The 124706-nt window shown below is 37.9% G+C and overlaps 4 protein-coding genes and 1 long non-coding RNA gene across 5 annotated transcripts; 4 read left to right on the top strand and 1 right to left on the bottom strand.

Annotated features, from left to right (window-relative positions):
* The first annotated feature begins 3104 nt into the window (after nucleotides 1-3104).
* Nucleotides 3105-27027, top strand: LOC121417206 (beta-1,3-N-acetylglucosaminyltransferase radical fringe-like). Its single transcript, XM_041610823.1, has 10 exons — nucleotides 3105-3996; nucleotides 10391-10442; nucleotides 16670-16712; nucleotides 18385-18444; nucleotides 19204-19351; nucleotides 20893-20975; nucleotides 21582-21652; nucleotides 23284-23378; nucleotides 25210-25298; nucleotides 26728-27027. Exons 1-10 carry the CDS (start codon nucleotides 3580-3582, stop codon nucleotides 26783-26785), a joined length of 1116 nt encoding a protein of 371 aa, XP_041466757.1. The 5' UTR covers nucleotides 3105-3579; the 3' UTR covers nucleotides 26786-27027.
* Nucleotides 27028-33898: 6871 nt separating this feature from the next.
* LOC121417205 (zinc finger protein 721-like) lies at nucleotides 33899-51778 on the bottom strand. Its single transcript, XM_041610822.1, has 6 exons — nucleotides 51664-51778; nucleotides 47695-47885; nucleotides 42542-42640; nucleotides 40122-40207; nucleotides 38409-38790; nucleotides 33899-37289 (listed from the first exon to the last, which is right to left on the bottom strand). The coding sequence occupies exons 2-6, from the start codon at nucleotides 47828-47830 to the stop codon at nucleotides 34357-34359; spliced, it is 3636 nt and encodes a 1211-aa protein (XP_041466756.1). The 5' UTR covers nucleotides 47831-47885; nucleotides 51664-51778; the 3' UTR covers nucleotides 33899-34356.
* A 6679-nt stretch (nucleotides 51779-58457) lies between these two features.
* On the top strand, nucleotides 58458-64459 carry LOC121416571. Its single transcript, XR_005970203.1, has 3 exons — nucleotides 58458-58579; nucleotides 60083-60342; nucleotides 64372-64459. It is a non-coding gene; the product is annotated as an uncharacterized LOC121416571 (long non-coding RNA).
* Nucleotides 64460-66770: 2311 nt separating this feature from the next.
* LOC121417633 (MAM and LDL-receptor class A domain-containing protein 1-like) lies at nucleotides 66771-102079 on the top strand. The gene is made up of 23 exons (XM_041611371.1): nucleotides 66771-66801; nucleotides 67543-67713; nucleotides 68870-69052; nucleotides 69662-69799; nucleotides 71925-72050; nucleotides 74151-74233; nucleotides 74868-75027; nucleotides 83262-83551; nucleotides 84526-84636; nucleotides 85213-85414; nucleotides 86137-86412; nucleotides 87529-87656; nucleotides 88588-88792; nucleotides 89806-90062; nucleotides 90567-90731; nucleotides 92052-92298; nucleotides 92930-93043; nucleotides 96291-96532; nucleotides 97491-97599; nucleotides 99402-99590; nucleotides 100139-100232; nucleotides 100918-100975; nucleotides 101847-102079. Exons 1-23 carry the CDS (start codon nucleotides 66771-66773, stop codon nucleotides 101883-101885), a joined length of 3618 nt encoding a protein of 1205 aa, XP_041467305.1. The 3' UTR covers nucleotides 101886-102079.
* Nucleotides 102080-114231: 12152 nt separating this feature from the next.
* Nucleotides 114232-122407, top strand: LOC121417204. Its single transcript, XM_041610821.1, has 2 exons — nucleotides 114232-120678; nucleotides 121184-122407. The coding sequence occupies exons 1-2, from the start codon at nucleotides 114291-114293 to the stop codon at nucleotides 122014-122016; spliced, it is 7221 nt and encodes a 2406-aa protein (XP_041466755.1). The 5' UTR covers nucleotides 114232-114290; the 3' UTR covers nucleotides 122017-122407.
* The last annotated feature ends 2299 nt before the right edge of the window (nucleotides 122408-124706 follow it).

Raw genomic sequence — 124706 nt, 5'->3', positions numbered from 1 at the left:
ACATAAGAAAAGGGGAAGTGGGGATGTGACATTCATCATCAGCCTACCTAATGAATATTCATGACGATGTGCAATCCTTTCACAAAATACTGATAAACTTTAATAACCTTGTTATTTGCTTTCTCTTTCTATTTTTATAGACCTACACGGGTTTTACTTTACATTTCTATTTTTTTTTCTTTTTATAGGATCCAATTGGATAAGCTGGCCATGAATTTATCCTGTTAAGCTGAATCGTTTTACATCGTAAAATTATATTTGTACTTTCTAAATTTCTCAGCAAGTCAAATAAATGGTGATCAGGGATCAATCGGAAATTGATGGAAAGTTTAACCGAAAAGATCAAATTCTAAATGTATTAGATTTAAACCTAAATCCAACATTCGATTGATTTAGTTCAACCAAGGGAATTTAGATATTATATAATCTCGGTATACAGGCTGGGGCGGATCCAGCCTTCACAATGAGGAGGGGGGGGGGCGATTTTTTTTTTCCGCCAAATTTTCCCCGAGCGGCCGTTCGAAGTTAAATTTTGTTTGTTTCTTTGAAGGGATGATAGTCCTAATACTCACTTCTAGGCTTTTTTCTTAGAAATCAACATAACTGTATAATAATTTCATGAGTGTTATTGAAATTGTGCAAAGCGCGAGCTATTTTTTTTCATGCATTTTGTCCTAAAATTTAAACATTCTGGGCAATGTTTGTGATCCTAAACGAGATGTGTATCCAACTACATAATTAGGCCAACTGCGAGCGAGAAGCCCGAGCAGAAATTTTAATATACGTTTTGATATGATCGAAAAAGGATCTGTTCTCTCCTGCATGCAGTTAGCCGTGAAAAAGTTCCATATTTCAACAGTCAAATAATACTAGCGCGAAGCGCGAGATGAAAATTTTCACCTGTCTACCTGAAGAATGGAAATTCTAAGCTCTTTTTATAATTGTTAAAAGGATAACTATATAAATAAGCAATTATTGATGCGAGCGTGAGCGGACAAATTCGAGATCACCTAAAAATGGGACTTTCTATTCATATTTTGTAAATCATGAAAACGATGAGTAATTGGAAATCTTCCTACATCTCGATTTTTTTTTACATTGTGATCTGAAACTGGGTAATGAAAGAGAACAACCTTCGTATCTGAATAAACATGTGCGCACATGTCTCAGATTTCAACCTAGAATCTGGGCATTTCAGAAACCTTTTTTATCATGAAAATCAATAAAGCGAGCGCGAGCTTAAATTATTTGATATTCCGATCTCAAAAAGGGTCAATTTAGGCTCTGTATTTCAAGCATTTTGTAGGAGAATTATGAGTTGGACATGGATCACAGTTAAGAAAGGATCTGATATGTTTCATTATTACTTTGAGTTTTGGCATATAGGACCGGGACATTCTAAGTACATTGTCATCATATGAAAATGATGACTATTTTTCTATGTCTTCCTAAGCGCGAGATGAAACTTGTCGATATTCTATTCTGAAAAAGGAACAATTTGATTATTGAATTTATTAATCTAATAAGCCTGATGAGAGCGCGAAATCTGTTAAATGGCGTGTAAACTGGACATTTAAAGCGCTTTTGTAATTATGAATAAGATGCATGAGTTAATGTTTTCAACAATCAATGCGAGGCGCAAATCGCAAGCCGAAATCTTTGATTAACTTTCATGAAATGCGGATATTGATATAAATCACCAATCAAAATGCGAGCGTGCAGCCCTAGCTGATACGTTTTAACATTCTTACCTGAATATGGATATTTTGAGAACTTATTTGTGGAATACAGGAAATGATAGGTACCTGACAAATTAAATTTTGCGAGTGCGCAGGGCGAGTAGAAATTGTTAATATTCAGACCATAAAATGTTTTTATAGAGCACTTTTAAAATCAATCTGTAAATCAAAGAAAATAAAGAAAGTTCGATTTCCCCGCCGAAATATGTTTGGTGTATTAACTTCAAAATTCGATATTTTGTGAGCTTCATATTGAGCAAGATTATGTAAATCACCTATAAAAGGCAATGCGAGCGAATATTTCAAACAGTAACATAAAAGATTTTTTTCCCAAATCTATCCCTTATCTTATTTTATTCACTCATCTTCCTCCTCTTATGTATCCCCTTCTTTTTTCTCTTCTCTTTTCCCTTCTCCCCCCCCCCCCCCTTTGCTCCGCCAATTGGGGGGCGGGGGGGGGGGGGCTCAGAACCGCGCGTTTTTGTTTACAACCTATTGCGACGGCAAAAATAGTAATAGTAGTTAGCCACAAAGTGACTAGTAAATAGTGAACACACATCGTTGGAAGGTCAGATACATGAAACTGTACTGTATGTGTGTTTGTGAGGGTGGGTGTGGGTGTGGGTGTGAGAAATAGACAGACAGCATGCATACGTTCGTCTTCAGTAGATCTGGATCTAGCTCTATAGTCGTTTATAGTAACCATATAATCATAGATCTACCTATTCATAAAAGAATAATATTGTCATGCCAACAAAGGTGACAGAATTCAATGTGATCTGTCATTACAGTGAGTGAGCAAATAACAAGCAATTAATTCGGAATTTGTCATAGCAAATGAAGCAAGCAGAGCCACTTCCGTGTTACTGTAGTGTTAGAGTTGCTGCGCTCAGCTGGATTGATTTGCACATGTGTGCGGATTGCGGTGTTGGTGCGGACTTTTGCATCGCGCGCTACAGACTTTGCATCGAGGAGCCTCGTTGAAATTAAATCGAGAAAATCCTTCACCAAGGTGTAAAACAGAAAATCGCGACCCGGGCCCCTCACTCCCCCCCCCCCCCGCCCGATCCGCCTATATAACAACAACTACATGCATACGCCCCAACACCTATTTGCCATCTCAACAGCGATTTCTCCACGTGTGGTTGAACATCGCACATAATTCAGTACTCCTGTTAATGGACCATTCAAAAAAATCTACTGCAGCAGAACGGCTTCATTACGTAAGCATTCTTTGACAGCTTTTTTTTTGTTCGGCAACCTCAGACCGATCTTCTTATCAGGCAATGAAAGGAAATGACCCGGCCCTTCGCGCCCCTACATCGATCACGTCGGCTATATGACAATAGGAAAAGTGAGCCGGAGAAGCTTCGCTGAACCACCATCAGAGCGAGAAGGAACTTATAGCTGGATACAGGGTCATAACAACTTTGTTCAGTGTCGTCCATAGGTATAGATATTAGGAAACTGTATGCAACCACTCTCCTTATTATACTCCCTCCGTCTGCTGATCGACTTCATCATACTTGGGAGTCAAACAAGGCCCACTGAGAGTGTATCGGAGTCACACATATTTTACTGATCAACTTCTGTAACAATACAGTCAACGGGATCCAGGATCGAATAAAGATGGAGTGCTAAGGAATGGTGTTCATTTAATGGCCTCCGAACAGATGGGCGATATATAAATTATAGACCTGCTTGGAATATCAGCATCCAGTTCACGTCACGATCTGGATCTTGATGTATATACTGATGGACCAATTGAAATAAATTGTACGATCACCTCAACTTAAGAGCTCAAGGGTCTAGTTGATCACGTCGGAGTTCTGCAGATAGGATGGCGATACACCAAGAGAAATTATACATTTTCATAGGTATTGGATTAGCGAGCTTCTGCGTTATATTCCTATTTTTTCGACCAATAGAGACGGGGGTTCATCAACCGCTAGTGCGATGCGCGCCGCAACAGGTGGTGAAATATGTGACGGTAAAGCCCCGCGCATATTTGAACACGCCTACAAAAGATGCCACGCCTGCGATGACTCGTCAGCCGACGACATCACAATACCCAAGAAAGAAAACACAACAACAACAGGATGATGATGATAGAGATGTTGACATTGTATTACAGAGAGAGAAATACCGACAGACAGAACTCAATGATGTGTTTATTGGTGTGAAAACAACTGAAAAATATCATAGCACCCGACTACAGCTCATCTTAGATACTTGGTTTTCATTAGCTCCTGAACAGGTGAGTAGCCTAAACTAATGTTGGGTTGATTTTGTACTTTTATATCTTTCCACTCTTATTCAGGAATCACTCCCTTTTTCTAATAGAGCATCCCTAATTTATATTCACCCTTTTCATCTTTTAACTTTCTAATTCTTTTGTACAGCTCTCTCTTTTACACTAACTGCTGTACACTCCTCACACAAGGTTCTTTTGTATTTAAATCACTCCACCATCCTTCATACAACTTTCTTCACCCCTCTCTCTCTCTCACTCTCCCTCTCCTTCCACCTCTCTCCTTCTGATTAGTTATAATGTAAGTTGATGCACTCAAGCTTAGATGATGATTTGCATATAGTTTGAATAGTCAATTTCCTTTGTAATTTGAATATTCAGTTATACTTTGTTATATTAATTTGCTTATATATGGATATTGATTTGCCTTAACTAATAATTTGCATGGAATATAAGCAAGAATGCAGCAATGCTTTGAGTCATTAAAAACTGAGAGTTGGCCAGTAAATCATCAACCTGACAACATGTCTGCTGGGCTGCCTCTGTGTTTAGAGTACTAGGAATTAGAATTTGTCAGAACTCCGTACTACACTGGTGGCAGCTGTGGGATTCGAACCCACGTGCGCCATCGAAATGACCTGTGCCTCAAACCAGGAAAATCAAGCATCCTTAACGATTTATTTTTTTTCTTCCAAATATTATTTTTCAACGGTATTGAAGATGGCCCTGCTGGAAATATCACAGATCATACAGTGTCGCACCGCGTGATCCCAGAATGTTCACAAAGTGGACTATGGTCGACCATGTAATTATGTGATTCACTCTGTTGACATGCTCGAATTTAACTTTTTTGTTTGTGTTTGAGTTTTGTCAGACGTGTATCAATCAGAAATGATTATTTACGTCTGGGACCGACCTTTAACGTCACCATCCGAAAGACGTGACCAGGGCTCGAACCTCTGCATCAATTTGTAACTTCCCCACAGCTTGGATTACAGGCGCACGCCACAACGCCCAGTGAAGACAACACAGTGAAGATATATTTTCACATTGTAGACGCCTCGACAATGTGACTGTTCACAGTGTGTTCACATGGTCGACTATGTGTGAATATGTGATTCAAACTGTGGAAATGCAAAAAATTAGCAGTGTGAAGGTGGTTTCACAATACACTCTGTTCTTTCCAGTTGGGCCAAGCATATCACGTGACGCAACATCTGAAGCAGACAAGATACTAATAGTTTCTGTATTTCGCATAACACAAAACAAAATATGCGCTTCAAAAGATAAAGGAGGGGAAGAAATAATTAAGGGTGCGTTTGTGCGCCACTTTAACGCTAGAATCATGATTCTGCAGAATCACGATGGCGTTTAAGATGATAATCAAAACAATGAAAGTGATGATAAAGATAACAACAGTGATAGAAACAATAATAATAACGATCATGATAACATTAATCTATGCCCAATACTATTTCACTGCAATATGATTTAACCGAATAGACCTCAAACCTGAATAGATATGAATTAGATACGAAAAATGAATGATGTGCCGCTGATGATTATTATTATGATAACGAAAAATTAATGAGTAATGAGGGTGAATATACAAGTAATAATATAGGGCCTACATATTGATAAAAAATACAGAATAATACAATCATTTAAACAGAATAGACCTCACATATTTAAAGGACTAAAACTAAATCACAGCTCGCCGTTTAGCTTCCTTTTTTTCTCTTTTGGTTCTATTAGGGGCCTATATATAGTGTGAGTAAAAAAAAATTGACACCTCACAAATCCCAAATTCAAGAAAAAGATATGTCATGAACGAATTATCATCAAAAAGCTGGAAAGAGTATTTTCTCCCAAATACCTAGTACCATATTTGTGTGCTATTTCTATACGGTTGGGCAATCAGGAGTTATTCTTTGCAGTGATGTAAATTTTGATTTCCCCCAAAGTATAAAGGAATGAATGTGAAGAATGAACCGAAGATGTCAATTATGTCATATTCCTACATGAGTTGGTAAAGTTATTTGGAAATCCATTTTCAATGAAATTAACGTGAGAATTGATACTAAAAAGTGTTTATTAAACAATTATAATGTAATTTACTGAAAATGGTGTTTTGGAATGGAAATTGAATGCAAACATTTGCAGGATTATCATTGACATGTGGATAATTCACCGCAGTCATGCCTTTGGCGCATATCAAAATTTACATCACTGTAAAGAATGCATCCTGATCATCAAAGCGTTAAGGCAAAAATATGGTATCAAATTATTTGGCAGAACATAAATATAATAATTATGAGTTCATCATTATTTTTCCTTAAGTTGGGTATTTGTTAGCTGTAATTCTTTTTTATTCACACGTTATATTCTTTCGCTCTTGCGTTCTAGTCATGCGATATTACTCCGATTAGTGCATGTCGAAAAGTTTCCGTTTCAAGGCTTATTTCGATAAAACTGAATAGATATTGGAAACACAAAGTAAATGATATGCTGATGATGATAATTATAGTAATGATGATGATGCTAATGATATTATATAACAATGATATAATGGTAATGATATTACATTAGTAATAATAGTTTAGCTGGTTCATTTCCATTTTTATTCATTTTCTCAGCATAAAGTGATCTAGATACAACATTCACAGGAGTGACACTAATATAAGACAAAATAGAAACTACAGAAAGGTTCATTAAAACTTGTGATTATTAGTTCCCAGTAAATCAAATAAAGTTGAAATATAATGCATACCAGCATTAAATGAAAAAGTATACACACATGAAGCATCAACAAACACCATCAAACATAGAGGGAGTGAACAGGGTGGGGGTAAAGTACCAGATTCGGCAAGAAGAAAAATAGTACCCCCGCTAGATATATTTTATAATAATAATAAATATGTGTATATGTGTCTGTGCGTGTATCTAGCCTTCATAAAGAACATTTAGGATTGAAATAGGGGATACCGAAATACATGACTTTATTCTAATTGCGTGAGACACAATACCTTATACTGAATTTAATACAGATAATAAATGATAGACAACATTAATATTCACTTAATAAAATTAAAATAGTAAGTAATCTCTATTGAAATAATGTTTCTAAAATAATTAATCATAGCTGCCTTTTCTTTTTATGATAAATTACAGTCCACCGACTGGTGTATTATCATACTTTATTTGGCAGGTCTGGCGTGGAGTATGTACAGTGCCATTTTGAACTTAGATGCAAAGTTATTTTAAGTGGAGCTATAATAATAATAATATAGGATATTTATATTGCGCACATATCCACCTTGGTAGGTGCTCAAGGCGCTCCTATATTACCCGGCTAAGCTAGGCGTTCATAGCGCACACAGCTTTTTAAGGAATTACTTCCTACCGGTACCCATTTACCTCACCTGGGTTGAGTGCAGCACACTGTGGATCAGTTTCTTGCTGAAGGAAATTACGCCATGGCTGGGATTCGAACCCACGACCCTCTGTTTCAAAGTCTGAAGACTAATCCACTGGACCACAACGCTCCACACAACGCTATAAGGCACACAAAAATAACATGGTCTCTCTGGGCGAGGCGGGATGCCCTCCACCTCTTATACACCTCCTGTATAACTCATCTGGTCGGATAATATAAGCGGATGCATATATATTATTTACAGGGGCATTAAAAAAACAAATCTTGCAATATACTTCTTGAAATGTGATTAGAAATTCACGACTGATCCCGTGTGGCCACCACTGAGAAACATAACGTCACAACTCACAAATTTATATGTCAAAACCGAAACTCATCTTTGCGGAAGATTGGTTTCAATTGTTGAGTTAAAAATTGACAGTAGCCCCGGTTTTTAGTATTGATTTATTATCCATTATCAAACATAAAATAATTTCAGGACGCAATGCTTGCTCAAAATCCTCGTCTGTGTTTAAATAAAACAAGAGATATTCCCAATTCTATATGTTCAACAGATATTGTGTCTTCCTGGGATGAGATGATCAGTGATAATTAATTCATATTTCATGAAACATTTTACACTTTCATTTACGTTGACAGTGAACACTTTGTACAAAAGATAAGAACTGATGAGATATCTGAATTCAAAATGAATTGTGTTTTTTTTAAGACTTAAACAACAATGTTCAATTTCTAATACCTATTGCTTAAAAATAAAAGCTCAAGAATGACGCAGAATTTTTAAAGGCTGTGATTGAATTTTGTTTATCTTTTGGATTCGCTTATTGTCAATAGTTGATTTCAATTTATTGGTGAAGACAGCATTATACACTCTTAAAACAAATCAGTCAAATTGACTAGACCAGTAGTCAGCTGGGAGCAACTGATATGGCAATCACTGATATTCACATTTCTGACATATATTCTAGTCAGAAACAACTCTTTTCTAGTAAAATATGACTAGAAAATAGTCAAATATGACTAGAATAACAGTTGCTCCCAGCTGACCCTATTACCCAGTCATTTTTGACTGATTTGCTTTTAGAGTGTAGTGAATACCCCCCCCCAAAAAAAAAAATCAATGAATGATTATAATGATGCACACCGTGGGCGGTACGTGTTGTAACAACACATTTTTGGCGTCAGGCTTACACCAATTTGGCATTTAAGCAACAGCAATTAGTGTTAAACCAATATCGGTTTGATTCTTAACCGGTGTTGTTTTAACACCTCTCTGGTATGGACCTATGTAGATACCAGGCTGGTGTTAAATAAACACCGGCGTTTTTTGCAGTGTATAGCCTTTCAAGCCATCGATCGTGGAGAATCTTAGTGAAAAAATAACAAAATACCCCCCCCCCACCTCCCTCCCTCCCCCCCCCCCCCCCCACCTCCCTCTCCCCATTGGACTGCTGAGAATTCTCTTCACTCTCCCACATATTTCACAATTCTAAAAAAACACCAATGTATAAATAATGTAAAAAGGACTTGAACGGCAAAGTGAAATCGTGGCAAATGATTATCGGTGGCAAATGCAGGTGGAAAGGAGGGAAGCGTCCCTGCAAGAAGATTCTATATGACTGGAGTTCCAACAGGCAACAAGCAGCTGTTCATTTCTAAAGAAGCACAAAAGAAAGAACGACAATAAGGACCTTTTGATGTCCGCCTTCGAAGCCGCCAGTTTCAGTGAAGAAACAGAGGGGTGAAATTTTACGAATATCCAATTGTATCAATTTTCCATATTTCATGTTAATATAGGCAAACTGAAATTTGAATGCATGACAAAACATCAATAACCAAGCACTATTACGACGAGATATTTGCCCAGATTATATCGATTAACCTGTAATTAGTGAAAAAAGGAAAGAATTTGACCTTTACTGAAACCAGATTTTAACACTTTCCGACCGTTTGCGGCGAATGAAAATTTCAAATGTGGTCTGTAGAATATTGTTGTTCATTACTGTATATGAGTGCCCGCACATGCCCAGTCGAGTAGTCATATTTCAGGACATATTGCATAGTATATTTTCGCATGCCTCCGAATTATGTACTACACATCTAACCAGACGAAAATGCGGCGAAAAAGTAATTATCATCTCAAAAGCATATTTCCCTTATGACCTATAGCTGCGGAGTCATGCGGGAATCATTTTGTCTACTCAAATGCAAGAGATGTTGAGCAAAGTGCATGCCTGCATACTTTCTGCTGGCGGCTTTTAACCTTGTTCAAAGAGATTTTGTTGGCTGTTGCTCCATCTCATTTAAAACCCCCTTGGTCCCTGTAAAGAAATGACATGGTCATATCGAGGATAGGATCGAACCTTCTGGAACCCCCCAAAGTGCACAATTCTAAATACACATTGTTCTTTAATTAATTTTATCAATACCTTTTTTCAAAAAAAATTCAATGAAATTGATTGATCATATCTGCATTTAAGTAATGTTCATAAGAGGAGAGCTAGAGTTGACGATATTACGTCTGCCACAAGAGAGTTTCCTTTTCATTTTACTTAATCTTACCCCACATTTAGAACTCAATTCACTTTAAAATGATTGGAGCTATACTTAAAATAAAGATGAATTGTACACCCATCCTTAAATGTCATTCCCTTGTAAGAAATGGGTACCCGATAATGGATGCGAAAGCCTAATATGTAGTATGCCTAGCAATTGAGTCTTGGAATTCTTGTCGGAATGCTCCCCAGGGAGTGGAGAAGGTGTATATATTGTATGCGGGCATGCGAGGGTCGGTCCGATGATCGACCGAGGTAATGATATGCTGTAAAGCGATTTGGGCCATTGTGGGAAAAGCGCTATATAGAAAAAATAGCTATTATTTCTTTGTAAATAAAATGCTGAATATTCCTGGAGAGACATACATACATGAATATGTTTCCGAATCTCTTTTCTCGTTATTTTCAGACATATTTTTTCACAGACGGAGAAGACATGGAGCCATATCAGAACAAAACAAGTAAGTTTAATTTTCTTTCTTTAACTCATCTCCGTTTTCGATGCTTTTACAGGCGTATTGTAGTCCGGGGGGGGGGGGGGGGGCAGTTAAGTATATTGCTGTCCACATGCATGACCAAAAAAAAAAACGCGCGTTTAAAGGGATGTGTTATGTTTTGGACGCGGGCCACATGTGCACTCGTTAAGAGTATCAAAAACACAGATTTTCAAGAAAAAAGGTGGTTTTGAAATCGCGGGGTCAAACGTAATATTTAGGGTTTTTTCAAAAGCTTTTCTTTTAAGATTAGCCAAACGTGTTTAGGGTATTATTATTATTTGTTTGGCATCATCTGTGTATGCCTGGGAGGCGAAAAGCGAACTGAATCACTATGACTCGCATGCAGGGGGCGTTTCATGAAAGGACTTGTCGGACGTTTTATCCGACAAGTCCCATTTTATCCGACAGTTACCATAGGAATAGTGCCTTTCAGCTAATCAATATCATGGAAAGATGTCAGATCTGACAACTTGTCAGATGAAAATGTTGATGAAACGCTCCCCAGATCTCTCCTGATATACTGACCCGTATACTGATTGGGGGACAAGTACATCAGGCGGACCACTTCACCGGGGTTTCCCCCTACTCTTATTCGAATAGTGCAGTGGGTTCTTAACGTGCAAAGGTGGTCGTGACCCTCCTCTAGACGGGGCCTCCATTTAACGTCCTATCCAAAGGACATGGTGTTTTCCATTGTAACATAGCCTGCATCTATGAAACATGGAAGAGACGTTTACTCACAACGCACTGGCTAAGTTCAGTCATCCACCGGGAGTACGTGGACTCGAACCCACGATCTTTTTTTCGACGGGAAGACCCGTTACCGACTGAGCCAACAACGCTCCCTTATACTGGTATGTTTTCCCCGATAAGCATTTTCCCCGAGGTCATATTCTGGCGACAACTTGTTTAGGGGCCAAATTGTGTAAATAAAGCCCGCAGAAAAACTTGTTTTGGGGGTTATTTTGTGCACAGAGAAAAACTCGTTTATATTAAGGGGGTGTTTGGAAATAATTTGGTCACGCATGTGTACTGAGTAAAAGTGGAATCGGAATGAGTTGCCCGTTTCATAAAATATTCATTTGTTACCATGGCAACTACCCCTATAATGACCAATAGGGCTCGGTATCCAATCACGATCAGTTTGCTATATGGTGGATGGAAATAACAGTGTCAGTGTGATCAGTGTGTTCACACTGTGGACTATGTGGAAATATCTTCCACACCGTTAAAGTGCGAAAATTCAACGGTGTACGTATATTTCCACCGCATACATTCGTAATTCCGAAGCTTCGTAATTCCGAAGGTTCGTCAATCCGAAAACGAAATAAAGTTCGTAATTATGAAGGTTCGTTAATCCGAAAATGAAATAAGGTTCGTTAATCCGAAAACGAAATGAGGTTCGTTAATCCGAAAATTAAATAAGGTTTCGTATTTCCGAAAATGAAAATAATTCATTTTGGTAACAAAAACGATGTTGTCATTACAAGATTACACGATATTATGCAATGATAGTAATAACGATCGATGATACATGCGTGTGTTAGGGCCAAAGCATGTATTTCATTAAGAATATAGGCGCCCTGATCAAGCATAGGCTAAAATCGATTTTATCTGAGCAATTGCTGCCTATAAGCAAATGGTTTAATTAAAGATGCAGGGGATCAAGTGTGTTGGAAGCGTGCGAGCAACCTCTATAGATAATAGGATTTGTATTGGAGGGGATGTCATTTTTAATAACTGCTTCTGCTGGTAATAAAAATAAAAATAATACTAATAATGATCCTTGTGAGATGTTGAAAGCGAATCACAAGCTCAAACTAGTAGACATTTCATGTAACAAGACGTGAAGTGAGCATTCGGAGCATTTTTTGTAATCGTGAGAAAGATGTGTATCTTTCTAAAGAATTAATGCGAGGGCGAGCTGTAATTTGTTTATATACTGACCTGGGGCCCGTTGCATGAAACTTTTTACCTGAGAAAACTCAGGTTGTTTTTACAGGAGTTTTTGCCCTGTGCTAAAGTCAGTGGCGGAAATCAGACTAACCTTAGTTTTCATTTTTTACCAGAGTTTTCTCAGGTAAAAAGTTTTATGCAACAGGCTTCAGAAAGTAATCTTTTAAGGACTGCATTTAGTGACTCATGAATAGAATATATATCTCACGAACTAAATAATGAGAGCGCGAACCGCAAGCTTAAAATTTGTGATATTCCAACCTGAAAACTGGACATTTCATACTTCTTTTTTGTAACCAGGAATAGAATGAGTTCCTCAATAATACTTGATGCGAGCGAGAAACGTGAGCCAAATTTTTCCGATTTTCCAACCTGAAAACTGGACATTCTAAGCATTCTTGTAAAAAAAATAATAATAGCTGGGAGAATAGTTTTCAGAACTGAAGTGGCTTCCCTGGGTAAATAATATCTATATCAATATTATCATTCTAGGCCCACATGAAATTTCCAAAAGTTTGAGCACGTGATTCGCTCGCAACATCTCACAAGGATGCCCTTTTAACAGTAATTGACCAAAAAGGTGAATTTTACATCTTCAGATTTGACTTTTCCCCCAAACCGCTTGCTCTCTACGCTCGCAGAAATGAAACGTAAATATATAACTTGAGTGATCACTTAAAAATTGTGCTCAATTTAGTTACTACAAAACACACAACCTCTTTACACAGATGATAATCTAATGGTGAAAATATCCGTTTGCACCAAATTGCCCCTATTGGCCCCTTTTTTTTTCATTTGCCCCCCCCAAAAAAAAAGTACGTTCCGCCGCCATTGGTTAAAACACGCATCGTCTTCATGGCTAACTGCAAAAAGTTCTTAAAATGTCCCCTTTAGATCAGGTCAGAGCTTATATATTTAAAAATTCTGTTCGCTCTTCTTGCTAGCAGTTATTATCTAAATTTAGTTACATAGGCATCTCGCTTTGAAGATCACAAACATATTGCCCATCAAATTAACAAAAATATATAGCTCGCGCTCGCATTATTTAAAAAGGGTTTATCATGTTATTACATATTTACTTTATTTACTCAAGGATATTTATTTATTTACTTAAGGATAAAGCTAATTATTGACTGTTAGGACTACCCTTTCAAAAAAAATCAACTTTAAACTGCCGATCAAGGAAAATATGGCTAAAAAAATTTGCCCCCCCCCCTCTATTTGACGAAAGTTGGATCCGCCGGGAGGGAGGAAGGGGGCATCAAAAATGAAATAAAAAACAGGGGAATTAATATTTTCCAAAATGGGAAAGTTCCTTTTTCAAAAATAAATATGCCGTTTTTCATTTTTTTTAAATAAAATACTCTTTTTAAAGTATACAAGTTAAGTTTTCAGACTGGAATATTGAAAATTTTCAGTTTGCGCTTCGCACTCTCATTCGATTGGTGAAATATGAATCCTAAAAAGGTCACTAAATGCTTTCTTTAACAGGTTCCTTTTCTGGTCAGTATGTTTAAGTTTGCGCTCGTGTTAATTCTTTATAGATGCACATTTTTTTAATGACAGCAGAAATCTGCTCAGATTTTTAAAAACTAATTTTCATTTTTTATTGAAATAACCTAAAGTTTTAGCTTGTGATTCACGCTCGCAACACCTCGCAATAATGCCATTTTAAGAATAATTGACCACAAAAAAACGTTATACAACTTCACCTTTGAATTTGTTTTACCAAGCCGCTCGCTCATTATACTCTCTCCCGAAAAATAAAGCCTAAATATACATTTTGCCATAATAAGAAGTCACTTCAAAAAAAAATTTCTCTACTTAATCACTATCAAACACACAATGACTTCAAGCAGATGATAATCTTAAGGTGAAAATATCACCAAAGTGCCCATTTTGACGTATGAGTTTATTTTTTGGCTTTACCACCAACGAAAATTCGTTCGGCCGCCCTTGCCTTCCCATCCTCATAATAATTGAACGGCAAAAGTGTCCCCCGCCCCCTCGATCCCCTTGCCTCTGCCTCTGCTTTCCCGGTTTTCATTTTTCGGATTAACGAACCTGATTTCGTTTTCGGATTAACGAACCTTCGGAAAAACGAACCTTATTTCGTTTTCGGATCAACCTTCGAAACAACGAACCTTTTTTCATTTTCGGATTAACGAACCTTCGGAAGAACGAACCTTATTTCGTTTTCGGATTAACGAACCTTCGGAACAACGAACCTTATCTCGTTTTCGGATTATCGCGCGAACCTATTCGGAATAACGAATCGTCGGAATTACGCCACAAATGTTCGGATTAACGAACCCTTTTTCGTTTTCGGATTAACGAACATCGAGGTATAGGCAATTTACGTGTTTCGGAATTACGAACCTTCGGAATTACGAAGTGTAACCATTTCCAAAGTAGTCTTCACACCTCGACAGTGTGACTGTTCAGTGTGTTTACATGGTCGACTGTGTGTATATTTGAATCACACTGTTGAAATGCTCAAATGTAACAGTGTGAAGGTGATTTCTCATTGTGTTCCACACTGTGAACACACTGTGGCATACACCCGGGGGGGGGGCACTCAGTATATAATGCATAGTGGGTATGTGCCGCGGAGGGGACCCCCATTTTTACACTCAAATTTCCGTTCCAAGGCATAGCATTTTTGCCTTGTTGAGAAAAAGAACAAAGAAAGCCGCTCCAAGGCATAGCATTTTCTTCTTATCGAGAAAAAAGAAGAGAGAAATCCGCTCCAAAGCTTCGCATATTTTTCGTTACGCCGCTCCGATCGCGTTGAATGAGCTGCAATTTTGGTGAAAAGCGGCCGCAGAGCTCCCCGGCGGAGGCCGCGCTAGCTGCATCATGCACGCATGACCGTTCCGTAGGGATGCATACCACTGATCTCTATAAAAAAATCACGCGCTCACACGCTGGCGATCCGTTCCAAGGACCCCCGTTTTCACAAACATTTGTCGTCCCGAAGCCCGTTCCGAGGACCCTCCTTTTTACAATAAGCCCGCTCCAAGGCCCCCGTTTTTTGTCTCGCCCGCGGCACACCCCCACCACTTTTTTGGTCGAGTGCCCCCCCCCCCCCGGGGGCATACATAACACTGGTACACCACACTGTTCTTAGTCCAGCAGAGAATTGTATAGCCATGACTCTTAAGTGGTCCCCAAAATTTCTAGCTTCATAGCCATGCAGTGACGGACCGTGACCCGGAGGAGACGATTGGAAGGGCACTTGTGAACAATGCTGTGCCCCTCCAATGATTTGTCTCCTCCGGGTCACTGTATTGTTTGTGAACAATGCTGTGCCCCTCCAATGATTTGTCTCCTCCGGGTCACTGTATTGTTTGTGAACAATGCTGTGCCCCTCCAATCAATTGTCTCCTCCGGGTCACTGTATTGTTTGTGAACAATACAGTGCCCTCCAATGATTTGTCTCCTCCGGGTCACGGGTCACTGTATTGTTTGCGAACAATGCTAGCTGTGCCCCTCCAATGATTTGTCTCCTCCGGGTCACTGTATTGTTTGTGAACAATGCTGTGCCCCTCCAATGATTTGTCTCCTCCGGGTCACTGTATTGTTTGTGAACAATGCTTTGCCCCTCCAATGATTTGTCTCCTCCGGGTCACTGTATTGTTTGTGAACAATGCTGTGCCCCTCCAATGATTTGTCTCCTCCGGGTCACTGTATTGTTTGTGAACAATGCTGTGCCCCTCCAATCAATTGTCTCCTCCTGGTCACTGTATTGTTTGTGAACAATACAGTGCCCTCCAATGATTTGTCTCCTCCGGGTCACTGTATTGTTTGTGAACAATGCTTTGCCCCTCCAATGATTTGTCTCCTCCGGGTCACTGTATTGTTTGTGAACAATGCTGTACCCCTCCAATGATTTGTCTCCTCCGGGTCACTGTATTGTTTGTGAACAATGCTTTGCCCCTCCAATGATTTGTCTCCTCCGGGTCACTGTATTGTTTGTGAACAATGCTGTGCCCCTCCAATGATTTGTCTCCTCCGGGTCACTGTATTGTTTGTGAACAATGCTGTGCCCCTCCAATCAATTGTCTCCTCCTGGTCACTGTATTGTTTGTGAACAATACAGTGCCCTCCAATGATTTGTCTCCTCCGAGTCACGGTCTTCCACTGTTCACAGCAGTCTTTAATTGAGACATGATCGCAAATGCATCTTGTCAAATATTAATAATGAAAACATTTCTATTTCATTTTCTTGGCAGACGGACATATGGTCAATACCGGGTGCAAACAGATCCATTCACCGTAAGTTCATGCTATATATATATATATATATATATATATATATATATACATATATATTATCATTAACGGTCCAAACAGAACAGATATCTTTTGTACAACCAACTCTAAGATTCACACGTAACAGATATGAATAATTCAATTTCAATTTATTTCATTCAAAATTGAAAACAATTACTATCTGTATGGCAGTGAGTCCAAACTTCGCACGTGTCCATACTTCGCGGACGGTCATTATCTCAAAAACTAGCCAATATCCTTAGAATCTGACATCATCAAAGTGAAAAGCGACCTAAAATTACCCGTTAGTGAAAGTTTCTTTAGGATGAGTTCAGTATTCATGAAAATATTGGCAAAAGATCGGCAAATTTGTCACCGCTGGCGCCCGTTTTGAAGAAATCAACAAGCATCACGATATCACCATTTTGCAAGCAGAAATCATCAAAAATGTGAGTTAATTTAATGTGTTACTAACCGGTTCCATAGCATTTTGTCAACAATCTGATATTTCACTTTTTGAGCTTGAGTTTTTGTTTAAATCTCCACAAAAGCTTTGGTGCGCGAAGTTAGGTCACACTTTTTCTGAACAGTTTTCCAGCACAGCCCCTGGAGCACAGCCCGCATTCGCCGATCGGAATAGAATTTTGAGATCGCGATACCGGCGAAACCCCTTTACCTACTTTACATTTTCGTCCATGATTTTATAGTTTACGATCTCGCCGTCAATGTGGTAACTATTTCTTGAATTGGTTTTGTATAAATTATTAATATTTTGTGAACAAAATTAAGCCTGATGAATATTTTAGAAAAGTGCGCGAAGTTTGGACACCCCATAATATATATATATATATATATATATATATATAATAAAATGGAATGTGGAGACAGCTTGGAAGAACATTGAAGTCGTATGTAATGCTGCCACCAATTAAAACCAAATATTAACAAAAAAAATTAAAATAGAGCTTCAAATGAATAACTGGATGATACATATACAATAAATTAAGCGATCAACAAAACCCTACAAACCCTACACAGACATAACAAAAGGCAGTACATAAAGATAAAAATGAGCCTGATAATTTACATGTAACTTTGTAACAGTAGTTTCTTATAATACCTTTTAAAAACATTTCATGCAGGGCTTGGTTCTGACAGAGCATTCCAAATTTTTGGTCCTTTATAAAAAAACTGAATTTATGCCAACATTAAATTTTGTTTTGCTAACCTCGGGGGCCAAGCAATTCCATTGAAGAGTGGATAACATATACAGGCGCGACCAAAGAAACGCGTAAAAAGGATATCTTTTTCAAGATTGGGCACGTAAATTACGTAACGTGTGTGTCAAAGCACTAAAATACTGAAAAGGGGTATATTATATATCGGTAGGAAAGCTACAGTTTCACGTCCCCCCCAAAAAAAATAAAATTAATAGTAATAATAGGAAAACAAGGGTTAAAAGGAAATAAAATGAAAGCTATAGTGGAATGTACAATATGTCAAAATCAATCAAGAATTGATCATTTTCTAACTTAAAACGAATTCATGAAATATCGTGACCAAAATTTCGCTCGCTTGCATTTCTTAAGAACTTTTGCCCCAGCCCCATGCTGCAGCATATCATATAATGTTAACCGTTAGTAATATTCTTTTTGTTATGTATTTCTTTCAACAGTCAAGGACTCTGTTGTAAATTATCCGCCATTTTCAGTTCTTTCAAAGCATTTGATAAAAGGTAAGTAATTAAGATATTACACATGCATATAATTATGTAGGCCTACATACAAATAATTTCCAATGGACAACCATTTCAATATGACCGATGCACGAAAAATGAATTAGTTTAATATTCAGCGATTGAAGTAATAAGAGCAGTGTTAATGTTCAATGACTTTACAAATCTGCAATGGTTTAATATCCGGTGACCTAACCAATGGTCCAAAGTTTCAATACTCAATCCTTTTAATATTCAGCGGCTTTACAACCTAACTTATACAATAATTTGATATCGAATGACTCTAACAAATTTGAAATGGTTGTTAATTTTCATTGATTTTACTAATGTACAAATTGTACAAAAAAGTATAGTAAGTGTTATGTCTATGTTACGGTTATTATTAGCATAACTCTCCGTCGTTTAAACATTTCTAAAGGTACCTAGCGTGTGTATTTTCTTTTTTTTTGGTACTAATTTTGTTTGCCCTTGATAATTGGCCTATATACACTGCAAAAACTCCGGTGTTGATTTAACACCAGCCCGGAATCTATATCTGTCCACGCCAGAGAAGTATTGAGAAAAAACACACCAGTTTGGAATCAAACCGATGCTGTTTTAAAATTGGTGTCATATAAACACATATCTGATGTTAGACCAAAACCAAACTGGTGTTGTTTAACACTTCTCTGGTGTGGACAGATATAGATTCCGGGCTGGTGTTAAATCAACACCGGAGTTTTTGCAGTGTACTATCCTTACATTATTCTTTCATCTTAGATGGTATTGCCACGTGGATGACGACAACTATCTGAATATACCTCAGCTGCTAGCCTTGCTCAGAGGGTATGATCATAATCAAGATTATTACCTTGGTAAACCAAGTGTGACACATTCTATAAAAGGCAAAGATCATCTCAAGAATACGGTAAGACATAGAAATAATGATTATGATGATGATGATTATAATATTAATAAATAATAACATCAGTAATAAAGAAATTAATGAAAATAATGATAAAATAAAAACGATAATAACGGGGGCATCATGGTCTAGTGGTTATGACTCTCGTCTTTCAATCTGAGGGAAGTGGGTTCGATTCTCAGCCATGGCATGTTCTGCTTCAGCAAGTAATTACCCACATTGTGCTGCACTCAACCCAGGTGTACTCAGAATACGTACCCGGAGGAAGAAATTCCTCGGAATGCCAAAGCGCCTGTACGCATCACAGCAATAGGCGGGGTATAAGTCATATAATAACGCTATTGTAATGCGCAGTTGATTATTATTACATTTAAAAATTGTACCATATATAAGTACTGTTATTATTATTGATAATATAATTTCTGTGGTTTAAAAAAATGAAACTCAAAGATTTAGACCTCAATATAGATCAACCCACAACTGAGTGGAAATATTTAGGCATAGGCCTTTTATGGTACGTGATTGAGAAACAAAGTAAAATCAAAGCAATAAACGCTGTTTAAAATTTCACACAACGCTTTTTTTAGATAACGGTAATAGTTTTTTAAAAGTTAAAACAACCATACTTGATTATGGCAAATGAAGCATTAAACATCGAATGTTGTTTGAATTGAAATGTTATACTCTTGTTTAAATTGTGTAAACAACTATTGTGCGGTTTATAGAGTTAACAGCAATTGTATTTAAAAATTAATATATAACACCGTTTTTATTGTGGATAATTAAAGTACTGGCACAGGTGCGATTTAGCTATACCAGGGGGATATTTCATATTTAAAATAATATGAAAATTTTTGAAAATTGTGAAGGGATATTTTGGACAAATTAATTCAAGGAATTATGTTACCTGCAGATCAATGTTTCATATTTAATGTCGTCGAATTTTAGATGCGCAGGGATCCATATTGCTCATGCAGCGTTCATGAATTTCAAGTTCGCTCTAGGCTGTCTGGCTTTGTATGCAATTTCGGGAGATACTGCCCAGTCGAGTAATGATGCCCTCGTCTTATAGACTCGGGCATAGAAGAGAACCAGAGCAATTACTGTTTCTCCCTCAGGGCTATATTGTATATTATCATTAATTGAACTTGCTTATTGAGAAACCATCCAATCAGGAGCGTTGTGGCCCAGTGGATTAATCTCCGGACTTTGAAACAGAGGGTCGTGGGTTCGAATCCCAGCCATGCCGTAATTTCCTTCAGCAAGAAATTTATCCACATTGTGCTGCACTCGACCCAGGTGAGGTGAATGGGTACCCGATAGGATTTTTCCTTGAACGCTTTAGCGCCTATTAATATGGCGGCAGCTACAGCCGGGGTAATAATTATGATACCAAGTATCAAAGCGCAGTTGAGTATATGCACATAGTAACTGCGCTATATAACTGGACATATCATTATCACAAATGGAAGCTATTGTCTTACATCTTTCCCCTTTTTCAGGTTTTTTAATCATTTTTTGTTTATGTATTTATCTTTTTTCAGTCTGCCGAATTCTGGTTTGGAACTGGAGGAGCAGGAGTTTGTTATAGCAAGGCGTTAGTACCAAAGATGATGCCCTATGCAAGGTATATTATGAATCCATTTGTTTGTGTCATATGATATATGAATTAATGTGAAATATGTTGTAAAGAACATTTGTTTAAACATATTATGTTCATAACTAGATGTCAGCTCCGATTTTCACAACACATCAATCATTATATAATTGAAGATTTCAGTTGAAAAAGGGTGTAGGTCCACTACAAGAAATTCATTTTTTTATTCTCATATAATGCAATATTTCTATGCGAAATTGAATTTTTATGATACCCTACCATAAGAACATGAAATTGAGTATAAGGGAAATCTTCCTGTCTTCATATTTTTAAGATATTCTTTTCCAAAAAAAAAATTGTGTGGACCCAACCCCTTTTTAAAAAAAAGTGATTTTTCTTTGCGATTTTAGTTTACTTTTTAATAGGAATTTCAACTTTTTTGGTATCATCTTATAGAGCTACTAAAAATCTATAAGACATAAAAATCAAATTTGATGAAAAATGGACATAACCCCTTTTGCAAGTGAGCTCTTCATTTGTTAAACTATTTTCCCAAGATTGAAAGCAAATCATGTTTGGACTATGAAATTGCAATTGTGAAATAATTATGTATTCATGTTTTTTTTTTATTACCAGTCGTGGAAAGTTTGGAGAAACATGCGCTAGAGCGGGTCGTCCTGATGATATGACCATTGGTTTCATAGTAGGTAAGCTTCTTATAGGGCATTGCAAGAAACATGCGATCAATCGCAAGTCTATTTACATTCCCAAAATCAAGCACATGCCGTGAAATTAATTGCAAAGTTGTGATTGATTGCTAATCTGCTCCATGAAACGGAATGTAATCATATTTGCTCAAGTTAAAAGTGATCTATCAACTGTAAAATTGCAACAGAATATTTGCGATTGATCGCAAATATTTTCTTGCAACACATGCGCGTTGTCTCTCGTTGACTGCATGCATACATTATAAATAGCCAGTTTTTAAGTATACAGTTAAAGATTCAGTAATAGTTATGCATGTTATGATTATCCTTTTTATTGTAAGTAGAGAAGCTAAATATTATGAGAGGAAACTACTTGTTTATAGAATCATAATTACTGTGGTATGAATTCATTTAGTCGTTGATTCTATAGTGAATTAGTGACATGTCATTCAAATGGGCCTATATTACAAAACTACACACTGCTCAAAATATTGCATATGGGTGAAGAATCTGGCCAGATCGGGGTAGTTGAGGGGATGCTATGCCGGGCTGCTGAATATCAACCGGAGCAAAATATGAAATTGACAAACTATATATGGTACCCCATAAGCTAAAAACACAACTTAAGAAATATAAAAGTGTGTCTATTTGATACTCTTTCAATTGTCCAATCCTTTCTTATTACTTCCTCTTTATAAAGAAAACAAAAAAAAACACTACTCAAGCAATCATGGTATGGTATTTTTTTTTATATCAGCTGAAAGCTGTTTCTTAGCAATGCCATGAACGATGCAAAAATTTGTTTTTAACGAAATCACAAAATTATAACCACAAAAACATGATTAAAAACATCAAAATAATGCAAAAAAATAATGAAAAACTCAATTGAAATACACAGAAAATATGAAACAGAAAACGAAATAATATACAGAGTAAATATTAGAATTCAACAATAAAAAAGTGAATTAATCCATACACCAGGTTTGGTATAAGAAAGTGATATAAATAGTGTACAGTAATTGTTTGCCCTTTTTTTCTAATCGGAAAGTTGCGAGTAGGTAATTGAAGCTTAAAGGGGAAGTTCAGCCTTAAATTTTAATTAAATGATTTGTGATGTCTCCGGCGAGCAGCATTCTTACATAGCAACTGGTAAAAAATAAATGTCATTTTCTCTGAAAATTGAAAATGTTTTTTCGTTCCTTTTGTATATCAATATACAAATCATTTACTCGCACCCGATCAAGAAAAGAAAACAGAAATAAATCATCAGAAACCATTCATTTCATACTACCTAACATATGGGGCAGCTGCTTGTTTCTTTTGGCGTCACAAAAACAAAACTTCGAATTCAATAACTTTCTTAATCGTTAACGGATTTTTCTCAACTGCTAGTTTTACAAAAAACTTTACTTCAGGGTGAACTCCCCCTTTAACTAGTAAAGGGCGATATTTCTTAGACAATTTGATTGTTACTTTAGCAATCGAATCCGACGCTTGGTGTTTGGTAGTAGGTATCTTCGTGATTTTTAAATTTGATCCGTATAATAAATACCCCCCCCCTCGTCCATAGTGCCACTCATGCCACTATCAAACCTCTTCCTTCACCGCTTCTTTCTGCTTTGTTATTTTAGATTACTTATTAAATGGGACATTGACGAAGATCCCCACCTTCAACTCTCATATTCAAAACCTAACGAGGTTACCCACAGAAGACCTTCATAACCAGGTTTGTATACATTTTTTTTCCAAAAGAAACGGCGGGAGGGGGCGGGGAAGGGGGCGGATATGCCCCCACGAGGCCGATTAAGGGTCCACTATCTTGCTCGAAAGAAAAGTATCACACTGTGTGATAACAGTGTGTTCACGTGGTCAAATCCTACGTGAATATATTCACACTCTTAAAATACACAAATTCAACAGTGTAAAGACATTTCCACACTGCGGATACTGTGGTCTGGACAGCTAGTGTATTCACAGTGTGTGATTTCAAGTTAATTCAGTGTTGAACTTTTGGTGTATAGGTCGATTTTGTGTGATTATAACATCACACATAAAATGAAGATGGCCCCAAACAGTCACTCACTAGTAGTTGAGATGTCAATAATGTGATCTTAATCAGTTTTACAAACTCTGAATAAGTTTTGGAGTTAAGGGAAGCAATCCAAAATTCAACACCAAGGCCAACACCGTACTTGATATCACCCAGTGTGTTCATAATTATGTTCGACTATGTGAATATGCGATTCACACTCTTAAAATACTCAAATTCAACAATGTGAAGGTGATTTATTTTAACACACTGGAACTTTGTTTTTTTAGTAAGGTATATAGGCCGATTGTTACGAAGGTCTACATTAATGTCTACCATAGTCGGATCTATGCTCAAGCAAACAATAAGGACATTTAACCCAAACGTATTCGACATAAGATATTTGACGTTTCGATTACTTTTCATTTATTATCTTTTTGTTCATATTCTATCTATGTCCCCAGATCGATCTGTATCTCTAAGTTCTAATTTGTTTAATAACATTGAAGTTTATCATCGAAGGAAATGTCAAAGTGTGATTATCTCTGAACATGCCAGGGTAGGGCCATATGGGCAAGGAGAGGCAAAAGTAAAAGGGCAACAGTCAAGGGGGTGTCTTGTTTTCATCTTCCGCAAAGAAGTGGTTTGTGAATTTCAACAAAGCTTTTTAGAAATTATGCTAAAGGGCCACGCACTTTTTATATATATATATCATTACGTAGACGCTTTCTACAACTCACATATTCCATTCAAAATGCTAGTAAAATCACACAGGAGACCTGATAGTTTTTTGTCGAAAGTTGGTAGACGGGGAAAGCAGATTGTCCCTGGACCAGACCGGACAAAACATGCAAATATGAATAATGTTGTTATCCAGATCGAGTGCAGTACTAGTGCCGGCCGTACAGAAACGTTGTGAGCCTAACAGAGCGCGAGCCGTTAGCCCATCTTTCGTCACATCTTTCGAATCGTGAAGTCAAAACATTTATTTCAATTTTTAAGTAATGCTTTGTAACATTAGGCATCGGTGCCAGCGCTAGCAACGTTTCTGTGCGGTCAATACAATTCATGACGGCACTACTATTTTGATTCACCGACTTCGACAAAGGCTGCGTGACATTGAAGAGCTTTTGAAAAAAATAAATGGGTCATAGAAAGCGTTTGCATATTGATTGCGTGTGCCCGATTGAATCATCATTGTAATGATGATTGCAATTCTTCTTCAGATTCATCGGACCTTTCACACGGAAAATTTGTAGCGCAATCGAGAAAAATTTAACTGGAATTCTTCACCTCTGGAGTTGAATTTGAATTCGCAATTGTGATTAGCGTTCGTGATTGTAGTCTGGTCTCACACGTGCTAAAAATTCGTCAATGGCCCTATTTTTCTTTGGAATCATTCAAATTACAGTGGGATTTTTTACCGTGTGAAAGGTCTTTTACCACCATCTCCATGGAAATTCCAAATAGCCACAATTGAATGAGGAACAATTACAATTGATTTTTTTCATTAATTTGTCTGATTCAGGTAACCTTAAGCTACAGTCTTAACGACAAAAAAATTAAGGGACCTAATATCATCAACATGAGACCTATAATGGAGGATGATCCTACCCGGTAAGAAATAGTAATAATTATGATAATCATATTATAATAGTGATGATATCAATGGTAATATATAGTGTTAATAATACAATAATGATAATAATAATAATCATGGACCTAATAATATAATATCATCAACATCAAACTTACAATGGAAGATGATCCTACCTGTTATGTGATAGCAATGGTGATAACAATAGTAATAATGATGATAAATAATAATAATAATAAAATCATAAGGGACCTATCATCAACATACCACACCCAGATCATACCCGGTAAGAAATAGCAATAATTATGTCAATGTAATAATGATTACATTGATAATAATATTAATACTTATAATAATATAATAATGTTAACAATAAGAAAAATCATAACAATGGGCCTAGTATTATTAACATAGCACCTTAAATGGAGGAAGATCATAATTTGTAAGAGATAGTAATCATGATATTTTAAGAATAATGATTAATAAAGATGATTTACAATAATGATAATTATGATAATAATCATAATGGACCTAATATCATCAACATGACACCTATAATGGAGGATTATCCTACCTGATAAGGGATAGCAATCATTATTATTATAATGATAATATAAAAGGAAAAATATGATGATTTATAATAGTAATATTAATAATTATAATAATTGTAATAAAATAATAAGGGACCTAACATCATCACACATGACACCTAGAATGTAAAATCCTTCCTGTTAAGAAATAGTAATCGTAATGTAATAATGATAATAGTAATAATTATGTTAACAACATAATAAAAATAATAATGAAAATCATAATAATGGACCTATCATCAACATGACACCTATAATGGACGATTGTCCTATACCCGGTAAGAGATATTAATCATGATAATAATATAATTATAATAGAAATAGCAATGATTAATGATAATAATGAATGAAATCATAATGGGACCTAATATCATCAACATAGCACCTAGAATACTCCTATACCGGTAAGAAAAAGTAATAATCATAATTAATGCAATAATGATAATAATAATAAGAATAATTGAAATTAATTAAAGATAGATATAACTCAGTCACATTTGCTTTATATGTAGTTCTTAAAATGTTTCTACGCTCTGCATACTACATTTATTACCCCAGCTTCCTTTATATCAGACACTTGATCATTCAAAGGAATTACTTGTTACTTCATTTACTGCACCTGGGTGGAGAGTGGCAATTTCAAATACACACTTTAATTGTCAAAGAACTTTTCCCGAGGCTTTTGATTTTAATACTACAGAACAAAATATTTCATTCTGATTAAAGATGCAGTACTATATGTTTATTGTGTGTGTGTGTGGGCCGGTTTGTGTAATGGTAGTTTAGGTCTCGAAATGGTGCTGTTCAATTAAAGTGGCTTATTAATATCTTTTTCTTGATTGCATCTTCACAAACACAGGTTCAAGTCGTTCCATTGTACCTATTTCCGTGGATATGGAAATTGTACCTCCAGTTGATACACCTACCAAACTCTATTTGATGGTCATTACTTTATGCGTTTTCATGAAGAGCATGCGCCACCAACGTTCATCATCATGAGAGGCTTGTGGGTCGACCTCTTAAGGTTACACGGGACTAATTACAACTGGCAGGCAAAAGATATTAATTTGAGTCAACCCATTCTCAATTTTTAAATTTGATATTACTGATTGAAAAAAATGAATGAATATGACTGACAATCTAACACTGATTCTAGGGAGGGTACCTATTGAACTTGCTTTTTTCCAAATTTGAAAGATATATCACCACTTTGGAACTATTTTTTTACTGGCAGAAGAATTGGGGTCATTTTACTCTCTCAAGTAATGAATTTGATCAGGTGTATAGTCTTATTTATTTTATAAATCCTGATTTATTTTATAAATGAGCTGGTCAAGGTACCCTTTTCTGGTCAGATATGGAATGTCAGACTCCTATCCACTGGTAGTATACACTCAACCCTCGAATTTCCTCCTTATTTTTATGATTTTTGTCTCACCTGCATAGCAGAGTGAGACTATAGGCGCCGCTTTTCCGACGGCGGCGGCGGCGGCGGCGTCAACATCAAATCTGAACCTGAGGTTAAGTTTTTGAAATGACATCATAACTTAGAAAGTATATGGACCTAGTTCATAAAACTTAGCTATAAGGTTAATCAAGTATTACTGAACATCCTATTAGAGTTTCATGTCACATGACCAAGGTCAAAGGTCATTTAGGGTCAATGAACTTAGGCCATGTTGGGGGAATCAATATCAAAATCTTAACCTGAGGTCAAGTTTTTGAAATGTCATAACTTAGAAAATATATGGACCTAGTTCATTAAACTTGGACATAAGGTTAATCAAATATTACCAAACATCCTGCATGAGTTTCACGTCACATGACCAAGGTCAAAGGTCATTTAGGGTCAATGAACTTTGGCCGATTTGGGGTATCTGTTGAATTACAATCAAAACTTTAAAAGTTTTTGGATCTGATTCATGAAACTTGGACATAATAGTAATAAAGTATCACTAAAAATCCTGTGCAAGTTTCAGGTCACATGACCAGGGTCAAAGTAAATGAACTTTGGCCATAATGGGAATATCTGTTGAATTACTATCATAACTTTGCAAATTTATTGATCTGACTTTTGAAACTTGGACCTAAGAGTAATCAAGTATCACTAAATATCCTGTGCAAGTTTCAGGTCACATGATCAAGGTCAAAGGTCATGTGAGATCAATGAACTTTGGCCGCATTGGGGGTATTTGTTGAATTACCATCCTATCTCTGTAAGTGTATTGGTCTAATTCATAAAACGTGGAAATAAGAGTAACCAAGTATCACTGAACATCTTGTGTGAGTTATAGTACTTTTCAAAGTCAGCACTGCTGCTGTTGAATCGCATGATGCAGGTGAGACGGCCAGAGGCATTCCACTTGTTTTATTTAAGTGCCACTTTAACACATGGGAAATTATTTAGGCTTGTGATACCTTTAAGTTCCTAAAGCTGACCGGTGCGCACTTATATGCCCGTAGACTACACAATCCATTGCTATCTGCTTTTTAAAGAAATTTAGGTAGCCTTTGGTCCCGGCCTTTGGTATGAACATTCCAACTCATAAAATCTTAATGATCATAATTCATGTTCCAATTCATTCATGAATTGACAATTTTGTCATATTTAAATATGTTTAAGAATTGAAATTAGTCTATTCTGAGACTTCCTAGAGGAATGAAAACAAATTCCAAATCGTAATGACATCATCTGCTACATTACTGAAGCACTTTGGACTTTACCAGTCCCCCGACACCAAAGTTTGCAGCAAACGAACGTAGAGGGCAGTAGCAAATTTAAAGAAAAATGTGATTCTTGAAAAAATCATGTATCGGATCATGAAGTGTGTACGATATAATGAGATAGCATGCACCATATGAGTGTATAATGTAACATAGGGGAACATTCAGACAGATTGTACTAAAAATTTGTCCCAAAGTTATCATTTTCGACATTGAAACGTCAGGTATTATGCAAAACACTCTTGTCTTTCAAGTTCAATTCTTAAACATATTTAAATATGACAAAATTGGCATTTGACAAAAGGTTTCATTCCCAAAGGAGCTAAGTCCATGAAAGTTTAAAGGTATTAACTTTGTGAGCAGCTGATTTAAAAAATTCTCAAACCAAGATGAAACATGTGTACAAGTGCATGTATTAGAAGTAATGAACCCTGAAAACAACCTTTACTGAGAACAAAAAGCTAAAACTACAAGGCAAACCCTGATTTTGTAAGTAGGCGTCTGATAGACACCTAAATAGTACACATAAGTGTATTGGATGAAATTAAGATGGTGTTTCCGGTCACTTTATTTTTCAATTTTTGAAGCACTTAATAATTATTTTCGAACGCAATTTTTTGGGGGCATCATTTTTGTAACATATCACAGACACAGGTGACAAGTGTGACCTTCTAGCTCAGATTTTTTAAAAGTCAAACCAATGTTAACCAATCACTTTAATTCAGTTGCCATATTTATTCAAACTTGATTTGATTCATCTAAAACAATAGCCCTATCATTAAAGGCCTTTATATCAAATAACACAAAAGTGGACTACATGTATATGTGAAAGTGAAGTGTGAAACTGAAAGCATTTATTCTGTTTTCTAAATATGGTTAATGTGCATTGCATTCCTATTTTGGAATACTTGAAATGAGCCAAGTAGGTGTACATTTCAATTCTGCAAACAGACAGAAAATATAGTTTGTACAGAGATCCCCCTTGATTTTTTAAAACCATTATTCCTATCTTTGCGTGCTATTAATTTATTCATATAATCTATGGGAATTTATTCCCTATTTTACTACTATCCAGTATCTTGTATATGTGTATGACCATGTTAATTGCATTATATCTCTTCCTAAATCAAATGTTTCAATGTTCAACGTGTTAAGATTTGATTACTTAAAGGGATGTTCCGGGCTGAAAATATATCTAAATAAATAGAGCAACATTCACAGAGCACAATGCTGAAAATTTCATCAAAATCGGATAACAAATAAAGTTATTGAATTTTAAAGTTTATCAATATTTTGTAAAAACAGCGAAATGGACATCATCATGAATATTCATTACATAAAATCAAAATCTTTCATTTCTTCATACATATGTGTAAATGACGTGTCTCCATTATGATGAAATAAGTTGTAGCAACAAATAACTAATGCACTTATCAGTTGTAAATCCAATTGTTTTATTTATTGGTAGAAAAATGTTGATTAAAGTAATTTCATATAATAAAATAAAAAAGAACAAGTGGGGATATGACATCATCAGCCCACCTAATGAATATTCATGAAGACATGCCTAGGAATGTGTCACCAGAGTAATGCAAATCTTCAGCATTTTGCTCTGTGAATTTTACTCTATTCATTTAGATGTAAATATTTTCAGCCCGGAACATCCCTTTAATTTCCACTTTTTTCATTTCATTACGCAATGTTTTACGGTCAACTATTCTCGATATATTTCCAACACACATTCAGTGGAATTATTCAATATGTTATCTTCGGTGATATCTATATCTCAGACTGGATTTATTGTATTTCTAGTATCTAATTTAAAGAGAAATGCCAGTAGTTGCAGTAAACACTGATTTCATGAAAAAGTCATAACATATTCTTTATGACTATATGCTGAAAAATAGTTCATCTGGACATGTTATCCTGTAAAATGATTATCTGGTTATCTTTAATGTGCTTTAGACATAAATTGTATGTACTGTGCTTACAGATTTTTTATTGTAAAGAACTCTAATTACTCAATAAATAATGCCTATTTTTATAAAGAAAACAGTGTCTTGTTCAGTTATATACTGGGAACCACAGATATCTGTTTAATTCAGGCAAACATTGACTAAGAGTGTAATTATGTTTTCCTTTTCCCTATATCAGGGGATTTATTCACGTTTATATCACAGGTTAAACAATAGATCACATAATTTGGAAGTTACATTAGGGATTATAAATCACAAAACAACAATTCTTCCAGTAATTAACAAAATCATTTCTAAATTACTTCAATTTTTCTTACACGATTATTTAAAAGCCCTTAAGGCCTAGATACACCAGAACCGAATCAGCTACGAATCCATTCTAATACACGTATTTAGGTGATTTCAAGATTATTCTGTTCTCCCTCTGCGAATGTGAGAAAATTCAGGATTTGGGAACATTCTAATCCATCGAAACCATCCGAATAAAGCTAAAAACGGTCCAAATTTATTCGGGAGAATTCAGTTTTGGTGTAACATTGGCTTTAGGCAATTAAACCTTTTACTTGGTCTCTTTTTCTAGCAATGTTGTATATTTCTATCTATTTATTAAAACCACACTGTTCTTTTTATTTCTTTCATATACGGAATAACTTTATATCTAGACCAAAATTACAGCTGTGATAAATAACTTTATTTTATTGTCATTTTCTATTTCGAGTAAATTGACGTTTACTACTTGTTTTATGTTGTAAAATCCTCGCAAAATTCATTCCAATGTATTAAAAAAAGGGTTCGTTCTTACCTCTCAAAATGGGCAATAATCATTTTTCATTCATATTCATACTTTGACAAAAATAAAGTATGGCAGTATAGAGTGCATCCCAGAAAAGAACGAGGAAACTAGGTTTCCGATAGTTTTCTTCATCAAAGGCAAATAAATTATGATATTGCAATTTGCATGATCATACTTAGTTATTTCTCTCTATTTTGATTCACAATGAGACAAAAACTTGACACGTTAGTGAGGAAGACGGGTTTGAAATTTTAATGACAAACCGGGTTGCACAGAAAAATTGGACAAGACTGGTTCTGATATGACGACCATGCTCATTTATCAATTGGCTCGTAAGCATTTCTTTTATATTCTTTAAGTTTCTCTCTCTGATCTCTGAAATGAGAGTGGATTCAGATTCACACGCGAGTTTCTGCGCACATCACTTGTAATATGCCTCTATATTTATTGTCTGTGATCTGCCTTCCGTGGACGATTTTCTGAGCTGTTGGTCTCAAATCAAAGACAAGACTCCACTCTGGCCACAAGTGTCAAATTCTTGGCAAAAACACAATAACCGGTATCAATTGTAAAATCTATCTCTGAAAACAGGTTTCCTCTTTTGCGGGATGCACTGTATACAATACCAGTCAAAATTAATGATAAAATGATAACTTACCAAATATACAACATTTCTAAGCAGTGATTCTGTTGATTATCACTATGTTTCAAATTTACAATGTGTAATGATTAGCTAAATTTAATTCCATTTCACACAGAATTTGATTTCCACACATCTGTGATGTTATAAAACTTTGCTATAATTACATGATTACCAAGCCGTACAAACTTTGCACATATACAATAAGTATAAAAATAATATATTAATATAAATATGCTCCATGAATGCCATATATTATATATATAAAACACAAATATGGAGGAATCCTCAGAACAATGCTTATAGGCCTACGGAACTCTACACGAATACATACCTTTTGAAATGATTATTTTTTGTAGATGCACATGATTATTTAAAACAAAATAGTAGTGATAAAAACAAAAAAAAGGGATAACAAAATCACAAACAAAATACAAGGAAACCAAAGAATTGAAGTTAGGAACAGAATTCCCAGTAATTACCTTTGTGACAAATTAACAGAAAGCACCAGTAAAGAGCAAATTCAGTTTGGATTATAATACTGATGAATTTAGGGCAATAATTCAAAATATCAGCATGATTTTTTTTTCTGACATGATAGCTCTACTTAATACAGGAAAAGTACATGAGCCCAGTGTAAAAACTTTAGAACTCATTTCTGAACTAAACTTGAAAATCTGATGAAGTTTGCATGGACTTTGAAGTTCATATACGGATTCAAACTAAGTGCTGTGATCTCATGAGGTCTAAATTTCTTGATTCTGCCATTTAACCAGACTCTCAATTTCACGAATGTGAAGTGTCCATAGAAAAAATAAGCACATGATCCTATATTATTCTTTCCATATTTGGTCTATATTTGGTTCAGAAGTAACTCCATACAAAGTTGAGTAAAAATGACGTGGCCTTCATTTTAAAGCGAATTTCGCCCTCAGAGCTGCAAACCTAAACAAGAACATTTAAGGTATCTTTAAAGCTGAAAATCAGTATTTTCAAAGAAGTACAACAGGATAACACATAAAAACTAGAACATACAAAAATCAGTATTTTGCATGAAACCATCAATATTCTTCTCATTTTCAGTACTAAATATGGTAAATCTGTACTACTTTGCAGCTCTGCACCCTGACAAAAGTTTATTCTAAAAATAGCAGGAAAAATTATATAAATATTGAAGGTTTGAGGAAAATCCATTAAATATTAAAGTCAGAATTTCAAGTTTTTGATTTGTGACGTCATAAATGAGAAGCTTACCCATATGTAATGTAATATAAAATAAATAAATTTCATTCTTTACAATAATGATAATAGCATATCTACCCAGGGTAGCCACTTCAGTTCCAAGAAATGTTTTCACAGTGGGCCCTGCTATTATTACCCCGGCTTTAGCTGGGCTGCCTAGGCGCTCAAGGAATTAATCCTGCTGAATACCCATTCACCTCTTAAATAGTTTAAGATGACTTGTACTTTATTTTCTTTTTGGCAGAGCGTGTAAAATGATCTGTGTATTGATATACTGAAGGTACAATAAAAACCATTTTCTATTTTCTGAGAAAATGACATTTTCATGAATTTTTTACCATACGATGTGCAGGAAAGTTGCTCACATATGACGTCACAAATCAATTCTAGTAAGTTCAATATCAGCAGTGCAACATGTGAAAAAAAAAACATTCATACAAAAATAATATACCAGGTTCACTTAGCCTTAAAGTTATGACACTTCAAAAACTTAACCTTGGTTAAAATTCCAGTGTCGATGACGCCGCTCTGACCCTAATGGTTTTCCCACTTGCATATTGTAAACCAGGGGGGGGGGGGCAGTTAAATGTATTACTGTACACATGCAAGACCAATTTATTTCCAAACACCTCCTACACAAGTTTTCTTCTGTGTGCAAAATAACCTCCTAAACAAGTTGTTGCCAGAATATGACCTGGGAAAAAGTTTGGGGGGAAAAAATACCCCGAACACATCTGGCTAGTCTTAAAAAAAAAAATCTTTGGAAAAAAATACATACCCTAAATACATTTGACCCTACGATTTCCTTTAAACCAGTAATTCAAAACCACCCTTTTTCTTGAAAATCAGTGCACCGCGGCCTGTGTCCAAAACTGAAACAAAACCCACCCCTTTAAACACGTTTTTTAATCACGCATGTGTACAGCAATATATTTGACTCCCCCCCCCCCCCCGGGATTGTAAACAATTCCCTCATTTGCATACCGCACTGGCTGTTCCATGAAAATATGCAAAAAAAAAAGTAGGAATGCAATACCTCTCTTATTTGTTTCCATATTTTACGATTTGATTTTCAACATTTACCATGTCTATTTTTTTAACATGATTTAGTTTTTACAACCAAACAGCAGTGTCTATTTCAGCATAGGCTTTATCACGTAAATGGGTTTTTTGGTGACATCTAAAAGCATTTCTTTCTCTATATGCTTTACCACACAGATCACACACGTACGGCTTCTCACCTGTATGGACTCGTTTATGTGCCGTGAAATTAGATAACTGTCGATACGCCTTACCACAGAGATCACAGACATAGGGCTTTTCACCCGTATGGATTCGCTTGTGTGCCGTGAGAGTAGATTTACAACGAAATGCCACACCACACTGGTCACATACATGGGGCTTCTCACCTGTGTGGATACGTTTATGTGCGGCGAGAGGAGATGAAGTACGAAACGCCATACCACAGATATCACACACATAAGGCCTTTCATCCGTATGAGTTCGTTTATGAGATATGAGATAATGTTCACGTTTAAATGCTTTACCACATAGGTCACACACATAAGGTTTTTCACCTGTATGCGTTTGCTTATGAGACACCAGATACAGTTCAAGTCGAAATGCTTTACCACACTGATCACACACGAAGGGCTTTAAACCTGTATGGATCGTTTGGTGTCTCCTAAACGAGGTTTTATTTCCGAATTCCATACCACAATCATCGCACACATAGGGCTTCTCACCTCGATGAAGTCGCTTATGTTCCGTTAGACTCTGTTCAGTTCTAAAAGCTCGACAACACTGATCGCATTTAAAGGGCCTTTCCGCGTTCTGCATCTGCTTGTGTCTTTTATAGGCAGTCCCGTCATTGAATGACTTACCACATTGTTCACATACGAAGGGCTTCTCACCCGTATGGGTTCGCTTATGGACTGTAAGATATTGTTCTTGGGTATACACTTTATCACACTGATCACAAGCATAGGGCTTCTCACCTGTATGGGTAAGTTGGTGCCTGGTCAATGCAGTTTTACTACTTAATCCCTTACCACACTGATCACATACATAGGGATTCTCACCCGTGTGGATTCTTGTGTGGTTTTTGAGATTACAACTCTGGTTAAATGCCTTACCACACTGATCACACACATAGGGTTTCTCTCCTGTGTGGATTCTCTTATGCGTTGTGAGATCGTGTTCATAAATACATGCCTTCCCGCATACGTCACATACATAGGGCTTCTCACCCGTATGGATTCGTTTATGGATTTTGAGAACGTGTTTGTAACGAAATGCCTTGCCACACTGCTCACATAAAAAGGACTTCTCGCCAGTATGGACTCGTTTTTGTCTCTTAATGTTGGTTCCATCTCTGCATGCCTTGGTGCCCTCATCATTGACAAAGAGCTTCTCACCTGTATCTGTTTGTTTAAGCATTGTGACATCACTTTCACCATTGACTGCCTTACCACACCTTTCAATCAGAATGGGGTCCTCGCCGCCTTTATCGGTTTTCAGATCACTTCCATCATTTAATGCCTTAACCCTCTCTTCACTAATCACGGGCTTCTCACCTGTATGGATTTGTTTATGCGATGTGAGATCAGTTCTATCATTACATGCCTTATTCCTCTCATCACTCATTAAGGGCTTTTCACCTGTATGGACTCGTTTATGTGATGTGGGATCACTGCCATCATTAAATGCCTTACCACAGTCACCTGACACAGGAGGCTTTTTACATGTATGGACTCGTTTATGTTTCCTAAGATCACATCTATCGTTAAATGTCTTCCCACACTCGACACACATAAAGGGCCTCTCACCTGTATGGATGTATTTGTGTCTTCTAAGAGCTGTTGCATCTATAAATGCATTATCACATTGATCACACGCATAAGGCTTTTCACCTGTATGGATCCGTGTATGCGTTACGAGATTACAGCGCTGATTGAATGCTTTACCACACTGATCACATACATAGGGCTTCACACCTGTATGTATCCGTTTGTGTCTCCTACAGTCACTTCTATCACTGAATGCTTTGCCACACACATCACACACAAAGGGCTTATCACCTGTCACGATTTGTTTATCTTTTTGGGGATCAGTTTCATTATTAACTGCCTTACCACACTCGTCAGTCACAAAGGGCTTCTCACCTGTATTTATTTGTTTATCTTTTTTGAGATCAGTTTCATTACTAGATGCCTTACCACACTCATCATTCACAGACGGCTTTTCACCTGTATGGATTTCTTTATGCGTTGCGAGATCACTTTCATTATTAAATACCTTACCACCCTCATCACTCACAGACAGCTTTTCACCCTCATGGACTCGTTTATGTTTTCTCAGATCACATCGATCATTAAAAGCCTTACCACACTCAACACACATAAAGGGCCTCTCGCCTGTGTGGATATATTTGTGTCTTCTAAGAGCTGTTGCATCTATAAATGCCTTCCCGCATAGATCACATACATAGGGCTTTTCACCTGTATGGATCCGTGTATGTGTTATGAGATTACAACGCTGACTAAATGCTTTACCACATTGGTCACATACATGGGGCTTCACACCTGTATGGATCCGTTTGTGTTTTGTGAGTTGAGACTTTTGATTAAACGCCTTACCACATTGATCACATGCATAGGGCCTCTCACCTGTATGGATTCGTTTATGTGACGTGAGATTAGATTTCTTATTAAATTCCTTACCACATTGATCACATACGAAGTGTTTCTCGGCTTCCTGGATTACTTTATGCAATGTTCCAGAAGACGAACCTTTACATGATTTGCTGTCGAGCATATTTTCCTTATTTCCTATTTTAGAAATGAATTTTTCTCCTAGTGCAAGGTCATCCGTGTTGTACATGCGTTTTTGTATTTCTCCTTCGACAACGTGTAGAAAGTCTTCCTGTGCAGCATACGATGGAAAGACGACATCATCGACGCCATGTTTGTACTTGAGATGCCTTGCAAAGATGAGAGGAACGGCATAGTGTGACCCACAGAACTCACATCTATAGATTCTTGAATCTATTGAAGAAAAAATGTTCATACCAGGGAAAAATTATGGTTATATTTTCGGGGCTTCTTCTCACAACTTACTGCCTACATCTGCAATATTGGATAAGCTTTAATATTGTTATGAAAGGGGATTAAGAACACAACATATGATTTCATGAATTAGCATAATTTAATAAATTTGAAATAAAAATATATAAATTTAATAAAATCTATCTATGCAATCTCATATAATTACAGCATTCTCTGCTGTCGTGCAAATATTCATCGTGATCATGCATTCTGCTGCCCAGAGCTCAAGGGGGAGCCTTAAGTGGAGGTGCCATGGCCAATTGGTCTGAGGCACCTGGCTATACATGAAAAGTCCCGCGTTCGATCCCCAGCCGCGGCACTTATGCCCATGAACAAGGCATTCAATCAACATTGCTCATTTATCTTGTATTCAATTAAATAGAAATGCTGAAATTAATGGCCCTCACCAACCAGGCCTGACAAGAATCAAATACCCCAGGACTATTTTGGTTAATCATGGTTCTCCTGAGCTAACACCTAGTTAGTGAGGGCGAGAAAAATCTCTGTACTAGGAATCGCAACTGGGACTACAGCAACAGCTTAGTGACTTAGGCGAGCCCGATCCAATCGACAGACAATAAACGGACCGCTAACCCCACGGTCACCGATTATTTCCTGTTGGGTGTTGACAAACTTTAAACAATGGTAGGCCGCTATGCCTCAGCTGGATCAAAGTGCATGAATAGATACAAAGTGTACTAAAAGCACTGAACTCTATGTAAAAAACATACTTAAATATAAACTGCTGGCAAAGCTATTGTTCAGTATATGTGATTTCTCACACTTACATTTTTCAAACCCCAATTCCATGTTGCATTACAGTTCAAGAGCCAAAATTGGAGACAGATTTAAGTCCCTTCAGGACGCCAAAACAGACAGGTTAGTGGTTAATCGCTAATTTGAAAGAACAATTCTGATTGGTTCCTAATCTGTCTACCTGACAAGATGCGCATGCAACGATCGTCCAGATAGGCTATTTCACTTAGCAATTACTTGCTAGACTTTGTGTTTACAGGGCCCAGGGTACAGTTTCAAATTTGGGGGCCAAACACCGCTTACCCTCTTCAAATGCAGATTGTGTGCACTGTGTTGGGGACCAGCTGCCTCCTGAAGCTACTTCTGCCTTCTGATCACATGACTGAGTGACGGGATCATCTGACTTTTGATCACCTGATGAGGTTGGATTGGTTTGTATCTGAGTAGCTTCATCACCGTTCTTCCTTCCCAGCTCACTGATCTTTCCATCTGCATTGTGATCAGCATCACCAACTTCTGCCTTCTGATCACATGACTGAGAGATGAGATCACCTGACCTTTGGTCACCTGATGATGTTGGATTGGTTTGTATATGGGTAGCCTCACTGATTATCAAGTCTGCGTTGTCATTAGCATCAGCTTGCAGGTTGCCATCATCACTATCCGTTTTAGAATCTATATTGGACTATATGAAAAAAAAATTACGAGAACATTTCAAATTAAAGACCACACATTTTGGCATGTCAGACAATGCAACATAATCATTTATCAATTCTCACTGCCAGAATCACCCAACGTCAGATTGTCTACAGAATCTGAGGTATTAACCAGAATTACGGTATCTTGCAAGATGTTTTTTCAGATTTGATTTCGGATGAAACAGTGATCCAACTATAATTCAAGTGAGAATAATAATATGATGGTATTTATGTGGTGCACATATCCATCATGTTTAAGATGCTGCTAGGCTTTAAAATTCCAGTGGTCACAGCTATTTGACAAATTACTTCCCGCCGGTCCCCATTTACGTCACCAGAATTCAGTGTAACAAATAGTAGGTCAACATCTTGCAGAAGGAGATTATGCCATAGTTAAGATTCAAAAACTGGGGGTTTTTCACAAATATTCAAGTATGACTTAGTGTCGCACTTAAATGCTGACAAGTACATGATATGCAACACGCAATCTTATTGATCAGTACGCAGCAGTGCGCGTCCTCTTGGCATGATCTGGACCCTGTCTTACAAAGAATTATGATACGATCAGTTGTAACTCTACGGAAATAATAATAATAGACTTATATCGCGCGAAATCCACTCTGTAGCGTGCTCAAGGCGCTTTTTAGGAAATAATAAAGGAAATTAAGAAGAATTGAAGAGAAACGTTTTACGGTATTGTTTGAAAGTTTCAGAGGTTTATAGAAATCCATCAATGTCACAATGTTTTCTATGAAAAATTTGCACAATGCCCTTTGTATGCAAAGAGAAGCACAGTGCATTTTCAAGTAAACAACGAATGCAAGAATATACATCATAGCTAGAAAATATCCGAACAAACTTGCATAGATGTTGACGTTGCTGGCTGTCCATAGTTACTAGTGATTGGATCATTCATAACTTTTTGTAAGACAGAGCCCAGACCCATGAGGTCATGCCTTTTATAATGCATGCGAGTATGCTTTAAGTGCAACTACAAAAAATGGAAAGAAAATCAATCGCATGAATGGCGGCCAAGATCAGATGAGGGCCATCATACCCCGTCAAAAGTCCTCAATACTAGCCCAGTCCGGTTAACCAAACAAAGATTTATTATTATTTGTTTGGCGTCAACTGTGCCTGGGAGGTGAAAAGCGAACTGAATCACTAAGACATCAGGTCTCTCCTCCCGATATAACTGATTGGGGGGAATGCAGGTGGACCACTACACCGGGGTTTCCCTTTACTCTTATACGAATAGTGCAGTGGGTTCTTAACGTGCAAAGGTAGTGACTCATATATCTCACATTCTAGTACTTACTGCATCTAAATTCTCTTCATGTAAGTCATTCTTCTCTCTATGACCCGACTGGAAAATCCTCTGATGATTTTGAGCATCAGAAGGTCCTAAAGAATACAAACATTTAAAAAATTTCAAAAGATATTACAATTTTAAAAATGGAGTATTGACTGGGCTGACTAGCTGGTCTGGGCCCTGTTGCATAAAAGCTTCTACATTGGAAACTTTGCCTTCCGATAGTAACTGCCATGGTTACATGATCCAACAGCCAATCAGAATCAAGGATTTTGTGAAAGTTACCATTGGATAGCAAAAATACTGTAATAGTCACTTTGTGTAACAGGCCCCTAAACTTCATTCATTTTTCAACAACTTTTGTAATCTTATGAGATCATCAGTCTTAACCCTAACCAGACTTGGATATTTTGGAGGCTTAATTCAAAAGCAAAGATTGAGAGAGAGGCCTAAAAGCCCCCCTCCCCCATATCTCTGTGCTTGATTACCGTACGCAACTAGAGTAAAATCAACATTCCTGTAACCAATTCAGAATCTACATTCAATTCTTTCAAAATTATTCACAGAGTCTTTATTCTGATTTAATAATACTACACAACATACAGCACTTAATACAAATGTTTACTACATCTGGGTGGAGAGTGGCGAATGTAGATAAACACCTTCCCAAAGGATGCGAGAGCTGCGGTGGGATTTGAACCCTGGACCTTGTGGTTCAAAGTCTGGAGACTTATCCTCTATGGCCGTGTTTATGCTTCCACTTTTCAGGCCAGAATCAGCGTTTCCAAACGTGATTAGTCCAAAACACGGTTGTGTCCATGCTTACTTTTATTTAAAAGCTGTTTCAAAATGCCGATCGTAAACTCACAAAAAGGTGCGTTTGTAAACGTTGTTTGACCAGAATCAGGCTTTCTGGGGAAGTCTACACAGAACCACGTTCGTAAACGTGTTTAAATGACATCACTTGGTACATGCTTTCGGTGAGATGAAAATCCGCGGGCAAATACAGTCGTATCGCTCCATGTTATCTCTACGTAATAACAACAATGGGGAAAAAACTTTCGAAAAAGGGTGTGCCCAATTTGACCTTGCTTTACAATGCGAAGCCAGCTGGAGATCACGATTTGCTCTGGAAAGTTAAGCATAAACAGCACTCCCAGAACCACGTTTACGATCGGCGCTTTGAATCGACGTTTGAAATCGCTGATTCTGTCCTCGCAATGGAAGCATAAACACAACCTTAGCCACAACACCTCTACTAATTTATGCATGAACCTAAAACTTGGCTGTAAATATATCAAGCACCTGAAATGTTTTTTTAGAAACCCTTTTTGAGGATCCTGATCAAATACACATAAAGAAAACATTTCCATAATTGTTTGAAATGAAAATTGCCGAAAAAAATTTTCTGGCCATAAACAACTTAGAATTGATTTATTTCAATCCGGAAAAGTAAAAATAATGAAATACTTTTCATAAAGTGTCCAAACCAAAATTTGTCTCTACTGAACACCATGCTTTCAAAGTGTTCAGCTTTTGCTGGTCTTGCTATGTTTCTACTAACTCATTGCCGACTGGAACCAGGTCATCTCTGTACATACAAAGTCTAGGTGAATCACAGAACTCGGTAGTCAATATGTGAACTGATCGCCTACTGGAACCGGGTGATCCATGTAAAATTGCCTATAGGAATAACAGAACTTAGTAGTCTAAGTCAACAGGTTAACCCTTTGCCCACTAGAACAGGGCGATCCCTGTACGAATTCTATAGAAATCACAGAATTCAGTAATCAACAGGTTAACTCATTGCATACTGGAATTGGGTGATCCCTGTACAAAACCTATGTGAAGCACAGAATTCAGTAATCAACAGGTTAACCCATTGCATACTGGAACCACATGATCTCTGCACAAAGTCTATGTGAATCGTAGGCCCATGAAGTCAGGTTCTGAAGTCAGGTTTAACTTAGACCATGGTCCAACTCTGTGGTAAAATTATGGGAAGCCAAAAGTGTCAAAATTTTTATTACATGTAAGTTGTATGTTTTTTTTATGTTTACTGTGCTCTTTCCTGTTTCATAGATGGTGAAGACAATCATCTGTATTTATACTTCCTAGACAATTATGAATCATTTGAGAGCCAAATGAGCTGAAATATGATACCATTAGTGATTTATTTAACAATTGGCTATCCATACTTAAACCACAACTTTAAACCCGAGTTGAAGTTAAACCAGACTTCAGAATGCGGGCCAGTAGTCAACTGGTTAACCCATTGCCTACTAGAACAGGGCGATCCCTGTACAAATTCTATAGAAATCACAGAATTCAGTATTAAACAGGTTAAGCCATTGCCTACTGGTATTGGGTGATCCCTCTACAAAACCTACAATCACAGAATTCAAAAACAAAGTAAATCCACAAACCTCTTGACTTGTCCTCCTCATCCGCTTCTTCACCTTTCTCTAAAGTCGCTTCCTTCACTGGTTGACGTTGCATAAACACTGGTGGACTCACCTCTACTCCTGTGTATATACATTAAAAAAACATGTTTGTCCACCATTGTCACAAAACAAATTGAGTATCATTACTCAAACGAATTTACAATAAAATTGCTGGGAAGTCTGCACTGACCTAGCCAATCTCACTTCCAAAGTAGGTACAAACGAGTGACACGACCGTAATATAACATTAACTGTCCACATTCTTCTGAAGTGTCAAAATATCAAGTCTTTTTAGGGTTTTCTACCAGGACCAGTATTCATTTTGATAATATTTTACTCAGTATTTTGCTGAAGTAAAATACTTTTGGTAAATGAGATTTTTGGGCTAAGTACATTGCTTAAATCTAAGTCAGTCCCCTACCTGGCTTAAGTCTGACTTGCGTGCAGTTTACAAACACTGTGATAAATATGCAGTCAAACATTCTGTGCACAAATCATGGATACATATATCACCCATCATTTGGCTCAAACTTTTATGATGTCACAATGGTTAATATTTATTAGTAAGTATTTTGCTTGAATTTGGCTTGATATAGTATAATACTTAGATGTTATCTGAATAAAAGTTTACACTTTTTGTTCAGCCAAATAAATACATACAAAATTGATATAAATTTACACTTAAATACCAGCTCAGGCCTTAAATTATTAATAACAGACCAATGTCTTGATGCCACTCTCATGGGCCTTAGTTTTTTGTTGTGCCCTTTTTATTTTACCGATTCTTGGTATAATATTAAAATAGACCCTGAAAAGTGGCCTGAAGAAAATTTGAAGGCCTGATCTAAAAAAAAGCTGTATAAAGGATCCATTTCAATTGAGTTTTATTTTCCATGGAAACCAGCAAATATCATAAATATAAGTATTGATTACATATAATTATTTTTTTAGATGGAGGGATATCGAATATTGCTTGTACAATGAAAGCAGGGTTCCAACATGCAATGTGAAACAACATCTAGACGTTAAAAAATTATACATTAAAAGACATACATGTACATGTATACAGCCCTGTTTAAAACACACACACCCATATACACACATAATACATGTACATGTAGGCAGAGAATACAGAATGGATTCAGATAGTGAACAGAACAAGATGAGCTGCTGTCCAGTCCCCTTCACCATTATTCAACCCGCCTACACACTACCCAAAAGCAGAGAACGGAAGACTTGGTTCAGTAAACCCATTGCTTTCCACCTCTCCGCCCCACAATGGTGATTCAATGAAGTGTGGTTGGTGGTGTGTACATGTAGATATATGGAAGAGAGTAAAGCCCCCATCACACTTTTTCTGGATCAAGCTGAATTGGCTGGGATGAAAGGACTAAAAGCCAGCTCACGATTAGCTCATGATCAACTTTTTCTCAAATGACCTTTGTGATTTTTCATTAGGATAAGCACTATCATTTTCAAATGTAGATGTTGCGTAAGCTTTACCGGTAGAGTATTCAAATTCTAAGAACAAAAGGCATTGTATAGACCAGGTGACTAGAATAGTACATCAGGGATAAAGTTTGGAAATCTGTTTCATTGTCTGCCTTTGGCACATTTGACTATATTGTTTAGGCTACTGTCAAATACCAGTGATTATGAAGGCTCTATTTATTACTCTTCAGCTTGGATGTGATAAAATTAATATTTTGAAAGGAATACATGAATAATCATCAAATTACAAATGCCTATGTCAGTGAATTTGAAAGCCACCATCATGGTTTATCTCAAATGACCTTTTTCTGCTCGTGCGCAGTTTACATCCGTGAACAGGCTCATTGTTTGACCACCAGTTGGTCATTTAAATCTACTTCGAATACTGTTCGAAAATACCCCTGGAATGTTTTGAACATGACCAAAACCTTCGGGACAGCCAAAAGAAATGACAAAAATATTTCAAATGTAGTCAGAATATTTAGAATGTGCCTAGAATGTCCAAGAATATAGAACAAATTATCAATGTGTCCCATTGCGGTTCATTTTGACTAGTGTATCGAGGATTCTCATGAGGCGGTTTGAAACCGCCTCGATCACAAGAATCCCCGTTAAATTACGAGAACTTTTTAAGGCTAAAAAATACCCGTTAATTATTCCTGCATTCACACCGCCCCGAAACACATCCTTCGGGATAAGTTCCCGAAGTTACGAGCATGCGCAGTGTGGTCTGATAAGCAGGCAAGGCGGGAGATTCAAAATCACTAGCCCAGCAGCCACCCACGCCGCCGCGCCCAACGACACGCTGGGATAAAAGTTCCCGTAATTTGCTTTCACATCGCCAAAATACCTGCGACCTTGGAAAAATCCCCACGAAAGTTCTCGTAATTTCGCCAAGTACCTACTATTTAGCGGGTATTTTCTTTCGGGGAGATTACGCGTAGTTTGCTTTCACATTACCAAAATACCTGGTATTTTCTGATCGGGGTAAATTTCCCGATCAGAGAATACCTGGAACTGGCGAACTTCGAGGCGGTCTGAAACCACCTAATGTCAATTTACTGAATAACAACTCCAGTTTGGTGAATTCATAAGTTCCTCCCAAAAGTTTCTAGCTTTATTGAATATTTTTTTTAATTCCAGCTTCTGCTTGATTCCTGTTGATTCTGAATAAGACCCGTTACATCTGAGAGATTCCCCACCGAAGGCCGGCCTGGGGCCTACCTCGGGTCGGAAAGAAATCAGATGTAAACATCCCAAACCTACCTCGGGCCACCTTTTAGCGAACCTACCCGAGACCACATCCAGAGGTAGTCTCGTGTAGGTATCGGGCCGGCCCCGGTCCACCGATTCGTAGATGTAAACGCACACAAGCTTTCTAACCTATGTCGGTCCGTTCGTCAGCTGTCAAATTATGTAGCGCTCGCTATTCCCCTCCCCAGCCCCGTCGTTCTTTGAATGTTTTTGCGGCATGCGACATGTGAATTGTGATTGATAAAGTCTTTGATTTGAGTGAAAAGAAGCATTTTAAACGTATCCTTTTCAAGTCGATCATATCTTCAACGACTGCTGGGATCATCAGCATTCTTTCAGAATCTCGGGTAACTTCAATTGTTCGGAGCCTAGATCGAGAGCGCCTTTTAAAAGTGTCAGCAATCGGATGCCGCTCGAAACAGTACAGATAGGGCGAAAGGGGAGGGAATGAATACTGTGATGTAAACAGACTACATTTCGGACTCGGTCCGTTCGCGAAGCTAATCCACCAATAATCCAGTCAAGGTGCAAGTGGACTCGGTCGGGTCTCGGGTAGGAAACTTTCAGATGTAACAGGGGTGGAAGTGTGATATGGGCTTAAAGAGAAGAGGATAAGACTGAAACATTGTCTCACTCTCTCTACATTAAGTGCTGTATCTGGGGCCTGTCTTACAAAGAGATGCGATTGATCCGATCAATCGCAACTATGGAAAGCCAGCAAAGTCAACACATGAAATGCATGTTTGTTCAAAAAGATTTCTAGATATCAATTCCTAATGTGCTATTCATTGTAATCAGCAAGTGCCATATTTTTTTTCAAAGAGTCTACATTTAATTGTTTTATTCATAAAAAAAGGGAATCACTCCTTAGACAATAATGTTAAACCTCTTGACCATAAGCTGAACTGAACAATGGAATCACTCATGCATGCAATGCACTCCTCAAAATGCAATAGGCATAACAATAGCTGTATGACCATTGCACGAAAATGTGTTCGTGGCACTCCAGTGGATGCACAGATATTTAAGAGTAAATGTAAACCCATAAGGTCATTGATTTCTTGACAATTTTGTGTGATTTATACCCTTTTCATAAACCTATCTTCCAATTAGCCGCCTAAGAGTAATGCGGATAATTCAATAAAAATTGCGTTCACAAACTCCGAAAATAAGCCGCATTATTTTTATGAGCGCCATCCTGAAAAAGGCAGATAATCGTCATGGCAACTGCACACGCCCCTTCAGATGCGGTTGTGTTGGAAAAGGGTGACCTTGTGACCGCACCATGGCAATTATCCGCATTATTTGGAAATGTGTTCATAAACTCAGAATCTTGTCCCGATGCTGCTATTATGCGGATAATAGCAGCATCAAAATAATGCGGATAACTCTTGTCCTCCTCCAATTTTACAATTGGGTTTATGAAAGGGGTATTATTTGTTTACAAAGGACATTTTGCAAATTTCCTGTAGAAAAAATTATGACACTGATGGATTTCCATAGAATTTATGCGGCTGATTGGATCAATTGTAACTCTCTGTAAGACAGGGCCCTGGGGGCCATTTCATAAAGATGTTTGTAAGATAAGAGCGGCTTTAAGAACGACTGGTGACCCTTTCTTTCACGCTAAACCATCTCTAATGAATATACCATTTACCACAAGAAAGGATCACCAGTCGTTCTTAAAGTAGCTCTTAACTTACGAACAGCTTTATGAAGCCCCCACCTGGACGTAGTCGTAGGCGATCATGAGCTGCCAAAAATCTGTTTCTGGCCATCTCATTCAGCCCCACCGCCCCACACCCCTCTCTCTGTACACCATGCATTCAGACTTGTCAACCAATTCATCCGTTTCCTCTTTCCCTCCAACTCCCTCGCCCCCCCCCCCCTGCGTCAACGCTAAATTTTCAAGCCAATCCTTTCTAATTATAGTACAATATAAATCATTATGTGAAGAGAAAATCTGCTCAGCATGCATTCATTCTAGAAAATACAAATCTTCTTAAAAAGAGTGTGAGTTTGGGATAGCCGCTTTCACAATTGGTGGTGCGACTGCTTATACAACCATTGCGATTCTGTGCAACAAAATTGTGACCAAGTGATCGCAAACGATCGCACGAGCAATTGTAAAAGCCCCTTAAAGAGTTTGGCTTAATTGAGTGCTTTGGTCGAGGCTATTTCACAACCCCTCCAGGTTCTACATGTAAGAAACAAAAAAAAAAACACCAGTATACAGTCGAATTTGCTTAATTCGCTATGTGAAATATGAGCATGGAGCAAGTTACCAAAACGTGATAAATTCTGTTAACATATTGTACCTATCAGACTTCTCTCATGACCACATAATTTTTCTTCACATTATTTTCATGTAATGAATGGATAAAACATACCAACTTCCATCATCATCTCGTAGTTTTCCTTGATGTTCTTAATGCAAAGTCTCTCATAACTGCTGATCTCTGCCCATTCATCGGCTGTGAAATAAACCTGGACATCTGAATATTCATCTATCTTTGGCTGAGGCATGGTGGCATCACTTTACTTGCCAACTGAAGACACCAAGATTTGTCTGTACATGGTCCTAGGATGGAGAAGGATATAATAGAATTGTTGAGAAAGTTCTGAAATTAAGGCATACAGTGTAGTGGACTCATTCCACATTGCAAAAACTCCAGTGTTGATTCAACACCAGCCTGGAATCTATATCTGTCCACACTAGAGAGGTATAAACACATGTATCTGGTGTTAGACCAAAACCAAACTGGTGTTTAACACTTCTCTGGTGTGGACAGATATAGATTCCGGGCTGGTGTTAAATCAACACCGGAGTTTTTGCAGAGCAGTCTACCTCATGAATCCCAAACTTCAGGGAACTGAAAAAATGACGGCAACTTCATCATCATCAATCCAGTTTAAAATCCAATTTTTGTCCCTGTGAACGGGGTGGTTGTGGATGTTTGCCCAATAACCCCTCGCACCACTTTTCCTTAATTTTGTGTAGAGTAACTTGATAGAAGTTTGGATTCACACATACATGATGAACGAATCCCAGCATGGCAATCATGACTTTCAATATCGGCTCTTGAAGATGTTGGGAGCCCTCTCCCTACACCCTCCTGTCTGTTGCATAAAAACATGTGCAACAATTCTATTGTCTTTTCTTTCTCTGATTTGTTTAAAATTAGCATCTACATGTATCTAAAATTATAACTCTACAGTGCAAGTGCACTTTTACATAGCTTAGTGTAATCCAATTATCTTTTCAACTTTTGACAACTCAGCCCCACTGAAAATTAGGTCTCAACTTCTCTCTAGGGGTATGAATCTATTGTGTGAAAACGATCGTTTACAAATGTCTGAATTTGAATTAATTGCGATCATTTCCACAGTGAAATGATCTGTGTTATCTTTGTATAAAACTGAGAAAACCTTTTTTTATTAAAATGAGCAGGAAATAAAACTTTGCCAAGGCTGTGTAGTGATAATCTCGACCTCGGCTGCACATGATAATTCTCATCATCCGGACACAATGAGGTGTTGCTATGTCCGGCAAGGCATTTGTCCCATACAGGCGAAAACTCAATTTTTCCATCGAAAAACTAAGTTTATCATTTGTACGAGTTTTGTTCATGAAGAGAAACTACTTTGGTCACCAAAATACAGTTTTTCCCCCAAAACCAACTATCTTGCTTGAAAAACTAAGTTTATAAATCACATTAAGAAAAAAAAAATTTCAGTGACAATCATAAGGACCTACTGGGCATTTTCACGGTAATTGATGTTACACAGCACAATTTGACACACCTTTCATTGTGTGTTTCTCTAAACCAACAAATGATGGGAGTTTGCTTTTGATAGAGTTAATAAAGTGAACCTTGCAGTGCACTCTGATACTAAGTGTCGGTAACTGACGTTACGCAAAAAGGACATACAATTTCAGGGTGTTTAGTAAAATTAAAATATCTCATGCAACGCAGAGGTACAAATCGCGATGTATGGCGACAGCCGACTAGTAAAATGTTTGTGTAAGGATGATAATGTCATCCAAGATGGCAACTTACATGTACATGTAGATCTTAATGACCAACAAAAGGATCGAGGATGATTAGCAGAATCTGCAGTCTACCTACCTACATGTAGTTTCTAATTGCTTTTTTATAATGTGACATTTTATGTACAAAAAAACGATAAAAAAACAGGTTTCCGCCCAATGTTAGATCTAACGTTCCTGCTAATACATTGTATTTACATACGGACCAACAACTCTTCAGTCTATGTATTGGTGAGTGTAACTGCCATCATGCACCAAGTTATTTAGACAAAAGATACGTTTAGACGGATGTTCGAAAGGTTTATTCATTCCAAACAGTGCTGTGAATCTGTAACAAAACATTGAACAGTTCAAACAATTTCATATCAAATATGTACTTGCAATAATATTTTTTCCAATTAAAATCAAGTCTAATTAAGTTATTCTTTTAGTGAAATTTCCTCAACTGTGACATTTCAAACAAGACATATACAAGCAAATATGAAAAATTTTATATACAGTAATAATTCTTAACTATTTCTCATCATTCATTCACCTTAGCCGGGTAATATTGCCTTGAGCACCTAATAAGGTGGAAATGTGTGCAATATAAATATACCCCATATTATTATCATTATTATAAATAATTGTCATGTCACTAAGTTTCAAGTAAAGTTACATAATATAAACAAAAAGCACATCAATATCAATCAAGTTCCGAAACATAAAAATCCATAACTTAATTGAACATATTCCACAATCATTAGAATAATAAAACAATGAAATAAAGAATTAATTAATAATTTGTATTGATCAGCAATATGAATAAGAAACACTTCTTTCGATCACTCACCTCATTGGCTGGACATTTAAACTAAAACAAATAACAAAGAGGAGCCATAAACAAAGGTCTCCTTCTAGGTCTTAACAGCAATTAGACAAAATCAAGAACATAGATATTTTGGGTTGTCATGGCACTTTGCGCACATTGATACCATAAAATTTTAATCAAGAAAATATGTTTTATATTAAACTCTACTGAATTGGCACGCTAGATCAGAGAAAGTGTTGGAAAATATAAAATACTATATTACACAACTATGAGATACAATTCGTTTGATTAACAATTTCAATAATGTTCAAATAAAGAATTGTTATCGGAAGAATCAGTGGTAAAAAGACTAAAAAACTAATGAATTTTATTAGCGCAGCGCGTAGATAAGGCAAAAACGTGCATCTACAAGGCAAGGGGTGCGGGAAGCTGCCAAAATGAAACCAGAGGCAGCTACAGTGAGTGAACCAACGCAGTTCAGCTGACCAACCAAAATACATGTTATACAGAGAGTGAAGCTTTTTGGTCTAAAAAAAAAATTGAAGCATAATTATATCATTACAATCTTAGAGCTCGAAACCAGGGAAAATCAATATAGAAAAAATTGAAAAATATATATTTACAAAAAAAGGCAGAGCCTATACGACACTGCCAAGCTTCAAACTCTAGTTCACTCTCTCTCACTCAGTCAAGCTCAGCTCTTTGACTGCACGCCCACTTCCATTGTGGATTCGGTCTGAATCCCACCCCCCCAGTTTAGGCGGCCGAGCTACGGAGAATTACGATGAAGAGCAGCGGACCGTTCATCGGTTGTTCGCTTCTTGCGACCAGAGAGAAAAAGGTGAAAAACTTGAACAAAATCGTGCAAATACACCAAATTTTATCCTTGTGATGAGAAAATGGAGGTAATGGAATACAACAAAGTCCATCTTCTGCGATAAAAGTGGTACTTTGAGGAGAAATGATCACAAAATCAAGTCAGTTATTGAGCGGGGCCGAGCCGAGCACCGACACAGTTAATACACGCGCGCCTATGGGAATCGCGAGCTGTCGAAAAACGCCTAAAATTACACTTTTTTTTTATTTCAGCGAAAAAAAGGCCTAATAGAAAGTGAAGAACATTACCATTAGACCATATCTCTAGAAAATCTTTACAAGAAATTTCGAAATGACGGAAAAATAGACGCAAATTTGTGAGAAAAAAATCTCGTAATGGGTGGGACAACTCGGCCCGCGGTCCGAGATGTCCCGTAGTCCGAGTTGTCCCTGATTCTGGTCTACATGTAGCGAAGTACGGTACCGTACAATTGTAGGTCTTGCAGTGCCCGTCCGCTGGCCGCCGCTATCGTCTCAAGCCTGGCCCTTGCCCAGCGGGCGTTGTTGGCTAGTTAAACTTAAAGCAATAGACTAAGCCCGGCCGAATTCCGAATCACGCCACTCCAAAGACTAGAATACCAGAGCACATAGAATTAAAAAAATGCACCGATTCTTACTCACCAGAATTAATCTCCAATAAATCTCATAAATTCCCCAAACCGTAGGCCAAGACTGATGAGCAATAAAACCGCAATTCGTAAACTTAGATCTACGGGAAAAGCCAAAGTGGCTGGCATCCCATCACCAGCGCAGCAGCACTAACTGGATCTGTTTCTTTGTCTCTTAATGAACGTAGAGGGTGTCATGCGATCAGGGTCTTGGTCTCGTTTCAATAATGCACAGGGTTTCAATATTAAACTGTTATTGTAAATTTGTTATCATAACATGTTTTATGAAACGGACCACAGGAGGTGGGCAAAATTAAATGAATAATACAAAAGAGTGGCTTCTAAGAGCACTGCACAAAATCCACTCAGTGAAAATGAACAATGAACAATATTTTAACACAGGCTAGCTTCAGTACACGTACTGAGCAAAATGTCAATAAAAAATGGTTCAATATAACGAAGAGCTAGGATATGGCCATTCACATCGATTCGTTTCTGAACAAAGTCACAAAAAGGAAAAGGGAAGTGAGATATGGGGAAATAAACGAACTTTCCACTTAATTATTGAGCAACAAAAACTTTATGACTTAAAATTGAAGTGAGGGGCTATCACTTCTCTGTGATTGTACCAATATCTTAATCATATGTGCATGCTTAACTTGATTATTGAAGCTAATAAAGTCTACCGTGAAAAACACTGCTCATGTCGACTGAGTATAATTTGTCCAGTGCCTTTGTGAAATTTTGATTAGTTTCTTTTGAAACCCATGATGCAATATAGCTCATTCGAAAAATAAGAGACAATAAAGTTACATTCATGGTGTCACACCTTTACAATTTATCTTGCATACATTTTTTCGCTTTTAGGCCTAACACTAACATGTGTTAATCGACTTGATTCGTAAATTCCATCAAGGGCCAGTAACCCTACTAGCTATAGCTAGAGGACATCAGAGTCCGAGTGACACAGCACTGTGGTCGTAGCATAGGATTGGATGAGGACAGCAGAGTTTTGAGAATCTACTGTGGTCATAGCATAGGATTGGATGAGGACATCGGTGACACAAGGCTGTGGTCATGGTATATGATTCGATGAGGGCATCAGAGTTATGACTCACCACTGTTAGCATAGAACTATTGATGATGGTAGCAGAGTTGTGACACACCACTGTGGTCATAGCACATAGGACTGGATGAGGGCATCGGAGTTGTGACTCACCACTGTTAGCATAGAACTATAGATGATGGTAGCAGAGTTGTGACACACCACTGTGGTCATAGCACATAGGACTGGATGAGGGCATTAGAGTTGTGACTCACCACTGTTAGCATAGAACTATAGATGATGGTAGCAGAGTTGTGACACACCACTGTGGTCATAGCACATAGGACTGGATGAGGGCATCAGAGTTGTGACTCACCACTGTTAGCATAGAACTATAGATGATGGTAGCAAAGTTGTGACACACCACTGTGGTCATAGCACATAGGATTGGATGAGGGCATCAGAGTTGTGACACACCACTGTGGTCATAGAACTATAGATGATGGTAGCAGAGTTGTGACACACCACTGTGGTCATAGCACATAGGACTGGATGAGGGCATCAGAGTTGTGACTCACCACTGTTAGCATAGAACTATAGATGATGGTAGCAAAGTTGTGACACACCACTGTGGTCATAGCACATAGGATTGGATGAGGGCATCAGAGTTGTGACACACCACTGTGGTCATAGGATATGATCGGATATGAGGAAAACATAGTTTTGACACGCCACTGTGATAACATGAGGGCTTCAGAGTTGTGACACACCACTGTTAGCATAGAACTATAGATGATGGTAGCAGAGTTGTGACACACCACTGTGGTCATAGCACATAGGATTGGATGAGGGCATCAGAGTTGTTACACACCACTGTGGTAATAGGATATGATCGGATGAGGAAAACATAGTTTTGACGTACACGCCACTGTGATAACATGAGGGCTTCAGAGTTGTGACACACCACTGTGGTCATACCAGCATACCAGGATAAGATGAGGGCAGCAGAGTTGTGACACACAATTGTGGTCATAGCATATGATTGGATGAAAGTAACAGAGTTGTGACGAACCACTTTGGTCATAGCGTATATAGGATTGTATGAGGACAGCATGCAGAGTTGTGACACACCATTCATTTGTGGTCATAGCATAGGATTTGATGAGGACAGCAGAGTTGTGGCACAACACTGTGTTCATAACGTAGGTTTGGATGAGGCCATCAGATCTGTGACACACTATTGTGTCATAACATAGAACTGAATGAGGGGAGTAGAGTTGTGACATAACAATGTGGCCATAGCATAGGATTTGATGAGGGCATCAGATTTAACACTCAAATGTGGTCATAGCATACGATTGGGGACATCAGATCCGTGACACACCATTCTTTTGTGGTCATAGCATAGGATTGGATGGGGATAGCAGAGTTGCGACACACCAAAGTTTTGACACAGCACTGTGCTCATAGTGCAGGAATTGATTATGATGTCAGAGTTTTGACGCGCCACTGTGGTCATAGCATATGATCGGATGAGGGCATCACAGTTGTGACACACAACTGTGGTCATAGCATACGATTAGATGAGGACAGCAGAGTTGTGTCACAGGACTTTCGTCATAGCATAGCATTGGGTGGGTCAGTTTGTTACACACCATTCATTTGTAGTCATAGGATTGGATGAGGGCATGAGATTTGTTACATACGCACTGGGGTCATTGCATGCGATTGGATGAGGCCATCAGATCTGTGACACTCCACTATTGTCATAGCATAGAACTAGATGAGGGGAGTACAGTTGTGACATAACAATGTGGTCATATCATAGGATTGGATGAGGTCACACTACTTTGTTCATAGCTTAGGATTGGGTGGGGTCATAGCATACGATTAGATGAGGACAGCAGAGTTGTGACACACCACTTTGGTCATAGCATAGAATTGGATGGGGTCAGCAGAGTTTGTGACACACCATTTACTTGTGTTGATAGCATAGGATTGGATGAGGACAGAAGAGTTGACATAACACTGTAGTATAGCATAGATTGGATTAGGGCATGAAAGTTGTGACACACTATTGTGGCCAAAGCTTAGAACTAGATAATGGTAGAATGGTTTTGGCACACCACTGTGGTCATATGAATGGATGAGGACAGCATAGTTGTTAGACATCACTGTGCTCATAGCGCAGGAATTGATGATGATTTCAGAGTTCTGACAAACCACTGTGATCATAGCATATGATCGGATGAGGGTAGCAGAGTTGTGACACAACTCTGGTCATAGCACAGGATTGGATGGGGGCATGAGAGTAGTTACAGACCATTTATTTGTGGTCATAGGATTAGATGAGGACATCAGAGTTGTGACACACCACTGTGTTCATAGCATAGGAATGGTTTAGGGCATCAGGGGCCTGTTGCAGAAAGAGTTGCGTTTAAACGCAAGTCAAAATATCAAACGCAAGTCCCAAATGCGCGCTGTTGATTGGTTGAAAATCAAGTTGCGCATGATTTTTAGAGTTGCAATCGATTGCAACTCTTTCTGCAACGGGCCCCAGATCTGTGACAAACCATTGTGTCATAGCATGGAACTAGATGAGGGGAGTACATTTGTGAATGTGGTCATAGCATAGGATTGGATGAGGACACACTACTTTGGTCATAGTATAGGATTGGTTGGGCCTTATTGTGGTCATATCATAGGATTAGATAAGGACGGCAGAGCTGTGACACACCACTTTGGTCATAGCATAGGATTTGATGAGGACAGCAGAGTTGTGGCACAACACTGTGTTCATAACGTAGGTTTGGATGAGGCCATCAGATCTGTGACACACTATTGTGTCATAACATAGAACTGAATGAGGGGAGTAGAGTTGTGACATAACAATGTGGCCATAGCATAGGATTTGATGAGGGCATCAGATTTAACACTCAAATGTGGTCATAGCATACGATTGGGGACATCAGATCCGTGACACACCATTCTTTTGTGGTCATAGCATAGGATTGGATGGGGATAGCAGAGTTGCGACACACCAAAGTTTTGACACAGCACTGTGCTCATAGTGCAGGAATTGATTATGATGTCAGAGTTTTGACGCGCCACTGTGGTCATAGCATATGATCGGATGAGGGCATCACAGTTGTGACACACAACTGTGGTCATAGCATACGATTAGATGAGGACAGCAGAGTTGTGTCACAGGACTTTCGTCATAGCATAGCATTGGGTGGGTCAGTAGAGTTTGTTACACACCATTCATTTGTAGTCATAGGATTGGATGAGGGCATGAGATTTGTTACATACTCACTGTGGTCATTGCATACGTTTGGATGAGGCCATCAGATCTGTGACACACCACTTTTGTCATAGCATAGAACTAGATGAGGGGAGTACAGTTGTGACATAACAATGTGGTCATATCATAGGATTGGATGAGGTCACACTACTTTGTTCATAGCTTAGGATTGGGTGGGGTCATTTGTGGTCATAGCATACGATTTGATGAGGACAGCAGAGTTGTGACACACCACTTTGGTCATAGCATAGAATTGGATGGGGTCAGCAGAGTTTGTGACACGCCATTTATTTGTGCTGATAGCATAGGATTGGATGAGGACAGAAGAGTTGTGACATAACATGTAGTACAGCATACGATTGGATTAGGGCATGAAAGTTGTGACACACCATTGTGGCCAAAGCTTAGAACTAGATAATGGTAGAATGGTTTTGGCACACCACTGTGGTCATATTAATGGATGAGGAAAGCATAGTTGTTAGACATCACTGTGCTCATAGCGCAGGAATTGATGATGATTTCAGAGTTCTGACAAACCACTGTGATCATAGCATATGATCGGATGAGGGTAGCAGAGTTGTGACACAACTCTGGTCATAGCACAGGATTGGATAAGGGCATGAGAGTAGCGACAGACCATTTATTTGTGGTCATAGGATTAGATGAGGACATCAGAGTTGTGACACACCACTGTGTTCATAGCATAGGATCGGTTTAGGGCATCAGATCTGTGACAAACCATTGTGTCATAGCATGGAACTAGATGAGGGGAGTACATTTGTGAATGTGGTCATAGCATAGGATTGGATGAGGACACACTACTTGGGTCATAGTATAGGATTGGTTGGGCCTTATTGTGGTCATATCATTGGATTAGATAAGGACGGCAGAGCTGTGACACACCACTTTGGTCATAGCATAGGATTGGGTGGGGTCAGTAGAGTTTGTGACACACCATTGTGGCCAAAGCTAGAACTAATTGATGGTAGAATAGTTTTGAATCACCACTGTGGTCATATGGTTGGATGAGGAGAGCAGAGTTGTTAGACATCACTGTGGTTGTATGATGTGATTGGACGAGGGCATCAGGGTTGTGACACACCAAAGTTTTGACACACCTCTGTGCTCATAACGCAGGAATTAATGATGATTTCAGAGTTTTGACACACCACTGTGGTCATAGTATAGAAATGGATGAAGGCAGCAGAGTTACACACCATTGTGGTCATATAGTATAAGGAAGGGGGCAGCAGAGTTGTGACACACCACTGTGCTCATAGCGCAGGAATTAATGGTGATTTCAGAGTTTTGACACACCACCGTGGTCATAGTATAGAAATGGATGAAGACAGCAGAGTTACACACCATTGTGGTCATATAGTATAAGGAAGGGGGCAGCAGAGTTGTGACACACCACTGTGCTCATAGCGCAGGAATTAATGATGATTTCAGAGTTTTGACACACCACTGTGGTCATAGTATAGAAATGGATGAAGGCAGCAGAGTTACACACCATTGTGGTCATATAGTATAAGGAAGGGGGCAGCAGAGTTGTGACACACCACTGTGCTCATAGCGCAGGAATTAATGATGATTTCAGAGTTTTGACACACCACCGTGGTCATAGTATAGAAATGGATGAAGGCAGCAGATTTACACACCATTGTGGTCATATAGTATAAGGAAGGGGGCAGCAGAGTTGTGACACACCACTGTGCTCATAGCGCAGGAATTAATGGTGATTTCAGAATTCTGACACATTACTGTGTTCATAGTACAAAACTAGAAGACGTTAGAGATGCCTCCCCCCCCTTCCGCCAGGAATTTTAGAATCCTATTCTCTACTGACAATTGTCATAAAATTCACAAAAATTTTGCACGAAATCCTTTAAGTTTATTTTCAAATAATGCAAAAGCTCCACCACGAGAAGCTGCTCGCTTTCGAATTAATTTCTTCTCACAAAAAAATACGCCCCCGCACCACCCCCCGCCGGATTTTTTTTCGTACGGCCATGGCGGTCCATGTAAATGTAGCAACGGCGCTGACACGGCATTAGTCAAAATCCAGGTTCCTGTGTGAGGTTACCTCAGAATGACAAGGCTGCACCCCCCCTCCCCCTCCCCGTGACTAAAAACAAAACTTTAGTCTCTTGTTTACTCTTTCGAAAATGTGAAGCACTTTAATATCAATACGATAGTGGTGTGACTTTGATAAGCTAATCTACTTCGCACTCTAATCAGTTGCATGTTAAAAAAAATCATATGTATATATCATGTATAAGCATATGGCTCGGTGACTTTGTAAATGATTGTTAACATCTGAACATCATTAATCGATTCCACGTCGAGCGGAGATATTGAGGAATAACATGAATGCCATCCGTTTATTGTTTGCTTTATTTGCTTTTACTACAAGAATTTTAATAGTGCAATGCGTGGATTACGTACATGGATTTAATTGTGACTTTGAGACTAATAGTTGTGGATGGCGTAATGATAAGGGGAATGGATATTTATTTTGGAAGCGTTCAAGTGGATTAGTACCATCCGAACACACCGGCAAATGGAACCAAGATACTAGTAAGAATACCAATCATGCATGTATTGATGAATGTTCTTTTTCTTAACTTTATGTTATATTCTCGTTGACATGCCTCCAATTGTTGATACATAATTGACATGAAAAAAATATATTTACGATCACAATATCAACGGTTTTATTTGTTTACTGGCGAACGCTTTGGTCATATGTCTTTCCATAACCCCCTTTTTATATTCCTGCCACGTACATTAATCCATCCTGCCCATTTTGTTTGTAGGCATAACAATTTGCAAAACAACGACCAATAATCAGAGCATTCAAATAATATATTATTTAAGTGATCCCTAGACATTGGTTGTTTTTGTGTAAGGGCTATATGACTTTTTTGCAGTTAGTGTCATGCTCCAGGGCCGGTATTAAAATGTAAGTATTGATTTTGTCAATATTTTACTTCGCAATTTACTTGGCTAAGTAAAATGCTTAAACTCGTATTAAGTTATTACTTTGTGAAGCCAAATTTAAGCAAAATGCTTACTACTACTATATAGCCTTAGTGACTGCATAAAGTTTGAGCCAAATAACGCGCAGTTTATCTGACTTTGATACTTAGCCAAAACATGCGCATAATACCAGAGATGCTGATTGGGTATTCTACTTAAGCAAAATAGTGAGTTAATACTTAATATTCTGGCTTAAGTATCAAATTGGAAACCGGCCTTGGATATAAATAAACATAAACATGTTACTTGATTAGGGGAAGACTCTGTAGATTTATTATGGCTCGATTATTTTACATATTCCAAGTGGGTATCTCATCTATCGAGAATAAAAAAGATAGCCCTTGGGGCAAGCGGCTTTCAACGTGGAGACACTGATGCACAGATGGAATGGGGCAAGGGGCCACGAGCCCTCAAACAAATTTACGATAGAGAAATTGAGGAATAGGGAAATAAATGGAAGGAGAGAGGTGAAAGTATGTTATTCTGAATGATATGGCAAAATCCATTAAAAAATTGATTTTTTTTTTTTGGGGGGGTAAAAAAGTCAAAGATTTTCACTCATTCGCCTCGTACACCCGCAACTTTTTTTGTGTGCTGATTATACGTCAATGCGTGCATGGGGACCTACTGAAAGCGTATTTTTTGAACGTGGTGATGGCTGTTTATTCCATATTTATATTTTTTCGTTAATTTTAGTTTTACCCTTCCCTACAAAGCGGTACAATAGACATGTTCCTTATCCCCTAGACACTTTACTCCACCCCCTTTTTTACGCTATTATGCTGGTGTAGAAACTGATTTCATAATCCTGATTTATAATCGAGTGGTAAAAATATAATCAAATCGCACAATAACGTGACATTGAAACCTCAATGTTCAACATGTATATACAATCAAAGAATTAACTATTGTCCTTTGGCAACCCCTTTCCCCTCTCTCTCTCTCTTTCTCTCCCTCGTCTAATAATTCTCCATCCGCCTCACTCACCCTCCCCCCTCTCCCTAATAACGCACATTCCTTGATATTGTTTTCAATTTTCAGGTTGGTATCTGCAAATAAAGTCAGACAGTTCTTCAAGCAGCACGCAGGTAGGGGCTTTAGCCTCCCCCGAAGTTCCGCCTACAAAGGACAATGGGGCATGCCTCAGTTTCATCTATTTCATCCAAGGCGACGACGAGGACGCCCTCTCCGCCCGACTATCAACAGACGTGGATGAGGAGCTATGGAGAATCACGGGTTCCCATGGCAACGCATGGGAGAAGAAATCATTATGGATACCACCGACTTTCCTCCAAAGTCACGTGAGTAAAATAAGGCCACTGTCTGTGGGAGAATACATTAATATGGAACTTCACACAGCGACATAAGGATGATTAAAGAACAGAGAAAGTGTATAGTGAAATACCCTTCAAGAAAAAGGACAAATAATAATAACGGTGTTATTTACCAGGGTAGCCACTTCAGTTCCGAAAACTGTTCTCCTAGCGGGCCCTGCTCTTATTATTACCCCGGCTTTAGATCGGCTTCCTAGACGCTCAGGCATGCAAGGAATTTCTTACTATCGGCTGGGTAACCATCCACATCACCTGGGTTGAGTGCCCGGGGGGGTGTTACACCCACAAATGTAATAATCGCCCACAAATGTAATAACGCCCACAAATGTAATAACACTTTACCCACAAATGTAATAACGCCCACAAATGTAATAACACTTTACCCACAAATGTAATAATTTTTGATCGCCCACAAATGTAATAACACTTTACCCACAAATGTAATAACGCCCACAAATGTAATAACACTTTACCCACAAATGTAATAATGCACTTTACCCACAAATGAAATAATGACTTTACCCACAAATGTAATGAATTTGAAGTGATTTTTGGCGAATTCGTTCTAAACTAATATCCTATAGTAATGCGTTCATATAGCACAAAAGTTCAAAGTCTTTTTTCCAGACCCGGTTAATGAAATATTACAGTACAAGTCCAAGTCTTTTTCCAGACCCGGTTTTTCAAAATTATAATATACGTCCAAAGTCTTTTTACCAGACCCGGTTGTTTCAAAATTATATATACGTCCAAAGTTTTTTTTCCAGACCCGGTTAATTCAAAAATTATAATGCAAGTCCAAAGTCTTTTTTCAGACCCGGTCGTTTCAAAATTTATAATATACGTCGGTGAGGGGTAAAGACAACACTCTTAGCCCAAGCATTTTAAGTGGGTTTAATTTTGAAGATTGGTCTCAGCTGTCATTTTTTCAATATTTCTTTATCTTTTAAATAACCGGGTCCAGACGAAAGACAAAGCATAATTCTCGTGTTATTCCACAAGAATAAGAATATGAGACCTTTGTTTTTAGGATTGTTTAAATCATTTTTAAATCACCGGGTCTGGAATAAAGACAACGCTCTAAACATGAGCTTTTCTACATGCATGGTCTTAATTTGGAGGATTGTTGGTTCTTAGATTCGTTGATGGGGGTTGAGTTTTATTGATTTTTTATTCCTGAAATAATTGTGTCTGGAGGAAAGTCGACCTTCGACAATCGGTCTTCATGTTGTTCCACAGTAATTAGATTATTGGGTATTCGTTTTATAATATTTGTAAAAACTATTTTATTTTTCAAATAGTAACCAAGTCTGGAGAAAGGATGTCTGCCTTACCCACGCGTTATTACAATGTTTTGTAGGGGTAGTAGTATTATTTAAAAAAAGACATATTTTTACTGGGTGAAACTTTGGAAATTTGGTCTTAGATTTGAAGTTTTTCAGTTACTTTTTTTAATAGCCGGATCTGGAGGAAAGAGTACGGTTTAAAACTCGTGTTATTCCACGAGAATATAATATAAGGTCTTATGTCAGAAGATTTTTTTTCGTAACTGTTTTAGGTCTGGAATAAAGACAACACTCTAAACCTCTTTTAAAACAGGTTCTTAGGTTGAAGGTTTGTTTGGTCTTAGACTTTGATTTTTTTAATTCTTACTATTAGCGTTTTTTTTTTTGAAGAAAAAAATGGTCGGGCTGAAAGACTACGCTAAATCCAGCATTAATAAGATGAAAATGAAAATCCATAATTTATTGTTCGAAATAGACATGAAATACTCCGAAAATTTGCTTTGCCCAGTTGATCGTGGGCCCGGCAGCCACTGTGCAGCGCCAGATCGACGAGGCTCTATCCCTTTAATGGTTGAACGCCAAACAGGGTAGCAGCAACTCCCATCTTTTAACGTCTTTTGGTCTGACGCGGCCGGGGTTTGAACCCCAACACACCGGTTATTATTATGGGGTCTTTATACTGTTTTTAAACTGTTATTCATAATGTTTGAATAACAGGTAACCGGGTCTGGAGAAAAGACTACGCTTGATTCTCAATTTACTCTTAGTGCATATATTCACTATATACACCGTATAAGTTGAAACAACAACAAAGACATTAATTCCCCCAGTTTTAATTAACTGGGTCTGGAGAAAAGACTAAGCTCGATTCCCATTTTTTCCACAGGAATATCATAATATCGTATCTTAGTTTAGACTTATATTATAAATTTTGAAATAACTGGGTCTGGAAAAAGACTTTGGACTTATTAAAATTCTTGAAACAACCGGGTCTGGAAAAAAGACTTTGGATTTATATTATAATTTTTTAAACAACCGGGTCTGGAAAAAAGACTTTGGACTTGTACTTTGATGTTGTATTAACCCGGTCTGAAAAAAAGACTTTACACTTTTGTGCTATATGAACGCATTACTATAGGATTTTAGTTTAGAACGGATTCGCCAAAAATCCCTTCAAATTTATTACATTTGTGGGTATAGTCATTATTACATTTGTGGGCGATCAAAAATTATTACATTTGTGGGTAAAGTGTTATTACATTTGTGGGCGTTATTACATTTGTGGGTAAAGTGTTATTACATTTGTGGGCGTTATTACATTTGTGGGTGCAACAGGGGGGCACTTCCATTCACGAGTGGATACCATGCGCGACCATGGGGTCTCGAAAAGCACCCTAAACACGTAATTTTCATATTCTAAAAAATGCACCCCTTAACAAGTATTGGCGTGTGAACCCCCACCCTTAACAAGTATTGGAGACAAAACGATGCTCTTGGAAAATATACCCTGTTCAAATGAACCCCTAAACAAGTACAGGAATGTTTTATTGTTACGGGTCCTTCGGTCGTCGGCTTTACCTTATTTGGTTTAGTACGACCCCAGCTTCTACACCTCGCGCAAATCGGACTCTAAACACGAAGTGTTGGGGCAAAAAGGACATCCTTTATAAAACATTTTCATTTTGTTTTATCATCCCCGCAGATTCGACCCTAAACACGTTATTTTCCTAGCGAAATAGATACCCTTTTTTCATTATTTTAGTGTTTTTGACACCCTTATCACGTTACGTACGTAACGTGCCCTATCGTGAAAAAGACATCCTTTTTACGTGTTTTTTTGGTCGCGCATGGTATCCACTCGCCAATGTAAGTGCCCCCCCCCCCCCCCCCCGGGGTTGAGTGCAGCACAATATCGGTCAATTTCTTGCTGAAGGAAAACACGCCATGGCTAGGAATCGAACCCACGTTCCTTGATTGAAAGACGAGAGTCATAACCACAAGCCCACAATGCCCCCACATAGAACTGGGGAGCGTTTCATGAAAGGATTTTATCCGACAAGTCCTGTTTTATCCGACAGTTACCATAGTAACAGTGCATCTCAGCCAATCAGAATCAGGGAAAGTTGTCAGGTCTGACAACTTGTCGGACAATAATGTTGATGAAACCCTCCCCAAATCTTTGTCGAAAATTGGTGAATAAAAACAGCAGTTTAGTCCCTTGCCTCTGGACAGACGATCCTTGCGTATTTCGTCAGCTCTGAAACTTTAAACGAAATACACTGTTCCGGTTCACCCATTTTCGACAAGACCTCTCCCAGCTGTTCTTTGTCATTTGATAGACATTTTCAATACATTTATTGCGTTCTTGAATCATCCGAACATCGTGGAGTGAAAACACCCTTATTCTGTTTTCAAGGGGGGAGGCAGGATATCCCCCTGGAATTGAAAAAAAAATATTCTTTTTATCATTTCAAGAATTCATCTTCAGACATTAATGTTTTTATTTGTCGTTCGAATTTTTATTTGTATACGCTTTTTATAGGTCTTCATGTCTTTTTTATACCATTGGCGTTGATGTTATTATTATCATTATCACAATTAGCTTCATGAATTATATGATTAATATCATCAACAATAATTTGTTATTGTTATCATCACAATTCGATACTGAATTATTTTACAATTTTTGCTTAAATAATAACTTATTTAGATCGTGTTTGTTGGTGAGCTGCACGGCCCTTTTTCATCAATAGCATTAGATGACGTCACAATTGAAGTCGGGTACTGTGATTTTGAATCAGGTATGAATACAATTACAGTTAAGATAAAAGTATTATATTCCCAGTCAAATCTTACAGCAATGCTTCATAGTCTTAAGTAATGTTATTAATATGCATTCATGATAACTCTCGTAGGAAATCGGTAGGACGGCTTTTTGCTGGTAAATGATAAGCTGCTATATAACCAATCACATAGGAAACATTAAAAGTTAAAGGACAAGTCCACCCCAGCAAAAAGTTGATTTGAATAAAAAAGATGAAAATCCGACAAGCATAACACTGAAAATGTCATCAAAATTGGATGTTTATTAAGAAAGTCATGACATTTTAAAGTTTTGCTAAATTTCGCTAAACAGATGCACATCCTGGTGGTATGCAAATGAGGGGACTGATGACATCACTCACTCGCTCACTATTTCTTTTGCATATTATTATATGAAATATGAAATATTTTCTCCTCATTGTCATTCTTACAAAGTTTTATTTTCTGGTTGAGTTAAGTTGGTCCTTGTCAAATTGGTAAAAATTGAACTATTGTACAATTCAAGCAATAAAAAACAAAAAAAAAAAACAGTGAGTGATGGAAATCGACTCTCTCATGAAATGTCACTGAATTGTGCATATAACTGTTTCGAGGAAAATAAGCGAAACTTTAAAATTCTGTAACGTCCACATATACGAGTTTTGATGAAATTTTCATCATGCTTGTTTAATTTTTCTCTATTGATTAAAATTAACATTTTCTGGTGTGGAGTTGACCTATAACCAGGCTTGTTATAGACGACAGATATTACTCTCTGGGTGGTGTTTCATAAAGCTGTTCGTAAAGATACGCAAAACTTTACGCACGACTGGAACCTAACACTAAATCAGTTTCATATGGGTATCATTTAGCACAAGAAATGGTCACCAGTCGTGCATAAAGTCATTCGTAACTTACGAACAGCTTTATGAAACGGGCCCCTGGTCTTTCTATCAAAGTGGAGACGATGAAGGAGCGGGGATTCGAACTCACAACCTTGTGAATATGAGTCTGACAATGCTCTAACCTCTATATACCACGCGACTCCAACTTGATCCCTCGTTTGTAGTATTGCATATTTGAAATCAATCATTACTAATGAGGCCATATTTTGAGGTGGTCTGTCAATAAGATATTTGACCTATGATTACCCATAATTATCTTTGATCGCTTGTTATCACAATTCGCAAACACCTATACTGGTCAAATATGATCTTTAATACATGTATAACGGTAGGCCCACTGCAGACTTGTCCTTGCCCCCCCCCCTCTCTCTCTCTATATATATTTCCCTCTTTTATTCACTTTATTCAATAAATATGTATTTTCTTCCATTTTCATTTTTCTTAAAATATTACGAATTATACAAATCATCATGCTGGAAGGATCACAGTGTCACCCAGTGTAATCACATTGTGTTCACATAAAAGACTATGTGAAAATGTTATTCACATATGTAAAATGTTCACATTCAACTGTGTAAAGATATTTTCACACTGTGGACACTGTCACCTCGACGGTGTAACTGTTCACAGTGTGTTAACATGGTGGACTATGTGAATGTGTGATTTACACTGTTGAAATTCCTCAAATTGAACAGTGTGAAGGTGATTTCTCATTGTGTTCCACACTGTGAACACACGGTGACACACACTGTGGTAACTGTGTTCATTCCAGCAGGGATGTGTCACATAGAGTATATCATACACAGATTTGTTAACAGAATTTGTCATTCACTAAAAAAAAGACGCTAATTGCATACCGACCAGGATGTACATAATTTTTGTGAAATTAGTACTGTGACTCTCTCCTCTACCACAACTTCCCGCCCTCTTCTCTCTCTCTGTCAGCAAGGGTTACACTGCCTCCACTCGTACCCCTTCCATGGGATTGCGACTTTGAGGAGGACGATTTGTGCTCGTGGGTCCAGGACACCAGCGACGATTTTGATTGGATCATTCAAACAGGTAGCACGGTAACCGTCGGAACCGGACCCCCCGCAGACCACACAACTCAAAATAAAAACGGTAGGCTTTTTTATATTTTCTAACAACCCTCTTAAAAAGCCGCTGTATGCAAAATTTCGTTTTTGCCTCATTAACATCTACTCTGCTAAACTCACATCAGCATTAGATTAGGTGTAATAACGTGTTATTACGTGTTTTCTTTTTGTGAATATTCATGAGGTGTATAGTCTTTGACCACATACTTAGGAAATGAAAGTACGCAGTCGTTCAGGGATGGTTGAGGGGGCTAACGTCCCAATATCTAGTACTGAATAGAGACTCTAGATATACATTGTGTCCAATGTTCGGTCCAGTGACCAAGAAACAAAGAGGTACGGATCACCACAGACTGCACACTTTGTAGCTGATCAATTGGCTTGAAAAGTCCACAGGAGTGGATGAAAGCTCGTCCCAAATAATCATTACGGTTGAAGCTTGAAAATTATTTAATGAAAGAACCTCTCTGATTGGTGCGTGATCACTGTATTGAACAAAGTTATCATACAACGATGATGCTGATTGGTTCATTGGCATTAAGCGATTGATTGCAAACCTTTATGCCACGCAGTTCAGACTGACATTAAATGTCACGTGATCAATAATGACAGAATATCGGTCGGTTAGAAACCGTTTCGTTTTATGGATAAACAGGTCTAACCCTAGGTCAATCCCTCTCTCTTTCTGCTTTTTTCTTCTGTCTATTGCGCAACATACCCTTCACAGCGAAGACCTGCAGTGTGTGAATAGCTTTGCACTTGTTCTGTAGTTGTTTACATCAATATGATTTCGACCTTTTTGTTCCTTCTCTTCTTTTTTCCTGTATATAAACGCATATATGAATAAGTCGATTATATTTTTTTTTTATTTCCACACTCTACAAGCTTTACTTTTTTAGTGGACCCCCTCATTTCCATTTATGCTCAATATTATACTGGGTTTTTTTTACGAAGTAAGAATGATCGCCTGTATATTGTATTTGGTTTGTATTACTTTATATTACTTTGTATTATGTTTTGAATGGAAATCGAAAAAAGAATTGAATTTTAAAATAAATCCGACTATTTGCCATATAGGTCACTACGTAGCTATCGATACCAGCTCAACTCAGTTGGAACAGAAAGCGCGCCTATATAGTGACGTCATCGACGAGAATCCATCCATGTGTCTCGTCTTCTGGTATCATATGTACGGAGCACACGTTGGAACACTAAATGTTGGCTATGGAGACATGACCGGTTATCCAGGTAAGGAATCGGCTGTACTTTTGTGAATGTTTCCATGTACCCATTATGAGATGGATTGCACGCCGTTGACTAAAGAAAAAAAATATTGCTGTGAATGAAATGCAGATTCAAAAGATAATTTTTTATGCATTTTTTGATTAGGCATACATTTGCACATTCTGTTCGCGTAGTATGTTGTTTTTAATGATGTCCTGAAAAACATTTTTATGACTTTAGGTTGATTATTGATTATCAATTCTTAAACAAGTACTTGTAAAAAATCTGAATCTTAGTATCTCTATTTCGTTAGCCAGAAAAGCTACCAAGCATAAAAAAGACTGAATGAATAAATAAGTATTACCGTGGTTGTTTTTATTATTATCATCTTCACCATCGTCATCAGTAGTAGTGATAGTAGAAGTAATGAAGTGATGATGGTGGTGGTGGTGGTGGTAGTAGTAGTAGTGGTGGTGGTAGTAGTAGTAGTAATAGTAGGAGGAGGAGGATTAGTAGTAGAAGTAGTAGTAGTAGTAGTAGTAGTAGAAGTATAGTGTAGTAGTAGTAGTAGCAGAAGTAGTAGTATAGTAGTAGTAGTAGTAGTAGTAGTAGTAGTAGTAGTAGTAGTAGTAGTAGTAGTAGTAGTAGTAGTAGTAATAGTAGTAGTAGTAGTAGTAGTAGTAGTAGTAGTAGTAGTAGTAGTAGTAGTAGTTGTAGTAGTAGTAATAGTAGTAGTAGTAGTAGTAATAGTAGTAGTAGTAGTAGTAGTAGTAGTAGTAGTAGTAGTAGTAATAGTAGTAGTAATAGTAGTAGTAGTAGTAGTAGTAGTAGTAGTACTTAGTAGTAGTAGTAGTAGTAGTAGTAATAGTAGTAGTAGTAGTAGTAGTAGTAGTAGTAGTAGTAGTAGTAGTAGTAATAGTAGTAGTAGTAGTAGTAGTAGTAGTAGTATAGGGGAGGAGGAGCAGTGGAAATATCTTTATCATTCTTATTGTCAACTATCCTCATCCTCATCATCATCGTCATCATCAATATCAGCATTATTCGGCATGGTCAACAAAGAAAATAAAAACAATGATAACTATAAGATAAGGAGACTCACGTATTGCAAGAAGAGCATAACATTTAACTAAATCGATTAATAAATTGATATAGGAGCTAATCTTTATGTTCTTGGTCCTAGTTGGTCCTGCAATCTGGACCAGGTCTGGGGAGCAGGACTACAACTGGCAGTACGGTCACATGGCCGTCTCACCCACGTCTTCCACTCCACGTGTATTCTTCGAAGGCATCGCGGGAAACGGGGACCAGGGAGATATAGCAATTGATGACGTCATAATTGTGAATGATTCGTGCCCTGCACTTTGTAAGTATAATAATAGACATTTGCATATACTGACGTCACCATTTTTTATTGATGTCGAAGCCCATTATCATGCGCTGGAGATCTGCGGTTGGTGCATCTCTAACACCTCTGTGTACGCGTATTCCTATATCCTCACGGGGAGGGCGCTATGGGATTTTGAGGTCATACGCATAAGGTCTATTGTTCTCTTAAAGTCACATCTTATTTTAACGCATGTATTCTGCTGTGGGTTTTTTCTTCCTTCTTAGGAAATCCCAAAATAATATTCAAAACGCTATTATGAATATTAATAAAGGCCTGCAAATATTGTAAATATGAATATTCTGTGCTAAAATAAATGAGTGGAATATACTAGCACTGAGCAGAAAGGCGCTTCTGAAGTCTACACTTTACATCGCCCAATCAACTCCTTCACATGTTTGTTTGTGTGTTATCTTTATTGCCCCCCCCTCCTCGCCTTAAATTATTTTGTCTTATTTCGCCTTCTGCCTCATGTTTTCTTTCTTTCTTTTATTTATTTTCTTTCTGTAACCCCCCCCCCCCTCACACACACACACACACTTCCCCCTCTTTCTCTCTCTCTCCCCCATCTCTCTGTCTTTCTCTCAGTATATTGTGACTTTCAATCCAGTGATCAATGCGGTTATACAAACGATGATGACGCAAGATTAGAATGGACCAGGGACCGAGGGCTCTCCGCCGTATCCACAGGACCCTACGTAGATCACTCAACAGGTACAGCCGATGGTAAGTCCCACTCAGGATCAAATAAACCAGTTGTGATCAGTTGAATCAGAACAATCTTCCAGTAATCAAACTTCAAACTCAATGGAAAAGGTTGATAAAAAAATAAACGGATTCAGTGTCTATATGTGGAGGTTTGCTAAAAAATCTCCATCTCATTTACTTGACCTTACGTACGTAGGATCACTCAACTGGTACTCACGTGACCAGTTCAGTTCAGACTCCCACTTATCAAACTTCAAGTTTAGTATAGGGGTCCTGTGTAATAAGTTTATTTATGTAGTAAATGTCTTTTATATAGGCCTTTCCACGGGGTCGAGGGTTTAGGAGACCGACTTGCGTACACTGTAAAAACTGCGGTGTTAAAACTGACACCAATTGTTGTTAATAGAGGACCACACCCTGAGGTTTTAAAATTACACCCTAGAGATTAAACATAACACCAGAGAGTGTAAATGTAACCACAAAAGGTGTCGTAATAACACCTATAGGTGTAAAACTAACACCACCAATTTAACACCGGTGTAAAAAATAAATGGTGTGGTCCTCTATGTACACCGGTTAACACCACATTTTTTGATGCGTAGGCCTCCTCCTCGAATTGAAAACAAGCAATGAAAAATTAGGAACTTCTACTAGATTATGTGGGTACATATTCTATGAGTCATCTCAACAAGAGTTGTATGGAGATATAATTATAAAAATCATCTCAGACGGAGTTGCAACGAAATTGCAAAGTGAGAAAAATTTGTTGATGACGTACCAATCAGAAAAAAAATGTGTACGTCACTGTGAAACTATAAGTAGGTTGACGTTTTCAGTATGACGTAAAAAAATTCGGACGCAAAACGTTGATAAAGTGCTTTGACCATCAACGTAACGGGGGTCATGACCGGTCATGACGTCAAAATTAAATAGAAAGTGCGATGACATTCAATTCAGACCATGATGTAACAAAGCACATCAGTACGTCACAATATATGCGCAGAACATAGTATACTTCATAGCAATTACTGTGTTGACAACCGGCCGATTACTTGGGCTATCGTACTAGTACAGTAGCAGTAGGCGTTGTTCGGTCAGCTTTCTGGTACAAGTGAAAAGGCTATTTAGGTTTATTCTGAAAGACATTGAGAATCGTTCGGTAAGCTAATGTGATTTGATCCTCGAAACATTCTAAGCTTGATTTTTATTTTCGATCATCAAGTGTAAATTTATTGGACAGGTAAAGCCCTATACATCGAAACAAATCCATAGACACAAATCGAAATACATAAATTAAATGTGTATGACTTTAAATGTCTTGATTTTATCCATGTTGGGGATAAAGTAAGCATAATGTTGAAATTTACTTTATCGTTTATCAATACTATAATTTTTATCATTTTTATCATCATTATCATTATTTAATATTACTATTGTTATTAATATCATTGTGTTAGTTATCATCATAATTGCTACATATCGTAATCATAATCGTTATAATTATCATAAATATTAATCATCATTCCAATTATACTTGTTTGCTGACACTACTCCTACTCTTTCAATGCAAAATAGCTAATCTGGTCCCTAATCGCGATAATCTCAGAGTGGGATGAAGGTCCAGTCTTGATCGAATGAGATTTCAATCTTTCAAGAATGAATTGTTACCCTTCTTGGAGTTAAAGAGTGCAATTTTTTTACACTTTCACTCCAAAAGGAGTGCGATTAGGGACCAGATCAAAACCTTTCCATTTAGAGAGTACTATTCAAAATAGTAGTAGTAGTAGTAGTAGTAGTAGTAGTAGAAGTAGTAGTAGTAGTAGTAGTAGTAGACTGTAAAAAAATGAAGTGACAATTTAGCACTTACAATGCTTGTATAGGGACTGCACTACTAGTGCTGATTTTCTAGTTTAGATTTGAACTAGAAAATCAGCACTCGTAGTGCAGTCACTATACAAGCACTGTTAGTGCTAAATTAGCACTTCATTTTTTACAGTGTAGTAATAGTAGTAGTATATTACTTATACTGGAACTACTAAGACTACTACAAGCTATTATACTTACTACATTATGCACATTTAAAAACTACTACTACTGTACTGTCTATAACAAAATTACTATTACCTTTTCATTATCACGCAAGGGTTCTATATGAGAGTCAAAACTGGTCAGATTCTACGCAGAGGCGATCAAGGTATCCTTACCTCGCCATCGTACCCGCGACCCATCAGCGGCTATCGTTGCCTGGAATTCTGGTACATGATAAATGGTAAATAATTATATAATATTGACTGGCCTTGAGGGGAACATCAAATATATTGCCAGCAAAAGAATCATATTGGCCCGAGTCTTTAGACGAGGGCAATATGGGTCTTTTAAGGGCAATATATTTGATGTTCCCCGAAAGAACAGCCAGTCAATATTTTTATTATCATCCAAATCAGATATCTAGAGCAAAAATCATGATAATGGGGATATTTCTTTTAAAAATAGAGTTCTATTGTGTCATGTTAATATCGGTCTAGGCTCTGCACTTTACCATTATGACGTACTTGCAAGCGCTCGGATCCAGCGTTGTCTTTATTATGACGTATATTGTTGGTGGGCGGATCCTTATGAAGCGTATCTCTTTATACGCATCCACAAATTCCCGGATGTGAGACCAGGGAAAATACAAAGGTATATTTTGCTTCGTCTCTGCATGCAAAGTAAATACGCGCACTGAGACCGAGGAAAATACAAACAATATACCTACCCTTCCCGATATTCAGAAAATGTAGGGCAATACGGTTTTGTAAATGACCAGCTCAGATGTCTGATACGGGTGATAATACATCATATTCCAATTTGTAGAATTCGTTTCCAAATCAAGAGGAAACATAATCATGCAAGGGTCGGGATGGTTCATTCTTGCAAACATTTTTTTAATGTAATACAACGCTAAAACAACACTCAATTTGGGGTTTTATACAAGTTCCGCTCCCCCCCCCCCTCCACTCACTGCGCTCCCTCCACGGAACGGAACGCCTTTCCTCCATACTGCATTTTCTGATCGCGACCCCTAATTTACCCCTCACACGATCGTGTCATAAAAAAGTAGGCTTATATTAGCATTATTTCAAGGCAAGAGATTCACCGTTCTCTTAGTTTTATCATGGGGGGCTACCTCCATGTTTTTATCCAATATCTGACGCGTTTGTGTAACAAAAACCATTGAAATTAATTTGTAAACAATAGACATTTCCAATCGTACCATTACTGATTACTTATTGCCCGTAACTTGCCTTTCTGTTTATCTACGTATTGTTTGTTTTTAAGGTTTATCAATGTATTTTGACCTGCCATTGTCACGTCATCTTGTGACGATCAACCTTCCACTCTCTATCTTTTTTCTCTTTTTCATATTAATCTGTGACCCTTTTCGTTATCTTCTTCTTTCTAGATATCTCTCTCGATCCTAACAATGTACAAAGCCGTATGAATAATTCTTATTATATCATACACTGTAAAAACTGTGGTGTTAAAACTGACACCAGTTGCTGTTAATAGAGGACCACACTCTGAGGTGTTAAAATAACACCCTAGAGATTGAATATAACACAAAAGAGTGTAAATGTAACAACCATAGGTGTTGTAATAACACCTATAGGTGTAAAACTAACGCCACCAATTTAACACCGGTGTAAAAGAACTGGTGTGGTCCTCTGTGTACACCGGTTAACACCACAGTTTTTGCTGTGTAATGTAAAATATAATTAATCAAATGTATACTTGTATTATTCGTTGTGTAGTTCAGATGCATTTCAGTTTCTTATCTGCGATATCCTGCAGGAAAGAACAAAGCATCACACAGTGTGATCAGTGTGTTCACATCGTGGACTATGTGAAAATAAACACACTGTTGAAATGCTCAAATTCAACAGTGTGAAGATATTTTCACACTGTGGACACCTCCACCGTGTGACGGTTCACAGCGTGTTCACATGGTCAACTATGTGAATATGTGTTTCACACTGTTAAAATGCTCAAATTCAACAGTGTGAAGATATTTCACACTGTGGACACCTCGACAGTGTGACTGTTCACAGCGTGTTTACATGGTCAACTATGTGAATATGTGTTTCACACTGTTAAAATGCTCAAACGTAACAGTGTGAAGGTGATTTCACAATGTGTTCCACAGTGTGAACACACTGTGACACACATTATGGGACACTATTCTTTTCAATAATTGGGTATGCGGAGAATTTTATTCATTACCATAAATCTATTTATGTAGCTCTCAAGGGTGCAAGGTAAACAATACTTTTTATCTTTAATTACGCTGATTGATTGAACAACCTTTTGAACAACTTTTTTATCTTATCAGTGGATATAGGGGAGTTCACAGTCACTGCAGTGTTCTTGGATATTACCCGGTCTGATGTCTCATCCCTATCTCAAACATTTACGGTAAAACCAAAATTATATTCATATTGGTTGCACACTTATGGCACGCCATTAGGGAATCAATACAAGATGCATTATATTTCACTTTAACAAATGTATGCTCATACTCGTCCCGATTCGTATCTTGTCTCGCCCGACTTGTCCAACATTTTCTCAAGATACCTATTTATATATTCTGTTTCCTGATAATATGCAGTACTAAGCTTTCCTATCACAATATTAAACTAGAATCACTTTCACTAGAAACACAATTCAACCACTATGATATATTGGGCAAATTGCTCCTGAATTCAATATTCAAAAATGTGGCCAAAAGGTAAATAGAAATTAATGAAAATAACCCACAAAGATTAATTGAAGCAAACTATATTTAGCTCCATTTTCGATTGAATGCAATCATTTGAGACAAATAGACTATATCAATAAAATATATTCTATTCTTGCTCGACGGCACGGTCAGTCACAATCTCGTAAAGAACAACCAAGCTTTCTCAACTCACCATGTAATTAACCAGGATAAGTTTCATTAAGTGACTTATGTTGTAAGCTACTGAAATCTTTGAATCTGATTGGCTGGGGGAAGATTTCTCAGTACAATTCCGTGGAAATAACTTCGTCAATTACTTCCTTGATACAGGGTCCAACGGGGAGCTTCTGGCGGAAGGGGTCAATGGAGGTCGAGACGATTCAAGAGAATCTCTTCCGGTTCACGCTGACCGTTGAGGAAACTATATCCGGGGCCTATGTTGCCATTGATGACGTTTTCGTGAAAGGCGAAAGATGTACTGGACAGGAAGGTATGAAGAACGATTATAATGATAAAGAGATAGACTTGCATAGTTATAACTAGATATTATAGCTAAAAATATATAAACAAATCAAATGAAAGAAAGATAGATAGATAGATAGATAGATAGAAAAATATTTAGATTAAAAAAAATCGATTGATAGATTCATAGGTAGGTAGGTAGGTAGGTAAATACATACATGGCCCTTATTCTGAAGTCAGGTTTTAATTAAACCCTGGTTTAAAGTTGTGGTTTAACTATGGAGGGCCAATTGGGGCACAAATCCCTAACAGTACACATCCAATATATTAACTCGTTTGACACTCAAAATGACCATATCAAGTCCTTTTACGCCTTTTGGACCCCTTGCGCGCGCCAATGCTCAGCGGCGCACGCACAGTCGCACAAGCGCAGCCCAGCCGGCTAGCGCTGGGGCGAGACCAAAGACCTTATAATATATTACTAGACCGAAAGCTGCGCGCGCGTTCAGCACAAAACAAATGAGATTAGACTCCGCCTACCGCGATCATTTGAAGACAAAAATAAGCCCCCATTGACATTCATGAGCGTAAATATATTCATATTCCGGCCTTGTCATTGGCTAAGAGCGTCATTAATACGCGATTTCCCCGATTCTTTGTCATCGATACTAGTGGTATCGTGTTACAGAAGTAATTATTCATTTGACCTCATTACGTCATCTAATTTATTCATTCTGAATCCGAATCTGAAACTTTTCTTTCCACACAAAAATGGACCTACGAACACTCCGGTGAGTACGTATAAATTGATATAACCACATGAATTCAGTGGACTATTTACAAATTTCACACAGTATTTTGTGATCTCAGGTTATTTCTCTACCAAATTAGAGAGTTTGCTATCATTCTTCTGTTAAAGGAAAGCAGAATTTGGTCTTTGAAATTGAAGTTAGATTGTTGCTTGCAGTGTTGCGGTTATGCCGCTGTGTTAACCACATGTATTTTGTATGGGCTCCTAGCCGATTGGTCATCGAGAGAATTTCGGGCCGGTTTGGTTCATTTCCAATTAACAAGGACCAACCCATGATTGATTAAAGCAAGAAGAATGAAGCTTCTTTTTGTATACTGTAACGTTAGATCTAGAGGGAGATGGAGGGAGATCTGCATCTATCTTCAGTAGATCGAAACCCAGTCAGGAATAAACTGTGAAGTGGAGTGTGGATGAAGATATATTGCCTGTCATTGTCACTTGTGTCAATCCTCAGTTTCAGATATCAAATTTATTTTGCATAACTTCTGGCTTCTGCATTTAGCCCCCATAGCCATAGGCGGCGGAAGCGGGGGGACGTGTCCCCCCCCCCTAAATTTTAGGTGGGGGACGGTTCCCCCCCCTAAATTTTTTTTGCTACCTTTTTTTTTTTTTTTTTTTTTGCTTGTCAATTTTTTTCCCTGCGTCCCCCCTAAATTCACGTGGACCCCCATTGAAACGTGTGTTGTCCCCCCTAAAATTTAGGTTGATTACCTTTTTTTACATGTGTCCATCCCAAAATTTCAGGTAGACACCCCCAAATATTTTTCCTTCTGCCGCCAATGACAATGTTAGCCCCACCCATTTTAACTTATTGTTATTTATAAATAGGGTCTATAGTTAGACTCTGTCTTAGAAATAACTAGACCAAAAGCTTCAGTCTCTATTTTGGTTGTTCCGCTGAACTGTGTTGGCTCACTCACGAATAGTTAATGTCAGAAATTGTTGAATAAATCCCCAGAAACGACGGTTATTCCTGTAGAGGTCTATAAGAAATAAAATGCTGCTCTGCATGTTTGTCTTATTATCAATAGGCTAGATCTAGGACCTAGATCTAGATAGGCCTAACGTTAGATCTAATTTCTAACTTGGTTAGAAACCAGCAACTAGTGTTGCTTATTATTTTAGACTTAGATCTAGGGCCTACGGTACTTTACTTTTATTCATCGATGCTTTCTAATTCTAGGCCAACCTAATTCAAATCTAGTCATCTAAATTATACTTTCCCAACACGCGACACTTACCCCAGCCCAGGCCCAGGGCTTATGATCTAGGTCTGTAATTTAGGCCTAGATCTAGGTCTGGGCCTAAACGACTCCATTTACATGTACGAGTATGTCTGTCAGTGTCAGTGGACCAAGGACTAGGCCCTAGATCTAATCTTGGTCAATAATGGCAATGAAGTTTAAACTTTTAGCCAGGAATAAAAGTCAGACATCAAATCCATATAGGCCTAGATCTCAGTTTAGAACCAAAGCTTTACTTTCTAGGTCTAGATAGATCGAGAGTCCATCGTTACTATCTAGATCTAGACCTACGAGTAATTTAGATACGCGAATGCTGTTGCACAGCTCTGAGTCTTGGACAAGATCTATACTTTCTTACAAATAGATCTAGACCCAGTGCATGAGATGAAATTATGTTAAAGTCAACTGAAATAAAAAGATGCAGATTTTTTTTTTTGGGGGGGGGGCAGACATTTGAAAAAATTTAGAGAAACCTAAAATTCAGAAAGCGAGGGCCAGAAGTAACCAATATTACCTATGGCCGTTTTGTGCATTTTCTAAAATAAAATTGAAGGATGTCATGCAATTCTTTTTTTGATGAAGGTTTTCACATTTCAGCTCTTACCCAAATCCCTCCCGTATACAAACGGCCATGAAAAATATCACTTCTTATTATTGTACTCTTTTCTTTCACAAACAGGTTGAGTTTGAAGAACAAGAAAAACAGGTTGAGTTTGAAGGACAAGAAAAACAGTATAGAGGTCTACCTATGTGGTTCAAGATGATGATCATAAGTGCATGCATCATTTTGCAGATTCTCATCCAGGTATTAAAGTTAAACTAACCCATTCAAAATTACAGATACATAACATGCATTGAATTTTAACCATGTTTACATTAAATAAAAATAACCTGAGCCACAAAGAGGTAGGATCTGTACTGAACATACACTTCTTAAATATATAGGCTCTCGAGTCTAAAGTAGAACCAATGTCAAAAGATATGTACTTTGGGCAAATTTATAAAATTAGGTCATGTCCTTGATCTACTAGTAATTAAATTGCCTTTTTATTTCCGATTTTTGTTTATAAACAAAGCAATATTTATTTTTCATGAGTTATATTTTATAAAATTCATTTTATTCATTCTTTAGTGTGATATTCATATTTCATATTTGTAGATTTACGATTTTTTTTTTGGTTTTACATTTTGTCTAATAGGATGATGCAGTTTGACAATTTCCATGGAGGTGATTGATGATGATAAATAATTGGTGAAGTAGGCCTAATAGAACAGTGCCTGGACCACAAAGAGAAACACAAACTACAGCGGTTATATGAGTGAGTGAGCTAGTTAGTGATTATTTTTGATAATGGAGGTTGTTCACATTTTTTTGGCAACAAATAGACCTGCCTTTGAAAAACCCATTTCAATTATGTTTTTAGATTATAGTTATTGTCGTTTTTAATTACAGATCAAAATATTCTGTGCAACAAAACATATCAACTTTAATTCTGTCTATTCATATAATCTACATTTATATATTCACATTTACAAGAAATCTCTGTCATTTTTTCAAAAAGTACATGTAGTTAGAATGGAGAGTGGTATGTAAACTGCAGAGAACATGTTTAAGTGATATATATGCTTTATAGAAGTACAAGTTTATAATAAGTAGAAGTAAGATTTCCTATGGTATGTGTTGAAGAAACATATATATATGCATAGTCTCACTTTTCTTAAACGATTTGTTTTATAAATCATGACAATTTAATTGATTTTCTTTCTCTATTTTTTTCAATCTGCAGGACTGGTGTAACAGATGTTTTCATTCAAGTAATCCAACTATTCAACATTGAAGACTTAGGAACCACGTGATGAAGATGGAAAAGGTTTTTTTTCCAAGTCCAATTAAAAAAAAAAATTATTATCACAACCCAAATTCATGACGTATGAAATTTCTTATTGATTTTCATTAAAATTGGTTGCAAAAAGAGAAGCTATAAACATACAAATAGGAGCAGCGGATTGAAGTTGCTTGAGAGTGGGGGGGGGGCACAGGGAAAATGCTGTTTTGTGTGAAATTTTTAAAAAGTTGCGAGCAAGCAAAATTTTGACATTTTAAAAACAAATATCCAATTTTGTGATAGATTTCGACAAAATATTCAAAATGATATATTTCACCCTTTGCTTTCCTTTTTCTTTTTTCCCCTTGGTCGTGATTTTTTTTTTTTGGGGGGGGCAAGAGGATTGGCGGCGGAAGGCAAAAAATTTAGGGGGGTCCACCTGAATTTATCCACCTAAATCTTAGAAGGGACCACAAAAATTTCCAGCAAAAAAAAAGGTTGTCAACCACAATTTTAGGGGGGCACAACAATTTTAAGGGGGGGTCTACCTGAATTTAGGGGGGACGCAGGAAAAAAAATTGACGAGCAAAATAAAAAAGATTCTCAACAAAAAATTTAGGAGGGGGGACTCTCCCCCACCTCAAATTTAGGGGGGACAGGTCCCCCTATCCCACCGCTTCCACCGCCTATGGGCAAGAGTCCTTCAAGCCCCCCCCCCCCTCCATCTGTACGAACCTGCTTATATACCCCACTCACATGAATTATTAAACTTAATGCACACAGGATTTCCTTCAGAAGTATATTATAGAAATGAAAATATTGTTTTCTTGTTTCAAAGGGCACTCGTCATGGTGACCATAAAACAGTTCCTTCTCAAATGAAAGGGGCACAGAACAAATTCTTTAGAAGCGCTCTTCTTGGGTAAAAGGGGGCAGTGATTCAAGAAAGGGCACTTTCAAGAAGGCGAGGGGCACTTTGTATTACATGAAACGGGCTCTCAGATGGAAGGACACAGAACACGTGGGGGGCATTTTTGGGTGAAAAATTGCATATAAGGAAGAGCACTAATTGATATTACCTAAAACAGGTTCTCATCAGGTGAAAGGGACACAGTACACGTTCGTGAGGGGGTATTTTTCTTGCATAAAAAGGCACTTTTCAGTGCTTCAAAAAGTAGGGGGAATTGTGCCCCCCCAGCATACAAAAAAAATTATTTTGGTTCAAAGTATTAACATACACTTAAGAAAAAGGTAAAGCTTAATCCTCTGATATAATGTGATTTTTTTCTGGATAATTAATAAAATTCACCACTAACCAGAAAATTCCTTCATGTCTTTCATTTGTGTTCATATAGTATTTGTACAGAGCTAAAATGAAAGGGATTTGGAATTGGCAAAATTCAAAGTGAGACGGAGATCGAGAGAGGGAAAGAGTGATGAGAAGTGGGTTGAAAAGAGATGAGAAAGAAATGGAGGGGCACATAATTATGAAGAGATAATTTAGAGGGGGTGGTGAGAGAGCTGGTGTTGGAAGTAGGAACAAAAGGGGTGGAAGAGAAATAAGACGAGATTTTGGAAACCAGGAGACAGATAACAAGTGGGAAAATAAGAAGGAAATATATGAAAAGTTAAGTTGCAAAAGGGGCTAGGGCCACTCCAAGAAAATCATTTTTTTTTCTCCCATATTGCAATATTCTTATGCGAAAATGAATTTTCATGATACCCTACCATTAGAAATTCAAAATTGGGTATAAAAGAAATCTACTTATCTTCATATTTTTTTAAGATATTATTTTCCAGAAAAATTATGAATGGACCTAACCCCTTTTGAAAAAAGTGAATTTTCTTTTTTTAGTTCACTTTTTTATGGGAATTTCAACTTTTTATGGTATCATCTTATAGAGCTACTAAAAATCAATAAAGACATAAAAATCAAATTTGATTAAAAATGGACCTAACCCCTTTTAAAAGTGAGCTCTTCATATGTAGGAGAAGGGCGGCACAAAAGAACATGAGTGGGAAAATGATTAAATGGAAAAAAAAAACAGAGTAAGAAATGCTGGAGAATAAAGGGGACAGGAAACATTGAGCATGATAAACTGGGGCCCGTTTCATCATGAGTTACAAGTATGGTAACTACGAATAGCAATCATAATCAAGGTTCCCACGGTTATCACAATAATAGCGATGTTTAAATAGCTCAGTGTAATACATTATGAAACGGACGCCACAAGAAAGCAGGCACGGGGATCCATGAACATTTTTTTTTTACTTCTCCAATTTAAATTTGTAACAAGAAATGACTCTTTTAGTGGTGAAAGTTATTTTTTTCAGTATTCATACTCAACCAGTGAAAATGAATACCATCATTGTAATAACCATGATTTGCCCCCACCCCACCTCCACCTTTTTACCTAATCGCGACTTGATCTACTCTTTTCATCTTCCCTTTTAGAATTAGCATAGGCTTATAAGACGCAATACAAACATTGTTTTGTTTTTAAGTGATATCGCTTGTGATATCGATACTTTATAAAGCGCAACGTATCGTCTCAGATTTGCGCTTGCTTGATTCGCTGAATCCTTCGCGTCACGAGCGCGTAACAAAATGAATACATTAATAAATTTGCCAAGTTGACCTTTGTCATTGCGCTGGTGTGCGTATTGTCTAATACACGTACAAAACCACAGTTGACGAGGGAGCATCGTACGAAATTAATATTAATGGGGGGCTTATTTTAGCTTCTAATGGATTAAACAAAATGGCGGTAGCTTCGGGGGCCTGGGCGAGACGCTAGGGCACGGCGGCCGCGCGTGGCTCCTGCCTGCTGCACTGCATATTAGGTACAGTACGCGCCCGGCCCGAACATGACAACTTTTGCCATTGGCTTGTGGGCTGACACATGTTTATTGAAAGCTAAAACGCGAACGCAAAGTTTGACCAATGAACATCATTCTTACATCATCGTAAAGCTTAGAAAAAACTGCACAATGACTCATGGGAACTAAGCTGTACGATACCATCAAGCGAAATTGGAAGAGTGGGAAATCGTTTGTGGTGACATTAAGTAGGATTTTACGTTGAGTTTCATCCTATTTTTGATATGAAAGGGATGTTTTTGACCCCAAAACGCGAATGTAATTAACATCTTTGCAAAAATTTCAATTATTTAATGAAAATGATATGATATCATCAGCATAATATCATGGGAACTAAGGATAAAAGTGGGAACTTTTTTCAGGAATGACAAAATTGTTAACAAAACATGACATTTCCAGTGGTATTTCCATAGAGTGGTAGACACGCGCGGAAAGCACGCGCAGTAAGTGTCCCGTAGGATTCGATATGTGACAATTTTGAGTGTCAAACGAGTTAATAATTGTCTGGGAATGATAAAGGAGAGCGGTGTTGGCTCAGTTGGTAACGCGTCTGCCCGTCGAACCAAAGATTGTGGGTTCGAGTCCACCCCGGGTGGATGACTGAAGCCAGTGCGTTGTGTGTAAACGTCTCTCCCATGTTTCATATAGGACGTTAAATGGAGGCCCCGTGTAGGGGAGAGTCACCACCTTTGCACGTTAAGAACCCATTGCACTATTCGTATAAGAGTAGGGGGAAACGCCGGTGTAGTGGTCCACCTGCATTCCCCCCAATCAGTTAAATCGGGAGGAGAGACCTGCGGGTCACAATGATTGAGTTCGCTTTTCGCCTCCCAGGCACAGGTGATGCCAACAAATAATAATAATAATAACTGAAATATTTGTCTTCATTGTGAAAGCAACAGGTTACAAAATAGTAAACATAAGAGATATACAATCTAAACAGAATTTTTTAATTTTTGGCTCCCCATAATTCTAGCACAGAGTTAGATCGTAGTCTAAGTTAAACCTGATTTCAGATTAATTAAGGGCCTTAAAGTATATTGGTGGATAAGTAGATCCGGATGGATCCGAGAACAGATAAATTGATGGATCGGAATTTAGATAAAATGTTATAGAAATAGAAAAAAAATCCTTGTTGATAACATAGATATAGGCCTACATAAATAACTAGCAAGATATTGAAATGATTGGCACCTCGTGATGGATTCCCTAGCGCATGCTTAGTACGGCTGGTTTGCCACAAATTATAAGAATCTCGTCAAGGATGGGAAAATTACAGTTCCCTGTACTTCAACCCTACACTCGGGACGTAGCTTCTGCGTCATGTTATCTGCCACCCCCCCCAAAAAAAAAAAATTAATAATAATAATAATAATTTTCGCATGCGTATACTGCTTTATGCAACTATCATGTTCGTAATTAGTTTGTTTTAGCCATATAAACAAGTGATAGATAATGCGTAGCTAATCTGAATATGCCGATAACTTCGCTTTCTGTTTCAGGTTCATGTGACTTTGAAGTCGACCTGTGTGATTGGTCGAACACGGAGAATCGTGACGAGATTGACTGGTTACGTCACAGCGGGGACACAGGCAACGAACTGGGTAGCCCCGATGTCGACCATACCACCGGGACTCCGTCGGGCTGGTACTTGTTCATCGACTCGTCTCTGAGCTCTTTCGGCTCACGGGCGAGACTCGAGTCGACCGGCCTCGAGACCGGTTCAGCCTCGGTCTGTTTCGGTCTCTGGTATCACATGACTTGCTCTGGGGATAGCGAAAATACTTTGACTGTGAGTGAATTATTAAAAACATCCCAAACAAAATAATGTCACCAAACGAGGCCAAGTCTGTCCTCTGTTTCCATTAGCAATGTTTCATCGTTGTCTGGCAACATTGTTCCAACGTAAGTCCAATAATGTCAGTCGTAAAAAAATATATCTATTGGTTTCAAGGTGAAGTACACCTTTACAAATTTAATACTCTAACCTTTGTCATCCCATCTTATTCTATCCTATAATCAACAAACAAATTTCTAACGTTGTGCCATTGCCAACTGTCTAACAACTCTCCAACTAACTAGTTTCAAACTTTGTCAATGTCCTACAATTGTCGGCTGTTCAACAACTATCCAATTAAACATGTTTCCAACGCAGTGCAGTTGTCGATCTGTCCAACAACTCTCTAACTAACAAGTCGAGTTTCCAACGTTGTGCCAACGTTTACTTGTTACCTGAAAAGTCATTGCGGGAAAGTTACAAATTAATGCAGAGATCTGAGGTTCTGGCTCTGATCTCGTCAGTAGGAAGGAGACGTGATAAGGCGTAAAAAGCACGTCTAATGTCAGAAATTAAAAAAAGACACATATCGCTTTCGTGTATATGAATACAGATATTTTGAGGATAATATCTAGTTTAGTTTTACTATCCAATGGCGGACCTATTTCTGCGATGAGTAACGCGCTAGAGAGATGATTACGTAATACCATACAAATACAAATATTGTGAATGTGCTTGTGTAGGGAATAAACGTAGAGATGAAGAGCGCGAGACAAAGTTATGAATAGTTGTAACAACGTGTAACAGATCAAATTAGAGATTTCACACTATTTTCCAATGAATTTTACGATATACAAGTCCATAAAAAATAGTCCAATAGTGCATCATGCCGACGACGCCAATGTATGTAGGCTTAAAATATTGTTGTTTTTGTTTGTTGTTGCATTTGATCTGTTGTTGATTATTGTATTGTTATATTACATGCCTAGGTTGCCACGGAGACCGCTTCAAATTCCGTCAACCTTTGGACCTTCACGGGGGTCAAAGGTCAAGAGTGGAATAAGGAACAAATGAGCTTTGCACATTCTGGCCCGTATAGGGTAAGCGTACCTCCATAAGTTTCATGTTGCGCTGCTTTCTTTATGTCTCCCTTTCCTCTCTTTCTCTCTTTATCATGATGTCAGGCCTACATAACTTAATATAATATCGTGGACCAATAGTATATCAAATGTTGTACGTAATGACCACATTTCACAAAAGAATCGATCATTTGTTAGGTTTAGTTTATGCATATAGTTTCCTGAATAATTATTGTACTGTCAGAGTAGGACCAGCAGAATTTAATTTCGGTGCAACTCCCCATCCCCTAACAAAGAATATGTAAATAGTTGCAATGGATGACGGAAACTAATTTACTGAAAAAATAAATTCAAATATAAAGGTTTGAGTTATAACTCCATATTTTTTCCTTTCAGTAAATACAGAAAACAAAATCACGCCATCTTTTGGTTGAATCTCCCCCCCCCCCCACAAACACACACACATCAAAACACAAGGTCGTCACTTTTTAATGGCCATTTAATGCATGCTGAAGATGATTCTTGAGTCATTGTATCACATGGTCATATTAAATTAAATGATCAAAATATTCATTCATTCATTTCCCAATTTATCAGCTTTTAATTGAAGGGACACTGGGGGCATCATCTCTTTGTGACGTAGCAATAGACGACCTCACATTTAGCGAGGGCGCCTGCGACGACGAAGGGACACCAGCCCCGCCGTTTGAGTGTGCAACTGGTGGGCTGGTGATCAACCCTCAACAGATATGTGACATGCGATCAGATTGTCCCGATGGATCAGACGAACTCAATTGTGGTATGACAATCTCACTCATTCTGTCGGCCAGTACCCGGAGCCAGTAGTCCAAAATATCACATTTTTGTTTTCCCCTTTAATACGTGCCCAAAGACATCTCTAAATTTTACTACACAACATCCTCAATCTCTCCAAATCAAACGTCACCCCAACCATCACAATAGAGTTAAATAGACGACACATAATTTCGGACACAGAGAGGCCTTGCTTGTGTTTCAGAGCTCGAGCCGCGAACTCATTTTAATCACGAGTCTCAAGTCAGCACTCGGGTGCGTCACACCCTTTGAACGGAGAAAAGCAAATTATTGTTTGTTCTCCTTCTTTTGCCTCCTCTTTCCATACCACCGATAACCTTTAGACTTCAAGTCTTTGAACTTGTATTCTTTTTCAAATTCTCGCTTATATTGTAAACCAGAAGGTAAGAAAAATTTTCATCTTGCGTTTTTACCAATCCCTGCATGGTTTTGAAATCACAACCTGAACAGTAATGTTTTTAGCAATTTACAGATGGCTATCTAGTTTCTAAGCCCCTAATTCCATAACAAGTCAAGTTCTTAAGAATTGGGCCCATGGTTTCAGATTTTGGTGCCGCACACCCCTACCCTCTCAAAATACCCAGCCCCCAGGAGCGGGATCAAAATGAAAACGTAATGACATAATCACTTAACTCAAATTCTTCAACAGCTAATTCATATTTTTATTTACGAATCTTATCATCAAAGGTATATGTAACTTTCAAGAAGACCAATGTGGATATACAACCGATCCCACCAGTCTCTTTCCATGGATCCGATATGGCAAAGATGTCCCGACCACACCGCCTCCAACCCTTGTACTTCCTATAACGAATCCCTTCTATTCCAACCGGACATACATGATTGTTGACAACACGGCAATGCCAGTAGATGGGACTGAGTACTCCAGGTTGGTCAGTCCGGTGATTCAGGAGGTTGGCTCTGACTGTCTCATGGAATTTTCCTATTACCTGAGTGAGCTAGGTATATAAGTACCGGCAAATTTGCTTTTCTTCCTCTTCTTCGACTTCTTTTTAATCTTCTTCGTCTTCTTCTGTTTCTCCTACTTCTACCTCTTTTTCTTCTTCTTATAATAATAATCATAATAACCCGGGGGGCCACTTCCATTCACGAGTGGATACCATGCGCGACCATTGGGTCTCGAAAAGCACCCTAAACACGTAATTTCCATATTCTGAAAATGCACCCCTTAACAAGTATTGGCGTGTGAAACCCTACCCTTAACAAGTATTGGAAACAAAACGATACTCTTGGCAAATATTCCCTTAAATGAACCCCTAAACACGTACAGGAATGTATTATTGTTACGGGTCATTCGGTCGTCGGCTTTTGGTCTTATTTGGTTTTGTACAACCAAGCTTCTACACCTCGCGCAAATCGAACTCTAAACACGAAGTGTTGGGGCGAAAAGGACATCCTTTTTAAGACATTTTAACTTTGTTTTATCATCCCCGCAAATTCGACCCTAAGCACGTAATTTTCCTAACGAAATGGACACCCTTTTTTCATTATTTTAGTGTTTTTGACACCCTTATCACGTTACGTACGTAACGTGGCCTATCGTGAAAAAGACATCCTTTTTACGTGTTTTTTTGGTCGCGCATGGTATCCACTCGTCAATGTAAGTGGCCCCCCCGGGGATAATAATAATAATAACGGTATGTTTTCCAAGGGTAGCCGCTTCAGTTCCGAACGGGCACTGCTATTATTACCCTGGCTTTAGCTTGGCTACCTAGGCGCACAAGCATTCTTCATAATCGTATTTTTCTTCTTCTTCTTAATTCTTCTTCTACCACCACTACTGCTTTTATCTTCTTTTACACTTATTTTTCTTATTCCCCTCCTTCTTCCTCCTCCTCTTCTTTTTTTTCTTCTTCTCCTTCTTCTTCTTCTTCTTCTTCTTCTCCTTCTTCTTCTCCTCCTTATTCTTCTTCTCCTTCTTCTTCTTTATCTTCATCTTTAAAATTAAAAATATCAATCTTCTACTCTTGCCAGTGTTTCAGCTATATTTACTTGGTCTTTTTTCCTAAATGTGTACGAGTAACGATATGAAAAGCAACCCATATCTTGTTTCTACAGACACTCTCATGGTGACCTATACAAGTGATTTTGAAGAAGAGACGACCCTCTACCGAGCAGCTAAGCCTACCATTGATTCTTGGCAGCCAGCTGTCCTATCCGTGGGACGCATTAGTCATCCATTCCAGGTACATCGATGAATAACTTCACAAACCCATCACTTCATTCATTTTCACCTCATCTCATCTCAATAATTGTAAACCTATATAAAATGTTATACAATAAAATAATATGAGACGAAAACTGGGCAAAGATTTTGGATGGGATGAGGTACATAATCATGATCAGACGCGTGTCCAGGTTTACCAAAATAAGGGCCCTCTACCGAGCTGCTAAGCCTACCATTGATTCTTGGCAGCCAGCAGTCCTATCTGTGGGACGCATTAGTCATCCATTCCAGGTACATCGATGAATAACTTCACAGACCCATCACTTCATTCACCTCAACTCATATCAATAATTGTAAATCTATTATAAAATGTTATACAATAAAATAATATGAGACGAAAACTGGGCAAAGATTTTGGATGGGATGAGGTACATAATCATGATCAGACGCGGGTCCAGGTTTACCAAAATAAAGGGCTTTTCTTTTTTAAAAGAGAACACCCCCCCTCCCCACAAAAAAATGTTCTTCACTCCCAATTAATGGTGATTTTATATCAGACTAATCTCGAAAATTTACTCTTCTTTAGCACTTCATATTGACACCATATATCGTTTAATATTCAATTAAATTCTATCCCTTGCACTTTTTTCTTTAATTGTAGACCTGCAACCTGTTGATCCAGTTAAAAGTCAGGGTCCATATTGTGACGTCATATGCGAGCAGCTTTCGTACATATTGTATGGTTAAAACAAATCAATGAAATGTCATTTTCTCAGAAAATTTACTGTACTAGTACTTTCATAACATAATGGGCAGCTGCTCGTTCATGACGTCACAAATCCTTAAAATTTTAATAACTTCCTTAATCTATAATGGGTTTTCTGCTAATTTACAACAAAGAGTGAACTTCATTTATCATTAAGCATGATTTCTTTCCTTTTCCTTACCAGTTTAACTTTTTAGCGACACATTACATTGGGGGAACCCCCGGGGTTACAGCCATCAGTGACGTCACAATGATCAGATGTGGCTTCCCCGAACCAGAGGAGACATGTATTAGCGAGTTCAGCTGCTCGAACAGGGCGTGCGTTTTCTTCAGTGACGTCTGCGATTTCACTGATGACTGCGGCGACTACTCGGATGAGATCATGTGCGGTATGTAGGGGGGGGGGGGGGCGATGCAATATGAAATCCCTTATTTTCCTCTTGTAAAGCAGTTCTATACTTAAAAGATTCCCCTGGAGTACAATTCGGAAAATTCGGATGCCCAGGCTCAAATGCAATCTTGCTCAAAAATGCCCTGTAGCTCATGAAACGGGTGAGGGTAGGCCCTATATAGACCTTTAACATGCATTGACGTTGTCGCGCCGGCATCTCAGGGGCTCTTCGGTCCATTGCGTTGCACGTGTTAATGATCTGCAATGGCGCATCTCTGGCAACTCTATTTGCTCTCATTCATTTTCCTCTGAGGGGGGAGGGGGCGCTATGAAATTATTACGCCATAATCAGAAGGTCTGTTGCTCAATAATTATATCCCACTGTCACAGGTATTCCACTCCTGACACCATGATATCACTGACTGCCTTGTCAGTCGGCAGGTAGAGCAGTAACGGTTAACATTAACTCACGCATTTATACTTTTAATATAGGACCAAATGAATAGGAACAGTGAACTAATATCGTCCTATTCCATGACATTTGCTCCGGCGACAATTGCTTCGACGGAAAACATGCACATTACGCCAAACATAACACCGAACTTCCAGAAGTAAATAAACCCTAATCCTGATCTTTAGAGTATTCGGAACCAAAAACTCGATTACGATCCTATCCTATGCCATTCTAATAGAGTACCGGAGTGTGACGACAGTTGCCATGGTGTCCAATGGCGGGCTTGTTCTAAACAGAGTCGCAGTTGACGATCGTCTGTACACATTTGTATGACTTTGGCTTGTCTGAACATTTGGTTGCAAGTGATCCAATTTCGAAAGCAGCCATTTCTCCTATGAAAAACACGTTTTCATTAATTGCATGGGTTCATTTCTTAGAACCAGGTCGCCATGACACCATGGCAGCTGACGACATCGCTTCGGTACTCTCCCGAGCAAAATGTCTCACGGGCATAATGTCGTGTCACAAAATCAACATCTGTGTTTGATAATTCCTAGATCCTGATAGACACACAGCCCGATGTAACTTCGAGACCAATCTATGTTCCTTCTCACATATTCCTTGGGACTACCCCTGGATTCGTACGGCCAGTGTCCACGTTCCCGACAAACAGTACGCACCGACCAGAGATCACACGACCAATGGAGCCAGCGGATACTACTTGCTGGCCGAAGCCTTCGGGAGAGACAAAGGGGACGTTGCAAGGATGGCGTCCCCGGTTTTTCTAGAAACAGGAATAGCGTCGACGTGCACCGTAAGTTCTACAACCAAATCTGCGTTGTCGAATGGACATTTTCACAGAGACGTTAAGAACTGATCCAAGATAAATAATGAAATAGTTAACATAATTATACATCGTTACATTTGGAATTATGTTAGAGTCGGAGTCCAATATCCAATCTTAAAAAATAATGTGCTAAAATCAGTACTTTTGCATCTTCAAGAGCTCGTATATACCCGCGGTATATCAACTGCACTTGGGGTGCTCAGTGTACGTGACGTGCTGTTTCAGCACTTCAAGTTCTGCACCTGAAAAACAATCACTTTAGGATATTCTTAAGAATGCCGATTGTGCACTTCATCTTAAGAGTGTTTGAAAGAATCTCTACCAACATTACGTTCTTGTTTCCTTGACGATATAGATCGTGAATTAAAATTTGTTATCATACTTCATGCTTTGATACGTATCATGATAATATTTGAGGAAGTATGGTCTTCTAAAATGTTTAACAAATATTGTTTCCACGCACGCACGCAGATACGGCTCTTCATTTTTGGCAATGGTCCTGACGTTGGAACCTTAAATATATATACCAGGACGACCAATGGTGGTGCTCTAAGTCTTGTCCGTAGTTATTCTAACTTTGCGAGCGACAGTTTCATCAATATTGATGAGAGTTTGATCGTTCTTGACAATTTCCAAGTAAGTTCGACTTTCAAGCTAATACACTGTAAAAATGATGTGGTAATTTAGCACTTATAGTGCTTGTATAGGTAGTGACTGCACTACGAGTGTTGATTTTCTAGTTTAGATTTGAACTATAAAATAGGCACTAGTAGTGCAGTCCCTAAACAAGTACTGTAAGTGCTAAATAAGCAAATCATTTCTTACAGTGTACAATTTCTCCCATTGTAAGACAAGTGTCTTCATGTCTTAAATAGTTTGATTAATATGCATAATGCTCGAATGAGCCTAAGCTTTAACACGAAAGAAAGCTATTTTCAGAGGCTAGTTTGATATCTGAATAGTTTATTTTATTGATTCCTAGATTTTAAGGATAAGAACTGGCCCCGTAACACAAAGCTTAGCAGTGATCGTAGAAGATTTTTCTACGATTGATTTCATTTACTACAATGTACAATTAATCGTGGAAATAAAGTGTTCTTATTAATCTCTAATCTTTGTGTTACGAGACCCATGTCATATTTCCCGTTAATACTTTTTATTACAATGAAGATAAATCTAAAATATCCATCCTGTTAACTATTTACGTATCATCCTGCATGACAGTGTGACAGCTTATAGTTATTACAATGTGCAAATCGTAGACAATATCGAATTATTTTGAAGAAAAACAAATGACCTCATTTCACATTGCCAAGAGAAGTCCATGCCTTCATGACTTCCATGATTTATTTCAACACTTAGTTTTCAAATGATTATAGTCTTTCATAAATATCAAAATGTGATTGTGTCACCGCATTAGATTTCTTTCCATTGAAACTTTAGAAATGCTTTTTTGTTTACTATATGAGACATCTTGTAGTTGATTTCTGGTGTCAGGAGTGGGATGGAACACTTATGTAGTACCTAACATTCTACTAGATTCTCTTGGTCGTTTGTAGCTTTCCCGTTTTTTTTACAAGCATGAAACCTACCCTGGCATCTATCTTAAAGATATATTAAATCTGATTTCTTATTGGTTTAGTTCAATCAAGAACTTATAAACAGAGCAACTACTTTTTGACGTAGTGCTTGTTGACATCTAAATAATCAATTACAAATAATTCCAATTCTGTGACGAAAAGTATCCATTATCAGATGAGAATTTAAAGACAAAACGGGTAGATGAAGTCCAACATTTTTTTGGTTCAAAAACTTTGTAATAATACTAGAGAAATGAATGACAACGTTCCATTGCGTTCGTCTGGAGTTAAGCATGGGTTTAATTATCAGTTAACATGACAAAATCCTACACAAAAGAGCGTATTTTCATACGTACACACTTTATCGTGTCAATAGGTTATCATCGAAGCGAAAGTTGGCGAAGGGCCCGAAGCTGCCATTGCGATCGATGACGTCAGCTTTTTGAACTGTGACCTCTCCGAAGATCCCCTTCCTATCGGGTCCACGACCCCTGGTCCGAGCACCCTGGCGCCCTGTCCGAACGAAGACGACTTCCAATGCGGGGATGGCCAGTGCGTGAGAGAACACGAGGTCTGCGATTTCCTGACCCAGTGCTATAACTCTATGGACGAAAGATTCTGCGGTAGGTCAAAAAATAATCTTATAAGAAAAAAAAAATCAGTTTTAGAAACATCCATTTAGGAGGCGCTGTGTGTGTGTGTGTGTGAAAGCCGTTGGCTGCAATTGAGAATTATGCTTGTGTGCGCGTGCATCAAAAAAACCTAATTAGAAATTTAAAAAGTAAAGTTTTGGATTCAACTAAATGTGGAAAGGATGTGTGTGTGGGAATGTGTGAGGGGGTGTGGCTGTGTGTGTAGGGGTGACTGCACGTGGAAGTATGCTTGTGTGTGCGTGCGTGGTTGATGTATGTACTTGTGTGAGTAGATGTCATTGCGTTAGGATCATAGAGATATATATATACTAATACGTCTCTATGGTTATGATGCAGGTTTGGGTATGGTTGGGTGTGTAGGATTTCGTTTACGGGATGTGCTTATTCAAAGGCCCTACATTGCTTTTGGTCTGTAACTGACTAATTCCTTTTGTTAGCAACTACTCAAAAAAAATCACGAATAATTTGTGTCCAATATACTTAGCGTAGTTCATCCGAAAGTGCATAATTTTTTTATTTTGTCTTCAGCGTTCGCAAATTACCATAAAATATATGTAGAGCGAGCCGTTAAATTAATTTGTTATTTTTCACCATTTTAAAGGAAACTGTGAATTTGATGAGGATTTCTGTGGCTCTGTTCATTTCGGCTGGCGTCGAAGGGAAGCTGGTTCGGATCCGGGTTATCTCCCAACCGATCACTATTCGAACCCTGCAGGTAGAGTAAAATAATTTCATACTCCTCATCCAGAAAAAATGCATTGACGGTATATCTATCAATGATTTCATTAATTAGGTGAATAGAGCTGCAACGCGCTCTTTTTGGGTCCAAAAAGGTACTTCAATATAGGTCAAGCGCGCACAATGGTACACAATATTTCCATTCCGTCAGTGCCGTGCGGGCGGCAGCCCTGGCGGCAGCGCACAGTGAGCTTAATCCAGCTTATTTGAACATCGATGGTTCATAATGCAAACAGGGGTCTTGCGAATACTTGCGATTGATCCGATCAAACAACTATGGAAAGCCAGCAACATTTACATCTTAAATGCATGTTTGGGCAAAATATTTCTAGATATGCAGTATTTATCGATTCATTGCAAATTCTTTCCTGTAGAAATTATATGGCATCGATGGATTTCCATACATTTGAAGGTGATCGGATCAATCTCAACTCTTAGTAAGACGGGGCCAGCAATGTCAACATCTGGGGAGCGTTTCATGAAAGGACTTGTCAGACGTTTTATCCGACAAGTCCTGTTTTATGCGACAGTTATCATAGTAACAGTGTCTCTCAGCGAATCAAAATCAAAGGAAGATGTCAGATCTGACAACGTGTCGGACAAAAATGTTGATGAAACGCTCCCCTGCTATGCATAATTGTTCAAAATGCTTTCTATGATGTACATTCATGCATTCAATGTTTTCTGGAAAATTCACTGTGCTTCACTGTAAACACTGCGGTGTTAAAACTGACACCAATCGGTGTTAATAGAGGACCACACTCTGAGGTGTTAAAATACACCCTAGAGATTAAACATAACACCAAAGAGTGTAAATGTAACAACAAAAGATGTTGTAATAACACCTATAGGTGTAAAACTAACACTACCAATTTAACACCGGTGTAAAATAACTGGTGTGGTCCTCTATGTACACCGATTAACACCACAGTTTTTGCTGTGTTCTCTTTGTTTACAAAGGACATTGTACATATCTCCTGCAGAAAAAATTATGACACTGATGGATTTCCATGGAGTTAGGATTGATTGGATCAATCGTAACTCTTTGTAAGACGGGGCCCTGGTCTTTATGTAAAGATATCAGCAGTAGATATGAAAGCACTATACGATGAAAGTTGTAGAGCCGGGCATACAGCCAATAAAGGAAATTTCGTTTTGCACAATTAATGCCTTCATATATATATATATATATATATATATATATATATATATATATATATATATATATATATATATATATATATATATAATATAAAATTGATGATCGGACCATCTGCGCATGAGATGTTTCGTCGACCCTGCTGCTTGTTTTTACGGTGAATCGAAGTTGTTTCAAAACTATAAAATGACGATACAGAGTTTTTTCACGTACGCCTATATTGCCTTTTCAGTAGGTCCAGGTTGGTGTTTCATAAAGCGAATGACTTTACGTACGACTGGAACATATGTTCTCAGGTCATATCTCAATTTACATAGGGATATCACATAGCACAAGAAAGGATATCACCAGTCGTGCGTAAAGTCATTCGTATCTTACGAACAGCTTTATGACACACCCACCAGACATAAAATTTTACTTATACAGTGCAAAATGATGCATGATATAGGTCTACAACAAAAAAAAAATAAGAAATCACTTCATGAAAACTGGAGAGCACTTGACATAGCCAAATAAAGAATTAAGGATTTTTTCGCTTTGTGTGTCTAATCCAGTCATGAGGATGAAATTGACGAATGACACATCTGCGCATCCTGTCTGAACTAGTCTTGTCGGTCCTTTAGTTTCATGTCGGTCCTTTAGTTTCATGTTTTCAGGCTGAATCACCGTTGTGATGAAAACGACAAAATTAGAACAATTTTTTGGTCACGAATTACCTTCTCAATACATCAGTCATAGTTCAGACTTAAAGGGGAATGAAACCTTTGGAAGAAATAGGCTTGTGTAGAAACAGAAAAATCAAAGAATAAGAATAAAGAAAGTTTGAGAAAAATCGGACAAATAATGAGAAAGTTATGAGCATTTGAATATTGCAATCACTAATGCTATGGAGATCCTCCCATTAGCAATGCGACAAGGATGTGTGATGTCACTGATGAACAGCTTTCCCTTTGGTGGACTATAAAATACCCTCAAAATGTCTCTTTTTGCTTTTTCTTATGATGATACAAACTCTTTATCCATGATGTATTCTTAAAGAAAAATATGTATTACATGCCCTCATGTAGAAAGAACACATGATGTATGGATAGATGTGATAAAAGAGGCAATTCAAGTGAAATATATACTAAAGTAATGGGGAGAGTTGTTCATCAGTGACATCACACATCTTTGTCGCATTGCTAATTTGCTATCTCCATAGCAATAGTGATCGCAATATTCAAATGCTCATAACTTTCTCATTATTTGTCCGATTTTTCTCAAACTTTTGTTGATCTGTTTCTTTGATTTTTCTGTTTTCACACAAGCTATCTTGTTCCAATGGTTTCATTCTCCTAGTTCAGACTTAACATTTCCACGGACACTGTTTCCGATATGATGCATATGAACTGCAAAAATACAGGTGTTACTTTAACACCAACTCGGCCTCTGTACAGGAAAGCACCAGAGATGTGTTAAAAACACTATTTCGGCTTCAACACCAAATAGCCATTAACGGCACTCATCAGTGTTAAACCAACATCGGTTTGATTCTTAAGTGGTGTTGTTTCAACACTTCCCTAGCGTTTTCCGATACAGATACCGGGATGGTGTTAAACTGACACCGGTATTTTGCAGTGTATAGTCTATATGCAATGTTTACACAAGAACATTATCAGCATTAGATGTGAACATACCTCCTGAAAACTGGAAAGGCAGTCAAAAAATCCTAACGAAATTTTGCTTTGCATCTCTAATGCTTTTGATGAGAGTGACGATTGTACCATCTAAGCATGCGTTTTTTGTTTTTTGTCTTTTTAAGGATGTTTTATTGTATTCTCTCAAATTCCATAAGCAAGTTGTACAAACTATTTGAAACATGATCATCCATAACAAGTATGATTATACAAATCATACATCAAACTTCAAATATACTGGAAATTAATACTAATGTGTTTCAGCAATTACAAAATGAAATATTAACAAGATGTATGAAATGATAAGAAAAAAAATGAAAAGTGGCGTTGACAATCATGATCGATCGTTATCTAAAATAATCAAATCAAATCAAATCAAAATAATCCAGCACCAGGGTACTACTTAGAGAGCAGCTATGGAGCCAACACTTTGACCACGCCTCCAGTAGGCCCTTCCGGTCCGCATTGTCAAGTAGAGCTCTTTTACTACATGAGCAATTCATCCGCGCAGTTGGAGCTGCGAGTCTACGTGGTATCGGGACCTCAGCTTGCTTTCTTCAGCGGGAGAGATTCGGCGGGCCGATGGGAGAAGGCCACGGTGATCGTCGGAGAGTTCACTTTCCAGTTTAAGGTAGAGTATTGGCCACCAATTATCTTCATACACAAATGTCATAAAGCTCAGCTTCGCAGTTCTGTGTGTAATTGGAGGCGTCGTGATCTTGTAATTATGACTCTCGTCTTTCAATCTGAGGGAGACATGGGTTCGATTCCAAGTCATGGCGTGTTTTCCTTCAGCAAGAAATTTACCCACATTTTGCCGCACTCAACCCGGGTCAGGTAAATCGGTACCCGGTAGGAAGAAAGTCCTCAAACGCTTCGGCGCATAATATAGGTAGCGCAGAGCTTTGTATCCTCAGGCAAACAACGTTTTTTAAATCCAGTTATTATCACTATTGTTGTTATTATTCTAATCGATATTATTGATAATACTTTGATTTACGAGGATTAAATCAATAGGCCTACATTTACGGAACGCGCAAAAAAACATGAGTCAATATTGTGTCATGTACATGTGTTGTTCTCTCATTCGTGTGAAATGTGCATTCATGCTGTAGGCATAAAATGAGAATCGATGTATGCGCAGATAAATCAATCTTCGTTTGATTTGAATGAAAATAGATCTGCGCATGTTCTGTTGTACATTCCCTCATGACTACGCATGCTGCAGTTGGTTTGCTTTGTTTTCAGGGGAGCGTTTCATGAAAGGACTTGTCAGACGTTTTATCCGACAAGTCCTGTTTTATCCGACAGTTGCTATAGTAACAGTGCTTCTAAACCAATCAGAATCATGGAAAGTTGTCAGATCTGACAACTTGTCGGCCGAAAATATTGATGAAACGCCCCCCTGGACTGGGCATGTGCAGACAAATGCTTATATTTGAATGACGTAGAAAAATTAATCTGCGCAGGATCTTTTTAAAATTTTCTCGAGAAAGAGCATGCGTAAATCAAATCTTATATGATTTTCGCCCTTGTTCTCTTCCACAATAACTTTGACATTTAATTCCTGAATGTTATGTTTATTTCAGCTTGCATTCGATCATTTATATTTCTTGCCTCCCGATGGTGAATTCATGGCTCTAGATGGTATATCATATATCCAATGCGACAGGAAAATCCCAACTACGACTTCCCAAAGTAAGAGATTCTCGTGTGGGTGTGTGTGTGTGTGTGTGTTGGTGTATATATATATATAATATTCGTTTTGTTTATAATAATGTGTTTGTGATTTAAATCAAATACTATATTAAGTTCAACTAACAGGAAGTTATTTTAGGTCTTCTTTTGCCTACATTGTTTTACTTAAGGATGATGTTATGTTAATTTACTTTTATAACGTAGCATCTCTAAAAGAGGATTTTACTTCTGTTTCTTTGAATGATGTTAAAGGTTCAAATTAAGTGGAGTACCTTTTACAGTGCAACATTTTTTAATCATGGCATAAATATGTCACTATTTTACCGATGTAATCATACAGTATGTTCCCTTATCTCATTTTTTTTTTCTTTGATTCGCATTTTTTACTATTTTTTATTTTGTCTTGTTATTTATATCTATATTAACTTTACTTTTGGGTGTGTTTGTTTACGTTGAGCGATCACCCACTTTAGTACAATTTTGCAGTAATAAAATTATCCTTCATTTTATTGTCTCACCTGCATAGCAGAGTAAGACTATAGGCGCCGCTTTTCCGACGGCGGCGGCGTCAACATCAAATCTTAACCTGAGGTTAAGTTTTTGAAATGACATCATAACTTAGAAAGTATATAGACCTAGTTCATGAAACTTGGCCATAAGCTTAATCAAGTATTACTACACATCCTATTAGAGTTTCATGTCACATGACCAAGGTCAAAGGTCATTTAGGGTCAATGAACTTAGACCATGTTGGAGGAATCAACATCAAAATCTTAACCTGAGGTTAAGTTTTTGAAATGTCATCATAACTTAAAAAATATATAGACCTAGTTCATGAAACTTTGACATAGGGTTAAACAAGTATCACTGAACATCCTGCATGAATTTTATGTCACATGACCAAAATCAAAGGTCATTTAGGGTCAATGAACTTTGGCCGAATTGGGGGTATCTGTTGAATTCCCATCATTACTTTGAAAGTTTATGAATCTGATTCATGAAACTTAGACATAATAGTAATCAAGCATCACTGAACATTTTGTGCAAGTTTCAGGTCTCATAATTAAGGTCATTTAGGGTCAATGAACTTTGGCCGGATTGGGGTTATCTGTTGAATTACCATCATAACTTTAAAAGTTTATTGGTCTCGTTTGTTAAACTTGTACATTAGTGTAATCAAGTTTCACTGAACATCTTGTACGCATTTCAGGTCACATGACCAAGGTCAAAGGTCAATGAACTTTGGCCGAATTTGGTATATCTGTTGAATTACCATCATAACTTTGAAAGTTTGTAAATCTGATTCATGAAACTTTGACATAAGAGTAATCAAGTATCACTGAACATCCTGTGCGAGTTTCAGGTCACATGATCAAGGTCAAAGGTCATGTAAGGTCAATGAACTTTGGCCATGTTGGGGTTTTTTGTTGAATAACCATCATATCTCTGAAAGTTTATTGGTCTAGTTCATAAAACGTGGACATAAGAGTAATCAAGTATCACTGAACATCTTGTGCGAGTTAGAGTACATGTAGTTTTCAAAGTCAGCACTGCTGCTATATTGAATTGCGTGATGCAGGTGAGACGGCCAGAGGCATTCCACTTGTTACTATTGGTTTTAAAATTTGGTTTAAATGTGCTTTATTCTTGCAAAAATTTAATCTGACATATCCCGTGTAATCTAAATAATTGATGTAATGGGCTGGAAACATCGTGTTTGTATTTCACCTAATTCTTGCTACTTGACTCGTATATAGCAACTACTTATTTTTCACCTGAATTTACACTATTAATTCGTATAGCGACTACTTCTATTGTGACGTCATCTAAGCCTACTCAGTCCCAGCCTCCTACAACAAATGGCATACCAACAACAACACGCCCTACCACCGTGACCACTCAATCAACTAGAGGGGTGCCAGAGAGTACAACAAATGATGTGAAAACGACAGTGGAAGAAAACGATGATCCACCGGAAAATTCTCCGAATAGTCAGTGATCATAATAATATGATAATATTGCCGCTGCTGATGATGATAATGACAATAATGATAATAATGATTACAATGATATTAATCAGGATAATAATAATTACAATAACAATAAATTATGATAATGATAATAATGTTCATAGTTTGGATCCAGTAAAAAATCGAATCTAGCTAGAAATATTTTTTAAATGAGCGTTGGAGCGTTATGGCCCAGTAGATTAGTCTCCGGACTTTGAAACAGGTGGTCGTGGGTTCAAATCCCAACCAGGGCGTAATTTCTTTCAGCAAGAAATTGATCTACAATGTGCTGCACTCAACCCAGGTGAGGTAAATGGGTACCTGGCAGGAATTCATTCCTTGAAACGCAGCGCGCGTAACAGCTGCACTTGCAAGGCCACGGTAATTATGCTGCATATATAGTAACTGTAGAGCGCTTAGAGACTTCTGACAAAGTAAGTATTAAGCGCTATATAAGCAAGTATAATTAGTATTATTATTAAAATGTGTGAATTTTGTTTTTCTATTTCGTTTTTTTTTTCTCTCAATAGCTGCTCTTATCGCCTCTCTGTCAGCCGTGTTCGGTGTAATTCTTATAGGTCTCGTCGTTCTATCTCTCATTTTCTGGACCAAAAATCGAAAAAGGTAACAGACATGTTATTTCCAATAAGAATTGTCAAACAACATTTTACTGTACAACGACTACCTGATAACTATTAATTTTCGAAGTGTAAAAAATAGACATCATGTTCCAGCTACATTTATAGCTGTGATTTTCTCTTAATTTAATGCTTAAGCGATCGATTGCAATTATAATTATGCTATACGATGGTCTATTCCAGCTTGTACTAAAACACATACTTGTAGATCCGAAATGCCAACTGCCCCGATTTTCATTAGTTTTCAATAAATAATAAAAATGATAATAATAATAATAATGATAAAAATAATAATACTGGGCGTTGTGGCGTGCGCCTGTAATTCAAGCTATGTGGGTAGTTACAAACTGATGCAGAGGTTCGAGCCCTGGTCACGTCTTTCGGATGGTGGCATTAAAGGTCGGTCCCAGATGTAAATAATCATATTTGATTGATACACGTCTGACAAAACTTAAATACACACACACACACACATAATAATAATAATAATTAATAATAATTTCATCATTTTTTCGAGTATTTTTAAAGCAAAATTGTTCTTCCGGGTGTACTTCGCCTTTAATTATGTCCAACCGCACGAAGCTAAAATTACATTTTTGCACCTTCTGTCGTAATAGAGATGTGTGTTTTTTCTTCCTCGTCCTTTTTCTTCTCACATTTCGATATTATAGATATCTATCAGATGAAGTTGACATCCCTAGTTATAGCAAAACCTCTGATTCGATTCAGGTAATGAAAATCGAAAGATGGTGAAACATCTTTCTTTAAAAGCTTTTGATAAGAGGTCGGACTATACAGCGCAATACAATTACTAAATGCGAAATGGCTCTATATAGTTTGGCTTTAAGGGGTACTGTGGGTTAAAATGATATGATTTAAACAGATTATTCCAAAAAAATCACACAGATAGTAGGCAGTAAATTTGATCAAAATCAAACAAGGATTATTACAGTTATGACATCTTATAGAACTGATATGCATTATTTTTAAGCAGTTTTGATTGTTTCATTAAGAGGAAAACATAATTATTATAGACACATGTATGAATATATGAAATAAGTATGATTTTATATAAAAATAAATAAAGGGGAAAGAAGTAAATACAAAGAAACAAATAAAGTGACTCCCAAGGCACCACGGCACATAACTCAAAGCTTAGCAATCATCTAAGAAGATTTTTCTATGATTAATTGCATTGACTGCAGTGTACACTGTAAAAACTGTGATGTTAAAACTGACACCAATTGGTGTTAATAGAGGACCACACCCTGTGGTGTTGAAATAACACCCTAGATATTGAACATAACACCAAAGAGTGTAAATGCAACAACCATAGGTGTTGTAATAACACCTATAGGTGTAAAACTAACACCACCAATTTAACACCGGTGTAAAATAACTGGTGTGGTCCTCTATGTACACCGGTTAACACCACAGTTTTTGCTGGGTACAGGTACTGGTGAAAATAAAGCGTATGTACGATCCATCGCTAATCTTTGTGTTACGGGCTTACCGGATTCTTGATTATGCACCGCAAGCACTGATACCTTATTTTCATCCAATGATTTACGTTTAAGTCGCTTTTAATTCTTTCTTTTAGTTCGCAAACACCATGGACAATCAAGACACCACAACATAACAGGCATCGGACCGTATAACCCAACCAGGTGCTGTAACTGTTTGGAAAGGGGTGTGCTTTGTGGACTCAAGCTTAGATTAAAGGCAACCGCACACCTTACGGTCTTCGACTCAATTTTGGAGTAAAATGTAGTAGAATTTGATGCTACTATTGAGACTTGGAATATCTTACTGTCTAATGTTCGAAATCATACCAATCCCTATGTTCAAATCTGTGACTATATGATATCATCCGTCTTAGAATAAAAGCAAATTTAATATCTAGTCGTAATGACGTCATAGCAGTCGTACAATTGGCTACGATTTGAAACCAATTTCGCCTTTACTCCAAAATAAAGGCTTACAATCTTACAGAATGGTTATATTAGTATTCTTTCAATTAATTTTAACTTCAAATAAAATGACATGTTCCATTCACATTTTCAGAAAATGAGCAAATGAGAAAATGAGTCGTAAGGTGTGCGATGGCCTTAAGGAAGATTGACGTCATCAGCTTTACATCTCTCATGACGTGGAAGGATTTTCTTTTGTGAAAGGCTCCAAGTGCTCAAAACAACATTATGTTTGTCAGTGAAATAGCCCCCCCCCACTTCTGTACACTGTTAAAAAACCCTGATTTTACAGAAAAAAGAAAGAAGATTTTGCAAAAAGCAATAACAGAATCATTCTGTAAATTCATAAAACAGGATTTTTTTGCAATCTAACAGAACAGTTCTGTTTATAAGGGGGAAAAGGGTGTTTTATTAAAGGAAATTTGTAAGGTTCCATACACCAAATACCAATTTCCTGTAAGATTACACAATCTGGTAAGATTACAGGTGTTCTCGAGACTCTGCTGCAGGAACTTCTTTTATTTTAAGGATAAATTTTTTAACAGTGTATCTCTCTTCTCTCACATACACACTCACACACACCCCCACCGCACCTGGGAAGCGTTTCATTAACATTTTTGTCCGAGTGTCAGATCTAACAACTTTATATTACAAGTCCTGTTTCAATTTCATCCGAGAGTTTTATAGTATCATTGCTTCTCTGTCAATCAAAGTTAAGGAAAGTTGTTAGATCTGACAACTTGGCAGACAAAAATGTTGATGAAACGCTATCCAGAAGTTAAATCAAACCCGAGTTGAGATTACTCCTTTTTTCTTTCTCTTTTTTTTTCTATACCTCTTTTATCTCCATGGCTTTCTTTAGTGCCCTTCTCTTTACTTGCCTTGATATGCTTGAGGGTTGCCAGAACCGAAGATTTTTTTTTCATGTTTAAATGATAAATAGGTAAATATTTAAAGAACGAAGCAAATATTAACCTAATTTCAAAGAAAGGACATTATCTCTTTCTCCCCTTCAAAATGCCTGAATAATTTCGTTTGATAAAACTACATAAATCTAGGACGTACATTTCTTAACAGTTTAACCTGATTAATATTAGGATGGAATCATCGTATCATGTGATTTCTCATTTACATGTCTGACTCACCACCCTATCCTATAAAGACTCCCGAAACCATAAAGCTTACCTAATGATTTAAGTCCTCTAATTGTTGGAAAATAAGGTTTACTTCGTTTTGGAAAAGAAGAAAAGCCTTTTATTTCTATCAAATGCTGTTCTTTTATAATTTGCTCAGATAGATGGTCTCTGCATTTATCTTTATATAATATATGTTTCCTGATGTACAAGTTACCTGTGTGGGTTTTTTTTTCAACATGATAATATAAGATTTAGTTTCTAATTGTTTCGCCTCAGATCTATTGAAAATGTTCTGTAATATCACTATACTCTGTTTCTTTTGATTGTTTCAATAAATTCACAAACTTGTGTAAACGACATTAAAAATGCGGCAATGATGAATCTGTAACAACTCATTTATTCCTATAGTCATTTAGAAAGGCTAATCTCCAGTCTGGCGAATAATGTGAATAGATACATTGAGAATATAGTGGCTGATTAAAGGACAAGTCCACCCCAACAAAAAGTTGATTTGAATAAAAAGAGAAAAATTCAACAAGCATAACACTGAAAATTTCATCAAAATCGGATGTAAAATAAGAAAGTTGTGACATTTCAAAGTTTCGCTTATTTAAAAAAAATAGTTATATGAACGAGCCAGTTACATCCAAATGAGAGAGTCGATGATGTCACTCATTCACTATTTCTTTCGTTTTTTATTGTTTGAATTATGAAATATTTTGATTTTCTCGTCATTGCCATGTGAAATGAAGTTTCATTCAATCCTGAACACGTGGAATTCCATTATTTTAACATTTTGTGCTTCAGGCAAGGAGATCCTAATTGTCAAATTCGTAAAATTGAAATATTGTATAATTCAAACAATAAAAAACAAAAGAAATAGTGAGTGAGTGACATCATCGACTCTCTCATTTGGATGTAACTGGCTCGTTCACATAACTATTTTGTTAAAAATAAGCGAAACTTTGAAATGTCAGAACTTTCTTATTTTACATCCGATTTTTAATGAAAATTTTCAGCATTGTGCTAGTTTGATTTTTCTCTTTTTATTCAAATCAACATTTTTCCCGTGTGGACTTGACCTTTAAATAGAGGAGTACAAATGAAAAGGAGATGGTGAGAAGGAGAGAAAGAGGAGAGAAAAATCAAGAAGACAACAACAAAGAAGAAGTGGATGAATGAAATGAAGTGGGTGGAAAAGGAAATTATAAAAAAGATAAGAATTGTGGAAATAGAAATATTGAGTGAAATATGAGGGAAATTCAAATTAGGAAAAAATGATAGGTGGTTAAAAAAAAACGCGAATGAAGAATCTACCCGCGATAATCAAAATTCGATTCATCAATTGTGGTTTGCAAATTGATCGCAAATGGAACCGTACACCACCCCTCCAAATCGTCCCTTCGAATATAATTCTCATAACACCATGCAAAAAATGATCAATCAGAAATGACGTCATAATAAATGGTTGGATACTCTACACGCGCTCTTTCCTAATTAGGCCTATTCTCATAGAGCAGTGCGCAAAATCACTGCAGACTACAATAAGTGAAAAAGGAGTCCGCATACTGTGTACTTAGTATTTTATGATGTATGGATTAAGCCCCGGTGGCAATGCATACGCGCTTGTGAATTTTATGCGCGCGCATGCCATCTTCCATGGCAACGCGCTCAACGCAACAAGTGCATGCAATTAACGTGAACGAGCGCGAGCTGAAACAAAAAATAAACAAAACAATAACAATGCATTGTTCTCTTGGCGCCGAAATGGATGTTCGAGCTTTGTTGTGTGTGTCTGCTGCTGGATTTTTCTGAATCTTCGCTTTTCTCCTTTTTTAATCCTTTTGGGGAAATAAAGATGGATTTCTAATTAAAATGGGCAAGGAGAGCACGCGTCATAAAAAGGGAAACTCGAATGATGAGAACTGGCGAACCCAACGAAGCAGGGTGACCTCCCCGAAGAAAGTGACAACGGGATCATCTCGAGTTTCATCCACCTCGTCATTGGCGTCGTCGTTATCGAGCAATGGTCGACATCGCCGAGAAGGAGGGAAAATATCGATGTCTTCATCCACATCGTCCTCAGCGACATCAGTAAGTGATTTATTTTCAAAACTCAAAGTCTTAGAAAAGTTTAGACCTCTAAACTAAAGGCTCTATGATGGGGTGTCCAAATTTCTTGGACATTTCAAAATTTCAAACACATTACCGTAATAATATTCACATTTTATACAAAATCTATTCAAATATTAGCTACATGTATGATGGTGGGCCCCAAGTCTGCGCACCTAGATCTAATAATTTGAGTGAAGGTTTAACATGAATTTCTTTTTATTTCACTTAATTTTTCAGTTAATAATGTTCCTTATATTTCAAATTTTTATGAGATATTTGGTATGGTCAGTTCCCCCATGTCTGCGCACCCGCGTATCTGCGATATTCTAGTAAAAGAGATACGCAACGAACACGAACTTTACACATGCAATACATAGACAGGTATTCATTAAAAAATCCGACTCAAAATGGTGGGAAAATAATGAATTCAGGGCATTTCATGTGACAGCCTCAAAATGCAGCCTTTCTCATCAAAATCCCTGAATCGTGTGCAAAGTGAATGAGTGCGCAGACATGGGGTACCATTTTTTTTTCAATTTGAAAATGACTGCCCGAGGTTTTTTCCAAGAAAATCATATATTTCTTTCACATTTTTATGAGATATTTGGTACACTAACTCATTATGATGTAAGGAACATTATCAACTGAAAGATTTTCTGAAATAAGAAGAAATTCATGTTCAATCTTAACTAAAATTGTTAGGTGCGCAGACTTGGGGCCCACCATCATACACTTACTCTTGATAAGTGTATGGCAGTGAGTCCAAACTTCGCGCGGCGTGTCCATACTTCGCGGATGGTCATTATCTAATAAACTAGCCAATATCACTGGCGTAAATCCCGGGGGGTATATCATCCACTTTTCGAGAAGGGGGAAGGCCTGTATGATGGGGTTACAAACTTCGCGCACTTTTCAAAAATATTCATCAGGCTTAAATTTGTTCACAAAATATTCATAATTTATATAAAACTCATTCAAGAAATGGCTACCACATTGACGGCAAGATCCGACTATAAAATCATGGACGAAAATATAAAGTAGGTCAAGGGGTTTCGCCGGTATCGCGATCTCAAAATTCTATTCCGATCGGCGAATGCGGGCTGTGCTGGAAAACCGTTCAGAAAAAGTGTGACCTAACTTCGCACACCAAAGCTTTTGTGGAGATTTAAACAAAAACTCAAGCTCAAAAAGTGAAATATTTAGGGCCTACATCAGATTGATGGCAAAATGCTATGGAATCGGTTAGTACCACATTTAACTCACATTTTTGATGATTTCTGCTTGCAAAATGGTGATATCGTGATGCTTGTTGATTTCTTCAAAACGGGCGCTAGCGGTGACAAATTTGCCGATCTTTTGCCAATATTTTCATGAATACTGAACTCATCCTAAAGAAACTTTCACTGAATGGTAATTTTAGGTCGCTTTTCACGTTGATGATGTCAGATTTTAAGGATATTGGCTGGTTTTTGAGATAATGTCCGTCCGCGAAGTTTGGACTCACTGCCATACAAACATCCCCCCACTTTTTACGGAAGAAATGGAAAAAAAATCACAAGAGATAATTGTTTTGTTGGTGAAAATTTTTCCTAAAATACCGCTTAACAAATAAAACAATATTATTGGATCATAAAATGCAAATAAAGAGCCAGTTCACCATTTGCAAACGAAATACTTATGTCCTTATTATTACATTGAAGAGAAACCCCCGTTTCTTCCCATTCATCAATGTTGGGGTTTTGGGGAGGGATTATAAGATGGAATTTCAAAATATTTTGAAGTAATCTCTAATAAAACCGTCAAACCATCATGGGGTAAAAAAATAACAATATCGGAGGGGTATTTTCCATATGGACATACAGTGGCGTAACTACGGGGGGGCACGTCCCCCCAAAAAAAAAAAAAAAAAAAAACGGGGAACAGGAGAAATGAGGGAGAAAGAAAGAGGATCGTAGTGGGAAAAAAGAAAATATCATTCACTATAATGTTATATTATAATTATTTATGTTAAATTACATAAGAAACATTTTTATCATAACTTTATGAAACATTTGCCCAGGGCCTACGTCTTCATTGTTCCTGGTGCTCGCATTGTCTGTTTAACAAGATATATAATCCTGTTGTACTAAAACATCCCGTTTTAAGTCATTATAAACCAAATATATTTCCTAGCACTTGAGTTATCATAAGTGACATATTATGCTTCTTTTACATGACTCAAAAAGTGATTGCCCCATGTTAAGGTCTTCGTATATAAACATTTCCTGTCCGTGATAACGTTTGCATTAGTGGATTGATGAGATTATGTCTGCTCTTCATGAATTCCTGAAATCAGTCCTTAAAATGTCCCTTCTGATCTGAATATCAAAAGTTTTCAGCTCGCGCTTCGCGCTCGCATGCACCATTTGGTTAATGAAATACCTATATGGTCCTAGTTAATTCCTACAAAGAAACCTTAGAATGCCCCACTTCAGGTCTGAATTACCTAAATTTTCAGCTCGCGCTTCGCGCTCGCAATATTTGATTGGTAAGATGCGTATGATAATCATGATTGCAAAGACTACAAAAAGTGTTTCATGTGTTCAGATGTAATTCTAATAAAATCAGCAAGCGCTTGGCACTCGCATTAGATGACTATGGTGAGATATGCATACTCTTAATGGATTCCTAAAGTATATTCCTTAAAATCTCGCTGTTTGGGGTCAAAATATACGAAAATTTCAGCTCGCGCTTCGCATTGTTTAGCAAGACAGGTACCTATCACGATTACATAAATTTGATCATAGTGTCCCTTTTTAGGTGTGAATATATAAAAATTCAGCTCGCGCTTCGCGCGCTCACTCAGTGATTCAAAAAATTTGCTGGTGCCCCCACAATGCCGTGACCCAAGGAACGCCAGTGTGGACATATCAATGACAATTCCTTGCATATGCAAAAAAATGCCAAAATATTTCAGTCATCCCCCACCCATCAACACGGATTTACGCCAGTGGCCAATATCCTTAAAATCTGGCATCATCAACGTGAAAAGCGACCTAAAATTACCCTTTGGTGTAAGTTTCTTTAGGATGAGTTCAGTATTCATGAAAATATTGGCAAAAGATCGGCAAATTTGTCACCGCTAGCGCCCGTTTTGAAGAAATCAACAAGCATCACGATATCACCATTTTGCAAGCAGAAATCATCAAAATATGAGTTAAATGTGGTATTAACCGATTCTATAGCATTTTGCCATCAATTCGATATAAATATTTCACTTTTTGAGCTTGGGTTTTTGTTTAAATCTCCACAAAAGCTTTGGTGCGCGAAGTTAGGTCACACTTTTTCTGAACGGTTTTCCAGGTGAGCACAGCCCGCATTCGCCGATCGGAATAGAATTTTGAGATCGCGATACCGGCGAAACCCCTTGACCTACTTTACATTTTCGTCCATGATTTTATTTTTAAGATCTTGCCGTCAATGTGGTAACTATTTATTGAATTGGTTTTGTATAAATTATGAATATTTTGTGAAAAAATATTAAGCCTGATGAATTTTTTTGAAAAGTGCGCGAAGCTTGGTCACCCGATCATACCAAATATCTTGTAAAAATTTGAAAGAAATATAGGATTTCTTGGAAAAAACCTCTGGCAGTCATTTTCAGATTGAAAAAAAAAATGGTACCCCATGTCTGCGCACTCATTCACTTTGCAGACGATTCGGGGATTTTGATGAGAAAGGCTGCATTTTGAGGCCGTCATATGAAATGCCCTAAACTCATTATTTTTCCACCATTTTGAGTCAGATTTTCTTTTGTAACCTGTCTATGTATTGCATGTGTAAAGTTCGTGCTCGTTGCATTATCTTCTTTTACTAGAATCTAGCAGATACGCGTGTGCGCAGACTTGGGGGAACTTGCCAAATTGGCCTACCAAATTACCTTCAAGATCGTAAACTAATGAATAATATTGACGAAAATGTGAAGTCGATTTTGGCTAGGTCAAGGGGTTTCGCCGAAGATTGTTCCGAAAGAGTGTGACCTAACTTCGCGGACAAAAGCTTTCTGGAGATTCATACCAAAAATTCAAGCTCAAGGCATAGGCGGATCCAGCCCCCTCCCCCCCCCCCCGCCCCCCTTATTGGCGGAGCCACAAAAAAAAGAAGGAAAGTAAAAGGAGGGAAAAGAGAGAAGAACAAAAAGAGGATGAAGACTGATGAATAAAATGAGGGGAAGACTTGGAAAATAAAAAAAATCTCTCATGTCACTATATAGGATGGGGGGGTCGGGTGTCCGGACACTATCTTTTTGAAGCCTTCTTTTTTGTCTGTGGATTACACTAAAATTATGAATTCATTACTTGTAATAATTTTCTATTTTGTTCTTTATAATTTTTCCTAACATTTTGTACTAATAATTGATGAAACTTCGCTTGTATTTTTTTCCAAATGACATTCTAAAATTTATCGTCCGGATACACAACAACTGGGTATACAAGTTTGCTCGCGCTCGCAATGCCTGTTGGGTAATTTTCATATATTGTTCAATATGGAGTTTGAATATCAAAATTGGAAGTCAATATACAAAACATATTTCACCTCGGAAATCGATCTTTCATTATTTTGTGTGATTTAAAAATTGATTTTTAAAAAGTGCTCTGTAAAAATGTCAGTTTTATGGTATGAATATGAACATCTGCTCGCGCTGCGCGCTCGCAAATTTTGATTTATCAGGTATACCCATTGTTATCGTGTATTCCATAAAGTCAATATATCCCTTTTCTAAAAGTACAAAAAAATGCTTGCCTTAACGAGTTCAGAAACACGAATTAAATACAAAATTGAGTGTACAGGCCTACATTTCAATGCTGTTTCCACAATTTTGTAATGAATGTATGTGAAATTATTCATCGTCATTCATATGCATGCCTCCTAACGTCCCATAGTTGGAATCCTGACTAATCATGAGACAACATGGCATAAGGTAGCGCTTTCCATTATCTTATCACTTTGAAAATAAACATGAAATCACGCACTCTTGCGAAAAAATACTCATGTCATCTATATTTGTGCTACCCGATCTTACGCCGTAAGCCCGGGCGTATCAGTCATTTTCACAAAACAAGTCATTAAAGCACAAATCTTGCGGGTTTTGTATAAGCATTTTTTTTTCACGTTGTGCGGAAGTCAGTCATTTTCAAGAATAGTTCTTAACTAGATAGGAATAACGCAGAGACATTATTAATTTGCCGACACCTCCACTCCCACGCCCCCTCCCCGGTCCTCCATTCAGCTTGTTTTGTTTTAGTTTGTTTTTTCGAGCAATTAGCAAGTGGCCCTCGGCAAAAATGGAGAATGGAGAGAAGGGTTTGAGGAGCAAAGGGAAAAACAAGAATAGGAAAAAAGGACAATAACACGGCAAAAGTAAATGGAAAATAAGAAGGTAGAAGCGTTTTCTCTTTCTTCTTGTATTGCATCTTCAAACTTGTATTCATCCTCTTTCATATTTGCATTTTTTATTCCCCCGCCAAACGAAGTTTGATTAGTGCACGGTCGGTCAGCTGCAAATCTTTCGCTGCATCGAACTTCTCTCTCAGTTTTTAACCGATTCTCAACTTGGCACACATAATTATTTTATAGTGTTGGGGTAAAAATGTGCAAGACATATTTTTCGAACGTGTCGGAAAATGTGTTGCCATGGTAACGAGATATGGCAAAAATCTGGCAGTTCAAACTGCTTCCTCGGTTTTTAACCAATTCGTGTGAAATTTGGCCGGTCTTGAGGTGTTCAAGACATGTGTCAGAAATCATGTTGCCATGGTATAAATGACACATTATATGGTGAAGACTGAGTGAAAATCAGGAGGTTAGAAGTACTTAATAAATTTTCAACCAATTTGCATGAAATTTGGCTCACTCATTTGTTTTGAGGTAAAGATGTCCGAGACAAATTATTTGTGGGTATCGGAAATCGAGTTGCTATGGTAACAACATATTATATGCCCCAAATTAGGTTAAAAAAATCTTGCAGTTAGTACTTCTTCATCAGTTTTAAACCAATTTTCATGAAATGTGGCTCACACATTGGTTTTGAGGTAACGACATATAGTATGTCAGAAAATTAGGAAAAATATCTTGCGGTTTGAACTACATCATCTGTTTTTAACCAATTCTCATATTTAGCTCACGCATTGCTCTCGGGGTAATGATGCCAGGCAAAGCTGATTTTTTTTTCCATGTACTGGAAACTGTTGCCATGGTAACGGCGTCCGGCGGCGGGGGCATTAATCCCCGTCAGTGACAGTCTCTTTCCCTTTTTCCCCCACAACGGCGGTGCCAAATCTGCTGAAAATAATTTAAAATTGAAAGTAAGGGATCTTAACCGCGATTGCTCATTCGCCATCTCAAATTGTTGGCAATTAATTTTACGTGGTTTTATTAATCCTCGAATAACAACTATCAGATTAAAACTCAATCCATTTTTAGACCATTCCCCGCTTGAGAAGTCGAAAAAAGATATATTTCATTCAGACCATGTTAAAACTGTCCAATAAAATCCATTCTTATTCATCACATCGTAACTGTTTTCGGGCATACAGGTTCAAAAAATCTAGTATTGAATTGGAAAAGTGACATTCGCTGGGGAGATTTTACAAAAACTAGAAATTTGCTGATATTATTAACATAAAAACACTGTCGGATCCAGGGGGCAAAACTGGCCAATGCCTCCCCTTCCCTCCCCATTTGAAAGGCATAATAAAAAAATTCACCGTTCTAACATAAATGTGCCCCCCCCCCCTCTTGAAAGCGAGGACCTTTTTTTTTTTTTTTGCTTTTCAAAAGAGGTTGCTGTTTTTTGTGTACGAAATTACCTTAATTCTTAGGTGATTTTTTTTCTTTTTGAGGGGCATGTCTAATTTTCCTTGGGAAAGTGTGCCCCCCCCCCTTTGGAAAATCCTGGATCCATCCCTTGATAGAGGTCAATGTAATCAACAACCGATGCATCTTTTTTTATTTCTTGTAAGCGGCTTTTTTCGCCAGGTGCAATATTTTAAATAATATGTAACTCTTCATGGATGAGGAAGATTTGTAAATCCTAAAAAAAATCATTAGGCAGGTGATATTTAATAATGAAAACCACGTCTCGAAAGTCCTATGTTTTATCAGCTGAAAACCAGAAGGGCGCTGTCACCATTGACTTCGTACAGTAAACGTACCCTCTGGTTTTCAACGGAACATCTGTCAGACGCAGTAACGACATTCTGGTAGTCAACTGAGGATCTGCTCTTCGTTAAAATGACATAAAAATAAATTTGAAACGGGTTTAATGTTGGCTGACGGAGCTATTTCTTTTTCTTATGAGAGTATAGCACCAGATGAAAGAGGAGAGCCTAAATTCTTAAACTTGTTTGTATTTCGTTTTTTGTCTCACCTGCATAGCAGAGTGGGACTATAGGCGCCGCTTTCCAGACAGCGCGCGGCGGCGGCGTCAACACCAACTCTTAACCGAAGGTTAAGTTTTTTATATGACATCATGTCTTAGAACATAAGGACCTAGTTCATGAAACTTAACCACATTTCTGCCTGAGTTTCAGGTCACATGAGCAAGGTCAAAGGTCATTTAGGGTCAATGAACTTTGGCCAAATTGGGGGTATTTCTTGAATTCCCGTCATAACTTTGAACTTTTATTGGTCTAGTTAATAAAACTTGGACATAAGAATAATCAAGTATCACTGAACATACTGTGCTTATTTCAGGTCACATGACCAAAATCAAAGGTCATTTAAGGACATTGAACTTTGGCAATTTTAGAGGTAACTATTAGATTGCTGTCATGACTTTCAAAGTTTTAGATTACACGATCAAGGTCAAATGTTAATGAACGTAGTATTGAATCATTGTATGAATGGTGTGTTTTGTGAATAATTAATGTATTATAGTAGATTTCAAAGTCAGCAATGCTACTATATTGAATTGCGTGATGCAGGTGAGATCACCAGAGGCATTCCACTTGCTCTTACTATAATAATACTTTGTTTCGTTTTTTTTTCCTAGGACGTGCTGTATTATTTGACCCTTTTCTTTTGTTCTATTTTGCTTTTAGAATCGTCAGATTCATCTGGTTTTAATAATAAAAAAAAACCCTCTAGAAACAGAATTTTGAGTTGGATTCTATCTTAAATTTTATGGGGACGGGACTTCCCAAGGTACCAAGATTTAAACCTACCTAATCTTCCATCGTTCTGAATCTCTGAGAGTAGCTAGTTTCAGATATTTGGGCATTCGGAAGGACATTATTTTCATGGCATTTATAAAATATTTCAAGGCCATCGCACATGTAACGATTGGTCCGCGACCCTAGACACTTTTAGAATAAAACATAGAAATATTTGATGCTTACACAGACAATTATGCAACATCTTTCTGTTTGAAGTTCTAACTCGTCGGTTAAATACTTGCATGTAAGTTCACATCTGTGACTAAGAGCGAATTCAATATCTAGTCATAATGAAGTCCTAGCAATCGTACCATTGGCTAAGATCTGAAACCAATTAGACCTTCACTCCAAAATTACGGCTCTCAGTCATTAAACAATTTAGCATTAACATTATTACAATTAAAATGAAGTCGAATAAAAAGATACTTCTCATTCAAATTTTCATAAAACAAGCATTTGCTCGAAAATTGGATCGTGGGTTATTCGTTAGGTGCGCGGTGGACTTTGGAGTGACAAATGTCCACTAACGTATTGTTTTTAATTTCGTTTCGTCCACTAGGTTCACAAATCGGTATCGAAGAGTAGTCAAGAAAGCTGCGGAAGCTCTCATTCCAGAAGGAACAAACGCATGCGGACAAAGTCAGGGAAGAAGCACCATGAAGAAGAGCAGAGGAAGTCTCCTTCATCCTCAGAGAAACTCTGTGATCGACGCCGTTCACTAACCTCTGATGAATCGAGATCGAGACGGACGGACGATAACAAATCAAGGGATCGTTATGAGTCTAAAGGAACCCGGGCCGACGACGAAGGTTCATGGCGCAAGAGATCACCACCCGCAGGATCATCCTCGACGAAGGGAGCCCATGGTTCTTCACGTCACCACACCAAAGGCAGTAGAAACAGAAGAGATAGGAGTGGAAATGGGAAAACAGATCAGCAGCAAAGACATAAAACAGTTGATAAGAAATCCGTTGATAATCCCATAAAGGAAGAAGCCACTACCAGAAAGCTGGACCAAAGTGTCAAGGGATCGGAAGACATTTTCGATTTTGCATCAGATATCTTTAAGGAAGGAGAACGAAAATGCACGAAAGGCGTCAAATCGAGTTCAGCATCCAGGACAGACGTCAAGAAAGATGCTCGATCACATCGTTTGCTTAAGCAGTCTGATGATCGGAGAACGAAAGAGTATCTTGGGTACCAGCCGACGTATGTTCATAAACTCTACTCTTACGGAATCGACAACAAGGGGAAAAAGGAACCGCAGAAATCTGGACCGAGCAAGAAGGATGAGGAGATGATGTTCAGAAAAAGGGCGGTGTATATGATGCACTTGGAAGAAGAGCGAAAGAGGAAAGAAAGAGCAGCAGAGAAAGAAGCTGAAAAGAGAGGGCTCTCAAAATCACTTGAAAACAATATGAACGATTTCAACGAAAAGCTTGAAGAAGCTTTGAAGGGGAGGACGAGCACCCCTGATTTACAGCAGATCAATGAAACTGAGAGGAGGGAGACAATGGTTACAGAAACAACTCGATTGTTGCAAGACATGGAAGCAGCTCTGCCGGATGATTGTGAAAGTGAAGCGGTCCCCAAAAGTGCTAATAATGGAAGGAGCTCAGAAGGTTGTGACGGGACCTGTCCCGATGTACATCATTCTTCTGAAGCAATGAAGGGATGCTCTACGCCAAATAAGCACGACAGTGATAAATTAAAATCCTTAAGCAGTGGCAATTCTGATCCAGAAAAAATGGATTCTTCTGGTGACCAAACCTCGGCAAAGATTACCACTGAAGACGTCCAAGACGAGACGGTGGAAGAAGAAATGTGGAGCTTTGAGAGTGGTTCTTCTTCCTGCGATACATTTGATGCGAAGAAAGGATCAGCAAATATAAATGTAGTTAACAACCACTGTGATGATATGAATGAAGTTGGTATGTCTATCGAATCTGGTGAAGGACATGCAGAAAGCCACGCAGCAATAGATGACAGACTGTCCGATTCGAACTCAAATGATGCTAAAAGGGAAGGAGAGTCACATGGAAGACATGGCGGTCTTCCGCCAGTGATATCCAATCTTGATCTGAAGAATAACGGGAGAGTTTTAGCTGCATCGCGGAAGGAACATGTCATTCGCATTTCCTCTGAAGCTGTTTGCAGTAAGCAGCAAGTGTCAATGCCCGACAAAGAGACAACCATGAGTACACTGCAGTTGGAGCAGAGTGATTTAGTGCAAGAAGGCCCTGATACTTCAGCGACAGAGATTGCAAATGTACAGGGAGTTGTTGTAACCAAGTTATTAACCGGAATTGCAGGATTCAAAGAGGAAATTATGCCCCAGAAAAGTCAACCTGATGTACCAATATCGCGTGTTGAAACACTGCATAACAGGCCCCATGATATTCCTGGTGTACGCCAGAAAATAGAGCCGGTGAGTTCCTTTGAAACCAAAGTCATTATGTCTGATCCTTCTGAGTTTCCCGCTTCGACAAGAGATATTTCCAGCGTGACACATGCAAATGACGTCGACATAAGTATGTCATCATCGGGACATACAGACACGGAAGCAAAGGAGAACGTGCATCAGACTATGGATCCTGAAACACCATTGACGGAATCAAACTCTGTGCCTAAACCTGATGGTACTCCTAAGCAAATGCAGAGAAAGGATCCAGTAGATATATTGGAAAGTCATGCGATCAACTCTAGCCATTCTTCGTCTCCGAAAGTGGCACCAAGTCAGCAATATACCCGAATTGCACCTGCCAAGACAGTCAAAGCGACACCGACATATGTTCTTTCCCCTTCACCAGGTTATGTCCAACCCACGCCACAACAGACATTGATTGTGACGTCTTCTGCTAACGTAACACCAACAGGGAATGTGTTAAATTTGATCGGAAATCAAGGTATGATTCAGACGATTGAAAATAACAATGTCTTTCTTCAAAAGCAACCAAGACCAATAGAGATGAAAGGACCAACGACGCAGATTTCTCAAGGAGACAGATCTATTTTCAGCCAGGTAAACAATGCTGCTTGTCTATCAGTTCCTCCTCTGGTCGTTTTGCCAAGCAACGTCCTTCATGGGTTCAAAGGCCAACAAGGACAAAATATAAACTTCGTCGGTTCTGACTTTACTGGTAGTCAAATTGCAGGTAGAACTGCTTCCAAAACGAATTATCAACGCGACAAGGATCAAACGATGTGCTTCGATCAAAGACGCAACACAAGCAGTCAAGCTCAAAAACAAGCTTTCATCTTAGGAACTAATGGAAGAACCCAATCGACGAAGTTAGTACATACTGAAACAGCAGCTTTGTCCCCCACGCCACAAGGGTTGCTGGGATACATCAATGTTCCGGTGATCAAAGACGACCAAGGACGTTTGGTGATGATTCTTCCTAATGAGAAAGGTATCATGGGATCGAACCAGGCAAAAAATTATGAAGTTGGTAACGTGTATTCAAATCAGACTGAGGTGGACTCAAACGTGTCAGTGGTTGATCAAGTTTGTAAACAAGTACAGCATGCCCTTTCAACGAATGTGTCGATTGAAACATCCAGAATCCAACAGCCTTCCATATTGCGGAAGGATCAAGACATGGCTCATACAACAGCACAATTACGGAAGAACGCTGGGACCGTGGTTCCTCGTACTTCACTTGTAACCTCAAATGAGGGAACTCCCAAGTCTACAACTGCAGAAATACGGGCAGCAAGCATACCGTCTGTCACTTCAAATGCTAATGTCTCTGAAGATAGTATGCAAAAGATTGATGACAGTCACGTCGAGAGTTCACCCACTGAGCCCAAAGATGCTCTAGAAAAGGGTGGAGAAGGGGAAAAAGATCATGGATCACTCAAGAGTAAAAGTGTTGATGAGTTACGAGTTCGCCAGAAAGCTGTTACTTCTAAACTCAAAGAACTGAGGAGTGTTAGAGTATTGATTGCCAAACATGGTCGAATGGAAGAAATAGAATGTGTTAGGATGGTAGAACGATTGAAGCAAGTCGAAGATCTCTTCTTTCGGCAACTGATTGCTACTTCAAAGGAACTTGATGATAGGATGAGTAATGCGGAGCAAGGTGTCAATAGAGATGCCAAAGTGATATCTACATATAACTCTGTAAAGGGTAAAGGAGTTGAAAAATTAAATTTGACAAATTCAAATGTGCCATCTTCGGGGAGTGTCGCTAACAAGATGAAACGATCCGATGAGACAGTTGATAAATTATTTAACACCGCTAATCTCCTACGCAATTGTATTAACGCAATGGCAAAGAAGAGACATGGAAGGCTTGAAAGAATAAATGAAAACACTTCCATTAAAAACGGAGAATCACACTGTGATGTACGACGAGGTCAAAAAGCTGCAGAGGCCAAGAACAAATCGAAAAGAAATGGAATGGAGGAGCGGGATCCAGAAACACTGAAGGACGGTGATACCCCACAAGGAAGTTCAACAACGACGGTGTCGACGGACCTAGGGTGTGACTTGAGTAACGGGTCACCCGAAGGAGAGCAGTACCACTTACAGCCACCTGATACAAACGCAGGAGCCTCAACCGAAAAGATTGTTCTGAGATTGCAAAGGGTGCGGAACAGAGAAGATTCCTCCTCGGCATCATTGGAGGGCACCCAAAGTAAGTATTCACCCCACAGTAACGGCATCACAAAGGAGGCAGACACACTATTGTTGCAAGAAAAATCCTGTAATTCACTTGGGTGCTACATGGGGAACGTGAATAAAGCAGATTCCAGTGAAAACTTTCATAATGAGAGTAATAGTTCTGAAACTAATAGGAACGTCAACAGAAGCAAAAAAGCAACTGAGGTCATGACGTCAGAGAGTAAGTTCGGATGCTCTAAAGAATCATCAAATAGCAGCGGAAAATTTGTTACGAGCAAAACAAACAACAGAGATGACACTAGCACTGGATCAAGAAACGAGACACAGAAGGGCTCCCAGAGAGAAAAGAAACGTGCCGTATTCACTGGACCAACGAAGGAGCAAGTCCGTGAAGAAGATATGCGAGAAAGGGAAATGGTTAAAGAAGCGTGGAATCGGGTGTTTCCAAGGTCTTCTGTGAAAGATCCTTGCAGCAATTACCTAGAGAGTTCCAGTTCAAGTGAAAGTGAGCAACAGATTAGTTGTACAAGTGGAAAGGGAGAAAAACTTCGAAATACTGGGAAGGAAACACATAGACTGATAAAGCATGTTTATGGAAATCCAGTTATCCGAGGAAACCTCACTAGTATTGGTAACATCAATGTCACCAGGCAGGTTGGAGGAAGTTCAGAAACAAAGTTCCAGTGGTTGCTAAAGCAACTACATAAGAAAAGGATTGGAGGGTCACAGGTAAAACAGAAGAACCAGCTAAGAATGCAGATGCCTTTCGATACAAACAGTGAAGATGGCAGAGAATATGTATCTATGGTTTCGAGAGGTGTTCAAACTCGCAAAAGTAGAATCAACAGCAATGACACGGGAATCGGCTCCCGTAAAGAATCCATGACAGGTCAGGTACAGGTAGATGAAAATAAAGAAAATTCTCTTCCTACTTGCCTCTCTCGTTTTAACCATAACTCTTCGTCGGACAATCAGAACTGCCAGACGAAAAAAAGGGGACGGGAATCGACAGGAAGTAGCGGGAAACCACATGAGAAACTACCTCGGATACGATCACCCACACTCATAGTCGAATCAACAGGGGAAACTAATCAGATTGATGATATACAAGATCTGATCTCCTTGCGAGAAGAAGTCTTATCACGTCAATCCAGTTCAAGTGAGGACACTGTTGAGTATTGCGACAACTTGATATCTGTAGAAGAAAACTTCCGACAGCTCAAGCCTGTGGAAAAAGAGAAGAAAAAGTTTCGGAGCACTGGGACAATGACAGACCCACAGTCAACAACGGGAGACAGGTCGTTTATGAAGCCAAGTAAAGCCAGCAGTGGTCGTAAATTTGCAACTAAGACACGCGGTCATGGAACTTATGGCTGGTGCAAGAAAAGAATCGTAGGGAAGATTTCAAAGTCTAAAGGAAGAAAAGGAACCAAAGTGTCAACAGCTAAAGGCAAAGTTAAATCAAAGGTGGCATATTCCAAGAAGAATGATATTGTTCTTATATCAGATGATTCGTTAGAAGGGCAGTCAGAAGAGGAAAGTCCACAGAAGGAAATAATCCCCCAAAAGACAAGAAGGAATACTCTCGCGTCATTATCAGCCCGACTTTGGGACGAGTGTTACTGGTCTACGATAAATGACACTAGTAATCCCGATGTAACTGCGGCAAAGAGTATCCTGCCATCTAACAACAGTCCTCCTACAACTAGAAGAACAGGACTGGAATCGAAGATGCTAGGACTATGGAGTGATCTTCTGAGATACTCTGGAAATCGCCACGATGTTGACACTTTACCCGTTACTTCAGAAGACCTTGACAAGCTGGATCTACCACCAGCAATTGCCAGTTCCATGAAGATACTTCTTGAAGGATATGATATGGTGAAGCAGGGATCAAGTCTTACCAACGAAGACTCAAAATCAAGCACTGACCCTCAGGTCGAATCAACCCTTAATGAAAACAACTCTGCTGTAATACTTCAGATGACGAACAACGAGTCACCCTCCGTAGAAGGAAGAACAAATGATAAGGAAACCACAACTGACACTTCACCAAGCTATGACGAAGAAAGTCATGTATCTTCAAGCACTTGGGAAGCATCGGTGAGCACTGAGTTCTCATTAGAAACCTTGACGTCACATAGCGCAAACACAGTTGGATCTGGTCCCTCCTACCACTCTTCCTCGACGACAGCATCTCCACCATCCCTAAGCACTGAAGATGAATATATCCCAGCGGAAGAACCTGAGGTAAACCTTAGACGGTGGCCCACGAGGATGGAACTTGCATCAGCGAATGACCTTACTGACGCAATCTCCCCTGACATTTCAGCAGATGTCATGAACAGGAACGACCCACACGATGAAGGGGACAGTGGACGATCAGGTAAATGTTATATTTGTAAACGTTTCGTGTAAAGGGTGTGCAAAATAATAAAGCTGTGATCTATTTATCAAAGAATCAGCAACAATTACAATCACTTAATTGCCAATTATATTTTTAAAATGGTTAATGAAAAGGCGGTGCAAGACAATAATAATATTAATATGCTATGGTCCATCTTTCAAGTATGTCAGTACATATATTAGTTGAAATGGCGTCAGAGAATGTCGGACAAGTAGTAGAATAAAAAACATGTATTCTTTTGAGTATGTTTATCAAATAAGCATATACTTTAAAAAGAATCTCCAAGTCAATTAAATAATAGATATTTACCAAGTGAACTTCATTGCTTTGTACAATAGAAAGTAAACTTCGACACAGATGTTTGAGCATTTCTGAACTAAATTCTCAAGTAACCTTGGGCTAAACATATTTTTTGGTCTGGCCGGAGTTGTGGCGCGGGTAGGACGGTATTGTTCAACCTATTTCTTTTCTAATCGATAACCAGGTAGCGAAAGGGCAGACTCTGTGGCGGTAGGGACGTCGACAGGCTGGCAGATAAGTGGCGCAGGAGACCTCAGGGAGCCAAGGATGTTAACTGCACCCAAGGCAACTGCCAGGAACAGGAGACGACAGAACAGGGTTATGAGTTGGCCAACCATAATCCATGAAGAAGAGGATCCTGATGACGACATTCCTCTGGCCAAGCTCATTGAGAAGGAGAGAATGAAGAGACTTAAAAGGGAGGCTGCTGGAAATGACCATACCCTTGAGACACTGTTCGTGGTGGCCAACAAGGACAATAATATGGAGACGAATCCGTCCTCTCCGGAGTCGGATCTTCCAGGACCATTCCTCCTTAATCCTTCGCAACTAAGAAAAATTTCATTGGACTCCCCCGTCCCAGGGACAGCTGCTGAGGACAAGCAGCAAGATGCAGCAGTACCAAAGCAAAATGATGGCATGAAAGATAGTGAGCGTTGCGAAACAACGGAAGCAAATGGTCAGTGTATAGACTATTCCAATGGCAGTCATTCAAGGCAACAAGAGGAACACAAAGATATGGACGAACACAAAGATTTGAACAGACCACAGAGTTCAGTGTCTTTGAAGAAATCTGGTAAATTCCTATATGGAGACTCTAAGAAGGGCAAATCTCTGGTAAAGAAACATAAGCCCACATCGAAAGAAGTAGTGCAAGGCCTCTCTTCGAATTCCAGTGAGGCTTCTAAGCCGAGTGGTAGACGGTTTGTAGTAAGTTGCTCTCCAGCTACAGATGCACTATCCAACGGGAACCACTTGTACTACAGAAACGATTCAAGTCCTGATATATTTGAATGAATGTTTTAAACTTATGTTACGTCATTGTGATACCCATGAACTCGACTATTTGTTTACTAGCTGGGCTACTCAGATCCCTTATAACTCTCATCGTGATTGTTTCATGTGTTTGGAACTGCATGCGAGGAGCGCTTTCCGCTTATCGGTGGGTTTTGCGCAGACGCAATAAAGGAGTCTTCCTTAGTTTTTGGCGGTCTTTGAAGTCTGTTTAGTTTTCGTTTGCTTTATTCCCCGTACTTTAAACTGTACAATATTATTAACGTGTGTTTCCATGGTAGCTGGAAAATACGCATACGCTTCGTTAAGTTTAATGTTAATAAGATTGCGGTACAGTTTATTGAAGAAATAATACCATTTTACGAAGTGCCGACCCAATCTTTGCAAGTTTTCATATCCATTGCATTATGTACATGCATGTTTGTCATTTATTTTTTGTTGCTTTTACCATAGATTGTGGCAATTTAAGATAGCATTACGTTTGTAACTTGGTCATTCAATCATCTCCTCTATGTTGCCGATTTTCAAGAAAACCGAATAGGCCTATGTAATTGGGGGCGGCGTCAGGGTATTTTCAGAGGGGAAGTTTTTTTTCCAAGTGATATAAAAAAAAACAATATGGAAGGAAGGGAAAGGGAAGAAGTAAGATAGTGATGATAGTGATGTATGAAAAAGAGGCTGGATTATATAACCTTTACTTTTCATTTGAAAAAAAATAACGGCTCCACAATTAAGGGTAAAGCTTAATCCTTGCCCTTGATTCCCCCTCAAATCAAGTTGGTGCCAACCCTGGTTATAACAATCTTTTGTTTCCATTTCAAGAATGTTAAATTCAACTTTAAGATATCAACTTAAAAAGAGAATTTCCAGCTCACTGTCTTTCGTTTCTAAATGTGTCTCAAGTGACAAAGGTTCCTTGATCACTATGCAGATTTGACTAGCTTTAGAAAAAAAAGTTGGAAGCTTAAGAGTATGTTGTATTATAAATTTGATTTTTTATATATATGTTTATAGTTATAACACATCTAAAGTTTGATTATTTTTAATCGAGTTCCAGCTCAATTGTTTATTTTTTGTTTCCATGTATCGTTTTCTGAAGAAGTAGATTTTTTTAGATTTTCTCCCATTAATTCATCTTAGGTCACGTTCATACAGTTTTGTTTTTCATTACGATTATTATTGTTTTACATTACATTATTAGTAGTAAGTTCTAAGTCTGAAGTTAGTGGAAGTATTTTACCATCATTAATTAGAACTTCGACTTGGTCGAATAGCTACAATTGTATAGCAGAGAAGAAATAGTTTCTATACGAGTTGACAAAAATTCAAAATGGAATGAAATCTATGTGGAAAAAGTACATTTTCAGCGGTAGTGTTCAGGTCATGATTTAAGATGTTCCCTTTCTGATGTCACATCAGGTTGTTTAAATAACTCGATGAAAATGTAAACAAGTGTACATTTACATATGAACAAACCAATATTGTAAATAATTGTATATTAATAATTGAATAAACCGATATTGTGAATAAGGGTACATTAATATTTGAACAAACCAATTTTGTAAATATGTTCATATTGATTGATATGTGAACAATAGGCCTTATTAATATTATATCATCGCACAAAGTTTAGAAAGAAGGAAAGAAAAGGAATTTTGGTGCATAATATCGTAATATAAAACCTTCAATTGGACTTGCAATTGTAAAAAAAGGATAAAGTCGTCGTAGTGTATATCGCACAAACGGAGTACCTTACATTTCATGACGAGATTTTTATGAAATACACCTATTTTAAGTATTGTTTTAACTTTATGACATACTCATAGGAATTTATAACATATCTTAAACGAAACAAAAATATGTAGAGCGCAATGTCATTGTAAATGTTTATTGCAATATAAAGAAAATTTGAAAAGGACATATTTTAGAGTATTGTGAAATCTTTGACAAGCTAGATAATATAACTGAATTCAAATGTGAGGTTTGACAATGTCTGCAATATGTAAAGAATTTTAAAGAATTATATATATATTTAGAGTATTGTGAAATCTTCGACAAGCTGGATAATATAACTTAATTCAAATGTGAACTTTTACAATGTCTTTGATCTTTATTTTTATTTTTTTACCAAACACAAGAGATAAATGTTTATGATTTATGAGATTAGTTCTAAATGGTACTTGTTTTATTTTCAAGTTATGGGTACCTGGCTGGGTAATAATAATAATAGTCGGTTCTTGAATAGCGCATAACATATTATGAATAACGTCTCTATGCATTTCCAAAGGACTTGGATATTTTTTTACCCTGGCTGTGTAGCTCAAGCAGCTTTTACGCGCTCGGTATTTCAAGGAATGAATTCCTGCCAGGTACCCATTCACCTCACCTGGGTTAAGTGCAGCACAATGTGGATTAATTTCTTGATGAAGGGTAATTACTTCTAGGGCCATTACATAAATACAACTATTATGTCAACTACTATGGAAACCATTATTGTGATAAACTGTTGACCCCTGTCACATTGGGTGATTTCAAGTCCGGTGTTGGCATTGATGTTGGTGTTGGTAGCACAATTTGGATTGCTTCCCCTAGCTCCAAAACCTATTCTGGGTTGGTAAAACTGAGCCAGATCACATTGACACCTCAACAACTAGTTTCAAGACCACATTCATTTTATGTTTGGTGTTATACTC

The sequence above is a fragment of the Lytechinus variegatus genome, chromosome 6 (genome assembly GCF_018143015.1).
Source record: "Lytechinus variegatus isolate NC3 chromosome 6, Lvar_3.0, whole genome shotgun sequence".
NCBI lineage: Eukaryota > Metazoa > Echinodermata > Echinoidea > Temnopleuroida > Toxopneustidae > Lytechinus > Lytechinus variegatus.
This window is presented reverse-complemented; position numbering and strand designations above follow the sequence as displayed.

Coding starts and splice junctions, on each gene's coding strand:
- LOC121417206 (XM_041610823.1), top strand. CDS start 3,580: ATGGCGATACACCAAGAGAAATTATACATTTTCATAGGTATTGGATTA. Junction 10,443..16,669: donor GCCATATCAGAACAAAACAA/GTAAGTTTAATT, acceptor TTTTCTTGGCAG/ACGGACATATGGTCAATACC. Junction 25,299..26,727: donor ATGGAGGATGATCCTACCCG/GTAAGAAATAGT, acceptor TCACAAACACAG/GTTCAAGTCGTTCCATTGTA.
- LOC121417205 (XM_041610822.1), bottom strand. CDS start 47,830: ATGCCTCAGCCAAAGATAGATGAATATTCAGATGTCCAGGTTTATTTC. Junction 42,641..47,694: donor CGAGATGATGATGGAAGTTG/GTATGTTTTATC, acceptor GTATATACACAG/GAGTAGAGGTGAGTCCACCA. Junction 40,208..42,541: donor TGAGGAGGACAAGTCAAGAG/GTTTGTGGATTT, acceptor TGTATTCTTTAG/GACCTTCTGATGCTCAAAAT.
- LOC121417633 (XM_041611371.1), top strand. CDS start 66,771: ATGTTCGGTCCAGTGACCAAGAAACAAAGAG. Junction 66,802..67,542: donor AGTGACCAAGAAACAAAGAG/GTACGGATCACC, acceptor TTTGCCATATAG/GTCACTACGTAGCTATCGAT. Junction 90,732..92,051: donor TCGTTCTTGACAATTTCCAA/GTAAGTTCGACT, acceptor TCGTGTCAATAG/GTTATCATCGAAGCGAAAGT.
- LOC121417204 (XM_041610821.1), top strand. CDS start 114,291: ATGCGGACAAAGTCAGGGAAGAAGCACCATGAAGAAGAGCAGAGGAAG. Junction 120,679..121,183: donor AGGGGACAGTGGACGATCAG/GTAAATGTTATA, acceptor ATCGATAACCAG/GTAGCGAAAGGGCAGACTCT.